Below are 144,179 nucleotides of genomic sequence, written 5' to 3'. Positions count from 1 at the left end.
CGAGGATTAGCCCACCCAACTCATGATTACGGTCTTTGGTACTACTATTGGTTATGGTATATGTGTTGTACATGTTACATTATAAATATGTTTCGTGTATATGATACTTTTCTTATGTTTGGTTTACATGCAAGTTTAACCCACTGTCTCGGATGCTTGATGGTAAACTGAGTTTCTAATCGTTGGAAAGCGGGTGTCTCATACTTATTCTTTTTTTTCACAGGAGAGGAAAATTCTAAGCAGGAATAATGTTCATGATGCAAGACTGCTGTGTTCGCAGGAAGAAAGAGGGGGATAGAGAGTCCTCTGGGCTGGTGTGATGATGGCGCTGCTTCCTGATTGGATGGACTTTGTGTATTTCTTTCCCAAGCGCTTATGGAAAATGTAGTTTAAGGTTTAAATCTTTGATGTTAAAGGCAGCTGGGAATAAAAAGTGAAGAGAAAGAGACCTAATCCTCGCCTCCGTGGTGTCCTTAATAGAATTGAAACTTTCTGTTACGATACCTAGGAAACGTTTCATTTCCAAACTTAGAAGGATGACCCAGAGACAAAAACAGGAAGTAATCCCCAACGTGTGACACCACAGACTTTTTTTATATTAATATTCCCTCATAACTAACTATTACTTTCACTAAGGAATCATTCCCACTGCATGACACTGAAAACCCTAAAAAAATAATATTAATTTTTGGCACATCCCATAACCTGTTATAACTTGAGAATAAGTGATGTTTGGATGATGGGTGGCACTTTTACACCCACACTCGATTCATTCACCCAAATATACACTATTCAGGCTAAAATAAATCGTACAAATGTACCATTAGTATACAGTTTACTACCTGACAAACAATCCTCAACATATACTGAATTTTTGAATGTGATAAAAACCAAAACCTTAAATGAAAGTCCTATGTAAGTGATAATTGACTTTGCATTAATAATTATTCTCACCATTTGCAAAATGTACCCCACCACCAAAATTCAGAGATATATTTTCCACCTTTCACAGGCATAATGGCGTAAAATTAGAATAACATCCTTAGTTGAGGATTACATGTCAGACAATAAATTGCAATTTGAATTAGGAAAATGTACTACCTTATGCTTGGTACCTCCTGATTGTGTAGATGAGTTCTGCACATCAATTACCAAATCTGATTATTTCACACAAAACGAGGAGAAATTGACACCCTTGCTAAATAATTTTGAGGACACATGGATTGGCCATCTGTCGGGTCACCGGTGGAAGCCAAGGTTCCATATTGACTGGTGGAACTGCTATGTGACATGCTTAGAGGGAGGTGCAAAGACTAACAATGCCTTTGATGGATGGCACAATTCCTTCAACAAATCTATTGGCAAACACCACCCACACCTATTTCATTTCCTGGAAATTTTGAAAAAGGATCAAATTTCCATGAAATGAGAATTGCACAATCTTTTACAGGTAGTCCGAACCCTGGGTATCTCAAAAAAGCAAACATTTTGTCAGAAAGACAATTGGTAAAGATTTTTCTTTGATGAGTGCATCAGACTACCTAGAAAATATTGAATAGGGCCTCATTTTGATGGCAGTTGGTGGCGGTCCCACTGCTGACAACTCTTCGGTCAGACTGCTCAATTTTAATGCTGGCGGTCATACCACAGCAGTCGTAATCCAGACCACTGCCTCTGCCAGGATCCCAGATCCCGATGGGACAGCGGTCGAAATTGCAGCCCTGAATAGAGGCGGTGCCAAGCCAGGCACCTCTGTCGGGCTGTGGATATCCCTTTCTGACAGCCTGTTCATGGCGGGCACAACGAACAGACGGACTCCATGATTCTTCAAAGAACTTAGTTTTCTTTCTTTCCACATTTTATTTTTTCAGTGAACGCCACAGATTTCTGTGGCATAACAGCAATTAATACAACAACCAATGCGTTTCAGCATATGCCTTCAACTGGTTCTCACGGTCATCACGATGAGCAGCATAGCTATAACAATCCTACTTTCATTTCAATGACCTTCAAACCCTAGAGCGCCAACATTGCAAACATCCAATCAGCACAAACGATCCTCCATTGATTTTGTTAACGTGACAAAAAAAATTGAAAAACCATATAAAACTATTTTGTATCTCTCTAATTTTAGTATTCTTGTATAAACTTTTTCTTCAAGTGCATTTTTATATCAAGTATTTCATGTATTACTATGTGCAAAAGAGTGCCCAAATATTCTCAACCAAATCATCTTAAGAACTGCGAGACTCCACTGATCCACATTTAGGTTCATGTATTATGGAAAAAATTCAGATTGTAATTATCACAGATAACTATCACATGTAAGACCACATGACGTTATCAAACATATTCCCTTTAAATTCTCAAGGGTCATAAGTACATTTAGATTCAATTTACCCTCTTCACTTTCTTAGATTGGTTGTTAATCCAATCAAAGTGCATACTGCTTATAAAGTTCACCCTGCTCACTCTACTAATTCTACTGATTTTATTCTTGGGTTCACCCATACAACATATGTGATGTCATCAATCCTCACTCGAGCTGAAATAGAGACAGTTTCTCACCTTTATTTTTTTTTTGTAACAATTTTATTAATTTTAAACTTGTCACATTCAGGATAGCATTAATATATATTCCATTTCAGAAAAAGAATAATAAATAGTCATTTTTCGTGCACAGCGTTGCAGTCCAACATTACAGTTCTTTGGACCCCTTTTTTGACATTTCCATTTTGTTGGTGAGATAAATAATTCTCCTCGTTATGCATTCCAGGCATCCCATTTTTTGTCCCACTTTTTAGGACAGCCCCCTAGATTTGTAGACCTCTTTTTCAGCAAACAGACATTTGTCCATTTCTGCCACCCATCCTATTGTCAGTGGTCGGTCAACTGCCCCCCATGTCATAGCAATTGCCCTTTTCACCAATGTGTATCCCAGGGTGGCTAATTGTTGCTCTATAAGACAGTTTCTAAGTCCTCTTGTGGGTTTTTATCTTCCTAAATTTTTATACAATAATCCTATATGTATATTAATCTAAAAAGTGCATAATGCTCATAAAGTGCATGTTGCTAATATGTAACCAAATTCTCATAGGGTCTTTCGTCAAAACATTTCAAAAGTGTATTCAGTTCCAAATATTATAAAAACCAAAGCATACAAAATGGCGTATATATTCACAGCAAAGCACATTGTGCTTATAAAGTGCATAAGTACTGAGTCAAAGACCCCATCAACACAATTCTTCTATATAATATAGGAGAATGCACAAAGGTGGCATAACTCTTCCTTCAGAAAGTGCATGGTGCTTATAAAGTGCACATTAACCTAATCATAAGGACCCCAGCAACCCGAATCTCATGTGCAGTACCAGGGAATATGCTATTCATAATGAAAGATATTCAATGCATAATTCTCTTGTACTCCATAAAAGATTCATAGTATCACATAAATATCAACCCATAGCATCCTACATCTCCAGATTAAAGTATGGAGGTCCAGCAAAATTCATGAGAATTCAACAATGTCACTTTCAATATCCAAATTATAGAGGTACATATAGTTTGGCAATAGTGTTGTGACCCCAAGCTATCTCTGTTCATATTCTTGCCTCCCTAGTTCTTATACTATTAATTCCACAATAACTAAAAATGTATGATAATCGATTGTGAAACCATTCAAAGTGACACCCCATAACTTTTATCACCATTCTTTATGGCCCGAATATGTTGCAATATTCTCAGATTCAGCTTTTTTATTCTGCTCCCCACATATAGCTTATTGCACCCACATTTAAGGGCATAGTTTACATGATTTGTATTGCAAGTGATACGATCACTGATTTTCGCTTCATGCCCTCAAATGTTCAATAACTCCTGCAATTCGAGCCATATTTCCATGCTCTACATGAGTTACATTTTACAACGCCTCTCACATGTGCTGAAAGCCAATTCTTTGATTCTTTTCTTGGGTAATAACAACTGGACGTTAGAATGTCTCCCAGAGATCCCACTTTTTTGGAAGTAATTCGAGGACCCTTGTCCACAATGTCTGTTAGATGTTCATCCTTTTTCAGAATGTGCCAATTTTTTGGAGAATCTTATTAATGTTCAATTGCGCAGCATTATGCTTCAAAAATAGTCTCTGTATTTTGTGACATTTCTCTTTTGGATTACTATCCCATGAATATAACAGTTGGGCTCTTGTGTTTTCACTGATTCTTTTTGGCATTGTCCAAAACACTTCTTGGATTACCCCTTTTTGAAGAAAAATTGGACCATATTCTCCATCTCTTTTTGTACACTCCTCTGTGGAGCATACAAGGTTGACCCTTAACATTTGACTGTAGGGGATGCTCCACTTTAACACACATGGGTGCCCACTGTTAGCGTGTAACAGGGAGTTGGTGGCAGTGGGCTTTCTATAAATCCTCATCGTAAGCACATTATTTACAAAGTCCAAGTGTACATCAAGAAAATCACAATGGACACAACTCAAAGTACTAGTGAATTGTAAATTTAATTCATTCCTATTCAATATTTCCAGGTAATACACTTTCACTGCCTTCCCATATGATGAATAGGTCATCTATAATAGAGTCTTCATTGTGATCTTCCCAGTGAAGATGTAATTCTCTTGGGCCCAGGTCACCTCCTTCTCCCACAACCCGATAAGCAAATTCGGGGGGCGAAGGAGGTGCCCATCGCCGTGCCTTGTTTTTGAAAGTAGTACTTACTGTTAAAGATTAAAATATTACGTGTAAGACAGTAATTCAACATCTCCAACAGCATTATGGTCTTACAATTCTATGGGATTGTCTCTCAGAAAATATTTATAAATATAACAACATTAACAATAAAGGGAAGGTAGGGTAAAGCACTTGTGAGCTCCACATGGTAAGACTGAAGATCAGTAAGTTCCTCACCCACAATTACTGTTACAGATACTGACTGCAAATTCCCACACATATAGGATAGTCATGCAAAGTCAGGATCTGTGGAGCTGATACCTATGGCTATGTTATAAATGTAACTCAAAGACAATAGTCTCAGTAGAGAAGAAACACCACCTAGGTTTTCAGCTATGCCTGCGGATCCTGGCAACCAAACAGGAATGTGCAAGGCAGTAACAGCAAGGGCGTAGAACTAAGTACGCAGCTACAATAGACAAGTCAAGAAGGGAAACACGGACACACTTGGCCAAAAGTAAGTAACAAACATGCATGGAAACTAGAAGCAAGACAGTAGAACAGGAAGACAGGAAGACAGCAAACTAGGGACTGAAACAGAGGTAATGGGAAGAAAAGCAGGAACTGGGATAAAGGAAATACACAAAAGCAGATTCAATGGTGCATTAAATAGTGGTAGTTCAGGAATCAAAGAAACAAGGAATAGATAAGTATCGGGAGTCAAGGTAGGACTGAAGACAGTGCTAATTCAAGAACAAGGAATGCTATAGCTCAGGAGCAGGAATCAAGGTAACACTACAGGTAGTTGCTAATTCAGAAACATAGGATAGCTGCAGCTCAGGAGCAGGAATCAAAGAAACATTGACAGCAGTGCTAGTTCAGGCACAAGGACAGCTATAGCTCAGGAATCAAGAGAGCACTGCAAGCAGGGATAAATAGGAAAAGGGAATAGCTCCAACTCAGGACCAGAAACATGGATTAACCATAACTCAGGAATCAAGGAATATCAAAAGCTCAGATAACAAGGATACCAAATGCTCAGGAAATTAGATTGGTCTCACCGGAACCAACACTGGACGGAAAGGAGCTGGTGCTTAAAAGAGCTCACAGTAATCACATGCATCAGGTGTGAGCAGGCTAGCAGCAGCCAGTCACAGGTGAGCTGAATTCCTCCACCCATCCTTGGTCTGCAGGGGTGAACATGAAGCAGTGAGCAGGGAATTCTAGGTAATGGAGTTTCAGGCATGAGCAGGTTGGCTTCAAGCATGAGCAGGCTGGCTTCCACAAAACTCGGCATGGACTGGGAATGAGTGGCAATTTCCAAGTAGCGTCCAAATGGCTGGAAGTCAGTATATGCATGCAAGGGAGGGTTCGGAAGCTTATCAGAACACTGGAAAGTCCCAAAATTCGGCCCCTGGTGGTGGGCACGAGAGCGCAGGGAGAGAATCATGACAACAGGCACTACAGGTTGCCAAACCTGGTGATCTGTCCAATACTCCAAATGGATTTCTTATATACAACATTGCCCTGATTTTCTAGAAACAAGAATGCACCAGATAGTTGAACCCAGAGCTGCTGTTATGGAAAACAGCCTTTACCCCGAAGTCTTAACCACAACATACATTTACTTCAAAGTTGTTAACACCATGCATGCTCATGACGAGCTTAACTCGTCATGAGGCACGGTGCTCCTGTGCTCATGATGAGCTGAGCTCGTCATGAGCTGTGGAACGCTCACACGCGGGGATAATTCCCCTGCTGTGCTGAAAATTCCACAAAAATGGGTGCAGCCATGATGAGCTCAGCTCGTCATGATCACAGGAGCACTGTGCCTCATGACGAGCTGAGCTTGTCATGAGCATAGGGGCGCTGTGCGTGCCCCCGCCCCCAGCACAGCGGGGGAATTACCCCCGCCGCAAAGGGGTTAACACGCATGAGGCATCATCACGCATGCCATTGCAACGAATATGCCTTTACAATGAATACCATTACCATGCATGCCATTACCACTCATTTATGTGTAAGGATATAGGTAAGTATTATTATATCTGAGTATTTTTTTTAAAATATTTTAAATCCTAATATTATTTAATAAACATGCAAATAAATTTACTACACTAGATTTTGGGCACAGGAAGCAAGGGATATATGTGTATGGGATGGGGTGTGTATTAATACTGACATATGCATTCAAATACCTGAGTATTAATTTTTAGAAAAATGTCTTTACTAATAATGTTTATTAGCATGTGCTAATTCATTTGTAATACTGCATTGTAGGCACACCAAGCACGATATAGGGTGGGGAAGTGTATTAATGCTCAGGTATTTAAATACCTGAGTATTCATTTTTACAATAATTTAAATACTAATAATATTTTTTAACATGTGCTCAGAAATTTGTAGCACTTTTTAGGCATGGTATGCAAAGGGTATAGGGTGGGAAAGTGTATTATTACTGAGATATTTATTTAAGTACCTGAGTTGTATTTATACAATAAGCTAAGTACTAATAAAATCTATTAACATGTGTAAGTAATTTGCAACACTAAAATGTAGGCAAGGGATATAGGGATATGGGGGGGGAGTGTATTAATACATACATAATTAAATCACTAATACTATGTATTAACATGTGCTAAGTAATTTGCAACACTAAAATATAGGCATGTGATGAAAGATATACAGGGGTAGGGTGGGGAAGTGTAATAATACTGAGGTATTTATTTAAATATCGGAGTATTCATTTTTTAATTAATTAAATATTACGAATTAAATTAGTTAAAAATATTTAATTATTAAATAATATTTCTAAAAAATTGTAAATTATCAAAAATATTTTTGGGACAAATACATGAAAAGCATTTGCATTTATAATTAATTTATTAATTTATTAATTAAAAAATAAAAATGTAAGAATATCAGCCTCATTTTGATAGTGGTCGGTCGGACCGCAGACCAGTATTGTGGCAATCAGGTGACTGCCGAACAAGCAGCGTGATCCGTGAAGGAGAACCGCTTTTGGTGTATATTTCTATACATATATATTTCACGTCCCTCCTAGGTGTAGTTATTCTGAATGCTAAATTGCCTCTAGAGTGCCTAATCTTTCTGAGTCTTAGACATCTTGTTCCCTTGTGCAGGCTTCCCATTCAGCTCCCTTTTCTCCTCTGAATTCCTGTGTGATACTGGGCAGTGCTGTCATCCTCTTTCTGCATATGTTTTCTACCCAGTCACCAGTCCTTTCCCAAGTCCCTGACTGTGTACCAAAAATAGTCCTGGACAGTCCCTGACACCTATTTCCAATGTGTTTACAGATATAACCCATTTTCTAATTGCCCACTTCCATTAATGCACCATCATAGGAGCTTTTTGCTCTGCTTCTTGTTCTTTTCTACCTCTTTGAACATATCCCTATTGAATGCAAACCTACACTGTTTTAGCTTCGCACCATTAGTTCCTTTTGGCATATTTGTATATGCACCAGTATGCTTAATGCCAGCAATCTTTTATTGTATTAGTTATTTAGCAAAGCATTTAAAGACTTGGCAGAATGGACTTAACTGAAAATTATATTTCAATAATGTAAGTAAATGTAAGATATAAAACTTTCTGGCAGATTTTTTGCATGATATGCCTCTTGTTTACAGATAAAGATATTCTTCAAGGTAAAAGTAAAGAAGTGGTTGCTTTATGGCCTGTTAGCATTAACGTATAGCTCACCAAAGTAGAAGTAACATCAAGCAACATGTAACCATCATGGAAATTGCACCATTTCCCACAAATACCTCTCAACATCCTCCTATTTGCATCCAAGAGGCTAGGGAAGAGCAAGATTTGGCATCTACAGAATCCCAAAAGGATATTTAGGAGCCATATTTTACTTAATGTTCCCGCAACTACCTTTAGATAGCTCCTTTGTCTTCATGCTGGTAGGGTCTGTCAATTAGACCAACGACTAAATGTCCTGTGTTATCATGTGGCCAGACAAACACACGCTCGCTAGTTAAGCAAGCATTAGAGGTCTGTGGTTTTGTCATTTTTGGAAGTTTAAAACTTTGATTTAAACTGAGAAAGAAGTTAGAAATTAACCTGTTAAAGTACAATATTCAAGGTAACCAAGAACATGTAGTAAACAATAGCACAAAACAATATAACAATAAAGAAGGTTTATTAAACTAAACAATATATATTAAATCAGAAAATCAGGAAAAGAACATAACATTTAATTTTAAATAGCAACATGACCTTAGAGAAAGCAGAAGAAAAAAGGTAAAGGTAAAAATAAAGAACAATTATTAGTAAAATAAGAGAAACTATATAATTAAATGCATAAGAAAACTGTGTTTAACTGCAACAATGTTACCCCAAAATAAAATAGCACTAAGGAATGAAATACAAGTGAAAACGCATATCATGTAAATAATGTTAGTACAAATACATACAAGGCAAAACATCAAAAACATTTCGTCAAAGGTAACCAAAGCTCAACATGTTTACTAGCTAAAGGCAAAGAAGTGAAATTAAATGATTTCAACTAATGATTATAAAGAACGACCTTCTACTATACTTTAAGGGATGTTTTCAGATGCCATCTAGTTAAAGCTATTACCCGCAATGCAACTGCTAACGTAATATCTACAAATTTACCCTCCAATCAACAATCAGACAAAATATCAAGACACCACATAGCAAAATATTTAGGAACAAAAAAGGTGATAAATCTCCGAAAATTTCAAATATTTTCCATCAAACTCCAGTACAAAATTCTTTTACTTTTTGATGTAAAACGAAAAGATAATTATGTATGTATGGTTGTATGTAGGTGGTAGATCTACAGCAACAAACTATCTAAAATGTAGCGGAGCACTGTGAATGGTCAAAGGCAAGCAAAAAGTCAATGAGTAACAGGAGAGGAAGCTTGGTAGTGGACAGTTAATGCGCTGTAACATAGTGTTCTTTAAAAAGATGAGTCTTCAACTCTTTCCTAAATTGGAACAGTAATGAATACAGATGTGTTGTTCCAAATCCAGGGTGCATACAAGAATGGAAAAGGATTGCTGTCTTAATTTTTCTTTTTTACATTTCGTAGCCTGCTGTCTGATGGTGTCTTGGCTGCGGGTGTGTCGAGAGCCATCAGAGATGGTGAGCTTGCGACATTACAAATGATGTAGCTGGTTTTTAAGATGGTGTAGGACAGCAATGGGAGCCAGTGGAGTTCCATCAGAATGGGGTTGATGTGATTGTATTTGTGTAGGCCCTGAAGGCGAAGTGCTGCTGCAGCCCCAATGTGGTGCCAGTGTAGAGTCTGGGAAGTAATTGGTTAGGGACATATGAATTTCAGTACATTGATTCAGGCCACAAGACAAGTCATTTTCTTAATTTATAATATTCATTTTGAATAAAGCAACTGGGTTAAAAAACCAATCCATTGTAAGAGTTTAGGTGATGCTAGCAGATTCTGAGTTGGAGTCCATGGACCACAGTTTATTCCGGTGGAAGTGGGCCAAACACTTTCCAAGTCCTATTCCCACAGACTCAAACAGCTTGATTTACCCCCATGTCAATCTACCCCAAGGAAAATAAGAGCATATATAAAATAACCTTCAACACCATTAAAAAGATTAGCCACATCAGTAGGTACACATTCGTCAGTTCAGATTTATTAAAATTGGTACCGTGGTTAGATTCCACCTCCTTGGGGGAAACCCATGCCTATACTTCATGTATTATCAGGCATGAGGATCCCCTGTACCATTTCACTGTCACCCTGGGACACTAGAGTAACCTTAACTGTATCCCCACAACTAACTGGGACCACCTTCTCCCCAAGTGCTACACTAGCCATCCCCATTGTCTGCCCACCCATAGGGGGCTGTGCTCACTTAGGACACTTGGGATCCCCCTTTAAGTGGTGCCCTTCCTGATTACATTCAAAACCCTTCAGGAGTCTTGTACTTGCAGGAACTCCTATAGGGAACCATTTCTTCTTTTCACTAGGGGGTTGGGAACCCTGACTGTAAAGGGGTGGGTGTCGCGGGCTGAAATAGCAGGCAAGGAGGCCGAATGTAATGGGCTATGCCGGTTTATTAAAGCACACAAATGTCCGATAACAACTTGAAGTATGACTCCGGGGAAGGGGAATCGGGTCTTGTCCTTCCGTCGGGTAGGTCTTGGTTCGGTCCTTCTTTCTTTGTCCGGATCCCCGTCTGGTTGGCCTTCGGGTCGGAGATGTCGTCGGGGAGATACCTCGGAGGGCAATAAGAGAAAGAAGGGACCGTTAGACCAGTACTCAGAGACAGCGAGTCTCCTGACACCAACACCGGGTCTGTGGGGGACCGATAAGCGAAGAGTAGTGCGGGAAAGGGAGGAGGGAGGGCGAAGAAGGGGGGAAGGGAATAGTAAGGGTGTCCGAAGGGTGCGTGTGGGGAAGGCTCAAGGCCGGGAGGGTGCTTCACAATATTTACAATGAGAGTGTTTACCGTGCTCCGTGCTTACAGAAGAGAGAGATTTACACTATGTACACTGAGCACCTAGTGTGCTCAGAAATGAGTCCTAGGTACTCACGCGGTCCGCCGTAGCCCTCCAGTGGACTACGGCCGCTCTTCAGCCACCTCCTCAGGGACTCCACCAATCCTCCGACCAAATGTCTTCTTCGGTTTTCTCTTCTCCGCCGTCGTCTCCGCCTTCTGCCTGAGAATCCTGCCACGATGCTCCGACCGCGTCCTGGTCGACGGGTGTGCTTTTTACCGGTGCTGTCGCTATTGTAGGGGCGGGACATCCGGGGTCGATACCGAGTGCTTTCTGCTGGCGGCGGCCGATGATTGGTTCCTGAAATGGAAAGAGGGGCGGGACACTTCGGGTCACAGGTTCCGCTCTGGCGTTGTTGTGAGACACGGAGATTTGCCTGCAAGGGCTGGTGTTTGGCCCCCTGGACACCGTTGAGTCACCAGGGGCTTGTAGTCCTGGCGGGGGTGGAAGGGGGACCGGATCACATCCCCTTCCCCTAGCTGTCTTTCTTGTACGGGTTGGGGAGGAAGGGTAGCGGGATAGGAAGTCAGCGTTGCCCTGTTCTGTTCCTTTCCGGTGTTGTGTACTGAAGTGGTAGGGCTGGAGGGACAGGAACCATCGGAGGACTCGGTCGTTATGTCCTTTGTTCCGGGCCATCCACTCCAAGGGGGCGTGGTCGGTATAGATGGTAAAGTCCCGTACCTCCAGATAGTATCTGAGGCTCTCGATGGCCCATTTGATTGCGAGGGCCTCCTTCTCAACAACGGCATAGTTCTTTTCCCTGGGGAACAATTTGCGACTAAGGAAGAGGATGGGCCTTTCATTCCCTGATTCATCCTTTTGGGATAGGACGGCCCCTAAACCCTGTTCAGAGGCGTCTGTCTGTAGTATAAACGGCAAAGAATAGTCAGGGCTTATCAGGACAGGGCTGGAGGTCAACGCTCTTTTCAGGTCGGTGAATGCCTGCCATAAGTCGGGTGTGGGTTCCTTAAGGGCGAGGTCGGTGTGTGTGGCTTTCTTCAGGAGATCCGTAAGGGGGCCTGCTCTCTAGGAAAAGTTCGGAACGAACCTCCTGTAGTAACCCAGGAGTCCGAGGAACGCTCTGAGATCTTTCTTTGTTATCGGGAAGGGTAGGGTCTGGATGGCCTCGGTTTTGGTTTTCTGGGGTCTGATCAATCCCTCGCCTAGAAGGAAACCGAGGTACTGGACGGTTTGTGCAGCCAGGGTGGTTTTAGCGGGGTTGATGGAAAACCCAAAAGAACCCAGGGAAGATACTACCTCATATACATGCTTTAGATGCTGTTCCCAGCTGTCGCTATAAATGACGATATCGTCCAAATAGGCCCCGGCATACTGGGAATGCGGGCGCAGGACCTGGTTCATGGCTCGTTGGAAGGTAGCAGGGGCACCGTGAAGCCCGAAAGGCATAACGATGAACTGAAACAGCCCCTCGGGGGTAGAGAAGGCAGTTTTCTTTTTGTCTTGGTTTCTGAGGGGTATCTGCCAGTAGCCTTTGCAGAGATCGAGGGTAGATATGTACTTGGCCTTCCCTATCTTCTCGACCATTTCATCTACTCTCGGTAGCGGGTACGTGTCGAATGTGGATACCTTGTTGACCTCCCGAAAGTCTATGCAAAACCTGACAGACCCGTCGGGTTTTGGCACAAGGACATTAGGGGAATTCCAGTCTCTGACCGACGGCTCGATGATCCCCATCGTGAGCATGTCCTCGATCTCTTTTCGGATAACAGTTCTGCGGGCCTCTGGGACTCGATAGGGTCTCAGACGTACCACATTTCCGGGTTCCGTATTGATGCTATGTGTGGTAACCGTGGTCCGTCCAGGACAGGATGAGAAGACTTCCCTGACGGGTGACAGAGCGACTCGGAGTTCTCGGGTTTGGACAGGGGACAAGGCGGGATCCAGGCAGGGGTCAAAGGGAAATGCAGAGGGAAGACTTGACCCGACGAGGACTGGACGGGGTCCCTCCCATTTCTTTAGGAGGTTTACGTGATATATTTGGGTTGTGCCCCTTGTGGGGTCCAGCTCCACCTCATATGTGACTGGTGTCACCTGGCGCCGGATAACATAGGGACCCTGCCACTGTCCCAAGAGCTTTTGGTCTGAGGAGGGCATCATAAGAAGGACTAAGTCCCCTATGGCAAACACACGGGCTTTTGTTCCTCTGTCGTACTGCCTTTTTTGTGCGTCCTGAGCTCTCTCTAGGTTCTGTTTCACTATTTCGCGAATCTCGGCTAGATGGGTCTTCAGGTTCTCCACGTACTCGGGTAAAGGACGGGTGCGATCAGGTTCTGCTTCCCAGGCTTCTTGTGCCATGTCCAGGAGGGTACGAGGGGGCCGCCCGTATAACAATTCATAGGGAGAGTAACCTGTACTGCTTTGCGTTTTACAGCGTATAGCAAAAAGGGCAAGCGGCAACATCTCTTCCCACCGTCTGGTTTCCAACCCTATTAGTTTTTTCAATGTCTGTTTTAAGGTAGCGTTGTAGCGCTCCACTAGTCCGTCCGTTTGCGGGTGGTATGCAGACGTCTTGATTTGTTTTATGCCCAATTGAGCACAAACCTCTTTAAGAAGAGACGATACAAAAGGCGTGCCCTGATCTGTTAAAATCTCTCGGGGAAACCCCACCCGGGAAAACATCGTTATTAGGGCTTTAGCTATGTGCTGTGCCGTGGGTTGACGTATTGGGAAGGCCTCAGGGAAGCGAGTGGCATAGTCCACTATGACCAGGGCATAGCGACACCCGCTTCGGGAGGGCAGAAGGGGTCCTATGATGTCCATCCCTATCCTGCTGAACGGGACGTCTATGAGAGGGAGGGTTTGGAGGGGCACCCTGGGTGGTCGGTACCGACTGGTTTTCTGACAGATGGCACATTCGCGGCAGTAGGCTTTTACACGCTGGTGGACACCGGGCCAATAGAACTTATCCAGGACCGCCTGACTGGTCTTTTCGTCCCCGAAATGTCCCCCTAATAGGTGGCTGTGTGCTAAGAAAAGGACCTTGTCTTGGAAGGGGCCTGGGATCAATAGCTGGGGCTTCTGGAGTGGCCCTCCCTTCCGATACAGTAACCCCTTTTTTTGAAGAAGTAGGGACCTACTTGGGTGGGGTCCTCTTGGTCTAGGGCCCTTCCCCATACCTCTTGAAGGAGTGGATCCTCCTGTTGTGTTGCCCTGAACTCCGGGTCGGTTTGCCATGGGTGTTCGTCAATGTTCGCAGGGTAGGCATAGGTAGGGTTGTTCTTCTCCTTCCTCTTCTGGTTCTTTGTTTTCCGTGGTTTGGTCTCGGTGGGGGCGGAAGTCAAGCCTCGGGAATAAGAGGCCTCTTTCCACCACTGGACAAGCGAGTCGGTGGTGTCCTGCAGGAGCTTAGGCAGTCCGGAATAATCGCTTCCCAGAATGGCTTGTTCGGGCAAGGCCGGCACAAGACCGACCGTGAGGTTAGTACCAGGATCACCGGGGTGTTGAACCCGTACCTGAGTGGTGGGGTACCGTTTAGTATCCCCATGGACACACTGAATGGCCACCACTCCTGTAGGGGTACCCTCAGGGAGAGACAGGTCTTGAGGACGGAGGACACTCTGACGGCAACCAGTGTCAGCGATGGCAAGGACCTCCTGTCCTTCAATGGACACTGGGCAATGGAAGGGAGGGGGGTATCCCCCGGCGTATGACAGACGTAGTTCCTGACAAATCCTATTTCCATCGGCACCTCCTTCTGGGGGCATACGCGGGCGATATGTCCAAAGTTACCGCAGTTATAACACTGAGGGCCAGGATTGGGAGGCCGGTACGGGATCGGAGAGGGTAGGAGAGGAGCTGGTTCCGGTCTCTGTGGTAGCAGAGGGCGGGGTGGACGACTGCTGTTCATGGTATGTGGCCGGTGGACGAGTTCTTCCTTGTGGCGGTGCGTCTCTTGGGCACGGCCATAAGCACAGGCTATTTCCACCGCCGTCTCGAGGTTGCGTTTTGGTGTGTTGGCGCACCCATCTCTGGGTTGGAGGATGCAGGGAGTTCAGGAACTGCTCCAGATAGATCTTTTCAAGGATGTCCTCTTTGGTGGAGGTCTCTGGTCTCAGCCACCTGTTGGTGAGATCCTTGATCCGGAAGGACAGAGCCCGAGGGTTTTCTTGGGGCCCTTCTTTTGCCTGACGTAGCCTTATCCGGTATGTGTCGTCATCCACACCAAGCCGTTCCAGGATACACCGTTTGATATCGGCGTAGGGATTGTTGCCCTGGATATTGGCCTGTTGGTAGGCGGCCTGTAAATCCCCCGTCAGAAGGGGTCCGAGGTATTGGCCCCATCGTTCAACAGGCCAGTTCGCGGCCTGTGCTAACCTCTCAAAGTTGGTAAAGAAGTAGTCCGGGTCTTCCCCCGGGACGTACTTCTGGAGAACTACTGAAGGCAGGGAGGCCAGAGGTCTCGGTTGTCCTATGGCGTCGGCTAGTTTGCCCATGGCCTGTTCGTGCACTGTTCCTTGGCCCTTGAGCACGTCATGCAGCTGCCCCCTGTCGTCCTCTGCGGTTTTCAAAAATTGTTCCATCAATTTCCCGAGTTGTTCCTGGGAGTCGGCCATACGTTTCATAATGGCCTCCATGCTTTCAGCTAATCCCACTTCTGACACCAAGTGTAAAGGGGTGGGTTTCGCGGGCTGAAATAGCAGGCAAGGAGGCCGAATGTAATGGGCTATGCCGGTTTATTAAAGCACACAAATGTCCGATAACAACTTGAAGTATGACTCCGGGGAAGGGGAATCGGGTCTTGTCCTTCCGTCGGGTAGGTCTTGGTTCGGTCCTTCTTTCTTTGTCCGGATCCCCGTCTGGTTGGCCTTCGGGTCGGAGATGTCATCGGGGAGATACCTCGGAGGGCAATAAGAGAAAGAAGGGCCCGTTAGACCAGTACTCAGAGACAGCGAGTCTCCTGACACCAACACCGGGTCTGTGGGGGACCGTTAAGCGAAGAGTAGTGCGGAAAAGGGAGGAGGGAGGGCGAAGAAGGGGGGAAGGGAATAGTAAGGGTGTCCGAATGGTGCATGTGGGGAAGGCTCAAGGCCGGAAGGGTGCTTCACAATATTTACAATGAGAGTGTTTACCGTGCTCCGTGCTTACAGAAGAGAGAGATTTACACTATGTACACTGAGCACCTAGTGTGCTCAGAAATGGGTCATAGGTACTCACGCGGTCCGCCGTAGCCCTCCAGTGGACTACGGCCGCTCTTCAGCCACCTCCTCAGGGACTCCACCAATCCTCCGACCAAACGTCTTCTTCGGTTTTCTCTTCTCCGCCGTCGTCTCCGCCTTCTGCCTGAGAATCCAGCCACGATGCTCCGACCGCGTCCTGGTCGACGGGTGTACTTTTTACCGGTGCTGTCGCTGTTGTAGGGGCGGGACATCCGGGGTCGATACCGAGTGCTTCCTGCTGGCGGCGGCCGGTGATTGGTTCCTGAAATGGAAAGAGGGGCGGGACACTTCGGGTCACAGGTTCCGCTCTGGCGTTGTTGTGAGACACGGAGATTTGCCTGCAAGGGCTGGTGTTTGGCCCCCTGGACACCGGTGAGTCGCTAGGGGCTTGTAGTCCTGGCGGGGGTGGAAGGGGGACCGGATCACACTGACCTTGGGAACTAGTTTGCCCTTTAGAGAACGCCTTACTTTTATTGTTGTTCCCCCCTCCTTCTTCTGTTGGAGACCACCTTGCTGATCCAATGGTCCACCTCCTTATCATGCTTCCGGGGGTCAGAAAGCCTACTGTAAACCATGTGCTCTTATGCAGTCAAATTGTACAGTCCCTCATAACTGTTACCTCATTGCCCTTCACTCAACCATTCAGTGCTTTGCAGGAAGAATCAACACACTCTACCATTGTCTGAGTGCCCAGTTTCACACTGACCCTAACCTTTTGCCTGTATCTCTCTGAGGGCAGGCCATATCTCCTGACCAAGATCTCCTTCATGGTGGAATACCTTGTCTTGTCCTCCCCCACTAGGGTCAGCAAGGTGTCCCTGCCTTCACATGAGAAATGCTTCCACAAACCTGCAACCCAATCTCCTTCAGGTATCTTGTGCGTATGCAAAGCTATGGTGTAGGCCTCAAACCACTGATCTATGCCATCTTCCACTCACTCTATAATCAGGCACCAGCCATTTGAGAATGTCTACCTTCCTCTCTGGGTACACTGAAGCCATGCTGCCACCATCTATGCTGGACTCAGTCTTCTTGGCTTTCACATCCAGCTCAGCTCTTGAGATAAAATAATTTTCTTCTCCTCAATGGCCGATTTTAATTTTTTACATCCAAATTTAGTTTTGCAAGCTCCAGCTGGAGCTTCCTTTCTTTCTGGCTGTCCTCCAGCTCTGCTGAGGACATACCTTTGGAGGAAACACTGCTGCCAGCTCTGGATGGACCTCTCCCACCATTCAAGCTGCCCCACCTCAGAGGCAATGCTGGCTCCTCCTGCCATCCCAGATGCAGACCTAGTTCCTCATTATTCACAACATCCTTCTCATATTTTGGGTGCACAGCCAGTTTCCTGGCAGCTGCAGCGAGGCAAAGGTGGTCCGACCACCTTAATCACATCCCCACGATCCTGGTGGTCCATGGACAACCAGAATCGGAATCCGACCCAAAATGTTTACCTGTGCTCACACTCTGGTAGCTTGGTACAGAAAAGTCAGTCTAAACTAAAGAGAAAATGTGTAAAGTAGTTGTGCACACACACATAGTAACACAGTGAGGGCCGGATGCAGCAGTCATGCAGACCTGCTGACAGTACCTTAGATGTGTCGATGCTCGAGGACGATGCGCTGAAATACAGAGGTGATGCGTCACTATTGCAGGCTATGCATCAGTTCCAAAGTCGGGCAAAGTCATTGATGCGCTGATGTCAAGAGTGCTGTGCATCAGTTCCGAGGCATCGATGTCCAACTGCTGGGCTGAAATCAATGCGTCAGTTAGAAGCCACGCCAGGCTGGGAATGCTTCATGGACGGTGCATCAGAGATGTCGGTTATGCAGTGTCCGAGACTCATGCAGCAGCAGTGATTCAGAGGCGCTGCATCGGCAAAGTCGGGCCTGCATTGTAAGTAAAGGTCATTGCGCCGCACACTTGGTGAACAGTGTCCACGGTTGCAGTTCGGGCAGTGGCAATGCGTTGATTTTGCAGTGATGCACTGGTTATGAAAGAAGTTTCAGGGTCGATGCGTTGGTTTCTTGGGTTGCAGTACCAAACACTCATTTCCAAGGGCCCAGGACTGGATTTGGCACTATTTGGCAGAGCAGGACTCAAAGCAGAGGAGTCCTGATGGTGGTAACAAGATGCAATTGAAGTCTTATATTTCCCTGAGACTTTAGTAACACAAAGCCAGTCCAAACAAGCCCTTGAAGAACCTTTAGATGCAGGATGTAGAAAGTAAAGCCCAGTCCTCCCAGGCAAAAAGCAGCAGGCAGCACGGCAACACAGCAAAGCAAGCAGCAACGTTTCAGTACCTTTTAGCAGCATGAAAGCTCTTCTTCTTGGCAGAATGCCCTCAATCCAGAAGTGTCCTGAGTATATGGGGTCAGAGGTGCAATACTTATACCCATTTTGGCCTTTGAAGGAGGTAGACTTCAAACAAAGGTCTTTATTTTACGCAAGACCTTGCCCTTTCTGTCCCTGGCTCCAGACACACTATAGGGGGGTATGCAGCTCTTTGTGTGGGGACAGGCACAGCCTACTCAGATGCAAGTGTCAACTCCTCCCTCTAGCTCAGGAAGACCCATCAGCCTGGTGATGGGCCATCAGGATATGCAGGGCAAACCTAAACTCCCTATGTGGGTGACAGTGCAGAGGGAATTCACATAGCCAGCTGCCATCTAACCCAGATGTGTATTCTAGGGACAGGTAGGGGCACAGAATGGTTAAAGAAGGAAAATGCCAACTTCCTAAAAGTGGCATTTTCAGACCTGCAATTTAAAAAACAACTTCACTAAAAGATCTGTTTTCAAAATGTGAGTCCAGAGACACCAAATGGTGGTCGAAGAACCAAGTCTTGAGCTATTTTCAGAAGTCCTTCAGGGATGCGGAGGGGCGAAGGTGGAGGTCGTTCCAGTGGCAAGGTAGGAGAAGGAGCGTTCTCCGCAGCAGCTGCAACAGATGCTAGGGATGTGGGCCAATGTGAGGGTGGAGGAGTGGAGATCTCTGGTTGGTTGGTGGAAAGTCAGGTGGCTGTTGATGTAGGTGGGTTTGGTTCTGGGGAGGGTTTTTAGGCGTGTGAGGATCTTTAAGAGACATCTTTTCTGGGCCATGAGCAAGTGGAAGGCTCTGAGTTGTGGGGTGATGCTGATGGAGGTTGAGCATAAGTCTGGCTGCCAAGTTCTGGATAGTTTGGAGGCTGTTTTTGTGGTTCCGGCATAAAGTGCGTAGCCTTAGTCATGTCGACTGAAAATGAGGGCTTGGATGACTATCTTCCTGGTTGAGATGGGGATCCATCGGAAGGTCTTGCAGAGCATGCGGAGGGTGTAGAAGCAGCCTGAGGAGACAGCATTGATCTATTGCTTTATGATGAAATGGGAGACTAGGATGATTCCAAGTTAAGTGCGTGGTAGTTGGGGGTGGGTGCAGTGCCGAATATGGAGGGCCACCAGGTGCCGTCCCAGAAGGAGAGTTTGTTTCTGAAGATCATGACCTCTGTCTTGTCTGAGTTGAGTTTCAGGCAGGTGGTCTTCATCCAGGTAGCGAAGTCAGTCCATGGTGATCTGGAAGTTGATTCTTGTGGTGTCTGTGTCTTCTGTGAGGGATAGAACAAGCTGAGTGTCTTCGGTGTAGGAGATAATGTTGAGTCCGTGGGTGCAGGCAATGTTTGCCAGTGGTGTCATATAGGTGTTGAAGAGGGTGGGGCTGAGGGAGGAGCCTTGAGGGACACCACATATGATGTCTGTGGATGTGGAGGAGAAGGGAGGAAGATGGATCCTCTGAGTTCGGCCCCAGAGGAAGGAGGAGACCCAGTCAAGGGCCTTGCTCTGGATGCGTATATGGTGTAGTCTGGTGATGAGGATGTGGTGAGAGATGATGTCGAAGGCTGCCGATAAGTCGTAGAGGTTGAGGGTGGCCAATACGCCTAGGTCGAGAAGACGTCTGATGTCATCGGTTGCTGCTATTAGGGCAGTCTCAGTGTTGTGATTAGGCCAGAAGCCTGATTGAGAGGGGTCTAGTAGGTGGTTTTCTTCGAGGTAGTCCAAGATCTGGCGGTTGATGTTCTCCAGAACATTGGCAGGGAAGGGGAAGAGTGAGATGGGTTGGCAGTCTTTGAGTTTTTTGGAGTTGGTTATGGGATTCAGCAGGAGGGTTTGACCTTGGCATGCTTCCAAGCATCTGGGACAGTGGCTGTGGTGATGGAGGTCTAGACTAGTACTGTGAGGCGGGTCTCTGATTGCTTCTCTTCCTAGGTTGTAGATGTGATGGGACAGGGTTGCAAGGAAGATCCAGAGTGAATGGAGTTCATGATGGAGGTGGTGCCCTTGGTCTAGAGCTGCTTCCATTCAGTGATTTGGTGGGGATGGGAGGTGGTATTTAGGGTGTAGAGGTGGTTGAGGGCGGTGGGTTGAGGGGTCGAAGTTGCTGAAGTTATCGGAGATCTTGCAGTGAAAATAGTCTGCTAGGACATCGCAGGGGGATTGGGAAGGGTGAATTGTGTTCTCGGTGGAGGACAGGCAGGAGAATTCTCGGATGATGCTGAGATCTGTCCAGGTCAGTTCTGTGGTGTAGAAGAACTTGGCATGGGCGTTGGTGGAGAAAAGGGGGTCCAGGGTGTGTCCTGTGATGTGTGTGGTGGAGGTGACCAGTTGAGAGAGGCTAATGATGCTCATGTTTTCGAGAAGTGTGGTGGAGCTGGTGTCCTTGTGGTCCTCGAAGTGGAAGTTCAGGTCTCCCAGGAAGATGTAGTGGATGGCGTCTATAGCCGGGAGTCGGTGATGTCTGTTATGGTGTTGCAGAAGCTGGGGCGGGGGCCTGGCAATCTGTAGGTGGGGGTACCTCTGATGGTTGTTTTGATGTTGTGATTGATCTGGAAGTTTAGGTGTTCCATGATTGGAGTTGTGTCATCATCCAGGACAATGTAGTTGAGGGAGGTCTTTTCGGGTGGTCGCAGTGGATCATCCTGTATCCATGAGGTGTAGCGGTGGCTATATTGAGTGCGGAAGCTGGGGTGAGCCAGGTCTCAGTGATGAACATCACGTCAGAAGCGAGTGTGGTTATGGTGTCCAAGATTTCTGTGGCATGCTTGCAGAGGGATCTGACGTTGAGTAGTGCACAGTCGGGCTGTGGTCTCTGGTGGGGTGCGTATAGCTGACTGGAGGTTATATAGATTCTTACATTGCAGGAAAAGCAACTGTGGCTGGCAGGTGAAGGGTCCTTCCGTGGAGTGTGGCGAGGCACTGCTTCAGTTGTTTTCTCGAGTCCTGGGCTTGAGGTTGCAGACTCATCTGAGGAGTAGTGGCGGTGGGCTGAAGGTCCAGGGTCCTGGCACAGGGCACAGTTCAAGCACAGACGGGCACAGCTGGGCTTGTCTTTGGTGTGACTTCAACCCGGCTGGCCAGCGGACTACTTTATGTAGCTGTGAGAGGGGGAGGGTCATGCTGGGAGGCAGGAGGGAAGGGCCAGATGGCACCGGGGAAAACCAGAGAGAGCTGAAGGGGGCTCACCACCTGAGAAGGAAGGAGCACAGCACCGGGACCGGAGTTCGAATCGGTGACTGACAAGTCGACGGCAGGAGAACCGGATGCCTCCTCTCTTTTGGGCGTCTGCACGGGGGAGTGGTGACCAAACCGAAAGGCCGGAGGCTGCTCTCTGGAGACATGCAGCAACCTCCATTAGGTAGCCCTGGGAGGAGAAGGGGCAGGCCGGGTGGCCAAAGGAGGGCATAGCAAGATCAGACATCCCAAGGGGAACCGGAATGATGTGGTTTAAGCCAGAAAGTAAAACAAAAAAGAGACTATGAGCCCAGGCAGAAAAGAAAAAGAAAACAAAGAACAACCAACACCAATTTACAGAAAGAAAGTAATACATTTACAAGTAACAATCACACTGAAGGGGCTTGCCACCTGGTCAGGCGGGAGTGCAGCACTGGAACCGGGGGTCGAATAGGAGACTCACAAGCCAGCGGCAGGAGGATCGGGCCATTACTCTCTGCTGGGTGGATGGGAGGCTGAACGTGGGAGTAGCTACCAGTTCAAAAGGTCACGGACTGCTCACTAGAGCCACGCAGTGGCCTTCAATAAGTAGCCCTACGGAGGCAGAGAGGCAGGCCGGGAGGCACGAGGGCAAGACTGTACGATGCAAGGGAAAACTAGAGAGAGCATGTTTAAACCACAAAAACTGGCTAGAAAGTAAAACGGAAAGGAGACTATGAGCACAGGCAGCAAAAAAAAAAAGAACAACCAAAGCGGTGCACAGGTATCAAAACCAATTTACAGAAAACAAGTAATTATTTATGAGTACCAATCACACAGAAGGGGCTCAGCACCTGGGAAGGCAGGAGAACAGCACCGGGTCTGGGGCTTGAGCCAGTGGCTCACACGCCGGTGGCAGTAGGACCCAACGGTTTCTCTCTACTCAGCGACTGGAAGGCTGCACAGGGAAGTGGCAACCAGACCAAAATCTCCCAGTGCACATGATCAAAAGCATTTTCAGCATTCAACATGATAGCTGCAATTGATTCGTTAACCCTTAATGCACCTTGATTAATATTCAAGAAAATTCTAGAACTGTCAGAAGTTATCCAACCTCTAACGAAACCAGTCAGTTCTAGCCCAATTAAATTAGGTGAAACAAACAATTTGCAACACCAAATCTTGGCAAATGTTTTACTATTAATTAATGAAATGTGTCTGTCAATTGTACATAAAGAGGGGTCTCAGTCCTTTCATATACATATCATGGCTTCTATGGAGGTTACCTCAGCCTTCTCAACAGACTGAAAGAATACAAAACATGAAAAATATTTAGGGACTAAAAACTTAGAAATCTGTGGGGGAAAAAAGCAACAGTAAATCAGTCCAACCCTGTAGCCTGACCTTTGAATTTCTTTTAGGTCAGATCAATGTCATTGTGGCTTACCTATAGCAAATTAGAAAAACTAATCATACAAGTTTCGGTTGGAGGGGAACATTAAGGAATGAACATTTCTCTATAATAATCAGCAAAACTATTAGAAACCTCTGCATCAGTAAATATCTTCTCCCTCTCAATTATAATAATCTTAACCTGTAACTTTTCTTTCTTAATCTTAAGGCTGGTAGCCAAAAGTGTTCTTGGCCTGCTTTGGCTACAAACAACACATTGCATTAACTTTCAACAATAACCCACAAGTCCGGCATTGATTTGATTTGATTTGAATTTATAAAGCGCTGCTATTGCCCAAAGGCGTCTTGGCATGGGAAACAGCCATCACATTGCATGCGTTACAACGCATGCGATTACAACGACCGCGTTGTTACATCGCAGTACAATTACAATACAAGTCGTTACAATGACTTGCTCTAGGGGGCGCTCTAAACTAAGGAATAGTATCATTTACTATTCCAACACTTTCCCTACTGTTGCACACACTGGAGTTGGAATAGTAAATTATACTATTCCTAAGTCCAGCACGCCCCCTAGAGCAAGTCGTTGTAACGACTTGCATTGTAAATATTACTGCGATGTAACAACGCGGTCATTTTACCAGCTATATTCACCACTGCTTGCAAATAAAGGTAAAACTAAATCTAGAAATTAAAACAGAAGATTAAAAAGCCAGGTTTTAGGAAGCTTTCTAAAAGCCAAAAGATTAAAGCAATTTCTCAAAAGGATAGGCATAGAATTCCAAAGACGGGATGTAGAAAGTGCAAAGCTTTTCCCTCCCCAATGAACTTTATTAAAGCGGTTATCTGACAAAGTCATGGAGTTTGGAGACCGCAAAGTTCTGTTGGGAGTATACCAGGTCAGTTTTTCTCTTAGAAGTTTGGGCCCTGAGAATGCTATATGTGCTATACTTAAGCTCTAAAAGCTATTTTCTTTATGGGAAATCAATGAAGCTCATTTCTAGCTTTGGTCATGGACTCAGATTTTTTGATGTTAGTCAAAACTCTAACAGCTGCATTTTGTATTCTCTGCAGTCTATTTAAAACGCCCTGCTGTGCAGCTATCAGAAGGGCGTGGCAATAGTCCAATTGTGATAGAACCAAGGAAGAGATTACTGTTTTCTCTAGCTCCATTGGTAAGAAAGGGAGAATTTTCAGTAGAATTTTAAGTGTGTCAAAACAGGATGATGTAAGATGATTAGCATGAGCTCTAGACCACAATTTAGTATGAAAAATCATTCAGAGATTTTTAGATTTAGCCACTGGGCTAGGAGCAGTGCCCTATTCCTGAGGCCACCAGGATTGATTAAAAAACAGAAGGATCTTATCCAAAGAATCTCTGTCTTAGCTGCATTCAGTTTCAAACAATGGCTCCTCATCCTTTGAACTAAAGCTCTAATGCATTTTTTTAAATGCATAGCTACTTCCTCGATATTGTTAGTTACAGGAATGACAATCTGAGTGTCGTCCGACTACGAAAGTGTAAAAAACAAAAGGATCTGATTAAACTCATCAGAGGCGCCACACAAATATTAAACAAGGTGGGACTTATAAAGGAACCTTTTGGAACTCCACAAGGCAGGCAGAAAGATTCTGAGCTGAAGTCTCCTAAGCTGAAAGACTGTACTTTCCTCCAAAAAAGAGGATAGCAGTTGAAAAGCTGTGCCTTTGACATCTATATCTATCTAATAGCCACTGCTTCAATATCACATGGCTAACTGTGGCAAAAGCCGCGGATAGGTCCAATAGGCAGTTTCAAAACTTTATTCGAGGAATAGACTCATAAAAGCACAAACATACTTATAAAATACATTCAATTAAAAAAGAGAAATTTTCCTTGATTAAACATACTTTTGAAACATTTATACATATATAAGCAATAAAACAAGAATAAAAGGAAATCTTTCATATAGATTTACACAGGGATCAGCTAAACCCTATTTAATTTACACTAGTAGAGATTACCCTCCGTCTAATGGACCATGCCCACCCCAAATACTTTGCTGTTCCTAGAACAATAGGCATATCAGTGGTTGTGCAAACAATTCGTAACGCCTCAACACCCCTACGTGTCCCTAGGTTTCAAAAGTCCTATTTAGGTCACCAGCTACTACAACTTTATTACCCAGGGACTGTGATTCCAAAAAAGTAGCCAAGGCCTCTAGGATGGGTGAGCTCCCAGAAATGCTTCCCCTAGCATAGATATTATATATATCTATCCCTCCCCTCTTTTCGGAGGTTATTCTTAGCATTTGGATATCTTTACAACCCAAATCCACCACTTTAGTTGTTATCTGGAGACATTGTCTTACCCAAATAGTGAGGCCTCCCATCGGTCGACCCCTGGAGCCTCTACTGGCCGGAATTGAGAAATTTAAGTATCCAGGGAGAAATATAGGGTCACAAGCCCATGTCTCCTGGAATAAACAGACATCAAATCCGTTAACAAAATCTATCCAGTTTGGGGAAGTCAGCTTGCTACTCAGCCCTGCGATGTTCCATGAAAGAAACTTCCCCAAGCTGGGGCCGTCCTTGGGTATTACTCCTAAACAGGGCGTCCCACATTTGTTTACTGGAAATTCATCATGCCCCTCCCTCCCTCGGATTATATCCTCTATGTTATGGTCAGCCTCCTGAATACCAATGGTGTTTAATTTAATTTGTTCCTCATGTTCAGAAACCCCAAAAATTGGGATACACTCCCCACAAGTTTCCTCCATAGTCACAGTCGCCCAAGCAGTTCTCAAATCGTTAGTTTCTACATTTTTAAACAAATCAGTTGACACAGACTTCTCACATATATCCCAACGGGTCATACCTTCCCTTTTGTTCAGACAATAATCAAAATTTTGTCAATGGACCCACCCTGGATCTTGTAATACATTGAAATGATTATACATTGGTCCATTATAAAAATTGCTCCATTGTAGTGATACAGGGAAAGGACCTGAACCTAGAGAAGGGAAATTATTACAGTGACCCAATTCACTGGCCATACTAAATTGAACACCTGATGGTCTTGGATAAAAAAATGTGAGGTCAACCACACCAATCCCACCGCTGCTTATGCCCCAATTTTGTTTCGTGATTATACGTGCCACCCTGGGATCTTGAAAGTTAACAACTATACACTTCCCCCCCAAACTCTTCGGAGTACAGCCTATCCAGTCTGTCCTTCTCACTCCAATAATCAGCCCATCTACTTCCCCGGGCAGTGTTCTATTTACCTTCAACCAGTGCATTACCTTGTTTTTTAGCATCTGGAAAGATTCTCTTTGCCCGGCCAACAAAGGAGGTACATTAGTGGGGACAACCACGAAAGGATAGGAATCTGGGGTAAGATCCATTGGAGGTATCCTACGGGGTGTCTTCATTGGTGGGGGATTGGGCAGGCCAATAGCCGAAGCGGCAGGACAGGATATTGAAATACTTGATAGTGGTTGGGAACTGTTCAATACTGTGTTGATAGTTTTGGAACTATCTTTGTTACCCTTTGCCGGAACGCCAAGAGAGGGTACTAAACTACTTAATAAGGGTTGGGTGCCACTAGATACAGTGTTGCCACTTTTAGAACTCTCTTTATTGCCAGTCGCCACAGTATCAGGCAACTTGGTTTGTTTGGTGGCATTAGAACTCGGGCGGTCCGACAAATCTAGGTTGGTCTTGGGGATTTGTCCCTTCGACTGAGGTTTACTTGGAATGCTGACTATGGGGGGAGGTGGCACGGCGATGGACGTGCCATTTGCCTGACCATTTGGTTTCGGAATATTAATGCTATCCCCCATCCTAGGGTGGGACTTGATTAAGGCTTTGGTGGAAAAAAAGTTATCTAAAGTAGCCTGTTCAAAATGATCTAACCGATCAGCTAGTTTTTTAACTCGCTCCTCGATGGGAATCAGGAGAGACCTCATCAGCTTCTCCAACTCGAGGACCAGGGCTGGAGCAGAAGATAATGTCTCAGCCGGTCCCATCGCTAGATGGTCGTTCGCGTTGAATACAGGACTAGCCGGAACAACTCCCTCCTTAGTAGTCTCAACCCCACCGGAGCCAGCCCCAATGGGCTTGCATGAAGGGCGCAGGGATATTCCAACCTTCCTTATTTTTATCGGATGTTTGGGAAGATTGCACTTCTTCGTAGCAGCACTTCTTTTCCTTTTGGTACTTGGTTTAATTTTATCTACGTAAGTTGTCGTGCTTGGTTCGACAGTGGTCACCTGCTCTGTATGCAAGCCGGTTGGTATTGGGGGCGAGGTGCAAGACAGAATGGGCACGTCAGGCCCTACAGACGGGCCAGCCAACGACTCTGGTAAGGGAGGGAAGGCATAAGGCGTTTCCAGTACAACTGGCAGGGTTAAAGATGACAGGGGAGGAACCAATGCTAATGCCGGGAAACCCTGAGGTGGCCGTTTCTCCAGGGGAATTTTTAGGAGTTCAATAGATAACCTACGCTCGGCACGCCTCTCTGCCAAAGCGATTTCTTTATCAATGTCTTGGGTTACCCGACTAAAGTATTTGTCCAGAGGACCCAAAAGAGCTGGCCCCACTTCCGCCTGGGTGGGGAACTGGGCAATGGTATTTATAGGAGAAGACATACTTTACAACCAACAACCAGTAGCCAAATATATAAGCAAGCACCAGGGATCACTCACAACAAGGATCAAACTCTCTCAGGTCGTCGAAAGCACAATGTCAGAGGGTGGGCCCAGCTCAGCCTCCTTCGGCCCCTGACGGCCACAGACGGCCCCGCCCTTGTCCCGGGCTTCTCCCGGGACGCTCCCGCGCAGCGGGGATGACGTGTGCTGTTTATAGTGGGAGTGATAAAGGTGGGCGTGTCAAAACAGGGAGAGCTGCCCAGGTGACTCGGGCAGGTCAGCAACAGCAGGGACTCCTGGGAACCGGAGTCCAGTTGCCAGCACGCTCGCAGCCCTGCTATAACTTACGTCCACAGCAGTCTGTGATCACTCCTACTCCCCAACGCCCACAAAAGTCCAGCCCCGCGAAGCGGGTCCGGCGAGAAGTAGCGCTTTTAGGAGAAAGGGCACTCAGGATTTCTCAGCGCCTGTGCGCTACACCAGCAACAAGGGTCCAGTCCCTACAGGCAGGCACAGAAGAAAGACGAATCCAATAGGACCACCGCAGCTCTATCTCCCCGATCCAGACTCACCCTAACATCTTCTGCCACAATAAGTAGAGCAGTTTCAGTTGAGTGGACCTTCCAGAAACCAAATTGAGCCTCATCTAAGATATCTTGTTGGTCCAGGAACTGAGTAAGACAACAATTAAGATGTTTTTTTACAGTACTTTTGCTGGATAAGTCAGTTTTGAAATAAGGAGATAGTTCTGTTCTTCGGCTGGATCTAAGGATTGTTTCTTAATGAGTTGTAAGATGGTTATGTTTTTGCATTCCAGTGGTAAATTCCTGTTGTTATGATATTATTAAGCATTAAGAAAAAAGGATGCACCATCCAGTCCACTATTTTGTGCATCGATGTAGGAGGGCAAGGTTCAGATGGAGCACCGGATTTAGTTAATTTAAGGAGCTCCAACATACGTTCTGGTGAGATAGGTGGAAAACAGTCTAAGAACTGTTGGCATAGAAGCTGTTGTGTGGTAACTTGCAGTTAGTTATTTGAACTCTTACTTAAAATAAGTTCTTTATAAACCGCCTCAACTTTATTTAAAAAAAAATCTATCTAAATTCTCACAAAAAAAGCTGTGTGAGAGGCTGGCGAAGGCAGACTAACCAGATCTGATAGATTAGACACTGTCTTAAACAGCTCATGTGGCGCGTTGACCACTGAGCTAATTTTATAGGTAAAGAAAATAGTTTTCTCAGAAATAAATGTTTAAATTCCTGACTTTGTTTTTTGTATCTCTCTTTTTCCACTGAGGCATAGAGTGTGCTCCATTTCCTTTCCTGCAAACAGAACATTTTCTTTTTAAGACGTAATTGCTCGGAGAAACAAGGAGCTGATGGACTTTTTCTCTGACTAATAACTTTCTTCTCTGGGGCAAGTGTCATTGAGCCCTCATGAATCCATTTGGAATAACGTGCAGCAGCCTGATCTGGGTTACCTACTAACACCGGTTGCGTAGTCTCAAAATTTTTTAATTAAGTCTTTTTCGTTTATTTTATTCCAGGGCCTAATCAACTTACATTTATATTCTGATTTCATAGCTTGACTTCCTATTAAACTCTTTTTTACGACCATAAGTTGCACTTACTGCTCCAAACACTCTGTATTATCATGAGAAGTGAAGAAGGTATGCTCAACCTCTCAACTTTCTTCTTCTACTTTGATGACACATAACTAATATAATCTCTGGAAGATGCTCTGAAGAAATTCCAGGTAAGACTCATAGATTAATCTTTTATGTTATCAAACATAACAAATCATACATACATTTCCCAAAAGCACATAAAAAAGGTCTTATTTGAAAAGGGAGTTTTATTGAATTGCCATCTATTTGGCCTAGGCTTCCCTAGTAAGATATCAAGATAAATCAGAACAGGGGTGTGATCCAAAAAACAAAATAGCACTACTGTCTTCATTACCTAAAGACTGTGGAATGTCTTTACTTAGAAAAATTGAATAGAACTTAAAGTTTGCGGGGAATCAATTGATGCTCTTTGCAAAATAACCATTGTAAATGTTGTCTTCATAGAATTGAAAACACATTTCACCTTAGAATCCCTATCCATGAAAGGGACAAATACTTGGTTACATGTACCCTCTGCAGCCTAGTAATTGGAGATATTAGAATCTTAGCAGAAATAAATGTCCAAAAGGAGATGGCCAAACAACTAGGCCCATAAACTTTTACAGTTTAAGATCAATTAATAACTATCTACCTTTAGAATCATTTTCATGTAAGAGTATATTCAGTTTTAAAATAGCCACGCAATTGTTTTTTTCCATTTCAAGTGAGCACAATATTTCCCCAACACAATGTTTCTTTAAATTAGTAATTTGATCCTTGATAATTGTGTTTCTTGTGAAAGAACCATTGGTCCTTTCAATCTGGGAATATAAGTAACATTTATTTGCTTTTACCCTTAATATTCCAGACAGTTATGTGTAAATGATGCATAAACACATAGAGTAACATAGTAGCACTCCTTCATCTATATATATTGTGACAGAACAGCCTGAAAAAGAGAGAATAGAAAGAAAAAGAACACACATCTATGAAAAAGACATACAGACAAAAGTGAAACATGAGCATAGCAAATATTATATAGAAATTAAAAATAGAATGCAAGTGATCCAGAGATCACAACAGTAAAAATGGAAAGCAACACTAGATGAAATGTTAGAAAATAGCATAGTGAAAAGCCAAAAAGAAAAAGAAGTCACTCAGCTTCCCCAACAGTGGAAAGAGAAAAAAGATGTTTATGAAGAAAAGGCATGTGGAGCTAACTAGAGAACCTATTTGGGATAGTACATAAAAACATATGATAACTAAATAATAAAAAATGAGAAATAGGCTACTAAACAAATTACCCTTGAGAAATACAAAAGGTGACATACACTAGAGCAAATATAGCCAACTGTTTCATAATGGAAGACACCAGAGCATCTATCTTGATCGCCACACACACACTGAAATAATATACAACATGTAGATGAGGAAAGAAAGAAAAATTACTTCAAGAATCATAAAACACTAGAAATATTTTAAAACTAAAAGCATGAATAGCCTAAATGAAACATTAAGAAATAGAAAACATTGGTGAGAGTTCTCAAGACAACCCACTCTTTTCAGTCTAAATCTCCTCCTTATTGTGAAGATGAAGGTATTCTCTCAATTGAGCAGGGTCAGCAAAAGGAATTGCTTTAGCTTTACAAGTTTCTTTGAAATAACAAGGATGTGTAAGACCAAAGCTAGCATTTATGGAATGTAACATTGGACTAAGGCACTCATTTGTTCTGTTAGCTATAGATCTCAAGAAGCCTTGAGAAATGAGAAACTGTTTTCTTCTCTTTGCAGTTGGAGCCAAACACCATTAGATTAGTGGACTGAAGAAAGAAAATTCAAAAGTCTCTCTGGTTAAAACTAGTTCACAAAAAAAGGACTTTGGCCCAATATAAAGAGCTCTTTGTGTATTAGGATGTAGCGAGTTGAAAAATGTAGGGAATATTTCACTTCAAAAAGACCATCATGTAATGCCCTCTAGAACCCTATGTAATAACATACAGTCTCAAGTTGTTGCTTCGATTTCAGTTTTCCAAATTGTCTTTGAACCTTTTAAGTGAGTAAATCTAATTTTACAACTTCTTAAATTTCCATATGACATCGTCAGTAGCACTAATTCTCTGTTCAATGTCTTTCACTCTCTTGTTAACACATACCCATATTTCTTCAATTCCTGTAAAGTCTTATTGGTATCAACAATAACTATTTTAAAAGTTTCATTTTTAGTTTAAATTAGCCAAAGTCAGAGGCGTAGGAGATTTTGTGGGAAAAGTGACGTCTTTTTAGCTGTCTAAAGTAGGGCAGCAACTGCATCTCTTTTGGAATCACCCCATAAGCTCTAAAAGAAACAGATCTCGCCAAGGCTTCCCTTTATATATCAGTTTTGAAGAGGTATAATTCCCACTTTTCATATCTCTCGTAGCCTGCAATTCTTTGCTCAGAGGCACAGAACCCGGTATTTAAAAGCAGAATGATTAACTTTTTACCGAACAAACGCAAATGAGCTATGAAGAGCACCTCTGTTTAGGGTCAAAAGAAAATATTAAGACATATAGGTGAGAGTTGATGGAAAGCCATGCGCAGCAAATAAACCTATCTATCTATCTATAAATATATATATATATATTTATATAGATGAAACAAACAATCCACCTCCCACAGTGACACCATGGAAGGAAGCATGGACACGAAGTGGCTTAAGATACGGCATCTCTTTATTAGTTGATATCGCCCTCGATCCGGAGCACAAGGAGAGACGCGTTTCGGCCTCAGGAGGCCTTTGTCAATCTGGTTTGGCGCCGTTTACAACAGTATTAAATAGCTCCTCCCACTGGACTTATGAGTGAACATAGAAAACATACTGTAGTGTATGTGATCGTCCTAAAGCAACATAACATCTAGTGCATTCAGTCTGTAGCTGGGAGTCAGCAAAATGAAAGTAAGGCATACCATCAACAATTATTGTACATAATGCGTATATTAAAGTTGCCCAAAGTACCTCAAATTCGGACCGCATCGTTTGTTTTTGTATATAAGTCTCATCAGAAGCTATACACAGTGAGAGTTAATATATATATATATAAACGTTCATTAAATAAAGGTGCATTCAAGTGAACAAAAAGCATTGGAGACAATGCAAAATCAACAAAAAAATACAAAGTCGAATATGAAAACATAGCATCCCCAAAAACACAGTGATAATACAGGTGCAGCCATGACAACACCACATATTGATAAAAAATGGAAGTTGTAACAGAGAAGAATTAATACAAGGCTTCAGAAGTTCTTGAGAACTGCATAGAAACTGAGGATAGAATGCACCTTCAGTCTCCTCTGCCACTCTGCCATTACACCCAGTTACAGCCGCAAATAAATGTTCACTTGGTCTATTACCATCTGTAAAACATGCTGGCGCCACTGCTGAGAGACAAAATCAAGCAGCCATCCTTGCCGGTCCCAAGCCTTGCCACCCAAATGATTTTATCTAAGATCAGAGGTTAAGGCATATTTCTATTACTAACCTTTGGCTTAGGAAAAGATCTAGGGACCTGACATTACTTTGACGATATTATGAAATGATCACCTGAAGCATCTGTAGGGAAAGGTGGGGTAGTTCTGTAATGGGGAAGGACTTTTTGAAACTCTACTTAGTCAAGGAGTTCAACTTCTGGCTTTCAACGCAGAGCTATCTTCTGATTGAAGTATTAAAAATATTTTTAGTCTATTACTTTATGAGCTCATTAAATATATTTCAAAAATTATTTCTGAATGTATATCCCCTGTGTGTCTCCACTAAGACAAGCTGCTACTGCTGGGGACTACTGCTTGGGTGAATAATCATGTAGTCCATGAGGCGTCCAACTGCTCAGACACTTGCAAGGCTCTAAACTTACGTCTATTTTTTCTCAGGCCCTACCCACTGAAGGGGACCTACCCTGGACCTTCTGTTGTCTAGCCCCAATATGGCTATTTTCACCTTTTACTCACTAGAATCTTTCTTTAAACGTTAATCTTTCACTCACTCTGCTTCAGCCTGCTGCAAACAGGCTCCACACCTGAGCAGTGCATTGTCTAGTTTGCGACAGTTGATTGGCTTCCCGATTACAATCATCTCTACATACCATACTCAGAGTTTAAATTTGTGAATTTCAAAAGCTGCAGCTGATACTATTCCACTAAAGAAGGTGCCCCTTGCCAGAGGATCCCATAGACTCTTTAGTATTTTGCTCAATTAGCTAAGGCTGAAAACCAGTGTAAGACGTTGATGCAGTACTCTTCATACTTTACAGAGGATAGGTGATCTAATGCATCAGAGCTCTTTAACCAGCTCTCAGTTTTCAAATGCATGAATGCCTTGTTTTACTTAAACATCAACCACCATGGAGGCCAACTGCCTAGGGGACTGACACGCTGAGTGTTCGACTTGGCCCTTTCTGTAAGGTCATCATCAAACCTTTTACCTGTTGCTTTCCTCCTATATTTTATTGAATTGGTTGTTGATGGCCTTAGGATTCTGTGTACCTTACTACTGCTAACCAGCAGTAACCAGTGTGTGCTCTCTCCTCTAAACATGTTAACATTGGCTTACACCCAATTGGCACATTTAGTTTACTTGTAATTCCCTAGTAAAGTGGAACTACCTGTGCCCATGGCCTCTAAATGAAATGCTACTAGTGGGCCTGCAGCGCTGATTGTGCCACCCACTTAAGTAGCTCTTTAAAACTATTCTCAGGTCTGCCATTGCAGCCTGTGTGTGGAGTTTTTAAATTACCCTTTCGACCTGGCAACACAAATCTTTCGCCATGCCCAACCCCTCCTTTTTATTAATACATGTAAGTCACTCCTGGGGTAGGCCCTGGACAACGCAGAGGGCAGGATGCAATGTATTTAAAAAGATGAGCATGAACTTTTAAAGTTTATCTATCTTGGTAGAGAAAAACTTCTACATTTGTTTTTAACTACTGCAAGGCCTACTTCTCCCTTAGAATGACATTGGAATTACCTTATAACATTTTATAAGTGTAATTTCCAAATGGGAACAGATAACCCCTTTATGTTTGGTATCTTGGGAATCACAATTTAACATCCTAACTTACGGTGAAGTCGAAATTTATATTGCAATTCTTATAATGCCACTTTTAGGAAGTTGGCATGTTCTTGCCTTTGCCATCTGGTGCCTGCGGCCTGTCTTAGGGTCAAGTAGCTGAGTGTAGCTGATAGTTGGGTTTTGTGTATTCCTTCTAGACAGCCACACACAATGGGGAGCTTGGGTGTGACTGGAGGGACAATCACTGATAGGATGGGTGGGAGGAGCTGGGCCCAGCCCCTCTCACAATTAAATATGCCTGTCCCCACACAAATAATCTTCATACCCCTTTAGGAGGTCTGGATTCATGACAGGGAAGGCAGGATACATGAGACTTCAAAGGAAAACCTCTAGTGCTTCTCCTCCACTTCAACGGAATAACTGGCTATAAATACTGGAACTCAGACACCAACTGTTCAGTACACTTCTGGACTAGTGAATGCTCTGCCCAGAAGAAAGGACTGTTGTGCTTCTCCTTGGACGGTCACTCTGCTGGACTGCTGCCCAAAAGGAACTGCTGCCCTGCTGTGCTGATCTACTGCCCTCTTGCCTGGGGAAGGAGAACTGGACCTGCAGCTTCATCTTTAACCCAGAACCCTAGAAAGACTACAAGAGCTAGTCTGCTGGCCTTCTGATCATGGACATAAAAGGCTCCCCAGACAGCTCCTGGGCACAGCTGCAGCTAGTTCCTGACCCCCCACCCACCCCCCAAGTGGTGCCTCTCAGGTCCTGGACCCTTGGGGTGGCTCACAGGTGCTGAAATCAAGCTTGTGGGCTCCTCTTGACTGCAATTGGGTCAGTTCCGCTGAGCTTTTGGGGAAATGCAGAGAGGCAAGATACCAAGGGCATAAGGACTGCTCCTGATATTTAAAAACTGTGCTCAGTCTACGCATGGGTAAACTCCTAGAGGTCTGTGACAAGGCCCATTAGATTGGCTGGTTACCTGACACAACGAGACAGGCTTTAGTTGTAATGGTATGCAAGGTTCCAAAGATGTGAGATCCTAAAGACCCTTATTAATGTTTAACATAAAAATAAAAATCCTTAGTAAAGTTATAGCCTGAAGAATACTAACAGTACCCCTTACACTAGTACATGGTAATACATATAGGATCATATCACACAGGAGCACGATTGCTAACTTACCCCCATGTAAAGTATTTCCTGGAAATGGATAAACAGTAATATGCAATGGCTTATTTTGATAATGAAAAAGCATTCAATACTATGGGAAGGACATTTTTTGTTCAAGATCTTGAAGATACTTAATTTTAACTTGTATATAATGCATTGGATTAGGTTACTTTATTCCCACCATATTACAGGAATTAAGACTGGAGGTATTATTTCAGGGAGAGAAGAGCTAGGACACCTCCAAGCCGGGGGTACCCCTTGCAAACCTCTACTGTTCACCCTAGCTATGAATCCACTGGCCAATATAATGAAACCAGACATTGTGAACTTGGGACATGATGTATGGTGTCACTTTATGCATATGACATACATATTTATATGAAAGACCAAAAGAGAGCTGTGCCATACCTGCTTATGATACTAGATGCATTTGGGAAATTATGAGGATTATGGAACAACTGGACCAAATCACTTTTGCTCCTCAGAGGGTCCATGGCCTGCCAGGTAATGGAACTATGATTTAACTGGCACATACATGTTGGCTGAGGCGTGACCCTAGTCAAGCAGAACCTACCACTCCCTTCAGTGGTGGGTGATAATGCTCACTATATCACCTGCGCTCCACCTTGAGTATCTTGGTAGCACTGAGCAGTCAGGCTTATCACATGGCATTGGCACAGCACCCTCACACCATAAACACAACAAGCGACACAAAAGAGACTTCACACGTGATGTATGTAAATAAAGTTTTTATTCAACATGCACATTAATCAAGACAACATGAACATCATATATTTCTGGGCATCAATCACATTTGGAAATATCACTTGCAGTACTAGGCCCAACCCTGTTAAATTGAGATTTATAACAGGCACACTTCAGAAAGATTTTACTTTATCCCCAGCACCCTTATGTGGTGCAAAATGTTGTCAGAACTAGGCCCACTCTGGCAATTATTATAATTCAATACCACACAGTTATAGGGAGTAACCCAGATCACAATGATATCAGAAATGTGTACACACAGATATTTACAACACTTATAAAACAGCACAGTTGACCAAGGCCGCACAGGTAAAAAACAATGTCGAAAGTCGAATTCTTTTGGCAAGGAATCAAAGAGTGAGTCAACACCTGTATGCGGTGTGAATAATAACAGGCAGTCACTCCCACACACTCACTCAGCACTTATACACAATGCTACAGATATCAGGCAGGTCCGTTTGGAGCATGGAGCGCACTTGAACACACACAACCACACAGCACCGTAATGCGGTGCAACTGTTATCCAGCAGGTCAATTGATAATGCACATGCAGACCCCATGGCTCAAGCCCTCCTTAACAATTCAGCTCACCATGACTACCCTACACCCACAGGCTGGAGATAAAGAAAAATGTCAACCTTATTCAAGGCTGAATGTGGCAAGATTCACACTTAGGGCTTTATTACGAGTACAGTGGTCCACAGGACTGCCGTACTCGTGGTGGAGGTCCAACCATTGTCACACTGGTGGTCTACCCACCTTATTATGAGTGTGGCAGTCAGACCGACAAAAGACCATTGGCTCTGCCGGAATCAATGACCCAGCTGCGCATGGGGCCTGGAAATGCCCAGGAATATGCTGGCAGTGCCGTGTCGGCCAACCTGATTTGAATGGCACTGTCCATTTCATGGTGCTGAACCCACCGTGAAAGGGTGGCGGACATGCAAGGAAGGGGGCCCAAACAGGGCTCCCAGCCACTTTTGGTCTCGGGAGTGTACACACGGGGGCACATATTAAAGTAAAGTAAAGTCCACATTTGTAAAGCGCACAATCACCCGTAAGGGTCTCTAGGCGCTGGGGGGCCGTCGGGAAGATTAAGCGAGCTATTGCCCAGAGTCACATGGTGCTGGGCTAACCTGCCGCCGGAGCCGGGGATCGAACCGTGCTCCCCAGATTCCAGCGTCAGTCGCCCTGGCCGCGGCGCCACACCTCTCCCCTATGCAGGAACAGTGGTGCAATTCCAGGAGAGGCCCACATATTGTGCCTCTCCTGGAATTGCACCACTGTTCCTGCATGGTGTGGCATGCACGACATCGTGCATGCATTGCACCCCTGTTCCTGCACGATGTGGCATGCACAATATGGTGCATGCCACATCTTGCACAAATGTGCTACAAGTGCTATCATGGCAATGGTTTGCTTTTAAGGCTCTCCTATGAGTCTAACAGACCAACGCTGTGAGACCGCCATAGCCACGTCTGCCCATCATGGATCACACTCATAATCCTGCAAGCATGCTATAAGCTTAATGCTCCTCCTGTCGACATGGTAGTGGCGGCCCTACAGGAGGTCCACCTAACACCTAATAAGGCCCCTATCCAGGGTCCCAGGGATGAAGGTGGGGGTAGGTAACAGTGCTAATTCGGCGGCAGTTAACAAATTAAGGGTTGATCACTACTCAGGAAGCTCACCCACATTATGAGCAGAAGCTGGCTGAGGGCGATAGTAGATAATTCAAAGGATTGCACACTGTGCCTTCTGGCACCAGCTCAGTTCTGGGAAGCACAGGGGGGTCATGCAGTCTCTTAACCCACTTTGGATCGCTGTCAGAAGCATTCCTTAGCCCAGTCAATTACTCTTGCCGCCCTGGCACGGTCCAGGCAATACTACCTGGTCACACAAAGTTGTTGGGCCGAGTGATGAGAGGGCAGTTGGTCCGCCGCACTGAGGGCACAAAAGGAATAATCTATGAATGGGGGATGAAGCATGGAGGCTCTCAGAAGAAGGAGGCATCCCATCAGACCATCGTCAATCAAAGTAACACCCAGGCAATCCGGGCACTCTAGAACATGAATCCGTCCATCCCCTGGAAATGAGGCACAACATCTGGTGCGCGTTGATATGAGTCGCACCAGACAGTTCCGGTCACACACAATGAAGTGTCGCAAACTCAGTACCTCCTGGAAATGAGGCACAACATATGGTGAGTGTTGATCTGAGTGGTACCAGTCAAGTCCGATCACAGACAATGAAGTGATAAAAGTTCCGTACCTTCTGGAAATGAAGCACAATTTCTGTTGTGTGTTGATTCGGGTCGCACCTGACAACTCCAGTCCCATACACAGGCGCATGTTCAGCAGTGCCACCCATGGTAGAATGAGGGACTAATACAGGTATGTCCTCACCTGCGAGGGTCACAACCTATGAATCGGACACCGTACTCAATGAGCATGCAGTCGGTGTGTCACACGAGAGAGAGGCTGCACGATCGATAAAGAGGGCCACGCAGGGTTCCACAACCAGTGAATCCACTCACAACCAACAAGTCGCTTTATGCGTGTTGAGGCCCCTCAAGGCAGGGGGGCACACTCTTTGATGTCCCTGAGACCTTCACAAGAGAACAGGGGGAAAATCAACAATCCCTTGGAGAGCACACTTCAGGGTGTCACACAGCAGCAGGTAGTCAGCCAAGGCCAGCCACTATTCAGGAAGCGAGCACAGTTCCTTACATTGCCAGTAATCCTCCTTGTGCACAACAGATTCCTCTGGCAGCATACTCAATGCAGTTTGGTGATCTCTGCTGCTATGTCCACACAAGTGTGTCCCTACCCTGTTGCAGGATCGCACCATGAGTTCTACTGTAGTGTGCCTTTGAAGTTGGGGGTGGTTTGGAGGGTTTCCCTATGAACCACAGATGTTGCCCCTACATTTCAGCCCTGCCTGCCATGGGGCAGTGGAAAGCAGATCTTAATCTTAAGTGGAGCCATGATCTGGCTTCCAGCGGCCAAGTGTCTAAACCTCGCCCTCCAATATATCCAGACAGGTCCTCAAATTGCAGAGGTCTGTTGTTCCAATTGCATGCCCAATGTTTATAGCTGTCTCTGGGGAATGCACAGATGTGCTCCCCCCAGCCTCCAGTGTGGACTGGAGACAAACTAAAAGACACACAAAGAGTTTTAGAGCAGAGAAATGCCCACTTTCTGGAAGTGGCATTTCTAGGCTATTAATGATAAATCCCTCTTTATGACAGGAGAGGGTTTGTCATTGAGATTCCATTGATAGGAAACATTATGAGGCTGCTCCACTGTAAGCCACTATTGCAGCTTGAAGTAATTTCAACCATTGCCCTATGTTAACCATTGGGAAGAGAAAACCTCCTAGGTAGTGAAAACACACCTGGGTATTCTTCACTATATGGAAAGGGAACACAGATGTGTACAAGCCCTACCTTTCTCCTACCACTGGCTTTACCCCTTAAGACTTACCCTAGGGGTGCCCTTGCGGTAGTGAAAGGTCTCATCAGCTTTGGCCAGTGGTCTAGAAAGACCAACCTGAGTATAAGTGCAATTGTGTACACAGAGGCCTGCAATAGCAGGCTTGGCACATGTTTAAAAACACCATAGATACAAATGTGCACAGACAGGCCTGCAATGGCAGCCTCAAGACATGCTTAAAAACATCAGGTAAGCACCACTTCCTAACATGCGTAGAAGGGTGAGCACATTTTCACACTACATTTACAGTGGGAAAGTTCCCAGTGCCCTAAGCCCACTAAAACAGAAATAACAAACCCCATGTTGTCCCATGGGAAGAGCTGCCCTCCTAGGTAGGGAAAACTAACACAAGGTGAGTTCTTCACTACCTAGGCAGGGAACACCCATGGGTACCTGCCCTGCTTTTTGCCTACCACTTGCTTTGCCCCTCAAGGCTTCACCTTTAAGGGTGTTCTAGTTGTAGTGGAAGGCCTACTCATGGTTGGATAATGAGCTGGACATGCCAACCTGAGCATAGGTGCATGCACACCCACGGGCCTGCAATAGTAAGTTTGATACATGTTTGAAAGGATAGTCTGGTGGGTGGCACAATCAGTGCTGTGTCCCACCACTAGCCAGTGCAGTACCTGCCCTGTGTATGTGGTGTACCTTTTCTTCAATGCACTCACAGGTACAAGACCTAAACTAATCAATTAAGCACCACTTCCTAGCATGGGTAAGAAGGGAAAGCGCGATTTCACATTTCATTACAGTGGGAAAGTAACCAGAGTCCGAAGGCCTACGAAAAGAGAATCAGCAAAAACAAGGAGGAGAAAAAGCCAAATGTTTTAGCAAAATCCCGTAAGAATTGCCATGTCCAACACACTCCTAGCCAATTTGGGATTGATATGGTAGGTCAAATGCCTGATATACAAGGACATGCATGTAACTCACTCACAGAAAGACAACCTTAAAGAACATATTGAAAGGGTCCTCCGAGGAATAAGTGATTTCATTCCTTCTGGAGATTCCTCCCATTGTCATTCATAACCCATTTTGCATTTTTAAGAATGGTAATGCTCCCCACATGTTTGTACACATGACAGGGAATGATGTGATTGCTAACTAGACCAAAATGCCAATGATTTGATGGCATGCTGATGTGGGAGCAAAATCATACCTCAGACCTTTGCATGTTAAGGAAACCCCCTAAATGTCAATTAGCAGAGTAAAGCTGTTCAAATAACAATGGGGCACCTCAATAACTGAGTTTCCAGATCATTAAAAGTTATAGGGTTTTATCACTAAATGAAAGAATAGGCCATACAGAGTTAATGCCACAAAGGCTCTTAGGTTTAAAGTTATACAGAGTATGCAAAATCAGAAATTATTTTAAGTTTTAAATGAGAAGCAAAATCAAAAAGAAGTTGGACTGCATCCCTGGTGGAACAGGCCTCACCCCCTACCTCCAGTGGTTCTTATACACAATTCATACATAACATATAAGACAATCTGCAAAATCTTCATGGCGTGGGCAAAAGTATCTTTTCTTTAGCAAATCAGAGCACAAGAAGAAATACACGTCATTACCTTAACACATACACACTATCCCATTTGTAAAAAACATATTCTTCACCTTCTATGCTAATACCATCTGGAGATGTTCTAACTAATATGAAGGATTTAAACAATGGAACTTTCAGTGAATGAAATGGGCTAGTATTCATAACTGAAAAGGGGATCTCTCTGCTCCCACCAGGCCTTCCCCTGAATCTGTGATTACAAGATGAGAAGCAATGGTTGGCTGAGGAGATTCTCATGTCTATGGCGAGAAAGTATGAGAGGCTCCTTGAGGACATGCAAGAATGGCAAGAAATGATAGTCATGCTAGTTTTTTTTTGGGGGGGACAGGGAGAAGAGAAGGGTCTGAAATGTCACAAGGCAGTTCTGTCTCATGCAGAGATGTACTTTGGAGGCGTTTGAGAGACCTTACTGAATGCCTGAGCTATTAACCACCCATAATCCGAAGTGAATATAATATGTGGCCACTGAAAAATGTACTACTAGGTTGCTGTGTATGCTCACTGTGTTTCAATTCTCTCTCGCCGCAGTGGGCTGAAAACAGCCTCTCTAAAATTCCACAGAATTTTGGCAAATTTTAACATAAAGAAGACAAACAATTAATCAATTGTGTTCATGAATTCATTCATTTGAATAACCAAAGGTAGAGCACAAAATAATAGAATCAACAGTTATCATTCAACTGAATTAGCTTTTCGCAAGAATGAAAATAAATGCATACATTCAATATGCTCAATACATCTCATAAATTAAAATTCACATCATTCAAATTTTGAAAATTCCCAATGCATTTCGGGTTCATCAAGAACCCTTCTTCAGGAGATGTACTTTGAAAGAGTTAACAAAATGACGACAATTTCTTTGAGTCCTCCGTCCAGATCTACAACACAATGCATAAAAATACCAGTAAAAAACACCAGTTAAAAACACATGGATTTGCTAGGTAGAGCGTGTAATTATATTTCTGGGATTTACACTCAGAAGAGGAAAGTTACCAAATGAAGCCAACACACCTGGTGAACTCGTGTGACCGTGATTAAAGAAACATGCGTGAAAGAAAACCGTGTTGCGTGCATCCAGATGCACAGGTGACCAGTGCACAACATTATTGTCAAAATGCTGTAATGTAAGTGTAAAGGTGTCTAAACAAGTGAGTAAACAGCACAGACTCCTTACCCCTGTTCTGTGTCAAGGGAGCTAAATGATGACAGCACCAGCTCGCTGGAGAAACAAGAAAATACTACAATAAACAACCTTGTCCAACTACGTTCGTGAACAAAGGAGTCACATATTCATTGTGTTCTGAAAGTCTTACCATAGTTAAACTATCGCATGTCGCAAAAAGCGCACCAAATCTACATTATCAGCCGAACTGGAAGGTAAAAAGGGGGGTAGCTTAGAACTCGACATCCAACTAAAGAACATCGAGAGGAAATTACCGCTAAAGCTTCCAAAACTCACCAGCTCGACAAGCGCCATGAGGGCTTCCAGAATCTCTCGTAAACAGGGTAACCAACGTAATGTGTGTGCCGGAAGTCACAGTAAGAAGCATTTAAAGGAGCCAAGCTCTCCCGATAGAGATGACAGACTCTATGCGTGTCAGTTTAAACAAGAAAACTTTACTCAACCTCACAAACACCGAGCAGTAAACAAAGAGATACCTGGTGGTGACACTCCCTAGTATGAATCGGAGTGAACATAAAACCAAAATGAAGCCAAATAGCTCTCTCTGTTAGTGAGAACGCTGCAGGACAATACTACAAGCATGCCCCACAATACTGTAAAAAACCAAAACCAAAATAAACGCGATGTGTAACAATGTCCTACAAGTTTATCTAAACAATCACCATGAAAACACACTAGTAAGTGAGAATGCCTCCGCTCTATGAAGAGACAAAAATCATGAGCAGTAGTAAAAATATGTGACAGTGAGTGCAAATCCCTTACAATCTAAAAATCAAAAGCCACAGGGAAAAACAGCAAATAAAAAAGATTACAAGAAGCATAACAATTTGCAATGGTCATTAAGCCCTCCTGGGGCTATGGCGCCAAGATATTTTATCCAATGTGTTTCTCTGCGTGCAAGGGCTGTGTGTGTATCAATACCTGATGTAATGTTAATGCGTTCAAGGATGGTGAACTGCAGCTGGGGCATGGTATGTGATGCAGTCAACCAGTGTGCTGCCAAAGAGGAATTGGTGTTTTTATTGCGGATTCTGCTTTTATGTTCCACTATGCGTGTTTTGATCTTTCAACTGGTCCTCCCCACATATGCAAGACCGCAGGGGCATTTTATTGCATAGATTACCCCTTCAGTGGTGCAATCTGATGTGTGATGTAGTTTAACTTTTTGACCTGTATGTGGGTGAGTGACTATGTTCCCTGTGATTACATTTCCGCATTGTCCACAAATGTGGCACTTCTTCATACCTCTATTAGCCAATTTAGCATCCACCTTGGATGGCTTTAACAAATCCCTCAAATTGTTCGGTCTGGCATGTTCAAATAGTGGTGAGCCATAAAAAACTCCTATGAAGTCAGGTTCATTCTCAATGATCCCCCACCGTTTCCTAATGATGGCCTTAATGATTGGTGCTTGTGCTGAATGTTTTAGAACAAACACTTCTCGTTTCATTGTTTTTTTTTTGTAGTTTGCATCAACAACTCATCTCGTTTTTTTGAAGAAACAACTTGTTCAGCTTGTTTCAACGTAGCTTCAGGATAACCTCTCGCTTTATATCTTTCTATGTGGTCATGAATCAAATCATTGCATCTTGAGTCTTCAGAAGTGATTCTCATTATTCTTGTGATCCGAGAGATGGGTAAATGTTTCTTGAGGGAATATGGATGTGCACTTGAGAAGTGCAGTGCATTGTTGACATCAGTAGGTTTCTTGTAAACGTCCGTTTCCAATCCTGACCTGGTCTTAGAGATTTCAGTGTCCAAAAAATGAATCTTCTCAGTTTGTATTTCATGAGTAAACTGTATCCTAGGGTTGCACCTGTTTAATGCTGAGATGCATTCCTCCAGGAGTGTTTTTGGTCCCTTCCAGATGACTAGTATGTCATCTATGTATCGCAGGAAGACAGCCGCATTTGTGCATCAGTTGTGATTGTTAAGAATGAATTGGTGTTCAAAATGAGCCATAAATGTGTTGGCATATGATGGGGCTCAGGGAAAACCCATAGAAGTACCAGTTCTCTGTACATAAAACTTCTCCTGCCAAATGAAGTAACTTTGATACAGCGCGAAATATAGAAGTTCCAGAAGAAAGGTACCTGTATCTCGTGATATATTTGAGTGTAAAAGTCTCCATTCTACTGCCTCGAGACCCTCATTATGGGCTATTGACGCGTATAGGGCCACCACATCGATGGTACATAATAAGATTTCCTCCTGGAAAAGGTGCTGCACAGCTTCTAATTTATGTAAACATTCTGTGGAATCTTTGATGTATGTCTCCCAAGATTGTACCAGCGGTTGCAAGTGAAAATCAAGGAAATGCCCTATGGATTTGTGGATTGACCCACAGCCAGCCACTATTGGACGGAATGGAGGATGAAGTTTGTCTTTATGCATCTTAGGTAGCATATATATGTGTGGAATTTTGGGTGTGGGATTCATCAAGAATTTTCTCGTGTTCTCATCAATGATAACGTCTTCCACTGCTTTTTGTAATATGATGCTCAATAATGCCATTAACTCTTTGGTGCAAAAACAACAGGTGATGGACAGAATGCAGAACAATGTCATACATTCGCCCCAGAACAGAGATCTGGGACTAAATCCATCGTTTTTTTGCTCACCATGCCATTCCAGTTTGAACCCAGCCATATGCAAATCAGTATTGACCTTGTGCCCCATGGGAACAGTCCAGCCCGAACTGCCAATCCAGGTCCTCCCTGGACTGGAAACAAGCATCCAAGGACCGGTTTCGGACTTTCAGCCCTCATCAGCCTGGATAGCTTGATTTTAGTGGCATGGAGAGCACGAGACTCACGTCTGAGCATACTCGTCCCACTCGGGGTGACAAATGCAAAATCAACAGGTGATAGACAGAACGCAGAACAATGTCATACATTCACCCCAGTACAGAGATCTGGGCCTAAATCCATCGTTTTTTTGCACACCATGCCATTCTAGTTTGAACCCAGCCATATGCAAATCAGTCTTGACCCTGTGCCCCATGGGACCAGTCCAGCCCGAACTGCCAAGCCAGGTCCTCCCTGGACTGGAAACAAGCATCCAAGGACCGGTTGCGGGCTTTCCACCCTCATCAGCCTGGATAGCTTGATTCCAGTCGCATGGAGAGCACGGGACTCACGTCTGAGCATACCCGTCCCACTCGGGGTGACAAATGCAAAAACAACAGGAAATGGACAGAATGCAGAACAATTTCATACATTCACCCCAGTACAGATATCTGGGCCTAAATCCATTGTTTTTCTGCTCACCATGCCATTCCAGTATGAACCCAGCCATATGCAAATCAGTCTTGACCCTGTGCCCCATGGGAACAGTCCAGCCCGAACTGCCAAGCCAGGTCCTCCCTGGACTGGAAACAAGCATCCAAGGACCGGTTTCGAGCTTTCAGCCCTCATCAGCCTGGATAGCTTGATTCCAGTGGCTTGGAGAGCACGGGACTCACGTCTGAGCATACCCGTCCCACTCGGGGTGACAAATGCAAAAACAACAGGTGATGGACAGAATAGAGAACAATGTCATACATTCACTCCAGTACAAAGATCTGGGCCTAAATCCATTGTTTTTTTGCTCACCATGCCATTCCAGTTTGAACCCAGCCATATGCAAATCAATCTTGACCCTGTGCCACATGGGAACAGTCCAGCCCGAACTGCCAAGCCAGGTCCTCCCTGGACTGGAAACAAGCATCCAAGGACCGGTTTCGGTCTTTCAGCCCTCATCAGCCTGGATAGCTTGATTCCAGTGGCATGGAAAGCACGGGACTCACGTCTGAGCATACCCGTCCCACTCTGGGTGACAAATGGAAAAACAAGAGGTGATGGACAGAATGCATAACAATGTCATACCGTCACCCCAGTACAGAGATCTGGGCCTAAATCCATCATTTATTTGCTCACCATGCCATTCCAGTTTGAACCCAGCCATATGCAAATCAGTCTTGACCCTGTGCTCCATGGGAACAGTCCAGCCCGAACTGCCAAGCCAGGTCCTCCCTGGACTGGAAACAAGCATCCTAGGACCGGTTTCGGGCTTTCAGCCCTCATCAGCCTGGATAGCTTGATTCCAGTGGCATGGAGAGCACAGGACTCATGTCTGAGCATACCCGTCCCACTCGGGGTGACAAATGCAAAAATAACAGGTGATGGACAGAATGCAGAACAATGTCATACATTCACCCCAGTACAGAGATCTGTGGTGGGATCATACTCCATAAATATGTAGGTGTCAGTATTAAGAACATGCTCATTAACACTGTTAATGTAGTATTCAGTGTTAAGGATCACCAGGGCTCCCCCTTTGTCAGCTGGTTGAAATGTAATTGATTTGTCCTGCTCGTAATGCATTGAGGATACGGGATTCTTTCCTAGACAAATTAGGACATTGTGGTGGGATGTACCGGATGTGCTCCAAGTCCTTTTTAACCAAAGTTTCAAAGGTATCAAGTGTTTTGTGTGAGATGGAAGACATGAATTTACTCTTTGTTAAAATGTTAATGTTAAAAATTATTTATAAAGCACACGTACACTGGGTGGTTTCATGGCGCTATAAAGGCTCAGATATTATCAACGGACAGCTTTAGTTATAGGCTTGTGCAAATAGCCACGTTTTAAGGGATTTCCTAAATTGCATTAGCTCAGTACAGGAGCGGATCTCCAACGGGAAAATATTCCACAGTCTAGGGGCATAAGTGGCAAATCTACAGCCTCCCTGACGGACTTGTTTGAATACGGGGATGGTAAGAAGTGAGAGGTGAGCAGAGCGGAGGTTCCGGGGCGGAGTGTGCCTAGATATTAAGGTGTTAGTAAATTTGGGGTTATTACCATACAAATATTTAAAGCTGGGCTGCCTCATCTTTAAATCTTAGCATGGTAATAACCCCTACGTCAGCACAGCGTTAAGGGATTGGGAGCCAGTGAAGTTTCCTTAGCAAAGGGGTGGCAGACTGCCACCTAGGTAGATGCAGGATCAATCAGGCGATCTGATTTTGGGCCATCTGTAACCGTTTGAACAGATAGATAGGCATGCCCAAGTATACAACCACCACTTGGATCAGGGCTTCCTGTGTGAGGAACCGATGTATCTTTTTGATCTTCCTCATTTGAAAGAAACATTTGGAGATGACCGTGCCAACCTGGGTTTTTAGTGACAGATCATTGTTGAGGGTAACTCCTAATGTTTTGGCCAAGTGGGAGGGGGAGGGAGAAGGACCTAACTCTGATCGCCAGTAATGAGGACCCCAAAATTTAAGACTGTCCCCAATAAGAACAAGCTCCGTCTTCCCAGGGTTTAACTTGAAATGGTTATGGTCCATCCACTGTTGGATATGTAACATAATGGCCTGAAATTCGGTGATGGAACTATAGGGGTTATCGATCAGGAAAACTTGTTACAGATCATCTGCATAGATAAAAACTGTCACATTCCTGTCTTTAAGGGACTTGATTAAGGGGAACATGTAGAGATTGAACAGATGGGGAGAAAGAGCGGAACCTTGTGGAACACCACAGTTGGTTTTGCGTGGTGGGGGCATAAAGTGGTCTAAGCGGACTGCCTGGAAATGATCCTCCAGGAAGGAGGCGAGCCAGCAAGCCGCCGTACCCAGAATGCCGGCTTGTTTGACACGGTCGTCCAAAATAGCGTGGTTGACCATGTCAAAGGCGGCTGAGAGGTCCAGTAGGACCAGTGCTTGAGCAGAGCGTTTATCCGCGCTATGGCGGAGAGTGTCCAGGACAGCTAAGATGACAGTTTCAGTAGAGTGGGCTGGCCAGAAACCTGCCTGATAGGAATTAAGATATTTAGATTCTTCCAGGACAGCTGACAGGCATTTGGCTACATAAGCCTCTAGCACTTTTGCCAAGAACGGGAGTAGGGAAATGGGACGATAATAGTGTAGGATCAGCACCAGGTTTATTCAGAAGAGGGACCACAGTGGCTTTTTTAAAGGCTTTAGGAACTTGACCGGTAGTAAGTGACGCATTTAGTAATGACAGTGCTGGGCCAGGATAGACTGATAGACAGTCCTTGAGTGTGTGAGGTGGGCAGCAGTCAGAAGGAGCTCCAGATTTAACTTTAATGAGGAGCTCCTGAGGGAATCTCAGTGCTAATGGGGGGAACAACTGAGGACGCATTCATTTCTGTGTATGGTAGTAGCGGATGACATGGGGGGGCGCAGAGAAATACTGGCTTTGATGGTAATGATTTTTTCTTTATTAAAGTAGTCATTTAGACAATTACACAGAGCTTGAGAGGGCATGACCTTTGTGAGAACCCTGTTTGGGTTGGATAGTTCATTCATGATAACAAAGATTTCTTTGGAGCTTTTGTTAGAGTTAAGAATGCGTGAAGAGAAATGAGCGGCTTTCGCTGTGACGATGGTCTTCATATATTCTTTTCGGGCTGATATGTACAGCAATTTCTTATCAGGGGAGTATTCCCGTCGCCACTGCCTCTCTAGTTGGCGTAAGGCCAATTTCTGGGTTTTAAGTTCAGAAGAAAACCATCTCTGGGTGTCGGCACGTCGGGCTAATTTAATTTTCCTGAGACGTGCGTGCTTGTTACTGGCCTCAAGAAGCCATTGGGAGAGGTTTGCCTCAGTGTCATTGATGTCAGTGCGTGGGGACGGGGTGGTGTTAGTCAAGGTGTCAAGAAAGTCTTTTTTATTGATAGCATTCCATTTCCTGGCTTAGCCGCCTTCAACTGTTCTTGATTTTATGAAGAGTCAGGAGTATGATCGTGAATTTTAGGAGATGATGATCACTCCAGACGCAAGGGTCAATTGAAGGGGTTGAAGTGGTCGTGCCATTAGTCCATGCTTGATCTAGGATGTGCCCCTTCACATGAGTGAGAGAGGAGACCTGCTGTGTAAAATTTAAGTTAGTAAGAAGATTAGACAGCTCAGCAGATTGAGGTCCTTCAAGGGGATCATTGTACCAGTAGTTAAGGTCACCTATAAGGAGGACCTTAGCGTGATAGGTGGCGAGTTTCGCCATCTGCTGGCTAAGTAAAAGGGGAAAGTGAGCCATCTGATAAGGAGGCCTATAGACTAATACACAAACAAAGGTGTCCATGGTGGAATCCAGTTGGATTACTATGTTATCCACCTCATCGAGAAGGAGACAGGGCAGGGTACTGAACCTGAAGTTGGTGTTGATAATGGCTGCAACTCCCCCTCCCATTCTCTTTGGACGAAACCGATGGGGAGATTGGGTCTGTTCATCAGAAGGAATATTCGTAGAGAAAAACCATCTGAGTCTTAGCTTTCGCATAAACTTGAAGAGTGGTACTTCTGCTTCCAGGGCATGTGACGTGTAAGTCGGAACAAAGGAAGTCCCTCTATTCAACATTTTTAATTCCTCAGAATTCAATATCCTATTTGAAATGTTCATCACCAGGGAATTTACTTCTTTAGGTTCCTCCGTGGTATGCCCGTTTCTGTTGCCTTTTTTGCATTTCCCCTCCGGTGGCGCCGTCTTGGGGCGGAGTGATTTTGTCTGGTGGTGTCTTGGAACAGAGGCCCTCCACTAAAAAAGGCGGTTTAACAGTTGATGTGGTAGCCGTCTCCTCAGTTGGTCCACTGATCTGTTGAGTAGCTGCAGCTACACTAGGTCGTTGTAGTGACAGGTCTTGGTCATTGACTACACTTTCCTCAGATGAGGTGGCTCCTGTTTTTTTTTTAAAACGCTTCTGGGCATAAGCCTCGGCCCACAAGTATACCTCGTCCAACTTATAGTCAATGGTATCTCTGCGAAATGTACGGATCTTTTGCTCATGTACTTCCCTCGCGTGTCTGTCCAAATTCCTATTGATATCCTCTAAAACCTTATCCCAATCATCCTGCTCCATCTTTTGAGCAATATCATCCTTAAGTTTATTTATGTTGTATGTTAATTCCCTTAGGATTGATGATATTTCTTCAATAATGAGGAGGATCAAATCCAAGGAGCACTTGTTTAAAATTGCGTACCAGCAAGCCATAAATGTTTTGTCACATTTGAAGAGCATAGGACGTAGGGCAATCCTCAAACCTCGAGGAATCCTTTTCACTTTATGATACTCGATCAATGTTGTGGCATGGAGATGTTGGTTCACCTCCTTTCGCATCATGTATTCTAATTGTCATAGTTGCTGTGTTGTGGTTCTTGACTTGGAACTGAATTCTCTTACTTCTTTCACTAGAGAGTAAATTGAAGCGGCATCTTCAACAGAGTATGCCTTTGTTTCTGCCTGATTTGTTGTGAGGTTAGATATATCTTTCCACGACATGTAGTCAATGGGTGCTGATACACTAGTGGGCTCAGAATGATACTATGAATATTTAGAGGGGGGATCTGCACACCCTAATTGAATCAGAATTCCTACAAACTGTGTATGTTTATTTAAAGGGTTGTGATGAAGTTTTTGCGTGCATTCACGTTAAGAGGGATTGGGCCCTGCGTCCCTCGAAAGTAAAATAATGTAAAGAGTGAGGCCGTGGAAAACCACAGACTACGTGTAGCACTGCAGCGGGCTGAAAACAGCCTCTCTAAAATTCCACAGAATTTTGACACATTTTAACATAAAGAAGACAAACAATTATTCAATTGTGTTCATGAATTCATTCATTTGAATAACCTAAGGAAGAGCACAAAATAATAGAATCAACAGTTATTATTCAACTGAAATAGCTTTTTGCAAGAATGAAAATAAATGCATACATTCAATATGCTCAATACATCTCATAAATTAAAATATACATCATTCAAATTTTGAATAATTCCCAATGCATTTCGGGGTCAACAAGAACCCTTCTTCAGGGGATGTACTTTGAAAGAGTTAACAAAATGATGACAATTTCTTTGAAGTCCTACGTCAAGATCTACAACACAATGCATAAAAATACCAGTAAAAAACACCAGTCAAAAACACATGGATTTGCTAGTTACAGCATGTAATTATATTACTGGGACTTGCACTCAGAAGAGGAAAGTTACAGAATGAAGCCAACACACCTGGTGAACTTGTGTGACCGTGATTAAAGAAACGTGTGTGAAAGAAAACCGTGCTGCGTGCATCCAGATGCACAGGTGACCAGTGCAAAACATTATTGTCAAAATGCTGTTATCTTCAATGTAAGTGCAAAGGTGTGTAAACAAGTGAGTAAACAGTGCCGACCCCCTGTTCTGTGTCAAGGGAGCTAAATGATGACAGCACCAGCGCGCTGGAGAAACAAGAAAATACTACAATTAACAACCTTGTCCAACTACGTTCGTGAACAAAGGAGTCATATATCCATTGTGCTATGAAAGTCTTACCATAGTTAAACTATCGCATGTCGCAAGAAGCGCACCAAATCTTCGTTATCAGCCGAACTGTAAGGTAAAAGGGGGAGTAGCTTAGAACTCAACATCCAACTAAAGAACCTGGGTAGAAGCAAGAAATGCCCCATATCTTGTGGTGGAGCCAGTTGCAAATGGGCCCATTGAGAGGCCAGTGTTTTCAGCTAGGGGAGGGGGACTCTCTCCACCTGGCAGCAGTATCTCTTCCAAAGGCCTGTCCCCCAGAGAGTTGGAAGACAGGGAGAGAAATAGGGCACTGAAGCGGAAGTTGGCTAAGCTTAAAATGGAGAGTCAGAGGGAGACAGAGAATAATAGGTTGTCCTTGGAAAGGGAGAGAATGAGAACGGAGCATGAGAGGATGTTGAGGAAGTTAGAGATCAAGGCCAAGGACTTAGAAATTGATCCCTCTGGTGGCAGCGTACCATCTGTGCCTTAGGAAGGCAGGGTACATATTCCCAAGGATGTCATCAAAGATTTCCACAAAAATGAAGATATTGGACAGTGGTTTGCAGCCTATGAGATGGCAATGTTGGCCCACCAGGTCCCTGAGAAGGATTGGGGAGCGGGGTTGTGAGGCCGCTTTTTAACTGAAGGTAGGGATACTTTATTAGACTTGCCCAGTGATAATAGAATGTCTTATGCCCACATGAAAGAAGCACTGATGACAAGGTATGGGTTAACTCCAGAGCTCTATAGACAGAGGTTCAGGAATTGTAAGACACTGGAGGGAACCACTTGGGTAGAATATGTGTCTTTCTTTTGCAGAGCTATGGATGGTTGGGCGAGGGGTAGCAATTTTGATAATTTTCAAGCGCTCTACGATTTGATTGCTAGGGAGCACTTGTCTGCTAATTGTTTTCAAGAGCTACGCCAGCACCTTATTGATAGCAGGTTGACTAATTCTAGGAAGCTTGCTGAAGAGGCTGACCGCTGGGTCAGTACCAGGGTCCACAAGGGTCTTGTGGGATACTCCGCCAAAGGTGGGCAGGGTCGGGCAGTGTGGGCAGAAGAGTGGGAGGGACAAGGGTAAACAGAGGAAGTTCCAAAAAGGTCCCCAAATAAATTCTCAAGGGAACCAAGGTAAGGGTTCCCAGCCTCCCCCTGAGAAGAAGACAGGACCCGACAGGTAAACCTGTTCAGAGGGGGCCTGTTATCTGCTTTCAGTGTAAGCAGGTGTGACACCATTGGTATGATCCCCAGGGTCCCCAAAAGTGTCAGTATGTACCACCCCATGCACCACCACGTCAGAAGGCCAGTATAGCCCTGGGTAAGGAGGAGATGGGTGCCCAAGGTAGGTGGGGTCCCGCAGAAATGTCTCTTGTCTCATTAGGAGACTTTGAGGTGGTCCCTAGAACTCAGCTGCCTGGTCACACTAAGAAATACAGGCAGTGGGTGACCATTTAGAGATATTGGGTCTGCCTGAGTGAGCGTGTCTGACCACTTGGTCTATGGCAGCTAAGGGTGTTCAAGAGACCCTGGAGCTTGAAAGCATGGCCCAGGGACCTGCCTTAAAGAGAATAGGTAGGGGGCATTGGAAACCAGCCCCCATTGTTCCCACGGTCCAGGAGGAGGCAGACCTTGAGGGAGCTGCGTTGGAACCTACAGGGGAACACGTTTCTGAACTGGGGAACCTACCTGATCTGACCCATTGGCAGCAAGAAGGGGGTCTCTCCAGGGAGGAATTTTGTGAAGAGCAGCAGAAGTGCCCTTCTCTTGTGGGTTTGAGGCAACAGGCCACAAACCAGGCAGCAGGTGATCAGTCTGTATCACACTGGATCTACTGGGAGAACGGTCTCCTGTATAGCGAGCCTAAGGTTGCTGAGCCTGGGTCAGCCCTTGTGCTGGTGGTAACCCAGCGCTTCAGAGCCTTCCTACTGGGTTTGGCTCATGATGTTCCTTTTGCTGGTCATCTGGGGCAGAACAAGACCTTTGAAAGGCTTGTCTCCCACTTTTATTGGCCCAGATGCGGAAGACTTCAGATACTCATTGTAGGACCTGTCAAACTTGCCAGGCAAGTGGGAAAAGTGGAAGGAGGCACAAGGCCCCTCTCCAACCTTTCCCTGTAGTCAGTACCCCCTTTGAACGGGTGGGCATTGACATTGTGGGCAACAGGTTTATCCTGGTCCTGGTGGACCATGCTACCCGGTAACTGGAAGCCATTCCGCTCAGGACAGTGACGGCCCCCGTGGTGGGACGTGCACTGATGGGGATCTTCTCCCGTGTTGGGTTCCCCGGAGAGGTCGTGTCTGACCGAGGTACAAACTTCATTTCCAATTATATGAAGTCTCTGTGGAAGGAGTGTAGTGTTATCTACAAGTTCACCATTCCTTACCATCCACAAGGAAATGTGCTGGTTGAAAGATTCAACCGGACCCTTAAAGGCATGATCATGGGTCTCGAGGAACCAATGAGGCGTAAGAGGGATGTCCTCTTGCCATGCCTTCTGTTTGCCTTCCGTGAGGTGCCACAAAAGTCTCTAGGGTTCAGCACCTTTGAGCTTTTGTATGGTCACCCGGTAATAGAACCTTTGAGTTTGGTCAAGGAAGGCTGGGAGCAATCTTCAAGGAAACCTCCCATGATGTATATAGTTACATGCTGGCCTTCAGGAACCAGACTCGGCGTTTCAGATATCTCGCTCAGGCGAATCTGGAAGCCAGCCAGGAGGAAATGAAGCGGTGGTACGATAAGAATGCCACTCTGATTGAGCTTCAACCTGGACATAACGTTTGGGTCATGGCCCCTGTGGAGCCTTGTGCGCTCCAGGAGAGATGGACCGGTCATTATGAGGTGGTGGAGCACAAGAGTGATATCACCTATCTGGTAAACTTACAGTCTCCCAGGAACCCCTTGCAGGTCCTGCATGTTAACCACCTAAAGCCCCACTTAGAAAGGTCCGAAGTGGGCATGCTCCTAGTGACAGATGATGGAATGGAGGAGGAGACCGAGCCTCTTCCTGACCGCCTGTCTGCAACAGAGCAAATGGGTCAGTGGATGGTGTCAGCCTCTCTGCCACACTGACCCCTAATCAGCAGCAAGATTGTCGCCAGCTGTTGGGGCAATTCTCTGATCTATTTTCCTTGGTTCCTGGTGTCACAGAGTGGTGCGTCCATGATGTGGACACTGGAGACAGTCCTCCTGTGAAGCACAAGGCTTACAGAGTGACTGACAAGGTTAGGGCTTACATTAAGGAGGAAATCTCCAAAATGTTTGCTTTAGGGGTCATTGAGTCCTCAAACAGTCCTTGGGCCATCCCAGTGGTCTTGGTCCCAAAGGCTGCCACGCCGGGTGCCACACCTGAACTCCAGTTCTGTGTGGACTACAAAGGGCTTAATTCAGTCACCAGGACTGACGCACACCCCATCCCCAGAGTTGATGAGCTCATTGATCGATTAGGGGCTGCACGGTACCTCAGCACGCTCGATTTGACATCCAGGTACTGGCAGATCGCCTTGACTGATGGGGCTAGGGAGAGGTCAGCATTCTCTATACCAGATGGGCACTACCAGTTCCGGGTTATGCCCTATGGGATGAAGAATGACCCTGCCACCTTTCAGAGGTTGGTCAACCAGGTGTTGGCTGGACTGGTGGATTTCAGTGCCAACTACCTGGATGACATTGCAGTGTTCAGCGCCAGTTGGGAAGAACATCTGCAGCACCTTTGGGAAGTGTTGATGGCACTGCACAAGGCAGGCCTCGCGATCAAGGCGAGTAAGTGCCAGATCGGGCAGGGTTCCGTGGTGTACTTGGGTCACCAGGTAGGAAGCGGCCAGGTGGTGCCCCTACAACCCAAGATTGATACCATCCTGGCATGGGAACCCCCAAAGACTCAGACAAAGGTGAGAGCCTTTTTAGGACTCACGGGGTACTACAGGAGGTTTGTCAAGGGATATGGCAAAATTGTTGCACCCTTGACTGAGTTGACTTCCAGGAAGCAGCCCAAGAAAGTGAACTGGACTGACACCTGTCAGAAGGCTTTTGACGCCCTGAAGACTGCCATGTGCACAGCACCCGTGTTTTAGGTACCCAACTTCTCAAAAGAATTAATTGTACCGACAGACACTTCAGAGCATGGTGTGGGGGCTGTTCTATCACAGATTAATGAAGAGGGCCTAGACCAACCTGTAGCCTTCATCAGTAGGAGGTTACTTCCACGGGAACAGAGGTGGAGTGCAATTGAGCGTGAGGCATTTGCTGTGGTCTGGGCACTGAAGAAGTTGAGAACATACTTATTTGGGACTCACTTCCTGGTTCAGACCTACCACAGGCCCCTCAGATGGCTGATGCAGATGAGGGGTGAGAACCCAAAGTTGTTGAGGTGGTCCATCTCCCTACAGGGTACGGACTTTACGGTGGAACACCGCCCTGGTACAGAAAACACGCCAACGCTGATGGTCTGTCCAGATTTTTCCGCCTTAGTGAAGAGAACTCCCAAGGGGAAGGGTAGTTCTACCCACATTCCAGCTGGAGGAGACATGTGTTAGACCCGGCATCATTGGCGTGAGTCTCCCTTCCATTTTGACGGATTACCTCCTCTGTTTTGATATGTTTTTCCTGGTTTTATGCTTTGGGCACTGTGCCACTGCTAATCAGTGCCACAGTGCAAGTGCTCCCTATGTTAAATGAATGTACTGATTGGTTATTCCATGATTGGGTTATTTTATTTATCTGTCAGCCCCCAGTACAGTGCACCATGTATGCCCAGGGCTTGTAAATCAAATGCTGCTGGTGGGCTTGCAGCACTGGTTGTGCCACCCACAGAAGCCGCTTGTAAAGTGTGTCTCAGGCCTGCCATTGCAAGGCCTGTGTGCAGGCTAGCAGTGCAATGTCGACTTGGCCAAGTGCACCCACTTGCCAGTCCCTTCCATTTGCTTCATATTAGACACCCCTATGGTAGGCCCAAGGGCAGGGTGCATTGTAAGTATAAGGTAGGACATGCTCTGATGTGTGTAGCATGTTCTAATAGTGAATTACAGCCATTTTCGATTTTCACTATTGAAGGCTACCTATTCTCATATATAGGCAGTTAGATTATTACATTCTTATAATCCTAACTGACTCAGGGAACATGGTAGAAATTCGAATTTAGTATGCCTGAACTCAGAATAATAAAATACATCTTTTAGTAAAGTTGGTTTTAATATTCTGTGTTTGAAAATACCACTTTTAGAAAGTAGGTATTTTCTTGCCTAACTGTCCAGGCCTGCCTCTGCTAGGTTGTGGATCCCTTGTCTGGGTTTGCGAGTGACAGGGCTGAGGGATAACAGGAGACAGGCTGGGGCAGCCCGGTGGTGAATAGAGAGATCTGCCTCTAGATGGGAGGGAGGAATTGCACCTGGGACCTGAATAGGGCTGGGCCTTCACTCTACAATGCTGGCTCCACCTCCTGTGACTTGTCTGATGTCTCTGCCCTGCACTGTGAAAGGAGAGGGGAAATCATGTCAACAGAGTGCTCCAGAGTTGTATCTTCCCTCCCCGGTGCTGGCTCCACCTCCTGTGGGGCGGCTGATGTCTCTGCCCTGCACAGTGAAAGGAAGAAGAGACTCATGTAAACAAAGTGCTCAGGAACTGGTTTGGACTAGGCAGAGGCCTCTCTGCCTTCAGAGAACAAAGGATTTTGGGATATAAATATTGGGACCCTGATCCCAAGAAATTAGATCACTTCTGGAACAAGAAACCTTTCTGCCAAGGAGAAGAACCAAGGAAGCTGGTGGAGTTTGGACTGCCCCTCTGCCAGTGTGCTGTTTGCTGGGTTGGCCTGCAGTGGTTGCTTCATTGCCAAGGAAAAGGAGAAGTAACTTTTTAAGGACTTTCATCATCTTCAGAATATTCTCCAAGGGCTTGAACTGTGCTGGCCTCCTGCTGAATTCTCAGGAACAAAACACTTCACCTCCAGCTCCCCACTAAATTTCCTTGCTGGGAATTCTGACTCCAGACACTTGCCTGCCGCTGGGAGCTGGAAGCGCGATGTTTCGGGAAGAAGCGTGTCGCCGCAGCAGCTGAAATCATCGCATCGCCGGAGAAACGAGCCTTCGCCGCATCTCCCTGGAAGCGTGTGTTCATCCAAGCTGCCTGCTGTCGCATCACCAGAGAAGCGTGACGCCATCGTGAGAGTCGCCATCGCATCACCGGAGGAGTGTGTCGCAGGGCCTGTCGCGGCTCCAAAGTACAGAGTCGTTGCAATGCTGCCAGGGCATCATCGCATTGTCATCACATCGCCGCATCAAGGGCGCCATCTTCTCGCATCGCAACAGGATCATCGCATCAAGGCTCCATCTTGCGCCCCCCAACGGGCCCGCAGGACGAGAATCTACGCATCACCTCCGCACCGATAGGGATCACGACGCATCCCCTACTCTGCGCAAGCATTGAGGCACGACGCATCATCTCCCTCGGATCACGGAACCAACGCATTTCCCCTTTTGCGAGCCTTTTGTTTACTTTGCGTATCGCATCCAGGTACTTTGTTGAGAACTTTGTCGCATTTATCATCAACTTAAACTAAGCAACTTTAATCATCTTTTAAGCAATCTTTATTGTAGTATTGTGGATTTTTGTCGTTTGTGGTCTTGTGTTAAGTCCATATACAGAATACTTATTTTTATAAAACCTGTGTTGTGTCCATCTGTAGTGTTCTCACTGTATTACTGTGTATATTCACAAATGCTTAACACACTGCCTCTGAGATAAGCCTGTCGTGCCAAGCTACCAAGTGGGTGAGCAGGGGTTATTAAGGAGTGTAATCCCCATATTCTGACTTAGAAGTAAGGGTCCCTATTAGGACAAAGGTGAACGCCACTGCCAACTAGAGACCCCCAGATCTAACAGGAGGTGAAGCATATGGTTTCATGGCTAACAAAATATGTTCAATCAATTAAAGGTTGACTAATACCAGCACCATGGCAGCTTCATAACCTGCATTTCCAGTGCAGCTGAAGCAGTGTGTAAAGGTATGAGTTTAGGAGTGTAGGGTTATGAGCAGGGCCGGACTGGGATCCCAAACCAGCCCTGACAAACTGCTTGGCCAGGCCCCACCTGGGGGGAGAGGGGGGTGCAGCCAAGCTGTTTGCTAAGGCTGTTTTTTGCCGATTTTGTTACAGGCGGCCGATATTGCTGGCCCACTGCAACAAAAACGGCCCCAAGGGACCCAAAACCAGCCCCCACCCTGCCTGCCCAGTGGGGAAATGCCTGGCGCCCACTACAGCCAGTCCAGCCCTAGTTATGAGAGAAGGAACAAATCATTGAGGGAGGCCGGTATGACGTAGTTGCAAATACTAAGGAGCCCACTGCCCTCTTCATGCAGTGGTCTCTCCCACCTCAGTGTGTGGTGTAGAGTGTGTTATGTAACCAACAGATGTAGCTACCTTTTAGGTACATTCTCTAAGGGGTGCTACAGCATCTAAAGCATCTGCAGTGGGTGTACATATGGAGCCCACCATGAAAGCTACAGACTCATTGGCAGCTCTGATTTTAAGTTTACTGAGGGGATTGCTTTTAATTACTGGAGTAAGTTCATGAAATGCGGCTTATATTCTAGTAAAGACAGATGCAAGTATTTTTTCCACGTCCAGTTAAAAAAAAGGGAAGCTGGACGATATTCATATTGAGCTGGAAGATATGTGGCTGCTTTAATATCCTTAGAACGGTGGTTGCGATTACAGCAATTGTGCTGTTTTACAGTTAATGCTTTACAGTGTTTCACCTGATAAATTGTCAATTTTTCTGGTCCCTTAGCCGAATTTTAACATGTTGGCATTTTGTTGCAAGGTAATGCTACTAAGACTGAGAAATAGGATGGCAAATGGATTGGAGTTCGACAATTGGAAGATAATGGATTAATTGGAGTGATTATATGGATGAATAGCACTCGTTACTACACATGCATTTTCTACGCATGCCATTACAACGCAAGTTGTTACAACGACTCGCTGGAGTTTGGAATAGTATAATTTACTATTCCAACTCCAGTGTGTGCAACAGTAGGGAAAGTGTTGGATTCAAAATCCAACAAATCTAACATCTTCTGACCCCCACAGCAAGTCATTTTAATGACTTGCGTTGAAATGGCATGATATGTAACAACACGTTGTTGTAATGACTTGCATTGTAATGGTATGTGATGTAACACATGCGTTGTAAAGATTGTTTCCCAAACGGATTGCATCAAAGACTATGCATTGGCAAAACCAATAGGTCTAGCCTTTGAGATCTGTTGGCTTTATCATTGGTTGTTAGCCATGATCCTCCATGTTATGCAGAATGACCTGCTGCATCATTTTGTAGGTGCACACATAACCCATGTATGCACCTACAAAATGATGAAGCTACTTTTGTTTCCTTCCTATTTGACAATCTGAGTTGAATAGCGGTGGACACCATAAATAAAGGTTGGTAGGGTAGGAGTGGTCGTGCTGGGGGGTGTTAGAAATACATTTAAAAAAAAACTTTTCCCGCTGTCCGCCTCAAGTGTCGTGTTCGCCGCCTCTCCTCTTTCTGGGTCCCAGCAGCCCCTGGGACCCAGACTCCCATCCAATCCTGTGCTGCAGAACGGCGCGGGAGTTAGTCTGAGCAGGCACGAAAGACACCCTGCTCAGACCAGGGAGTGTGTGGGGTTTCTCCAGCCCGGCTCCTCAATGCAGCTGGGCTGGAGAAAACCTAAGTATGCATGTGTGTTTTTGTCAGCCTGAGAAGGCCAGCCAAAATACATATGTGCACTTAGGGAGTGGAGTGCACATAGCACTCCTCCTCCCCCACCCATGCCTAGGCCCCACTCCTGCTGGCTAAGAGCCAGCAAATGTAAAGTAAAACGATGCAAAAATATCTTTTTATTTTACATTTGCTGGCTCTGAACCAGGCTGTGAGGCGACGCTCCCCGCCATTGCGGAGGAGCCACCACTGAAGTTGAATAGGCAAAGTGGGAAAACAACATGGGCAAAACATGTTTTTTTCAAGTGTTGTTGGGGGATGTGGGGAATAACACAGAGGGTGTGAGTGGGGAGAGCAACATGGAGGATGCAATTGGATGCAGCTGCACGGGTGTATTGCGGAGAAGCAATAGCAACAGAGAAGGAAAGCAAAAGGATGGATGGTGGGAGACGGGATAAAGGAATAACAGGTGGGAAAGCACCATGGAGAAGGAAGGGAATAAGCCAACTGGCGAGAAAGCAATGGGCGGAAACTGCAAGCAAAATGCAACATAGAGAAGTACACAAGGGAGAGAGCTATAAAAATGCAGTCTTGTCGAGTGCTTAACCAAAAAGAAAAATATAATGCTTAAAAAGCAAGCAGTGGAAGCATAAAAGCCAGCCAATCAGAAGAGATGGTAAAGAGACTATGCTCCATGGAAGGGACAAACATAAGATTGACAAACTGGTACATAAATAAGAAGCAGCATACGGAAAGTGACTGGCAAGCAAAGCAAAGCAATAGTAAGCAATGGGCAGGCTCAATTCCCCAATATGTTCCTGGTAAACCCAGAATCTGTGCTTCGCAACCAGTACTGTCTAATAGGCTCAACCTAAAAAAGGAGTTGAGAATAAGATGTGATGATATAGGATGAAGAAGACTAATTAAAGTATTTAGTCAATTCTACAATTGTGTTTATAGGAGTTACAGTGTTTTTAATTGAAGGTTTAAATATGTTGTCCAGCTGGAAGAATAGTAAAGAACATGCCCTGTGTCTTTAACAAAACCTAGAATTTCTTTTTTCTAATGCACAAAATTTATATTTAAAACAATTTAGTTTGCAGATTAGGGTAATGTATGGTGTATCCCACTTCTAAAGCTCAAAGGTATCTGAAGCTTGATTTCATTAATTTCAAATAGATATCTATATTGATGTTTATTCCAAATTCTTTTTAACAACAGTGGTCATTTCCATAGGTTTTCTACACTCCAGGTGACAACAGTCCTTACTAAATTTGTATGGTAATCTTAATAAACCCAAGTATCAGGTTTAGTCAGCAATTATGCAACACAATACTCCCTAGCCCTGAAAGCACTTTTGGGTAAAATGAACTGTGATAAACCATGGTTAGTGTATTTCTTGATGTTTATCAGTTTATATGTAAATTTACGTAAATTTAGATAGCATGAAATAATAAATGGAAGTGCTCCGATCAATCATTCCAACTGCAATTCCCCCTAAGAATAAGGGGATCAAATCATTACTTACTCTAAAAGTGGTGGTCCAATCTTCTATGGATGGCCTCATTTTTAAGGTGCACCTAAAGGCACTGTGGCACAATCAGCTGAGACCCACATCCCAGCATACTCCACCAGATTAGGCAGATAAAAGAAATGGCTGGTATTTCATTCAAATTGTTAAAGCTGATCTCTGCTAACAAATTAAGACTGTAACCAAGTGTGAAATCTGAACTGTGCTCGCCCCAGGAAATGGAAGTACATTCAAAACAACAAGACCACATCCTTACTGAATAGCAACACACGCATGTCCACCGTGAGTGGTTTTGGAATCCCTTTGGCACATCTAGATTGAGACCCACATACTCAGTCAGTCAAATTCACTTTATACGGTTAATTAAAACCATAAAAGCATGCTACATAAAAGCGCAATAAATATTAAAATATTAAGATAACACAAACATCACAAAATACAGGAGGATTGACATCTAGATCATCAATATACATAGGAACAATTCATTGTATGATAACATAGGATTCTCCCCTAATAATTAATAAGTATTCTAATTGATAGTAATCCTTCTCTTTTTCCTTATTCTGACTGCTGCTGTAAAAAAACTAGCTATATTAAAAATTTCCCAAACATTGGTCAATATTTGTAAATATATCAAAGCAGGTCTAGCCCGTATAAAACCTTAGCCCTTAAAAATGGGTAAAATTAACTGATTTCGGATGTACACAAAATAAGACAAAATGCATGAGTCATGAGTAGAAAAATTATCACATGTACAAACACCCAGGTCCTCAGGCTTTTTCCATCCCATTGGTTCAGGCAGAAGTAGATGCAATTGATTAAATCTAAACCTCACTAAAAGGAAACGGTGATGCTGGTTGGTGACTATATTTAAATACAGTTCAATCATTTGTGAGGTCGATAACAACTGGTGTGCCGGCACAAGAGGCTTGCTTAATTCCCCAGCCTCTCTATCCATCTGGGATAACTGCAGGTAAGTACTTTTGACCCAGAGCATGTCCGCCTTTAAGAGTTTCTCTGGGGAGTTAAATAACTCTGGTCTTACCAAATAAAATGCAGTCCTTTTCACATAGCTTAGTCAGGGGATACTACTTGCTAGATCAAGAGCTAAGCAATCACGAATAATCTGGCGGTTCATCTCAAGCTCCGGGTTTATCTAAACACCTATCCATTTAAGCAAAGTTGCCGATCCAATTAGATCTGATATGAAACCTGAACCTGTTTCTTGATGGATAATATAAGTGGATTTTGATTGTGGCAGGCATAGAAGGTTTCTTAGGAATTTATTTTCCACAATTTGGATATCTCTAGCTTCTCTGTATCCCCAAAGGTCAGAACCATATTTTGCTATAGAGATGCATTTGATCCTGTAGATGTTTAGCATAGCATGCATTGGCTTAGACCCTAATCTACATCCAAAACCAAGGACAGCAAGGGTGGATCTGGCCATTGCATTTCTTTTGACTTTAATTTGTGGAACCATGTGCCCGTTTTTTCAAATAACACCCCAAGTTATTGAAACGATGTCACCTGTGATATTACATTCCCTTCACAATAATGAGTTTTACATTTCCTGGACTTTACACCCAAGATCATAGTGTGGGATTTAGAAAAATCTACATCAAGATCCAATGACATCCTGAACTCGGCAAAAGCCAATCGTCGTTCTAGCTAGTAAGGCAGCATCATCCGCATATAGGAGAGCAGGGATTAACCTCTCCCCTATATGGGGACTATTCATACTCGCACCAACTAAAACTGAATCAACCAGTTTCCAGTTTGGGAAGGCTCAATAAGGGCACCAAATTCACAAATTGGTATAACTCGAGTGTGCAAAAAAGAAAAAGTCACCCAAGATTATAATTCCACATCTTGATAAACTGATTAGTGGACTTTTCCAGGTGCAGAGAGGACTCATCACAGAAGAAAAGAGGCCAGTCTGGCTCATTGCCCATTACTACTAATTCAAGGTAGGCAAGTCAAAAGTTAAGAAGTCAGTTGACTTGCATGTCAGTGTATGTTTATTCAACTAGACAATTACTCAAACAGCTTTACAATAGCAGTGAGTGGCTTTTTGTGGCAGACAAAACCTGTCCCAGCAGCCCACTTCATGCAAAGAGTGTAGCCTTGTATCCCACCCTCTGCTCTGAGGTGGCCACCTTCTGGTTTAAAGTCTGAACAAGCAACAATTTGCAAGTAGAAGGAATACTAGGAATCCGAAATTGTCCCACTTCCCAGTCAACCTCCATCTTGGTGGGTCCCATTTCCTGTTTTCCTGCTCAGACTGGGGCAGGTTCTAACAGTGAGGCCCATATCATTCTGTTTCTGTCCATCTGGTGTCTACGAGTCATTGGCAACTGAGCACTGGATATCATACACAGGGCCATTTTGTTGTTATTTAACTGGACCCAAGGTTCATCTTGACACGTTGACTAAAGCACTCCTTGACCATGTGGGTTCACAAAGTAATATAAAGGGCCTCATTTCCAAGAGCGATATTTTCTGTGTCCATCCAGACAAGTCTGAGACCAGTATGGTCCCATTTCCGTCTGGTCCTCAAGTCATTAGGGGATTTCCAAGCTCCTGAATAAGTTTCTCAAAACTGCTTTGCTCTGTAGGAGGACTTTTCCTCCACTCCCTCCTAGGCATTATATTTTCTCCATTAGCTACTGGATGTTAACTTTCACATTCCTGTTCACTTACATCAGAGCTTCATTTGGTGTGAATGTCAAATTGAATTTGAAGTTTCGATTGTTGTTCATCCACATCAAGTCCGCTACAAAGATTTTAACAAAGCTGTACCTCGAAGTCATTTTTCAACATTCTTATGATCATTGGTTGGTGGTTCATTCCAGTTATGATCTTGCAAGAAATACGTTGCACTGTGCTGCAATTATCTGATTTGTCATAGTTTTCTTTTCGATTACGAAAAGTATGAACCAAGGCCCAAGCAAGATCTGATGTTTCATTGGTACTTGAATCAACACTGTAGTTAGGAAAGCTTTGCTCCCAAGCCTTCCAGGCTAGGGTGTGTGTCCTCCTCTATGTCACTGCCGCTTCTATAAGGTAGTAAAAGACACGCAGATGGTGGACCGAATGCATTGCAGAGCAAATCAAACATTCACCCCCAGTCAAGAGATCTGGGTTAAACCCATTGTTCTTTTGCTAACAATGCCACTCTGGTTTGGACCCAGCCATATGCAAATCAGTCTTGACCCTGTGCCTCGTGGGAACAGTTCAACCCGTACTGCCACGCCAGGCCCTGCTTGGATGGGAAAAGCGTTTCCTGGGCCCAGATCTCTGTTCTGGGATGAATGTATGACATTTATGACATTGTTCTGCATTCAGTCCATCAATTGTTCTTTTTACCTCTGTAAGGTAGTGGTACCGGCATCAGGGACAAAATAACTAGTCTGTTTATGGTGTATTGGCTCCGGCTTCATTTTCACCCATTGGTTCAACATTCTGCCTTACAGGCCATAGGAAGACCCTATTTCAAGATCTGTCATGGGAATTTTAGTGTGACAACTCAACTCCAGCTATCTCTTCATAGGGTGGATTTTGCCTCCTCCCACTAAACTGACCTTTTTAAAAAAAATACTTTTTAATTTCTTTTTTTAGTTAGCAGTCTTTGCAATTCGTAAGTTATTTCTGACTTCACTTTCATTTTGGATAAAATTAAAGTTGTGTATTGGGTGTCACATGTATTTCTGCTCTCAGTGACTCACAGTCATTTTGTGTTTCAAGCACTGTTTTTATTGCTTATATATAATATGTGAAGTTCTAGTGAGTATTTAGGCTAGATTACTTCTAATATCTTGCTGTTTTAAAGTCACTTCCCTACCAGTACTTTGTTATATCCTGTGTCTGTATTTTAGTTCATATCTCTTCATTGCCTCTCTCATGGCTGTGGGGAGATGCATTCTGTCATAGAACCATGGGGTTTACATGGTTCATGTTTCTTTAGTATTCTAAGAATGTTATGTTTTATAACTAGTTGTCAGTTGGGAATTGGATCTGTTGACTGTGAAGGGTTTATTTCCTGCTCCACAACCGTGTAGTACAAGAATAAAACTACAACCATTTCAACCTGCCAGAGTATCCAGCCTCTTCACTACATACTTTTGCTAGGTTTATCAAACCCTATACTTCTGGGGATAATAGGGTTACCCTTTTATTTGATGGCTGTATATAACATCTGGTAGGCCATCAACCGGTAATCCCCTGATTGTCTTTCTCTAGCACTACAGTCTAGTATGTTGTGCTTCTGTTTCTTTTGATTCTGTGGTGTCGAATGCCGATGTAGGCTGATTACTCTTTGGTTCCTGGCATATTATAGTCTGCCTATGTGGTTCTTTGCTCTATTTTGGGCCTCATTTTTTTCATCTTCAAAAAGCCAGTTAATAGTCCCTGGCAATTCTCTTGGCCTAAGAAATGGGACAGACCCGAGTGAGACTCAATGGAAATGCTCAGATTGTTTACTGGCATTCTTCATTATACTGGACTCTACTGTTCTTCAGCCAGGATTTGGTTCCTCTCCCTCTTGGGACGTTCCTTTGGGATCATTGCTGTTAACTGCATAGTTCTGGGTATGGATGGGGACGGAGACACTCTAGTGTCCTCTACTTTACTGTGAAGTAAAGTGGATGAGGAAAATGTAGAAGTTTTTGGAGGAGGCAACAAACTATTATCATAAATGACTTTCTCATCCTATATCACACATCAACAGTATCAAAGAGGCCAAGCAAGGAGGCAGGATGCTAAAGGCTACATAGTGGGCCTTCTCAGATTTACCTATTCTATCGTACCAATCATTTAAATGTATCACATATGGTACACTTTTGAACAGCTTCTTCATCATTGTTGTCTATCAACCCCCTAGACGTAACTTAACATTCCTGGATGAATTCCTTGAAATGTCTCTCTGCTTGCACATATTAGCTACAAAAGTAATGTTTTGTAGATTTAATCCTCTAGGTCAGCAAACTAAAATTTAAACAGGAGAGGAACTTTCTCAAAAAGATATTGGGTCAGATAGTGAGCTTTGCTATGCACACAATTGGGCACATGCTTGACCTCGCTTTCACTCATCATTAATTTCCCAGTCCATCTCAACCCAACTCTGGCATAAAATCATTATTTATATCATTTAGCAAGAAACTAGCACAACTGAAATGGTAGGATCAAAACCTGGAGTGCAAATGGAGCAAGTCATCATTTCCCAACGAGAAGCTTCTTTGCAACAGACTCAGGAAATCCATCACACAGCCATTAGGGAGAGCAACAAAGCTTATTGTGCAAAACACCTCTAAGAGGCCTCTAACCAAATAAGGGAAATTATCATCTTCCAAGACCTGTCAAACCAAGAAACCCTACAAAATACCCCAGCACCTCTCTACCACACTGTAAGGACCTCCTGGTCTTTTCTGACCCCCACATTAAGCACAAATCTTCTCTTGATGCCTTACAAACCTGTAGCATTTAACTACATCCCTCAAACAAGTCGCTGCTGACCTTAACCCTCCTTTAAGCACTTCAGGCCACTGGAGAGGAAAGAGGTGCAGAAAACGGCATCCAAGTAAATGTAAATGTAAATGTACAGGAATTTATATAGCGCAAATCACCAAGCGGTTTCTAAGCGCTTGCTTAGAGAACCCGTCCTGGTATTCCCCTGTGAGATAACCCCGGCAGGGTATCCGCAAGGTGAAAGCCAGGCATCCCGCCACGAGGGGCCGTTGTGGAGATTAAGCAAGCTATTGCCCAGAGTCGCAGAGTGTGAACCCATGAATCGAGTAGGCACCGGAGCGAGAATTGTCGAGTCCATGGACATTTTAGGACTCAAGACCCCGCCGAGCCGGGAATTGAACCCTGGTCCCGGGCTGACCTCTGCTTTCAGGTCTGCCTCCTCTAACCAGTGAGCCACACTTCTCCAGTAAACAGTAGTTCCTGGCTCCCCAGACATGTCATCATTAATGTACTCATTTGTAAAACATCAGTAGAGCCAAATATCCTGGCAAATTGCTGTCCTACCATTTCCCATCCGCATAATGAAGAGAAAAGTTATAAGACTGCTTGCTTAATGATCATTACTCAACACTCAGAGCTTAAAGAAACAGCAGATATCCAAGAAGCTACTTTTCTTGACATTGATAAAGGCAAAGAAGCAACATCCTTAATACTCTTTGACCTCACAGCTGCTTACAACATGGTGGATCACAAAGCACTTATGGAAAATGCTGGAAAACAGGATAGACATGTGCGGAATCGACTTGGCTTTTATCAAATACTTTTTCCCTAATGAGATAAGAATGGTCACAGTGAAATTATTTTCATGGCTGTCTTGCATCGCACCCCAGTTATCAATGATCTGTTTGTTGCTCAGCATCTACCTACATACATCACCTGTCACAGGTCTTGAAGCAATATCAGGTAAATTCTCAAATATGTACCAACGACACACACAAATCCATTTTTTAAGCCAGTGAAAAACAAAAAAAGCCTGCCACATTACCATTGCCTCAATTAGGTAATACACTGGATGAATCAAAGACTTCTTTATGAAAAATATGCTAAAACCAAAGTCTTAGTAAAAGGAAGGACTTAACCCAACATATAGACCTTCGGTTTGACACAAAACTATAGAACAGCCTGACCTCTTCAAAAAGGTCACAAACTTGGGAATTATCTTTAATGTTTAGCTCTCCTTCATGCCACAAATCAATGCAGTTATCAAGTGTAGGGGCTGGAGGGACAATAAGCAACGTTCCTTGCTACAGAACATAGACTTTCTGAAACTCTGTAAACTCAATCATATTAAACTAGTTCAAAAGGCTCTTCACCGACTTCCAATGAAGGGAAGGATCAAGTTCAAGGTTCTCTGAACTGTTCACAAACCATACTGGAGGAAAATGCCAGAATAACTTCAATCAATGGCCACTGACATCTAACTAGTCAGAACCTTAATTTATTGAACTGCTCACTCCATCAACCAATGAGCCTTCTACCTGCCATAACTGAGGCATATCTCTGGGAGTTCATGGTGCTGCCAATATCCATCTGGAAACCCTTCTCTTCAGAAAGGTAACTTTTAAATTCCAAGTTTTTTTTAACAGAGTCTGGAATTCCCTCTGTCTGAAAATATGTTGTTTCAATACATTCTTTCTGAAAGTGGTCTTTAGAATATTAAGTCAAAAATATGTTCAGCGAAACAATCACATGATTGTAAATATGCTATCATATGCAAGTTGCGCAATTCTCACCTCTCTTCTACCCAAATATGAAGAAATCAAAGTTGTTTCTCAAAGGTTCAAAATAATCTTTATTCAGTCCAAAAAGACCATAAAAGCACAAGTTAAGAACAATTACTAGCAGATCAAACACACTGAAATCACAAAAGTAAATTACTGAAATGTACTTCATCATTGCCTTTCCATGGCATCATAGCTGAACCATGGTGCATATTTTCTCCTTAACCTTCTCACCTGAATAATACAATGCAACACTGCATAAGAGATTGTTGGGGACTCACAGCATTGAAGAAACAATAAAACTTCTTGATGTATTTTAAAACCTTTTCTGGCTAAAACTGGGCACAAAAAAACAGGTTCTGAAAGCAGAATATAAAATGCAAACTAACATAACATGCTTAGTGGACTGTATGGTCATTCTATCACATGAGCAGCAGGGTCATGATGCAAACCACATTCCCGTAAGGGGGAAGCCACCAGGAAGTGGATCATATTTACTCGAAGGCAAGTTAAGTAAAAGCTGTATTCTGGTGCCTTTATCCATGATAGATAGGGCTCCATGTCTTCGCAGGTTAACAATGGGATACATGATTGGACGTTCTCAAGTCTTATCTTATCTCTATTGGCATAATCTTTTTTAATATTTCCTCTTCCCCGTTGCTGTGCTTGTGCCCGCCCACACACCCACGTGCTCACGTGTCACACGTCAGGAAGGCTGCCAACAGGATGGCAGCCATTGGAGTTGCTGCCACATTGGTGTTCTAGACTCCTAGAGGGGGCTGAGACTGTGACCCGAGGCTGGAGACCCCACTGCCTGGGATGTAGGTCATTTGCCTTTGCTTACCGCTGTCTGCCACAATTATGATTTAACTCTTTGCCCCTGGTGCCCTGGTGAGAGCGGTACAGAGGGAGAAAAATTGGGGGGATCCAGGTTGTAGCCTTATCTTCTGGCGTGATGCTGCCTTTCGGCCGGCAGCTTTTGGTCTGCTCTGGTTCTTATTCTGCTAATCTCACCCATACTCATGCTGCGCTTAGTGACGACCTTCACTGTGCTGACCCATTTGTGGAGACAGGTGAGTTTCTGGTGTACGGCAGGATGGTGGGTGTCATGCAGGGCATTTTGCTTGTCACTTTTGAGGGATGAGTGACCCTCACTGACTCTGACTGCCCCAATCACCTCGGAGTGGCTGTGAGAAAGGCGGAGAAGAATTAAGCTCACTGGCGAGGCCTGGAGACCCAGGCTTAGTCTCAACTTGGCTTGCTTTTGACTCGGATTTTAGAAACTGTTGGAGACCATTGAAGTATATTTTGAGACTAATAAGGAGGCTGTAAGCTAATACCTGGATACCTAATATTGGTTATGTGTGTGTGGTTGGAGGAGGCGGTAGGTCCCTACAACCTGGGTACGAGGTAAGTGACTGGTGTTCAACATCAGCCAGCCTATTTGTTATCTGTTATTGTTTCTCTTCTTCAGGTAGATACTGTCTCACAAGTGAGTGAGTGAGTGAGATTGGCTTTAAGCTACGTAGCTCATGGGTAAATGCAAGCTGCCACACTGGAGGGATAATGCCATAACCAGCTCTTATACAGGAACTACTCTGGATTTGCTTCTGGTGCGGGCTGTTAATGTAGTGTTGAAGGAGATTGTACTGGCAGAGAGATGGTTGTGACTGGAATGTGGAGAAGATTTAAGCCCTGTCACCTCATGGCTAAGTTCTTCGCAACTGCAGTCTTCAAATCTGCTCACGCTGAGGCATTCCCCGGAAACCATTTGCTGCCTGGGGCTATTGTGTTTGGGCCAAGGAGGGCAACAGAAAGAGGATCTGTAACTAGTGTATCTATTCTGCCGACAGCAATATCTGGTCCCTGTCCCGGTCCTGGCTTCAATAACAGTCCATGTGAACCTGTGGCAACAAAGAGGGCAATGAAACCAGGTGCAGCCTCAGGTACTGCTGGAAAACTAGGTCCAAAAACTAGATCTACTCGGCAAAACCCAGGACCTTTGTATCAACTAGCTTCGCTTCCAGTTGTGATACAAGACATTGGCCAGGGGATGCTATATGGGCTAGGGGAACATTAGTAGATAAATAAAGGGGTGTTTAACTTCTGCCATTTCACTGATCCTGGAAATGCTAACTATCCCGGAAGGGGAAATTAAGGAATTGGCCTCTAAAAGTGAGCCTATACCAGTCCCCCTAGTTTCTATATCCACACATAACTCATTAAAGCCTTTAAATAACTCTAGTATACTTGATACTTATGAGGGGGCTGATAATCAGCCCCAGATTTTACCCAGAAAAATGGGTCCTATCTCCTCTCCAACAAAGTCTGATGCTACAGCAAAGAGGTTTGACATAGCCGAGGTGCCCTCAGTCGCAGGCTGGACCTAGTCATGCAGGGACTAACAATCAACCAGTCACCACCAACCATTCCCATCCCCATCAGGAGAACTCAGTGATGTGTGTTGGGTGCTGTTCAGGTTACGCAAGCTGTCACGAGCGTGGTGGTTGTCATGTCACAGCTTGTGACAGTCTCGTGTTGTGGGTTCCTGGGAAGAATGTTATGTTTCAAAATGGGGGTATTCGGTTTGTAATGCAGTTATGTGTACTGGGTCACTTCTGACTGGACTTCATTGTGAGCGGATGTTATAAATAAACTTTGTTGCTCACTACTTCGTTTCCTGCTTATATTTGGATCTTCCTACACTGGCGACGGGCGGGATTACATTTACCGCGCATTTAATTTTTTTTTTAAAAGAAAGGAAGACTTTATCGGATGAGGCAGAGAATCGCTTATTTTATTTTTCGAGTGGATCTGTGCTTATGAGGACTATTTTGTTCTACGTTCATAAGGATGGCGTTTCCAGAGGATTATTCTGTTTACTTTAAAGAACTTAATCCTACCGTTTCTGAAAAGCATTTTTTCTACCGAAACGGGAGTTCCATTGTGGAGCAGCTGAGCTTTGTTTCTTCTGGAATCTTGGATGACCAGCGTTCGCGCAAGTGCACGCATTTGTTCAACTAGTCGACGCACTGACGAGTTGTTTGGATCCGTTTCATCATTACGCTGGGGACGTTACTGGCGTTGCATCATTATGTTTTTTACGCAACGTGAGCGCCATTTTCTTTGTATCTTGGCAACAGATATCACTTTACCGAAGACGTTGCATAAGGAATATTGCTTCGTTTAACAATTGCAACTAGAAATATTATTGGAAGTGTTCATCAGTGATACGCACACTGCGTGTCTCAGTTATGAAATATGTGGTAACTATTACATCGGTGACACGCACACCGGGTGCTTCATAATTTACTATATCAGTTATAAATCTTGTTTCTTTCATTATTTTTTTTTTATATATATATTCTACTTGTTTATTGTACTGCTATTGAAATGTCTGGCATTGTTCCTCCTCCTTCCTTTCTTTCGTCCCCAGGTGAACGTCCTATGGCTTGGGAAATATGGGAGCCCGTTTTCCTGGCGTATGTAGATGTTTTAGAGGAGGGAGAATGTGAGGCTGAGAGAAAATTATCTTTATTAAAACATTGTTTGGGTGGTATTGCTTTGAAAGAATATAAAACTTTACCACCTCTAGTTAACCCAGGAAATTTAAATGTTTATGATTATGCTTCGTCGCAATTGAATTTGCGTTATGGCAAAAAGAAAAATGTTGTTATGGAGAGGTTTATTTTTTATTCACGGAAACAACGTGCAGATGAACCTGTTCAAGATTTCGTTTCAGCTTTACGATCATTAGCTGTTACGTGTGACTTTGAACACATTTCTTTTGAGCAAGTGTTAAGGGACCAAATCTTGATGAGAACAAATAACAAAAAAGTACAAGAACGACTTCGGACCACATCTGATTTGTCTCTGAACAATGCCATAGACATTGCCAAATCTATAGAACATTCCGAAAAGTTTGTGAAGGAAATTAGAGGCAATGATAAGAACGATGTTTTCAACGTGTCTAAAAATTCTGATAGATTTTTAAAAAATTATTCACAAAGGAATGATTTTTTGTCTAAAGTGGACAGTAAGTTCAGGAATCAGAAGCATGAAAAAAAAAATTCAAAACTTCTCTGTTTCAGATGTGGAAGTGATGGACATTCAGCAGACTGTAAAAATTGTCCAGCCTTGGGTAAAACTTGTTCAAAATGCGGGAAAAAGGGCCATTTTACTAGATTATGTAAATCATTATCAAGAAAAGTGAATTGTGTACATGATTGTTGTGACAGTGATACTTTTGATGATGAAGGAGAATTTCAGGTCAACAGTGGTATTAATGTCTGTGGGGAGGGTGAGTGCACTAAGTTTCCCTCCTGTGTAGTAACGGTCGACAATGTTGATTTGCAATTTTTTGTTGATTCATGTGCTTGGTTTTCTATTATCTCGTTGGATGTTTTTCATAAAAAGTGGCCGAACAAAACCTTGATTTCACCTGATGTATCCCCTTTTCGCTATACGGGTCACAACATTGATCTAATTGGTTATTTTGAAGCTAATTTACAATTTTCTGGCCGTCATACTTATGGAAAAATTTATGTGGCAAGATCAGGGTTGTCACTTTTGGGGTGGCCAAACCAACATCAATTAGAAATGAAAATTGATCCCAGAGCCAATCCTCCAGTCTTTGCTGTAGAGCCACACAGTATATCTGGTACTCATGTGTCCAATTCTCAATTAGTAGATGGTTTAAGGAAGTCATTTCCGAATGTTTTTAGTGGTACCCTTGGACGGTATCAAGGTTTTGAGCATGTTATTAAGTTTTACATGATAATGTGATCCCAGTTCGCCATAGAGTGAGGAATGTGCCCCTATCTTATAGGAGCAAATTGAAAGATATGCTTAAAGATTTATGCCAAAAGAATATTATTGAACCGATCGAATCATCTCCTTGGGTTTCTCCCATTGTAATTTCCATCAAATCTTCTGGTGAACTTAGATGGTGTGTGGACCTTCGCAGTGTCAATGAGGCAATTTGGGTTGATTCTCATCCCCTACCCGATCTTCATGAGATGGTTTCCACTCTAGCTGGTGCACAAGTTTTTTCGTGTGTTGATTTAGCCAGCGCTTATCATCAAGTAGTTCTATCTGAGGAATTCAAAAACATTACCGCTTTTATTACACCAGAGGGTCTTTACAGATTTTGTCGTATGCCATTTGGTTTGGCGAGTGCCGCTTCAGTGTTTCAGAGGCTTATGAGAAACACCTTGGAAGGGTTAAATGGCGCTGTGGCGTTTCAGGATGATATACTTGTTTTTGGCAAGGACAATGAGGAGCATGACAAAAATGTTGAGGGTGTGATTGCTGCTTTGTCAAGGAAAGGACTTACTCTACGTCTTGATAAGTGCAAGTTTGGGCAAAAAGAGGTTGAGTATTTAGGGCATACCATTAGTGGCATGGGGATTAAACCTAAACAAAATCATGTTGAAAGCATTGTTAATGCTCCTTTGCCCTCTTCCAAAGAACAGCTTGTGGCGTTTTTGGGACTCATTGAATTTTATGCAAAGTTCATACCAAATTTTGCTTCAAAAGTTGATCCGTTCAGATGTTTGTTGATGAAGAATGCTAAATTTGTTTGGACTGATGAAATGACTGGAGTTTTTGGGAATTTGAAAAAGTTTATTGTGAATGCGCCATGTCTTAGACCTTTTGTATGAGGAGCCAAATGCATTGTCATGGTTGATGCTAGTAGTTCCGGTTTGGGTGGTGTTCTTTTGCAGAGGGATAATGAGAAGGAATGGATTGTTGCTTATGCATCAAGAGCTTTGAGGGATGCAGAAAGAAATTATTCCGTCATTGAGAGGGAATTGTTGGCGTGTGTGTGGGGAGCAGAACACTTTAGACCGTTTTTGTGGGGTACAAGGTTTATCATAAAAACTGACCAAAAGCCTTTGATTTTTCTCATGTCCCCAGGTGGTGGCAGGACAATGTCAGTGCGTCTTGCAAGACTAGCTTCTAGACTACAATCTTTTCAGTATCAGATTGAGTATGTTCAGGGTAAAGCAAATGTACATGCAGATTGCATGTCCAGACTAGTTTCTCCTGGTGAAGTTCCTTGTGGAGTTTTAGAAGATGATTGTGAAGTAGCTTTCCCTTTTAATGATGTGGATAGTGATCGGTCATTTTTGCAAGAAAGAAGTTGGTTAGCGGAGATTAATAAGGATGTGGAATTGTGTAGTTTTAAGAGATATCTAGTGCAAGGTTGGCCCAAACCAAGGAAGTTATCGGGTGATATGATGGGTTTTCATAAAGTTCAGGAGGAACTTGCGGAGGAGAATGGTTTGGTTTTAAGGGGGGACAAAATTGTTCCGCCCTTTTCTCTCAGAAATGTTGTCCTTAGAATTGCTCATGAAGGGCATTTGGGGATATCTTTTACCAGAAGACGAGTGAAGGAGACTTTTTGGTGGCCGGGTATTGATGCTTGTGTAGACCATTTTGTGCGTTCTTGTGTTTATTGTTCAAATAGTGACAAAACGGCTGTGGCTTTGCGTCCTGAACCACAACCTGTTGACTTACCTATTGGTCCTTGGCGTAAACTTGGTTTAGACATCATTGGTCCTTTTAGTTGTCTATCTAAGCAGGAAGCTTTTGGAATTGTCCTTATCGATTACTACTCTAAATGGCCGGAGGTTAAAATGGTTAGGGATGTTACTTCTCAGAAAGTGATTGAGTTTTTGGATGAAGTTTTTTGCAGAGAAGGGATTCCCAAGAGGTTGTGACTGACAATGGTCCCCAGTTTGTCAGTAAGGAGATGGAAAGTTTTATGGTTAAGTGTGGTATTGTTCATAGGAGAATTGCAGTTTTCCATCCTGAAGCCAATGGCCAGGTTGAACGCTTCAACCGCGTGATCAAAGAAGCTATCCAACTTTCCATTAAGGGTGGTTTGAATTGGAAAAATGCATTGCAATCCATGCTTTTGGCGTATAGAACTTCTCCTAATTCTGTAACCTTGGTTAGCCCTTTTGAGCTTTTAAGAGGTTGTAGGCCTAGTACCAGGTTAACACCTTGGTGGTTGAAGAAAAATGTAAGTGGGTCTGATGTTTTTTTGAAAGTGGATTTTGAGGCTGTTCACCGCAGAGTTGAACTGTATAAAAATAAGATGAAACTTTCCATGGAAAAAAAGATTGGGTCTGCATCTGGTCGTTTGGTAAAGGTGGGTGATTTAGTTCGTATTTAAAAAAGGAGGGTGTTGGTAAAGGTTTTCCTGTGTGGTCAAGTCCTAAAAAAGTAATTGAAGTTTTCAAGAATGCCATTAGGGTTGATGGTGGTTCGGTTTGGAATTTCAACAGGGTTTCTGTTTTTTCTGGGCCTACCTCGATTCAAGATGATTATGACAGTAATGTGTTTTTGGATGTTGGGGAACATGCTGAACAAACTAATAATACGGGAACTGACGGCAATTCTGGTAACACTAGGAGTGTTCGTTCTCACCGTCTTCCTTCTAGGTATAGAGACTTTGTTATGACTTAATTCTAGGATGATATCTTTTTTTTTTTTTTTTTTTGGTTTGTTTGTTTTTGTTTTAAGGGGGGAAGGTGTGTTCCTGGGAAGAATGTTATGTTTCAAAATGGGGGGTAATCGGTTTGTAATGCAGTTATGTGTACTGGGTCACTTCTGACTGGACTTCATTGTGAGCGGATGTTATAAATAAACTTTGTTGCTCACTACTTCGTTTCCTGACTATATTTGGATCTTCCTACAATGTGCCTGCACAAACCACTACTTTCCTCTATCAGAGTTGGTCCTCTGCAGACAGGTGTTGACAGGAGAAAGACATACCACACTAGCCAATGGATCTTACAGATGTCAGCCCCGATCTTTCAGCTTTGGGCAGCAAGGGGGAGGGAAGACATAGCCAGGAAACTAGGTATTGGTTTATATGTATTTGGTTGGGGGCAGAGGTACTATTGTAGAGTAAGCAATGTGGGCAGATGGCAGGACACTAAATACCACGTTGGGAGAGATAGGGGTACACCACTGCACACCCTCCATGAGCAACTAAGTTACCACGTCTAAGTGCGATGGCCATCAGTATAAAGCCTACTTTGGTCAGTTCTAAATTCATTATAAAAATAAATATCCACTAGGACGCTTTCAGCATTTATTTTCATAATAAATTTGGTATAGATCAAAGTTGGCCTTATACTGCTGCCCATCGCACACGATGTGGTTACTTGGTAGATGGCAGGACACCAGGTTTTGTTTCAGTTTCAGCAGCTCGATGGCAAATTTCGAGGGTATTGATGGTGGGCAGTAAGGGGGACAGTTTTTTTTTACCTGGAGAGAGAAGTCCAAATTATGTATGGCTCAACCATTACTTCTTTGGCTTACATAAATTCTGAAAGTTTAGAGAAGCATACACATAAAATGGCAGATGGGTGAAAAAATGAATATGATATTTTCCCCCACAAAGTTCTGAGGGTAAACACACATTACAACGCATTTTTTACAACGCACTACCATTACAACGGAACTTTTACAACGCAAATACCATTACAACGCATTTATTTACAACGCATGTTTTTACAACGCAGGTACTTTTACAACGCATACCATTACAACGTAAGTATTGGTAAGTATATAATTATATTTAAAATGTTATATGTTAGGTTTTTTTTAAAGGGGTATTTTTAGGGTTTAGGGTCAGTTTTGGGTTTTTGGGTAAAGGGGTATTTTTAGGGTTCAGGGTCAGTTTTAGGTTTTTGGGTAAAGGGATATTTTTAGGGTTCAGGGTCAGTTTTGGGTTTTTGGGTAATGGGGTATTTTTAGGGTTCAGGGTCAGTTTTGGGTTTTTGGGTAATGGGGTATTTTTAGGGTTCAGGGTCAGTTTTGGGTTTTTGGGTAAAGGGGTATTTTTAGGGTTCAGGGTCAGTTTTCAGTTTTTGGGTAAAGGGGTATTTTTAGGGTTCAGGGTCAGTTTTCAGTTTTTGGGTAAAGGGGTATTTTTAGGGTTCAGGGTCAGTTTTGGGTTTTTGGGTAAAGGGGTATTTTTAGGGTTCAGGGTCAGTTTTGGGTTTTTGGGTAAAGGGGTATTTTTAGGGTTCAGGGTCAGTTTTCAGTTTTTGGGTAAAGGGGTATTTTTAGGGTTCAGGGTCAGTTTTGGGTTTTTGGGTAAAGGGGTATTTTTAGGGTTCAGGGTCAGTTTTCAGTTTTTGGGTAAAGGGGTATTTTTAGGGTTCAGGGTCAGTTTTCAGTTTTTGGGTAAAGGGGTATTTTTAGGGTTCAGGGTCAGTTTTCAGTTTTTGGGTAAAGGGGTATTTTTAGGGTTTAGGGTCAGTTTTCAGTTTTTGGGTAAAGGGGTATTTTTAGGGTTTAGGGTCAGTTTTCAGTTTTTGGGTAAAGGGGTACAGGGTAAAAATAAAATAAAATTAAATTTAAATTAAATTAATTAAATGAAATTAAATTAAATTAAATTAAATTAAATTAAATACAATTACATTACATTATATTAATTTTAAATAATATACAATTAAAAAAAATATATATATTTACCAATACTTACGTTGTAATGGTATGCGTTGTAAAGGTACCTGCGTTGTAAAAAAATGCGTTGTAAATACATGCGTGGTAATAGTATTGGCGTTGTAAAAGTCCCGTTGTAACGGTATGCGTTGTAAAAACATGCGTTTTAACGTCATATATCCAGTTCTGAGTGACATTATAGACAAATCCAGCTTAACTCTAGTTGTCTAGTTGATATCCCTGTTCTTCACTCTTACTCATCTGTATATGCTTTAATTTTACAGCGTATAGACACTATGTATTGTCATATTGTCAGGTAAGTAAACACTAGAGGATGCCTTAATTACTGATACCTGATATCATATACGTGGGAGCAGATCACTTGATTTTCCTCCACAGCTTTAGAATTTACACAGACTGAATGTCCCCATGACACCTTGCTCTCAATTCTTAGACTTTATAAACCTAGCACATTCTGGAAGCTGTGGTCTTGTTAAACTGAACCAATTGGAGGAACAGCTGACGACAAGGATTCATAAACAAAAGCACAGGGAAGGAAACTAGGTGATATGTTTGGAAGCAAATTCGACAACTGATTAACCTATACTTTTAATAATTTTAGAGAGACCCAAATATATTTTTGTTTAGTAATATGAAGTTTATGTTTAACCTAAGTAGGTCTAGTTGTGTTTTCAAACTTGCAATTTTATAATATGTGTCAGGTACATCCTGACACTGACTGATCCTAATCCTAACAGAAGACACACAGGCCGGAATATAGGTTAAGATGTTTATTAAGATGGCAGGAACAACCCTTTCAAACATCCTTCCTCCCCAGCAACTGACGCTCTTTCCACCTCCTGGAATTATCTTCCAGAACACCCATGATGGAACTAGCAACATTTACTAGGATACAACACATCTCCCTTTCTCACACAATCTAGCACAACACAAAAGATAATAAATACATAACACAATGAATGATAATACAATTACAAAAACATAACTGAATCTCATGTCGCATAACTGAAAAGCATCACTGTGAGCTAATGGATAGCGGTCAACCCAAATGTTGCGGTTGAGGTCCCTCAGACCACACAAATGCACAAATTTCCATCAGATTTGTGCACTAAAGCAATTGGACTAAGCCATTCAGATGATTCTATGGGTCTATAACTAGTATCAACATGCAAAGTTCCTCCTTCAGTTTACCTCGAAGTGCAAAGGGCCATTTCTCACCTTGTGTACACATGATCTGCTGTTGTGTTTTAGTACAATACGGTGCTCAAATTTGGTTAAACGACCTATCTCATCCTAAGTAATTTAGGATACTTGGTACTCCACCTAGATCTCTCAGCATCTTTAGTTAGCAATACCTGTTGGGGGTGGTTAGGATCTAATACAATTCCTAAAAAATCTGTTCACACCAACCCAGTAATGCTCTTTTTGTTTTCTACAACGTAAACCTTAGTTTCAACATATGTGTTCTTATACAACAATTTGCAGTTGAAAAACCCCATCAGAGGATGTTTTATGCCACAATTACCAATCGGTTTTATATTTGGAGTATTCAATTTAGACCCACCCACATTTTTGCACGTGTCCTTGTCAATGATAGTCTAAGGTGAACATGAATGCGTCCAAACCACTATCTTGGTTCCATTGATTTTCATTGTACATTTAGGTGGGTTCTAGTCTTAACAAATCTCATTGATGTTGTCCTCTCACACCACCATGACCTCCACAACATCACTTTCGCTGCCTGACTCTTCTCCACTGGGTTCCCTGATTGCATGCACAGACCGTTTCCACCCATCCGGTGAACCCACTTTGCACATGACCTAATTTGTAACATTTTACTTTTGTAGCAGAACACATTTCAGAGTCAGCTGTGTGTCTTGTACTACCACATCTATAACAAAGACGCATTTGTTTGGTGGATATCTGTTTAACACTACCCTCATCTTTCTTTTCAAGCATTTTGTTTTCAACAACAGATACTTTATTGGAATCACACCCCTTAGTTTGCTTATTATTGAACTCCTTGGCATATTTAGATGTATTTTCTACCCTTCTAGCTATATCTATGGATTTTTGTAGTGATGGGTCTTTTAAGTCTAGTAGTTTTTCTGGAATTTTGAGATTACTTGTTCCGTTGATAAATTGGTCCCTTATAATTTCTTCATGAAGGTCTCTGAACCTGCAAGTTGCTGTTAATGTCCTTAAAACAGCAATATTTTGTTATAAAGACTCTCCTGGCTGTTGTGCTCTGGAACAAAATGTGTGTCTCTCTACTAGAATACGGTTTTTTCCCCAACATTTTCTCCCAAAGCTTTTATCACTACGATATATTCATCAATACTGTCATCTCTTACATCCTCGCCTTCTTCATCTTCTTCACCTTCCTTATTGGTGGAATGTAAACTAGTGGGAATAGGCAATGGCTTCAAAACCTCCCTGCCTTCTACTCCTAAGTTGTGTTTCAATAAGGCTAAGTTGCGGGAAGCTATAAAATCCTCCCCACCTATAGCTTCCAAGTAAGTTTCGAAGGACTCTAACCACAACATTCCAGGCACCCCTGGATTTTGTAAAAATGTTGGGGGTGCTACTACGTACAACATCTCCATCCCTACTACAGCTTTGCCTCTTACAAGATAGGTGTGCAATGTAAAAAAAAATTGCTAAATCATCAACAATTAAGGCCTTCATCTGTTTTAGTGGGCAAAAACAGATGAAGGCGCTATTCCCGCACTCGCAAGTAGAAGAAAAATAAATTAGCACAGTACACCGCCCAGGTGTCCACAACAAGGGCAAGGCCATATGCGATCATGTTTTGGAGAACAGCATCACCCTGAGGATTACCATAACAATAGTTCTGTAGCTGACTCTAGAGGGACCCAAGCCTCTATTCCCCCACACTTTACTTAACCTCTTAACTTGTTTCACCATGTGTCCATGCCCCTGCTTCGTTATAACCAAGGTTTTTAGCAATAGTGCAGCGTTTCTAATGGGTACACTTTGATTAACTTTCTTTACCATGTGCACATGCAACCATAGCATTATAACCAATGAATATAGCAATATTATAGCGTTTCATATTGACATTACGTCCATCAGAGTGCACCACATTAGTCGCATGCTGAGAATAAACTCCCCTAGTGTTCTCAATCACTCCAGGCTAAGATGGCCGCCTTGTTTACTCCCCTTGACCACACTGCCATTGCCGCCTCAAACACCCAACCCCCACGTAGTGCGTCACCGCTCCACCGCGCACAGACCCGCCTAGACTATCCGGACGGCTTCACAGCGAAGGGGAATATATATACGAGTACAGCTCACCACCCCACTTCGGTCCCGGCACACCACGACGGCGGGGTAGGTTAACTGACCCGTGATAGGCGAGCACATGTGAGTACCTGCTGCAATGAGTAGCTAGCCCATTTGACAGGGCACACTTGAACATTGTCCAACGGCAGGTCAGTGTGTCCAATCCCGGTCAATTTATCATATGGACCCTTGACTAAACATTGATTCTGGGTACCATTCGGTAATTTTAAAACACCCACTCACCTTCTTTAATAGGCCCACACACCTGCATGCACAACTGCGGCGTCTCCTTAAAAGATCTCTGCCAAGGAGCCCTCTCATGGGGCCCGTGAGGGACTGCAGCGCCACCCCCACGAGGAGCAACGCCCGATGATGAAGCATGTCACTCGCAAGGGTGTGTGAGGGCACTATATTCAAAAGGAGAAATTCCCCCCAACACCTATGTAGATCCAACCTGTTGTGAGTCTCATGCACCACAATTTGGTCACTTTTTTAGTTCTGAGGAACTGTTACCCGCCTAGTACATAGACCTTATCTTGTGGGAGCACGAGTACTGGACCTCCTTCCTTTCTAACTTTGCTCCTGGTCCCCAATTATTTTTTTGTGACTCTCTATTTTTCTTTCCACTTGTTCCAGAACAAAAACCAAGCTAGCCAGGGCGTTTCGTTCCTAAAATTTGCCCTTCTTCCGGGCTACAATTATTATATCAGTGAAATGTGCTATTTCTTAATCTTTATTTAATATTTCACTTATTGAAAGCCAAAAATATGTTTTCTCCTTTCATGTAACCACGTGGTACTTTTAAAAGGATCGATCATTTTATAATCCTCCGCCTCTAATATATTTCCTTGGCTGAAAACCCAGAACACTTTTTCTCGTCCCACTTGATCATGGGGTATTTTTAAAGGGTCATTATTTTGCCTAATGTGTAGTGCACGGGATGGATGTCACCATTCCTTATATTTATGTTTTAAAAACAAAAATGAAAGGCATTGTTATTTTCAATGTCAATACCTCAAACTCGCGTAAATGCGAGACCTATTGAATTGCAAATGCTTGTTTTAAATGTACACTGTGTCTTCACCGTAGGCCAAAGTCCGATCGGAACCTCTGCTTGCACTGGCGGTCAGCAGTGGATTGACACACATGCACACTCGCTGAACCTGCACTCTAACCAATCCTGCAACAATACCATGCGGTCAACAGCGCTTCTGGTCCGTGGCACCTCTTTCGAATACATAGCAGTGCAGTCCAACACACCCGCAGGTCAGCCTACACCACAACGACACTTGCTAGTATTCGTACAGCATGGATCATATGTCACCTTAACTTGTTGTCAGTCACTTCGTAGCACTCATTTGACTTCGCAAGGCCAGGAGTTGCTTGGTTCCATAAAATAGTGTCTACTTTGTTTTAACCATGGGCTCACCGTCGTGGATCAGAATCCCATCATCATTGCCACTTTTTAAAGACACACAGGCCGGAATATAGGTTAAGATGTTTATTAAGATGACAGGAACAACCCCTTCAAATGTCCTCCCTCTCCAGCAACCGATGATCTGTCTACCTCCTGGAATTATTCAACAGTTGTAAAGTGAAAATCATTACTATGTGATGTACTTTCTGTCTGTGTACTGGACAGCTCAATGTAACATTAATATTGAACTACGGTGACTGCACGGTTTGTCTTAAAGTGCATGTTAGACCTGTCTGGCCTTTTGCGTAGTCCCTCCAAATTATTATTTATTTTGTCCCCTTTTTGCCCCTCATACCTTTAATACATTTTTGTCCACTAACTTTTTCTAGATATTGGTCAAGGGGATAGGTGTTCTTTTTCCCCCCCTCCTAGTTTTTCACCTCAGGCCTAGAGGCCTGTTCTGACAGGAATAGTTGGAACCACAAAATGGTGGCTACCAACTGCCCTAACTGCCAAACCCAGAACCTGTCCCATAGAGTAGAATAGGGCGTTCTAGAACCTTCTGGTCCCTTCTGGACTCCTGAGGGTCAGCCTATAAAAGGCGGAATGCTGGACAGCCATTTTGTCTGTCAGTGAGGAGCAGCTAGAGTGAAGGCTGAGGTCTGGTAGGGGTAGGATCCTGAAGGGTGGATTGCTCTACAAGGGTAGCCCTCTGTCTAGGTTTTTCCACCCCCCATACCTGTTGTCCTAGCCAAGTTAGTTCATCCTGCTGACCCTGGACAGTTAGGTGAAGGGGTTAACTCCCGTAGCCTGTGGAGCTGAGAAGGACCCTGCACTGGGAACTGAATTAAGTGGTCCCCTGTGCCCCTATGTCTGTTCAGAAAGGAGGGCTGGTGGTCTAGTACTAGAATAGTGCTCGGTGGCTTTATAGTGAAGGAGCCCCTTTGGACCCCCCTCCCTTTTGAGGCCAAGAAGTAAGCTCCTGGCCTGGGTAGCGCTGGACTTCCCTTACCGGTGTCTGGACTTATAGTGGGCCGGCAACCTCCCGACTGATGAGGTGGTGGAGTGTGGAGACAGGATCCATTGAGCCTGAGAAACCTTGTGAGGTCACCTCCGGGAGCGGGACCCCGGGGGCGCCTACTGCGCTCCAGTCGCGTTGCGGTGCAGCGCCCCTGTTATGAGGAGAAGGCGAGGGCGAGATACTGTTAAAAGGCGCCTTTGCGCATGCCCGAGTTGATGCAGCTATCCCCGGAAGGAGGGGCAAGGAAGTGAGCAGGCCCGCGAAAGAGACGCTGCTCAGTGTCAGGAGATCGGAACAGCCTCCCGCCTTGTGCCGCTAGTCTCCTGCACCTGCGCGGTTGCACCGCTGCGTGAGAGACGTCCCGGACCGGCGGGAGGGAGAACGTCGAGGGAGCAAGTACCGGCGCTTCACCGTGCCTACATCCCCTTTCCCGGCGTGAGCTCCAACACGGATGAGCGGCGGTGAGCAGAGGGGAGGGGCGGAAGCCTGTCACGAGTGCCTGGGTAGTTGGTGTTGTTTTTCCCCGCGCCAGCACCGAGTGGAGCAGCCGGCTGGGGAAAGGTAGCGGACTCGTCAGCTACTGACTGGGTCATCGAAGGAGTCCCCTGTCAGCCCCGATCCTGGAAGACTTTGGCAGTGCAGCCCACCAGACAGTGAGGAGTGAGTGGGTGAAGGGGAAGACTGAGCACTCCCAGAGTTCAATCACCTTAAGGGTTAGAAGAGTGGGATTCAGGAAAAGGTCTTTCCCCTCTGAGGAAAACTAGTTCTAGTGCACATGAAAAGTGCCCTAGTTCACTGTTAGTGTCGCCCTTCACTGTGATCAAGTGGGAGGGGAAGAGTTCTTCATAGAAGCTGCTGGCGCTCATGTAAGAGTCCAGGACAACTGAAATCTCTCATTGAATGTGTACCTTGCGAGTAAATAGAGGTGTTGAGGGGGAAGTGGTGGATAGCTGAGTACTCCTAAAGTTCAGGGAGGAGTAAGACAGAGTACAGTGTATATTCATCTGAGTTGTTAGAGTATAAGTGTTACCTGCCAGATATGGTTAAAATGCCTGACTAAATGCAATGTACTGTTAATGCTGGATAATATGCCTTAGCAGCTTAAAAGTTTAGTTATTATTTCCAAGACAAACTGAAATGACCTAAGTTGTAAAATTTTGAAACAAAAGAGCAGAGATATTATTTTTATAAACCAGCACATATTTTTCCAACATTGGTGTATCGTCCTTTTTATGTGTTATTGCGTGGATTTGCTGCTGGGTGGTTTGCAACCTTCACACTTGTGCCTCTAGAATTGCATGTCTTACCCTAGGCCAGGCTACCCTAGGTGACCTGACATCCCAGGTTCCAACAGTTGGTGTCTAGCGGTGGGATCCTGACTGTGGTTGCAGCTACTCAGTAGTAATTGAGGGTAATTCACTAGCCTACACCAGGAGTTTTCTCCTAGCGGCCCTCCTAATTTGTGCTTTTGTTTTTCCAAATTTGTTCCTGGTGGTGGGGTGGAGGTAGCTTTAGGTTGCCCTTGCAACTCTAATTTCCTGGTGTGTATAACTTGGTATTTACTGTTGTAAAATGGAGTTTGCACTAGAAAACTTAGATACCTATTCTGTGGCTCAGCTGAAAGAATTTTGCCAGAAAATGGGGGTATTTTTTAAGCATGGTGCCAAAAAGGGGGAACTCCAGACCAGTCTCAGAGCTTGGGTGGAGGCACACAAAGAAGGGAAGGAGGAGGATGAAGGGGCAGACCGGGACACGGTTGTGGAGATAGAGGGATTATTCCACTCTGAGGGGGAAAACCTACTCCCAGGACCAGTGTCCTACTCCAGCAAGGGCAGTAGCGCCTCTGGGGGAAGCTTAACTGAAGCCGAGCTTACTGACAGGAGGGAAAAAAGGCAATTGAGATGGGAGTTGGCTAAGCTGGAGCAGGAGAAAGAGGAGCGGAGGATGGCTCACGAGTTCAGGTTGAAAGAGTTGGAACTCCAGGCCCTGCAACGGGGGCCCTCTCCTGTAATAAATGGTGGCAGCGAATCCAAAGAGACAGCCAGGGAGTCCAGACCCTATTTACCAAAAGACCTTATTGCTAGCTTTAGTCAGGGAGATGACATAGCCAAATGGTTGGCTGCCTATGAGGTCTCCTTAAGAGCCCATGGGGTGCAGGAGAAGCACTGGGGGGGTGGTTTGTATAAGTACATGCCTCCTACTGGTCGGGACACCTTGCTGGCCCTGGAACCAGGGGAGCAAACCAACTACCCCACCATGAAGCTAGCATTAGTAAGGAAGTTTGGGCTTACCCCAGAAAGGTATCGCCAGAAGTTCAGGGTGAGCCACAAGTTAAGCACCCAGAACTGGGTGGACTTCCTTGATTACGCACGTAAGGCATTGGAGGGCTGGGTTAAGGGCAGTGAGGTGAAGGATTATGAGGGGTTGTATGATCTATTTTTGAAAGAGCACCTCCTCGAGAAATGCTTTCCCGAGCTGCGCCAACACCTGGTGGACAGCAAGCTGACCAATCCCCGGAAGCTTGCAGAGGAGGCAGACATCTGGGCAAGTACCCGGGTGTCCTCAAAGGGGACTGGAGGGGATTCCCAAAAGGCCGGACAGGGCGCCCCCCAGAAGAAGGAGGGGGGAGATAAAAAGAGGGAGTTCACTAAAGGTCCCCAAAACATTTTCCAAGGGAAGGGAACAGGTTTCACCCCTAGGGCAAACCCGCCCAGAAACCCTAATCCTGGCCAAAGCCAGCAGCCAAGGGTTCTCCACTGCTTTGAGTGTGGTGGTGTTGGACATTATAAGGGAGATGTCAGATGCCCAAAGAGACCACCCCCTCCCACCGGAGGAAAACCACCGGGAGTAGCTAGTGTAGCGCTCGGGGAGGAGTTGCCCTTAAATAAGGGGGGTGAGTGGGCGGGTGTCACCTTAGTGTCCCTGGGAGAACGGGAGATGGTCCCAAAGATCCAGGTGCCCCCAAATACTGTTAAGTATGGGCAATGGGTCACCATCAATGGCCAGAGAGGGGAGGCTCTGAGAGATACAGGAGCCAGTATGACTATGGTGAGAAGTCAACTGGTGTCTCCAGAGCAGGTGATTCCCCATGTATTCCACCCCGCCGCGATGGCTGACGGCAGAATGGGCCACTATCCAGTGGCTGAGGTTCCCTTTGAGTGGGAAGGGGTTGCAGGTTCACTTCGAGTTGCCGTAAGCCCTGCCGTGCCAGTTGATTGTCTGCTGGGGAATGACATGGAGCACAACACTTGGAGAGAGGTGGAATACCGGACGCACTCTGCGATGCTGGGTACACCTGACTGGGCCTGTGTGAGCACACGGTCTGCGGCTTCCCGGAGAGGGAGTTCGCCTGGGTTGGAGCCTCAACAATGGCCCAACCCGCTGCCAAAAAGGGACAGATCCGAAGACAGGAAGAACCTGCTTCGGCTTCCGCACCCCATGTGACGGATCGGCCACCTGCAGTGGTGGACCAGGAGTCTGTGGAGGGGGAAGTAGACTCTCTGGAGGATTTACCCATCCCTGCTGAGTGGCATGTGGAGGGAGGACCTACCAGAGAGGAATTCTGTAAGGGGCAGAGGGAGTGCCCTACCCTTGAGGGACTGAGGCGTCAGGCTGAAGCCCAGGCAGCAGGTGATGTTACGGGATACTACCATATTTACTGGGAGGATGGACTCCTCTACAGTGAACCCAAGGTACCCTTACCTGGCTCATCACGGGCCTTGGTAGTCCCGCAACAATACCGAGCCTTTCTGCTGGAATTGGCTCATGCTATACCCTTGGCAGGACACTTAGGTCAGGACAAGACCTTTGCTCGGCTTGTCCTCCACTTTTACTGGCCTCAAATGAAAGTGGCGTCCAACACTTACTGTCGGACATGTGTATCCTGCCAGGCCAGTGGGAAAACAGGGGTGAAGCTGAAGGCTCCCCTGGAACCACTTCCAGTCGTTAGCACCCCCTTTGAAAGGGTGGGCATCGACATTGTAGGGCCATTGGATCCACCAACAACAGCTGGTCACAGGTTTATCCTGGTTCTGGTGGATCATGCCACACGGTATCCAGAGGCCATTCCTCTGAGGACTGTCACTGCACCTGTGGTGGCTAGGGCCCTGATGGGGATCTTTACCCGTGTGGGATTCCCCAAGGAAGTTGTGTCCGACAGGGGGACCAACTTTATGTCAGCTTACATGCGGGCGATGTGGAAGGAGTGTGGAGTGACTTACCGGTTCACCACTCCTTATCACCCCCAGTCCAATGGACTGGTAGAGAGGTTCCATAAGACCCTGAAGGGCATGATAAGAAGTCTGCCTGAGAGCCTACGGAGGAAATGGGACGTCCTCCTGCCCTGTTTGCTGTTCTCCTACCGAGAAGTGCCACAGAAGGGAGTGGGCTTCAGCCCTTTTGAACTGTTGTACGGGCACCCTGTGCGTGGACCTCTTAGCCTGGTGAAAGATGGATGGGAAAAGTCTCCCAGAAAGCCTCCTCAGGATGTGGTGAGCTACATGCTGGCCTTCCGGAGCCAAATGGCAAAGTTGTGGAAGCAAGCTTCTGACAACTTGGAGGCCAGCCAGGCAGTAATGAAGGAATGGTACGACCACAATGCTCACCCGGTGGAGTTGGAGCCTGGCCAGAAAGTGTGGGTGATGGAACCTGGAGAGCTAAGTGCCCTTCAAGATCGTTGGACAGGCCCATTTGAGGTGTTGGAAAAGAAGGGTAAGGCCACTTACTTGGTGGATCTTAAGACCCCTCGACAGCCCCTACGGGTGCTGCATGCCAATCGCCTCAAACCCCACCATGAGAGGCCAGAGGTCATCCTGATGATGGTGACTGATGGTGCCGAGGAAGCAGAAAGCGAGCCTCTCCCTGATCTCTTCTCGTCTCAAGAGAAGGATGGGTCGGTGGAGGGAGTGATTCTCTCCCCATCCCTAACTCCTGAGCAGCGAGAGGATTGCCGCCAGGTATTGGAGCAGTACTCTTCGTTGTTCTCCCTTGTCCCGGGAAGAACCCACCTGTGTACCCATGATGTGGACACAGGAGACAGCCCCCCAGTGAAATTGTGGTAAATAAATAATTAATTACCGGTTCTATTTTTCAGGATACTCTAATAACAGATAGCTCAATAAATAAGAGTCAAGATTCGAGGTAGCTGGAGTTGACAGGCTTTAATCAGGCATAAAAAGGACAGGAACAGGACAGCCTGCATGGGAATAGGATGGCAGGGCCCGGCAGCTGCCGGGCAGGATCTGGGAATGATGCGCAAAGGGTAACTTTTAATAACAGTGCATTAATATATATACTAAAAACAATTACATTGCATTCAACACAGTAGGCGTAGCAGTAGGCGGAGTTTGTAACAGTCGCGAAAGATAAGGCATAAAGTGGGTATAACAAGAGGTGTGTACAGGGCGTATACATGGACATGTGATGCAAACGTAACAGAATATGTCATAAACGGGGCGGAAACATGGAGGGGGCTACCTGAGCAGCTGGGACCTCTAACCTAGTGGTGCGCGCAAACTGGCAATGACGTGTTACCAGGGAGAACTGGGGGCTATGACTTCTGCACTGGAAGAGGAGACGAAAGTCTGGAGGGTCAGAGCGACATGTACCCAGGCATATCTAGTATCTGTTGTTTAGAGTACATGTTGATAGAATCCAAAAGTTATCAGGGCAAAGGCTAACAGACACTAAGACTGGTGCATGCATTATTCTACATGTAGTACGTGTGCTAGGAATATTCTATGAATATGAATACAGTATTTCTCTTACATGGAGACATAAAGGCTAGACCATGACGGAAACTATTGATGCGATTCAGTAGCTTAGGAATGCAGAGAAGGAGGGCTGGACTGATAACTAGAAACATAACATACTCTTGGCAGACTGGGAGGCAGAGCCAGGCCAAGCCGGGCACTGCGTGGCAAGAAGTAAGCTAAGGGTCAGGGATACAGGTGGGGGCTGTATCGCTCCTCGGAGAGGGTTCAGGAGACAGGAGCTGAATCTGAGTCCGGGCCCTTTTGAGGCCTAGAAACGGGGACATTATTCTGAATTAACGTGCACACTGTAAAACGTGGCAACGTAGCTTTACATAGGCCTGATATTCGTTGTATTCACGAGGACTGGAAACTGACATACTAGAGATGGACACAACTGTAATTGCGTCTTTAATCGATCAGAGGGGAATACATGCATATTGATCATGCACATATGACATAACATGGGGGAACACGTAGGCACATATAACATGGCAAAATTTACTTTTCCACATTCCCTCCTTGTGTCCTACGTTTCCATCAGGAAACATCTATATTCATGATACCATCTATCATTTCATATAGCATCATTTGCTCGTCTCGAATTGTCTTGGAACGGGATTTAGGACTAGGAATACAAGAGGTAGCACAAATGCCGCAAATCGCAGGGCCACATTGTATACAGAGGCAGCAACTGAATATGATCATTACTGCAATACCTAGAAATGACAATACTTTCCATCCCCAGGCAGATATGATACTCCAGAGCCAACCGGACCATGTCCAGGTGCCTGGATTCTGGTGTAACTGATGGGCAATTTTGTGAAGTCTGGTTATAGCTGAATAAACAGACGGCGCGTTATTAGGAATGAAAATGCAGCAACTAGATCCGATGACTCTACATGCTCCTCCTCTATCGGCCAGTATGACGTCAAGAACGAGACGATTTTGGAGCACGACAAATCTCATAGCAGATTGCTCTTCGGTTAAGTTACCTAGAGCAGAAGTAGTCTCATTCACTACTGCTTCGAGGGTTCTGGTTAACCTACGTATTAACTTACTATTCTGGACAGGGCCTATAAAGAAGAAGAAACCTTTATTGAAATCTTGATATTGTTCTAGAGTAGTTTCAGTTTGATCGACAATCGGGGACTCAATCTCCCGTCTATGTCTGACGTGTACTAGATGTGTGTTTCTGTGATAATCAGATGGGGCTAGAAAAACTGGTGGCAGTAGGAAGGCAATATAACATGTTCCATCCCAACCGAGGGGCAGACGAACATATGCGGTCTGACCACAAACAAAATAAGAATGACGTGAGGCTTTGAAAATAGATTTCCCACTGTCACTATACTCGACAATAGTAGTACAATCACTATGTCCTACATGTGCGGAACCATTCTTTCGGACACATAATTCGCCTTTGACTGGTAGTACTGAAATAGCAGGTAAATCTGGAGTAGTATCGGACTGAACATTCAGGACCATAAAATTCGAAGAATAATTACCTAAATCATATACTTCATTTTCTAGATCTAACCCTGTTCTATGGGGAAGACCTTGCTTGTCTGGAAAACATGTTCTATTCAGAAGGGACATATCATTTGAAGATGACGTTAACATGGACCATGCTCCACACGAACCATTATGTGAAAACGGATAAGGAAAGAGTGGCAGAACTCCCTTCGGTGTCTGGAAAGGGGGGAGTCGACCACACACCCAACAATTAGTAGCATTGCTGGTCTGGTGTGAATAGTGTAACATTCGGATGAATGTATTATTACGCATAGCAAGACGATAGGATAGCTCGTGAGGAGGCAGATCACTAAATGTGTGCTCTACTGTAGTATTAGAAAACTTATTTACATGAGGAATTGGGAAACATAAATGCAATGCATAACTTGTGCAGGTAACCATCAAACTTAGAAACAATAAGAAACTTAGAAAAACGATACATCTTATGGAGTTTTGACTAACTCTCTCACTATGGGGGTCTATCTCATACATGTCAGGGACCTGTCTAACCGTTTCACCCGAGAGGGACTTAGACAATTAAACTGGCTGACTTATTTTACTAGACCGGAGTTTCTTTTTATACTCCTGCTGCGGAGTTTCCTCTAACAGGGGAGGCTTGAGTTCAGAGTCAATTTTTAGGCAGTCCTTAGAAATGGAACAGTCTTTAGAAATGTCCTTTAAAAATGTCTTTTTCCGGACTCCATGGAATTTCTTGATATGTGACAGATGGACCCACCCCTTGCGGCCTTCCAACTTCACGGCCGTACGGGTGGTCAGAAGGACAAGTCTCGGCTCCTTCCAACGAGGCTCCAGCGGACTTGAACGATCAAAATTTCGGACCAATACGAGGTTTCCTGGAACGATTTCATGCGGTTTCACCTCGGTATTGTCTGGAAATGCAGCGGCAACCTGTGAACGACAAGAGTGTAGGGCAGACATCAAGGAAGCTAGGTAATCTGTCAACATATTACTGGAAACATCTGTAATACTGTGGGGTCTAGGTGTACCCCACATGTTTGGGGGGCGGCCGAATACGACCTCATAAGGGGACAGACCTGATCTGGAATGTGCGACCATTCTCATAAAGAATAAAGCAACTGGCAGGGCAACTAGCCAGTCTACACCTTTCTCTTTACATGTCTTAGGAATACGGATTTTCAGGGTTTGATTATGTCTCTCTACGAGACCGGCTGCTTCAGGATGGCGCACACAATGGAACTTCCACTGGTACCCTAACAGAAGGGAAACATGTTTCATTAACTCGGATGAGAATGGCTGGCCGTTATCAGAATACACGACCCTAGGGAGTCCATAACGGGGGAAGAATTCACGAACCAACTGCTTGGCAGTGGTCGCTGCTGTATAATCTGGAACTGGATATGCTTCTGTCCACCTGGACAAAGCGCATACAACTACGAGGACATACTTGAAACCTCGACATCGCTCCATCTGAATATAATCCATCTGGAGGACTTCAAAAGGGTGGTCAGGAGGTTGGAATCCACCTTGTTCCACCGGGACACTTTTACCTGGATTGAATTGACAACATATCATACAGGTACGGACTTTCTGCTTGGCTGCAGCTCGTAAGTGCTTGTTAAACCAAAGGTTCTGTATACTGTCTAACATAGCTTTTTCTCCTAGGTGTGCTGGACTATGTGCGGTATTGATAATGACTTGAACCATAGAGTCGGGGAGAAACCATGTGGCTTTTCCCTTCGTCACCCATCCTTGATCTGTCTGGACCCCTCCTTGTTCGGACCATTTCTTGATTTCTTCAGGAGTGGCATGTAACTGTATGTCTATGACATCTTGTGTAGGGTCCTTAACTGTCATACATGTAGTCTGTTCTGGAGTGGATGTCTGTGTCTTGTTAACTGGAATGTCTGGTGTCTGAGCTGTAAGCTTGGCTGTTCGATCTGCTAGATCGTTACCTTGGGAAATGATGTCAGTAACTTTCGTATGTGCCTTGCACTTCATGATAGCGATAGCTGTCGGTAAATGTATTGCATCTAATAGAGCTTGAATGAGGAGACCATGCTGAATCTTGGTTCCATGAGAAGTCATGAAACCTCTCTCCTGCCAGAGCACTCCGAAGTCGTGTACAACTCCGAATGCGTAACGTGAATCTGTATATATGTTTACTTTCAGGTTCTTGGCACGTATGCAGGCTTGGGTCAGAGCAACTAGCTCTGCTGCTTGAGCAGACAGGGTGTCAATACGGTGTGTTTCGATAACTTCAGTGTCAGTAGTCACTGCATACGCGGCTACTAGATCTCCTGTACTTGTTCTCATACATGAACCGTCCACATAAAGTGTCAGGTCGGGATTAGGTAATGCAATGTCTGTCAGGTCTTGTCTTGGCTTAGTCATAGTGTTAATGACTTCCACACAGTCATGTGTGGCAGGATTTGAAGTAACTGACGGTAACAGTGTAGCAGGATTTAGAATGTTGCAGCGTCTGATTTCTATGTGTGGCTGGAATAGTGTCAGTTCGTAACCTGTTAAACGTGCAATAGTCAAGTGCTGAGTCTGTGTTCGGTTTAAAAGAACTTCCACGGAGTGTGGAAGTTGTACTGTCAAGGAGTGTCCTAATACTATGGAATCACTTTGTCTGAGTGCTAGAGCTGTGGCTGCAACTGACTTGAGGCACGCAGGCAAAGCCTGGGCTACCGGATCTAATGTGCTCGAAAAATAAGCACAAGGCTTGTACTGTCCTGCTTGATCTTGTGTGAGAACAGATAATGCAGTACCATCACGTTCTGTGACAAAAAGTGTAAAAGGCTTACTGTAGTTCGGTGTAGCTAGAACAGGTGCTTGGCATAAAGCTTTCTTTAATTCATTAAAACTAAGTGTATGTTCCTGGGTCCAAGGGAGGACAGTCGATACGGCTGCCTCCTGTGTCGTTAACTGTATCAGCGGTTTTGCCAGAAATGCATACTGAGGAATCCATTGTCTGCAGTAAGAAGTGAGGCCAATAAAAGCACGTACCTCCTTCTGTGTCTTGGGCTGTGGAAGACTCGCTATTAACTGGATACGGTCTGGTGTCAACTGCCTACCCCACTTGGACAGTAAGTGGCCTAAGTAGATCACTTGCTGGACACAGAACTGGAGCTTCGAAGGGGACACCTTGTGCCCCATCTCGGCCAGGAAATACAGAACTGTAAGTGACGCACGCTCGCAGTCACGTTCAGAACGGGCTGTGATCAGTAGATCATCGACATACTGGAGCAGGGCAGTGTCAGTTGGCATGTGGATATTGTCTAGTTGTCTTTTAAGTGCTTGACTGTAAATACTAGGACTTTCTGTGAAACCTTGAGGAGCTCGTGTGAATTTATAGCTCCTTCCATTTAAACAAAAACCGAAAAGGTACTGGCTGTCTGGATGAATGGGAACACTGAAAAATGCATTCTTGAGGTCTATGACAGTGAAAAATGTAGCTTCAGAATCAATAGCTGTCAATAGGGAAGAAATATCTGGGACTACTGGATACTGGGGTATGATACATTTATTAAGTTCTCGAAGGTCAATCACTAATCGATATACTGGAGGTGCATTTGGATCAGTACGTTTCATGACTGGAATGATAGGAGAATTACATACATTGGAGTCAGTTTCTACAACCACTCCTTGAGCAATAAGCTCGTCAATAATTTTGGATAAGGCTGCTACAGCCTCAGGTGGCAATCTGTACTGTCTGATTTGTGGCAAGACTATACCTTGCTTGAGAGTCACACGATGGGGTGTGATTTGCATAAAACCTACATCAGTTGGACCTTGCGCCCATAAATGCTGTGGAACATTCAGTAATCTTGGATCAAAATCACGTAATACATAGTGACCTTTAAAGTCTCTCAAAAACAATCGGACTCCTTCTGGGGAGCAGCAAATTACTGCACCTAATTCCTTCAATGTTTTAATGCCTAACAGATTTTCTGGACATGATTTCGTAAGTAACAAATCAGTAGTTCGGGACAATGGACCAACTTCTAGGGAAACTGGCTTTGAAATTTCGTTAATAATAGGCTTTCCTGAAAATCCAAGGGAAACATTTTTAGAGCCTGAGAGCGGAGCCCCTGGAACCTCGTCATGACTGATAGTAGTCCTACTTGCCCCTGTATCAATCAGAAACTTTCTGTCTTTCCCTAATACTTGACTGTGTACATAGGGACCCTCTTGATCTACAGGTATCTCGATGAGAGGCAAGCCTACCTCCCTCTCTAGGCTGTTTCATGAATACTGTTGATACTCTGGATACTCTGTCTGAGCATACTGGTACATCTGCTGTGTAACATGCTGTGTTGCAGCGATAGGCTGCGGTGCTGGAACTGTCTGTTGTGCATTCTGCGATGACTGAGAAGTCTGTGAAACTTGTTCTTGTCTAGGCGGACGTGGTCTTTCTTTAGTTTTACCAGTAGCTATGTTGTGTTTCAGAACTGCACACTCGTTTATAAAATGACCTGGCTGTTTACAGTAATTGCATGTCCCTTTAACGGGAGCTGCAGGATGACTGGCTTGATTCGGACCCCTCTTTTGACTGTCTTGTGGAACAGATTGTGCAACTAATACTTTCATTTTCGTGTCTTTCATACGTCTCTTTTCGTGTTCTTGCTCTTCCCTGATTCTATTCTGGTGATACTGGAGCATCTGGAGCATTTGTGACGGAGTATTAGCTTGCCAACTACTTTCGACTTTTAAAACTCGATTTTTAACTTGTGGGCTTGAATTCTCGACTAGTTTAGTAACAAAAGGATGAGGGTATGACTCACTACCTGTCTTCAGACCACTGTTAATTATAAAACATTTTTCAAATCTAGAATAAAAATCACTAGTGTCTTCATCCTGTTTCTGTTTACATGCTGAAATTGCATCCCAATCTTCCTTTTTCGTGGCTAGTAACCTTGGCAAGACTTGTATCAATAACTCGGGCAATTCTTTACATTTGTCCCCAAGACCAGTACCTGGTACTCGTATTTTATCTTCAGCTTCTAGAGCTGTCCAATCAATCTTTTTCTCTCCCACCTCCCATTCTTTTTCCTTGAGTTTTTCATATACCCCTGCGGGCAACAGGACCTTTAGCATTTTAATGATATCTGGATACGTGTATTCTCCCATACGGAGCATGTCTTTTAATTCGCGATGGAACCCTGCTGGATCTTTGTCGTGACAGGGAATTAACTTTTTCATCTCTAAGAGTTCCATCTTGGTGATAGGGGTGTAAACAAATACTCGTTGCATTTCACCACCCGCTGTCCTAATTGGGTGTACTTCTCGTAACGGATGCTGTCTATCTATGTAAAATGGTTTACTTTCTGGAGGTGAGACGTGAACAAAATGCGGATTCAGAAATGTTCGATATTTGTGGCGCTGTTCTAGAATGACACTAATTAAATCGGTACCTAAACCTTTCCATCTATACTGGAGCAACTCGTTCAGAACATCATGTAACGGACCTGGATCAGAATGTTGTCCCTCATACAGTGTAATGAGGTGCTGGATCATATACATACCCACCAGTCGCTGCTCGGCTGGGGGCAGTTTCAGAAACATTTGTGCCACTATTTCGTCTGGAAAAGTGGTAGAATCAGTAATCCATCGGACTGCTGATCGGGCTAGTTCTTGTTCATGCATGGTACTAAGTTCACTATAACCGATTCGTGATTTCAGAATGTGATCGGTAGCTTGAAATACTTGCTCAAGATAACCTTGTTCTGGTGCTGGAAGAGGAAAAACTTTCTTGTGATCTAGACGTGAATGTCGGTCGGGAAGTCTAATTCTACCTACATACGCTATTCTGGTGGGATTCTCGTCGTCTACCTCTTCAGTAGAAGAGTTGTCTTCTTTCTCACTTACTTGTGCTGCTTTTCGTTTCTCGTGTAACTTTATTATTTCCCTACGGATCTTCTTGTACATACTGTCTATACAGTTCTGTGTCTTGTGTCTTCCCTCGGCTATGTGGTCACTCCACCTGGTCAGGACTTTCATTTCTTCCGGATCTTTATCCGGATAATCTTGTTCTCTTATCAAACAATTAATTAGAATCTTTAAAAGCATGAGCTGGATCTCGACTTTTCTTTGAGACATGGCCTCGCCAATACTTTCTGGATCTACTCCTGTACGGATGAAACGATATATTCTGTCTAGATATTCTTTCATATTCGGTAGGGTGTCCAAATATTCGGTCACCCGTCTTACACGCAATGAATACAGGACCATACCATCATCGCCTGGGACTGGATCATAACGGCATTCTGTAAGAGCTCGTTTGATATCTGCAACTGACTGATTTTTGGGCGACCGCTGTAACGCTCGGGCATGTAGCTCGAGTAATGTCACACGTCTGTGTTGACGCGGGGTTCCAGGAGGACTTCCTCCCGAGGCCCCTAAACTAGAATCGTCGACGGGTATCGTACGGGCTGGCAGAGTGACTGATGTAGCGGGTACTTGTACTGTAGGCTGGACCGGGGGTACCGTAACAGGTGCTGTAAAAGGTGCCCCGGTGGCTGGAGGAACAGGAATTACATTATTTACGGGAGCTGGCGGAACAGGATATGCATATTCTGGGACTGTGTCGTCCAAATAGGACGAGAGAAAAATATCAGCTGCGGTCGGTTTGTGACGTAGCTTAATCGGAACCAATGTCGGCGGAAAATTACATGGTGCTTCCGGGGTTGCTTTTGGCAAGCCCTCAGCAAGAAGAGGATACATACCCTTAATAAGGGCATTTCTCTGTCTGTCTGACTGTTCGGCTTTAACTCGTTCACCTATTTCGATCAATTCCCTTTCTTGGGCTCTTTCTGAGGATTCTCTACTTAATTCTGACTTTCTGATTTCTTTTTCGGTTCTTTTATGAGATTCTTTGCGCCATAACTCGATGGCATCTTTCTGGGACTGTCTGGATTTCTTTTTCCATAATACTTCTTCTACTCGCATGATGCACTCGGCATCCCATGTACCTGATACAGGCCATCTATATTTCTCTTCTAGATCTTTAGTATACTCGACCCATAAGTCTAGATATAATATGGCACTTATGCCATGCTTATGATACATAAAATGACCTGGACTGTCCCTAGGCGGGACAGGAACTGCTTCTTCGAGCAGACCTTTTCTAGTTCTTAACTGGCGTAACTTCGTGAACAGAGGCATAACTAAGACTGGAATCTGGACACAATACAATACACGATAAACACAATAATAACTTTAAGAAAACAAATCACTCATACCACGACATTGAAAACACATGAAATAACATTTAAAATAACAGTTTGGACAGAATATTACCTGAAATACTGAAAACAGAACACATGAATTTCTCGAGAACAGAACTTACTAGAACAGAAACTTTACTAGAATGACTGGATGCACTGCTAAAACAGCACGAAACTTACCGGTCCCATAAAGAGACACGTCAGGACCCGCATCCACCTAGGTGGACACTTCGTGTTGGATCTGTGTACCCAAACCCACGGACCAGAGACAAATTACTTTGACCCTGTCTAGATACTACCCCAGCAACGGTACTCACCGGGCAGCAAGAACGGAAGGCCTCGGACTGGACTGGACTGCTACGACGACGGCCGGACGCACTTCGGACTTCAGTTACAGGTGGGCCTCCGGATACCTCGGACCTTGGACTCTCGGCTTGGGCTCTGGTCGAGACTCGCCGCGTTCCTCCACCGCCTCGTCTGGATGCTGGACCGCAACCTCCGTCTCCTCCGTGGGCCTGAGGGATACTTGAAGCAGAAATATCTGCACGTGCACGGTATGGTTCCGTCACGGCTGCAGAGGATCAGGAGGCCTGCGTGGCTTCTCCGGCGCATGGGGAAAGGGCAAGTCCCTGTTCGGGCGCCATTATGTGGTAAATAAATAATTAATTACCGGTTCTATTTTTCAGGATACTCTAATAACAGATAGCTCAATAAATAAGAGTCAAGATTCGAGGTAGCTGGAGTTGACAGGCTTTAATCAGGCATAAAAAGGACAGGAACAGGACAGCCTGCATGGGAATAGGATGGCAGGGTCCGGCAGCTGCCGGGCAGGATCTGGGAATGATGCGCAAAGGGTAACTTTTAATAACAGTGCATTAATATATATACTAAAAACAATTACATTGCATTCAATACAGTAGGCGGAGCAGTAGGCGGAGTTTGTAACAGTCGCGAAAGATAAGGCATAAAGTGGGTGTAACAAGAGGTGTGTACAGGGCGTATACATGGACATGTGATGCAAACGTAACAGAATATGTCATAAACGGGGCGGAAACATGGAGGGGGCTACCTGAGCAGCTGGGACCTCTAACCTAGTGGTGCGCGCAAACTGGCAATGACGTGTTACCAGGGAGAACTGGGGGCTATGACTTCTGCACTGGAAGACGCCGGGACGCTCCTTGGCTGGAGTCGCTGCGCGCACAATAAATAGACGTAACATAACATAACATAACATAACAAGAGGAGACGAAAGTCTGGAGGGTCAGAGCGACATGTACCCAGGCATATCTAGTATCTGTTGTTTAGAGTACATGTTGATAGAATCCAAAAGTTATCAGGGCAAAGGCTAACAGACACTAAGACTGGTGCATGCATTATTCTACATGTAGTACGAGTGCTAGGAATATTCTATGAATATGAATACAGTATTTCTCTTACATGGAGACATAAAGGCTAGACCATGACGGAAACTATTGATGCGATTCAGTAGCTTAGGAATGCAGAGAAGGAGGGCTGGACTGATAACTAGAAACATAACATACTCTTGGCAGACTGGGAGGCAGAACCAGGCCAAGCCGGGCACTGCGTGGCAAGAAGTAAGCTAAGGGTCAGGGATACAGGTGGGGGCTGTATCGCTCCTCGGAGAGGGTTCAGGAGACAGGAGCTGAATCTGAGTCTGGGCCCTTTTGAGGCCTAGAAACGGGGACATTATTCTGAATTAACGTGCACACTGTAAAACGTGGCAACGTAGCTTTACATAGGCCTGATATTCGTTGTATTCACGAGGACTGGAAACTGACATACTAGAGATGGACACAACTGTAATTGCGTCTTTAATCGATCAGAGGGGAATACATGCATATTGATCATGCACATATGACATAACATGGGGGAACACGTAGGCACATATAACATGGCAAAATTTACTTTTCCACAAAATCAAAGACCTACCGGCTGTCAGACAAGGTGAAGGCTAGCATCCATGGAGAGGTTGCCAAGATGCTAGAGCTAGGAGTGATAGAACCTTCCAACAGCCCTTGGTCCAGTCCGGTGGTGCTAGTGCCAAAAGCCGCTCCACCGGGCACCACGCCAGAACTGAGGTTCTGTGTGGATTACCGGGGACTGAACTCAGTTACAAAGACTGATGCTCATCCGATCCCTAGGGCGGATGAATTAATTGACCGGCTAGGAGCTGCCCAATATCTAAGTACCTTTGACCTCACTTCAGGGTACTGGCAGATCTCCTTGACAGATGGAGCAAAGGAAAGGTCAGCCTTCTCCACGCCTGAGGGACACCTCCAATTTTGCGTGATGCCCTTTGGGCTCAAAAATGCCCCTGCCACATTTCAGCGGCTGGTGAACCAGGTCCTCTCTGGGATGGAGAGTTTCTCTGCTGCTTACCTGGATGACATCGCTGTCTTCAGTAGCAGTTGGGAGGACCATTTGCAACATTTGCAAGCAGTTCTCCAGGCCCTGAAACAAGCTGGATTGACCATCAAAGCCAGCAAATGCCAGATTGGGCATGGGTCGGTTGTGTACCTTGGACACTTGGTGGGTAGGGGGTCAGTGCAGCCCCTGCAGGCGAAGATTGAGGCAATCATGGCCTGGGAACCCCCCAAGACACAGACTGAGGTCCGAGCTTTCCTGGGCCTCACAGGCTACTACCGTCGCTTTGTGAAGGGATATGGCACTATTGTAGCGCCCCTCACAGAGCTCACCTCAAAGAAACAACCTCGACGGGTAGTTTGGACGAAAGCTTGTCAGCAAGCTTTTGAGAAACTGAAGCAGGCAATGTGTGCAGCACCGGTCCTGAGGGCCCCAGACTTCTCCAAGGAGTTCATTGTCCAGACAGATGCATCAGAACATGGCATTGGGGCAGTGTTATCGCAACTAAATGAAGAGGGCCTGGATCAGCCTGTGGTCTTCTTATCCAGGAGACTGCTTCCCCGGGAACAGAGGTGGAGTGCAATTGAGAGGGAAGCTTTTGCGGTGGTGTGGGCTCTGAAGAAGCTGCGGCCATACCTGTTTGGCTCGCACTTCCTGGTTCAAACTGACCATCGCCCCCTTCGTTGGCTAATGCAGATGAAGGGGGAGAATCCCAAGCTGTTGAGGTGGTCCATCTCCCTACAGGGAATGGACTTCCGGGTGGAACATCGGCCTGGAGTGGACCACGCCAATGCAGACGGTCTCTCCAGGTATTTCCGCCTTAGTGATGAGGACTCCCAAGGGGTTGGGTAGTTCTCCCCACTTTCAGCTGGGGGGGACGTGTGTTAGACCTGTCTGGCCTTTTGCGTAGTCCCTCCAAATTATTAATTATTTTGTCCCCTTTTTGCCCCTCATACCTTTAATACATTTTTGTCCACTAACTTTTTCTAGGTATTGGTCAAGGGGATAGGTGTTCTTTTTCCCCCCCTCCTAGTTTTTCACCTCAGGCCTAGAGGCCTGTTCTGACAGGAATAGTTGGAACCACAAAATGGTGGCTACCAACTGCCCTAACTGCCAAACCCAGAACCTGTCCCATAGAGTAGAATAGGGGGTTCTAGAACCTTCTGGTCCCTTCTGGACTCCTGAGGGTCAGCCTATAAAAGGTGGAATGCTGGACAGCCATTTTGTCTGTCAGTGAGGAGCAGCTAGAGTGAAGGCTGAGGTCTGGTAGGGGTAGGATCCTGAAGGGTGGATTGCTCTACAAGGGTAGCCCTCTGTCTAGGTTTTTCCACCCCCCATACCTGTTGTCCTAGCCAAGTTAGTTCATCCTGCTAACCCTGGACAGTTAGGTGAAGGGGTTAACTCCCGTAGCCTGTGGAGCTGAGAAGGACCCTGCACTGGGAACTGAATTAAGTGGTCCCTTGTGCCCCTATGTCTGTTCAGAAAGGAGGGCTGGTGGTCTAGTACTAGAATAGTGCTTGGTGGCTTTATAGTGAAGGAGCCCCTTTGGACCCCCTCCCTTTTGAGGCCAAGAAGTAAGCTCCTGGCCTGGGTAGCGCTGGACTTCCCTTACCGGTGTCTGGACTTATAGTGGGCCGGCAACCTCCCGACTGATGAGGTGGTGGAGTGTGGAGACAGGATCCATTGAGCCTGAGAAACCTTGTGAGGTCACCTCCGGGAGCGGGACCCCGGGGGCGCCTACTGCGCTACAGTCGCGTTGCGGTGCAGCGCCCCTGTTATGAGGAGAAGGCGAGGGCGAGATACTGTTAAAAGGCGCCTTTGCGCATGCCCGAGTTGATGCAGCTATCCCCGGAAGGAGGGGCAAGGAAGTGAGCAGGCCCGCGAAAGAGACGCTGCTCAGTGTCAGGAGATCGGAACCGCCTCCCGCCTTGTGCCGCTAGTCTCCTGCACCTGCGCGGTTGCACCGCTGCGTGAGAGACGTCCCGGACCGGCGGGAGGGAGAACGTCGAGGGAGCAAGTACCGGCGCTTCACCGTGCCTACATCCCCTTTCCCGGCGTGAGCTCCAACACGGAGGAGCGGCGGTGAGCAGAGGGGAGGGGCGGAAGCCTGTCACGAGTGCCTGGGTAGTTGGTGTTGTTTTTCCCCGCGCCAGCACCGAGTGGAGCAGCCGGCTGGGGAAAGGTAGCGGACTCGTCAGCTACTGACTGGGTCATCGAAGGAGTCCCCTGTCAGCCCCGATCCTGGAAGACTTTGGCAGTGCAGCCCACCAGACAGTGAGGAGTGAGTGGGTGAAGGGGAAGACTGAGCACTCCCAGAGTTCAATCACCTTAAGGGTTAGAAGAGTGGGATTCAGGAAAAGGTCTTTCCCCTCTGAGGAAAACTAGTTCTAGTGCACATGAAAAGTGCCCTAGTTCACTGTTAGTGTCGCCCTTCACTGTGATCAAGTGGGAGGGGAAGAGTTCTTCATAGAAGCTGCTGGCGCTCATGTAAGAGTCCAGGACAACTGAAATCTCTCATTGAATGTGTACCTTGCGAGTAAATAGAGGTGTTGAGGGGGAAGTGGTGGATAGCTGAGTACTCCTAAAGTTCAGGGAGGAGTAAGACAGAGTACAGTGTATATTCATCTGAGTTGTTAGAGTATAAGTGTTACCTGCCAGATATGGTTAAAATGCCTGACTAAATGCAATGTACTGTTAATGCTGGATAATATGCCTTAGCAGCTTAAAAGTTTAGTTATTATTTCCAAGACAAACTGAAATGACCTAAGTTGTAAAATTTTGAAACAAAAGAGCAGAGATATTATTTTTATAAACCAGCACATATTTTTCCAACATTGGTGTAGCGTCCTTTTTATGTGTTATTGCGTGGATTTGCTGCTGGGTGGTTTGCAACCTTCACACTTGTGCCTCTAGAATTGCATGTCTTACCCTAGGCCAGGCTACCGTAGGTGACCTGACATCCCAGGTTCCAACAGTGCATAACAACTGACAATTTGCTGAATGAACCGGGTTCCTTCCTAGTCCCCTTAAAGATCAGTTTCCAGGTCAGTCTGTTAATTGATCAGAACTTAGAATATTTTCTGTGTTTTTCTCTCCTGCCTTACTGTGCAGCCCTTATGACATCACAACTTCATATTTGCATTGTGCTTAACTGTATTAGGTTCTGGCTTTGGAGTAGATTTAGTTCAGTTTCTACTGCGTATGCTACTTTAGATTCATGTGTGTTTTGCATTGATTGATTGGCTAACCCTTGCCTTTTTAACTTTGGTGTTGATTCTTAATATTAAATAAACCATCATGGTTTGTACTTTGAACTTTGTCTCATCTGGAGTTTCCTGTGTGATTGCTGTGGGTTTTCATGAATGTATTTAGGGCTCTCCTCTTTGAAGACTCACATATAGTCCGAGCCATCAATTGCCACTAATGGTGAAGAGCCCTAACGAATTGAATCATCTGGTAATCCGAACTCCGCCTAATTTTATCCTATCAGCTGCGTGACTGTAATACTTTTAAGTAGGTAAAGCAAGTCCAGGCTTAACCCTTCCCTGTCTGGTAAGGACACCCTAGCCCATATGTAGTCCTCGGCAGGGTTGGATTGGGATAGAAAATCGGCCCGGGCACCCTATAAAAAAGTGGCCCACATTGCATATTACCTTTCCACAAAACACTGCTTCGGCGAAGTTTTATAAAAAGAAGGGGGGAGGGGGTCTCTGGCAGAGGCATGTTTTCCTAACTTTACTTAGATTTAAAAAAATGCTCGGATTAGTTCACACTGGTGAAACACACCTGAAAACAGGTGAAGCCACTTCTGCTCAAGCCCTCTGCACCCACTCAATATGCATACATTAATGTGCCGGCCCAGCGAGAGAAAGGGAGTAACACCAGCGCCCGTTATTAAAAGAGAGGTAATGGACACCCATCTGCCTCTAGAAAGGCCATTCAGGCACCCACTGGGCTGCTGGCGGCATTGTAACAACACAGACACCGCCCAAATCCGCCCCCTAGGCTGCACAAAAATGTAGCCACAGCTGGAACTGGGATACCAGCCCCTCAGCCATTGCCCAACTGCCTGCTTACCAATCTGACCCTGGCCCTCGGTTTTAATATTCTGTTAAAGCTGCATATACTGTGCACATTAGTAAATTCAGTAATATGTTCCTCCAGTGCTTCTTCGAGGAAGCAGTGCTTGCATTCCTTATGCTTTTAATGACAGACCATATTCCAGTACCAACTGAGCACACAAACAAAGCCCCTGAAATTACATTTAACAGGTTATGATGTCATCCCCTACTGCCCAAGGTCTCTGCACCTAAAATAGATGGGATCCTCATGAGAGAGCGAGAGAGAGAGAGAGAGAGAGAGAGAGAGAGACAGAGAGAGAGAGAATGTGATGCAAGGCTGGCCAGAATGTGCGGTGGGATTTCAGCCCTCTTGCCCTTCTGAAGCACGGGTGCCAGCATTATGAAACTGTTTCCGGTCTGGTTTGAGCAAGATGATGAATATTATATTACACGACAAAGCGGAAACTGTAGGCGAGCTGGTGAGCAAATCTATTTTTCATGATCCTCCCCCCCAAAAAAAAGAAAAATAGCTTGAAGCACCAGGCCAGGTGATATATGATAAGAAATTGATAAAACATTGATGGCCGTTTATGAATATTTCAGGAGGGGTCGTATGCGCCCAGTTTTGAGCCAGTGTTAAATAACCTTGAAAAGAAATACAGAATGCTTCTGTTTTCACATATGCAGCGCGGGGGATATGGTTTAAGGTGAATTACTTCAGCACTTTGCTTAATTTGTAAAGAAATAAGTTGCAGAGCTGTCGTCAGGAGGCCTCTGCAGCTTGCACCACACATTGCCCCGACCAACGCTGCAGGTGGCAGTACAAACACACCTAATAACATCACACTCCTTTAAGTGAGGCACATCGGCTATACCACGCCCCCAAAGTTATAAGAATGGCATGGGTGGCCGGTATTCGTCATTTTAATGTATATTGAATCTCTAAAAAACAAACACAGCGCCACCATGTGGCAGACTGTCATATGACCCTGCGTTGGCAATTAAGTGCCGGTACCGGGCACCCGAAACCACTGGATCAAATTAAGCACTGTGTCATCATGAGGATGTTATCGCACCAGGGGGCAGGGAAAATCATTTATTCTCTAGATTATCACAGGGGTGTATCACCAGAGACTATCAACACTTAGCAGTACTGCAGTGACACTCATGCGCAACCGCCAGATCACACTCCAATAATGAACAAGAAAGGAGCCTATCGAACAGTCAATTGTTTTTTGGCACTCTTTGTTTCGAGAGAGAGCGAGTGAAAGAAGTACTAATTTTATTCCCACAGCAACTTTTACACAGTCGATTGTAAAATAGTTTCTTATATATGTTTTAGGGTCATAATAAACAATTTATGTGACTACCAAATACACTTCAGTACAATGCAGAATGTTAGTAGAGTGTGAAATGGGCAATTGAGTACCAGTTCTCACATGTATCTTAAGAAATGAACAAAAAAAGAATATTATAAAGTCACATTGAAAAAATGTTCATAGGAAAACAACGACTGGTAAATTAACTTTCTAACAAATCTCTACATAAGGTATACTGAATGATAAATGTTACAGAAGATCCCGTGACACACAAATAAAATAGAAATCACTACTCCCCTTTTAAAAAAGAAATACATATAAATTCCCCTCCACAAGATTTCGGAAAAAAGTAGGACATTTACAAACAATTTCATGATTATCAGTTTTCATTTAACAAAATGTAACATTTTTAATGACTCACGACTTGCACGTTTTTCAGCAGTCAAGATTGATTACCTTTTAGGAAAAATCCTCAGATAAAGTATCATCCAGCCTTAAACGGAGCAGAAATCAAAATGAATGAATATTCAATATGGAAAACAGACTCAATATGGTGAGTCTGTGGTGATATGCAACAATTGAATACTCTGCGTTCATCCAAGGACACAAGTGTAAGAGTTTCAAAACTATGGCACTATAAGCGAGAATACATGTCCCCCCACACCACCGTACAGCGGTACAGTCGGTCCACTCTCTGATAAGATTTGGCTACCCTTTTTTCAATAACAAAAGAAGAACCAAAGAAGGGAAGCAACGACTAGCACAACAGGCATTGACAAAGCCAATAAGTCTTTCCTTTAAGATCTATTGGTTTTGTCATTTTTCTTACGACATACCGTACAGCATTGCTAAAGATGGAAAAAAACTTATGAAAATCTCTTGCTCATTTTGCAGGCGTTTGCACAACATATGTTTATCTTTCTATTTATCTGAGTTGGATCAGCAATTAAACAGAAAAAATGCTCCAAAGCTTTTTTTTTTAAGGTCCGGGTCAGGCGAGCAACACAGAGTGTGCTAGTGGGGGAAAGCAATGCAGGGGGTTGGGAAGAAGAAGCAAAGGCAGATAGAATGTGGGTGAGTGGAAGCAATATGGAGGGTGGGGGGGTGGAAGCAGCACATACAGTGGGGAGGTGGAAGGACAAGCAACATGCGACAGAGTAGGGTGCAGTTGTGGGAAGCATCACAGAGGGCAAGTGAGAAGAAGCAATAGGCAAGAAAGAAAATTGGGGAGAAAACAAGGGCAAGAGCGACATGGAAGGGTGCAGGAAAACGTAATAAAACAAGGCTCTCATCTGTTCATCTCCAAGATAAGGTTTATTTACACCCTCCAGATTAGACCGCACCAGCAGCAGACCCCGGAACTGACACTCTCCATCTGAGGGCCCCACATTCTGCTGCTGATGTACTTAACATTCCCAGAAAGAATCTCTCATTAAGGGCAAGTTACAACACATCTTCCCTTTACAATAATAATGAGAGATAAAAAAGGAAAAAGAAAGAAAGGACAAGAAAAGGAATAAATGAATGGCAGAACACAAACTGTGTGCTGAAAAAAATATCATCAGTAACAATGAAAAGCAAACGTAAAAGAGCACAAGCAAAAAATGACAACATTACTTAAGAATGTAAGACTGGAGATTTAATGGTGACCTCTTTGTGACCAAATGAATCAGCTTGAATCTTTCCATTACTACACTGGGAATGATTAGCCTGGGGCTGAGGCCCCATATTACCGTCCTCTCTTCCACATTTTGACAAACGGGACATTCTCCAAACATCACCACCACTGAGCATGACAACATTTATCATAACCTTAATGGTGCGTTTGGGACCAAAATATTTAGTTTCACCTTTGGGAGACCACACATCTTTTTTAACAAAAACCAGATCACCCACCTTCTAAACACACTTGCGTACACCCACCTTGGCAACAAATCTTTGTTTATAATTCTCTTAATACCTTTTCACTTTCCAATTATTCACTACACTGCTCCTATCTTTTGCACTCAACAACACTGGATTGAGATTTAAACCGGCTGCTCTACCCTTGAGTGTTTTAAACGGTGAGCAACCAGTCACACTGTTTGGAGTATTTCTATCCACCCATAATTTTTCTCTATGAATGCACTTTAGGGGGATCTTGTCTCCACAGCAGTTTGGCTAGAAGCTCTTACAAGCCTATTTGTGTTCTCTACTAAGCCATTAGCTTGTGGTGTATAAAAAGCAGTCCGGTGATGAGTGATGGAGAGAACCTTTAACCACTTGAACGCTATGGGGATTTTTCCCCTGTGCTGTAAATACAGGAACACCATTATTCATGACGAGCTGGGCTCGTCATCAGTGTAGCAGGAGGCTACTGCATGACGAGCCCAGCTCGTCATGAGCGTGGAAGGGGTTAAGAAATCCATCTTCTCCTGAGAAGTGAACTGCACCTCGTTATCAGAAACCAAAATATCAGGAATGCCCTCACACGTGAATGCATTCTTAGGAAATTCAGTGATTTTCTTTATAACAACGGAACTCATGCAGCAAACAGAGACCCATTTAGATGTGTAATCAACAAGGACAACCACAAACCTTTTGATGGGAGACAAGATATCAAAAGGTCCAACAACATCAATGGCAAGTTTGGACCAGGGACTTTCATGTATTGCCACAGGTGAAAGAGGTGCAGCACTCACTTTTCTTGATTTGTCATTTCCAGCACATATTGTACAATCCCTAACAGCTTCTTTTACCTGTCGGTCAACCTCCGGCCACCAGTAGGATTCCCTGACTCTCGTTTTGGTTAAGCTACATCCCAGATGAGCTTCCTGTGCCAAATTGATTCTTTTTTCTCTCATCATAAAAGGAGGAACCAATCTCTCACCCTGAAAAAGTTCCCCCCTTCACAATGTTCAATTCATCACACACAGTCCAGAAACCTTTAGCACAACTGGGAACATCTTTAATTGCAGGCGACCCATTGACCACAAACTCCATAACAGGTTTCCTATACTTGTCACACTCAGAGTGCACTTTCCATTCCTCTTTATTAAGTGCTGATTCCTTCACCCAAGATACAGAACAGTCCGAATTGTGCGAAATGATTTTGTATAAAGGCATCCTCGATAGGAAATCAGCTGGAATAGTTTTAAGTCCAGGCAGGTACTCAACAGTGAAATTGTATTCTCAGAGTCCTTCAACCCATCTTTTAATTCTGGGAGGAGTACTCTCAACATTCCTACAAGCAAACAGGTGGACAAGGGGCTTGTGGTCAGTCCTAACCAAAAATGGTAAACCCCATAAATAAAATATGAAATGGTTGATAGCCCAAGAACAGGCTAACGCCTCACGCTCAATTACTGAGTAACGCTCTTCTGCTCCTTTCAAAGAGCGTGAGGCAAAACCAATTACCTATTCATTGCCATCAACCATTTGTGATGGAACAGCACCCAAACCCCGTACACTGGCATCAGTAGTCAAGATAGTCTTTTTCCTTTTATCTGCAGTGGATTTGGCGTAATGTTGTGAGAAAAATAGCTGTGAATCTCGCCAGGAAATACGACGTTTGATTTTGACTGCCTGCAAAACTCTTAACAAGTCAGTATATTCTAAGAAATAGAGTATTACACCTCTTGGTTTGAGTTGAGGTGAAGAAATAGAGGGAGAACAACCTAATGTGTGAGCTCTTTGTATGTTCAATGGATGATATTCTGGAATATCAAGCAGTTGAGGGAGAAAAGACTGAAAGAAGGCTAAAGGGTTGGACCCTTCCAATCCTTTGGCTAAACCATAAATACGCAGATTGTTACGCCTACTACGATTTTCAAGGTATTCAATTTGTTTCTGGGGTTGTAAAATTTCTGTCTTCATAGGAGGAATTTGCCGTGTGGATACTTGTAGTGATTCAATTTGATTTTCCACAGAAGTGATTTTACTTTGATATGAAAACCAATTGTCCTCCAAACCTTGCAAACGAGTGTTCGTTTCCTCCATTTACAGCTTAAGAGCCCGTATTTCATCTAGGAGTAGTTCTATGGAGGGAGGCAGAGGAGAGATAGTAGGTGTAGTAGGTTATTTTTTGACAGTGGGTAGTAATGATGAACTATTTGTTTTAGGAGTATTTTTAAAGTTGACTTGAGAGGAAGGAGATACAGAAGCAGGTACAAGGGAGGACATGGTGGATGATGTTTCGTTGAGATGAGGTGTACTGGTTTGCACAGAGTCTTCCATGTTGTCTTGCAGGGCAGAAAAAGGGTTAGAAGTAGGCAATAAGGTAGATTCCGAGCAAGAAGTAGACATGTTAGATAAAACGTTACCTCGTCCACCTCTGGTTCTCCCCATAGACATGAGAGAGAAATACAAACAAGGAACTGCAGGACAAGAAATGTCAGGAACTCACAATAAAAAGTGCAGATATGCCAAAAAGTCCAGAGTGGAAATAGTAGCACTAAATAAAAGTTAATAGCTAAAGTGTGAGATAATATCCAGCACTTAAAATATAGTTGATGTTGAAGAAGTGTTGTCACTATTGAATAAATAAATAGAAAGAAAAACCCCTTCCAGGATGTCAAACAAAAAAAAAATATTCTCACACAGAGCTGCATTTTGCTGATGAAAAACTGCTGCATGAGGCAAACACTCAGAAGATCACACAAAATGGCGGTAGCAGCCTAGACATTGATTATGTTGCATATGAAAGCAGATTTTTTGAAATAGTTTGAATTTTATCAGCACAAAAAAAAATAAGGAGTGTCTTCCAAAGTAGCATATATTCCATTCAGAGCGGTAATTTATAGGAGGGAAGGACGCTGCATGGGGCAAACATGGTGAAAAAAAGCAGAAGATAATGGTTTCAGGCCATTCATAAAGCGTGCCACATGTCAACTGCAAATTCCATAATGAAAGTTGGCTTACCGCTGCAAGATAATGGTCATCTTCCAAAGTAGAGAAAGATTCCTGTAGTGCGGCATTCGTGTGAGGCAGACAACGTTGGTGAGAACACACAAAATGGCGGCTGCGGTCCGTTCATGGAGCGCGCCGCATACCAGAAGCGGATTTTGAAGAGAAAGCGTGGTTACCGCGGCAAAACAAGGACGTCTTCCGAAGCAGTAAATAATCCACTAGCAAGTTCTATATTCAAAACTTGCTGCAGGTCGCTCCATCGGTTGAAAGTTGCCCGCTCCTCCGACCTCAGCCCGGAGCTCTATCGGCTGGCCGCCATCTCCGTTGGCACTCATGCCACGCCCCCCAAGATAGTCTATTATATATATATATATATATATATATATATTAAAGCTAACTAGTCCGTCTGCTCTCCTTCACTCTCGGCCGGGTGCTCGAACAGCGGGTGACGGCACCACGCAGGTCACAATCAGACAAAAAGTTCTGATGCAAAAAGCACACAGCACTCTCTGGGACAATTCCAATATATATTTATTGGACAAACACTCTCGCAAGATGCGTTTCGGCCACCGCCTTTCTCAATTAGAGGCCGGCGCCACCTTCAGGCAGAGTTTAAATACATCCAATCAACAAAATAAAGAAAGGACATTTTTTTGTGCACTATCAGCCACCATATCTAAGTGGTGATATTCAGTTTCAATCACTGTCATAATTGAGCCCTGGATGGGCAAACACAATACATAACACACAAATTGTATAATAATTTTCAAATTCAGCCCTGAATGGGCATACCCACAGAAATATATAAGCGCATTATTATGAACATCTTACATTTTTAAGAAAAAAATCTTACAGTTTTAAGAAAAAATCAATGCAGAGAAAAATCATAAATGGACTGCTAGCTCCTCCCCAGCGTTCAGGCCTCCTGGTTTCTTAGTTTGATTCTCAATGATATGGCGAGATTCAAGCCTGCGTAGCTGGAGCAACCTGTTCCCTCCCCTTATATCTGCAGGCACCTGATCCATGCAGTAAAAGCTAAGGAGTTCTCGGTTGCTTTGGTGAAACACTTCAAAGTGTCTCGCCACTGGGTACGTGGGATCCTTATTTTGTATGGCCCTCAGGTGTTCTAAGATCCTGTTCTTAGTTGGGTGAGTAGTGCTCCCAATGTAACGCAAGCCACATGGACATACAAGACAGTACACCGTGTGGCTTGTGTTACAATTCATTAAACTAGTGATATTTTTGGGCTCCTTCATCCCAGGTACTTGGTAACTAGTCACCTTTTTACTGTTCTTGCACGCCTTACATTAAAGGCATGGATAGAATCCTGTCAGTTTCCCAAATGGTGGAGGTTTCTCCTCTTTCCTGCAGTGGCTTTGTACAACACTCGAGCCCAATGATCTTGCTCTCCTAAAAGTTATTAATGGAGATTTAGGTAAATCTTTACCAATGACCGGATCAGATTTAAGTATGTGCCAGTTCTTCACACACTTTTTTCTGATATCGTAGGCATCACTGGAATAATTCATAATCATTCTCATACTATTCTGGTTAGTCTCCTGTCTCTTAAGTGCCACTGCGCTATTCTTTGAAATTAAGTCGGATCTCAGTTTCTTGTCCGCTTTCAATTTCGCCTCCTGTAATACCTCCTTACTGTATCCTCTCACTCTGAACCTCATCATACTTTCACTTGCCGTCTTCTCATAATCACTTTGTCGTGTACAATTTCTTTTGATTCTCAGTAGTTCACCATAGGGTATACTGGATATGGTTTTCCCCGGATGGCAACTATTCGCATGGAGCACAGAGTTCCCTGCTGTCGGTTTTCTGTGCAATGCCTGTGCAATGCCGTACAGATTTTCCCTTCAGCTATGAACACTTTAAGGTCCAAAAAATTAACGGTTTCTGTGCTTATTTGGCCAGTGAATCTGAGATTTAGATTATTCCTGTTTAGTACCTCGACATACTCCCTAGCACACTCTATCGTACCCCTGAAGACGATGAACAGGTCATCTATGTACCTGTTCCAGGATATCACTCTCTCTGTCCATGTGGCATTTTGAACCGCCCAGGCCACCCGCTCCTCCCACCAGCCAACAAAAAGATTTGCGTAGCTGGGGGCGAAGCAGGTACCCATCGCCGTGCCACAGATCTGTTTATAAAATTGGTCCTGGAACAAGAAAATATTGTTACTCAAGCAGAAAGATATAAATTCCAGTAACATTTCATTGTGTGCCGTCAGGTTTATGGGCCGTGTCTCCATGTACCATTTTACAGCTTCTGCCCCTTGGAGATGATCTATACTAGAATAGAGGCTCGAGATGTCTAGTGTCATCATTACCAAATCATTATTCCAGTTCAAATTGTCAATTTTGAGGAGAAAGTCAGTTGTGTCCTTCAAATATGATCTTAACATTTTCACAAAATCAAAGAGAAAATAGTCCACGAACCTCGACATATGCTCCATCAGGCTCCCCACAGACGAAGCAATCGGACGTCCAGATGGACATGTTGCATGCTTATGCAGCTTAGGCAGATGGTAGAAAGTCGGTACCTTCGGTTGCTTGCATTCCAGGAAAGCAAATTCCTCTTTACGGAGCATCCCCCTATGATACCACTTATTGAGTAGGGAATGATAGGCAAGGACGCTCTCATCAAATGTCTTTCTTGTCACCTTTATGTAGTTTTTTTGGTCCTCCAATTGGGATAGGGCTTCCTTGACATAGTAATCCCTCGTCATCAGAACAACATTTCCGCCTTTTTCAGACGGTTTGCACCCAATTTTGTCATCCTTTTTCAAATCCATTATTGCTGTTCTTTGTTGTTGTGTTAGGTTTCCATTGCCAAATTTCTTCTTTTTTGTTTAATTACAATGGCTCCAAAGGCCTTTGACCATCACTTCCGAAAAGGTATCGATCGCGTCAGCCGGCATCATAGGGCAGGATCGTGATTTCGGTTTGAAAGGACTATCTGGTTTGATTTGTGTCACGCCAGCCCACATCCTGCTCCTTGATCATATTATTGCCATAGGATCTCCTTCTTCCGCCAGGTCATTCATAACTGCAAGTGCTTCGATGTCACCCGCGGTTAGAACTGGTATTTCTTCAGAAGAAGATCTAGGTTTCACAAGGCGTGTCTTGCCTTTAAAATGTTTAAGCAGTTTGATTTTTCTGCAAAATTTGAAATATATATATGTATATACATCAAAATGGCCCAAAGTTGGCATGCGTGCAATTTAATTTTTAACTTTGTTAAAAGCATTAACACAATCTTCTGTCCATTTGAAATCCATACCCTTTTTTAACAGTAATCTTAAAGGTTGAACAACAGTAGCAAAGTTGTACACAAACTTTGAATAATATTCAGATAAACCAAGCAATGATGTCACTTGGTCTTTGTTCAATGGAGCTGGTGCCTGTAATATTGCCACTGCAAGATCATTTCTGGAATAATGCCATCGCTGGAAATAGAGTGTCCTAGGTAGGGTATAGACCAAACTCTGAATTTACATTTTTCACTTTTTAAAGTGAGACCATGTTCTTGTAGTCTAGACAGTACTTTGAACAACACCTGATCATGGTTGACTCTATTCTGCCCATAAACAAGTATATCACCCTGAAAAAACAAGACAGAATCAATTCCTGTTAATACATTTTTCATCTCTCTTTGAAAGCATGCAGCAGCACTCGCCAACCCAAATGGCATTCTGATGAATCTATAAGCACCTATGGGTTTTACAAAAGAGGTTAATGCCCTTGAGTCTTTTTATAGCATGAGCTGATGATAAGCTGACAATAAATCCATCACGCTGAAAATGCATGCACCAACCAATTTTGCCAGAGCTTCATTATTGTTTGGCAATGGCTGCCTGTCAACCCAGATACAGTTATTTAAGCTTCTTAAGTCCACACACATCCTAATGTTGCAGTCTTTGTCCTTGGGGGCTTAAACAATTGGAGCCAACCATTCTGATTACTCTATTCCTGCTATGAATCCCAACTCGAGTAATCTGTTGATTTCTTCCGGAAGTAGTTTCATCATGAGATTGGGTACTTTCCTTACCTTGTGTACTACTGGTTTCGCCATGTCCTTTAAAGCTATTTTGTGTTTGAAACCACTAAGAAGCCCAAGTTTACCACTGAAAACTCCAGTATTCTTACCAACAATATCTTGATCCACACTCTGACGTGTGAGTAACATTACTTGATCAGGCGCATTTGGATTCAAGATGATTCCAAGGTCTTTTTGGTGTCGCCATCTTAAAAGATTATCACCACATTTGGCAACATAAACTTTACCAACAGTGTCTCTTCCTTTAAACACAATGGATTGAATGGAATATCCTGTTAAATCAATACTTTGCCCCCATTCCCTAAATGATTGATGTCAGGTGGCAAAAGTTTTACATTGTTGAACTCAAAGGTTGAATTCCAAAATTTGTCACTCAACAAGGTGTACTGTGAGCCTGAATCAGCCAGTACTGGAACTAATTTGTCACTTATGTATACATGACACTTTGGCATTATTACATTACCTGTATCAACATCTTTTACATCATGTACAGGCTTACTGTTATTTTCTGTAATACAGTGAATGGCTTGCTGAGAAAACCGTTTCATCATTATCCAACATGTTTACTTTGGTGTTGCTCCACACGCATGCATAATGCCCTTTTTCCCCACAATTCATACAATGCATACTCCTGGCAATATCATTTGGGATAATTTGGTCCATGGTTTAGACTGCCACACCTGGGGCACCTTAATTTAGCATCCTTATTCGAGTTATAATTAAACCTTTTTTTATCAAACTTTGCAGACCGTTTGACCTGTTTAGCATTTGATTTACACACAGTGGGAACTGAGGCATCATGTGATGCACTATCAAGTTCATCTTTTCTTATAGTGGCAGTGGCATCAACCGGAACAGTGCTGTTCCGCATTTCTTTTACCCAATGAGAAGTGTGCTTGATGCTCTCCACAATAGTGATAGCTTAAGATTTAGATTTTTTGATAAAAACTTTTTCTGAATCTTTGATTCATTTGTGCAACACACCAGTTGGTCACGTATGAGAGAATCAGTCAACTGTTCGAGGTCACATGTCTGAGCTAAAGATTTTATTGCCGCTACATAGTTACCAACTCTTTCTCCTTTGGCCTGTACACGCATAAAGCATTTGTGTCTTTCCATGAAAACATTCAAACGTGGTCCAAAATGAGTTTGTAGAAGTAATACACTCATTTCATAGTAATCGTTAATTTAGCCAGCCCCTCTGCCAATTGCTATGGAAACCAAGCTATCGTAGATATTTCTGCCTTCAATGCCAAGATTGTGAAGCAAAACTGCCTGTTTCCTAGCAGCAGAGAACTTTTCGCACCAATGGCTATGAGATACGAATCAAAAAATGGGTTCCATTTCTTCCATGGAAGCATAGGTTCAACACGCTCACATAAAAACTGAGGTGGTTGGCTCATGCCACTAAACGTGGACATGCTGAAGGTAAAGTAACTAAACAAACTAACAAAACAAGCTAATATAATAATCTAAAACAATAGTCTAATATAATAAGATAAAACAATAAGCTAACTGAAATACTAGTTTTTAGTAGTAGTAGTTTGTCAATAAATTCCTTGTCTGCTCCACTGCCTTTAGGTAGTTATAAAAAAAACTCTATATTGCTGCTGGTGTTGCTAGAAAGTGAGAAACTAATATTAAACTAACAAAATAAATTTAAATAATGAACTTATCTGTTGATGGAGTTTTCTTTTTTACTCTTTTCGTTTCCAGGATTCAGGATTCTTCTCTTTCCCTTTTAAAAATGTATTACTAACACGCATATGCAGCAAAACTATGACAGCACTGTGTGATAGAGCTGAGTCACACCTTCACTGCAGTCAAATGACAGCTCTGTGCATTAGCGCTGTGTAGGAATACACTGTCCAGTCTTTCACTCACGTCGTTACGTAAGGCGTTCATGCGTCACCACCTTTCCTTCACGAAACGTGCACACACCCACGCAACATCTCATTTTGAGCCTTGATAACACTCTCAAGCTCTGCACTGCCTCAGCCCACTTGTCAGACAATGCCTGCTCACAGTGTAATCTGCCTTGCGGTAAGTTTATTTTCAATTTACATGACTCGTGTGCTCAACAGCAGCATCACGGTCCAACAGTGAATCAAAGTACAATTTCGGCTCAACTTCCTCCGGCACTCAATAGATACAATATTATGCGATCCAAGCCAATACAATTCAAGAGTTTCGCAACTTCTTATGTAAAAAAACAAATGGAAAACCAACCTCCGTTATCAAAGTCTTCGCAAATCTTGCCAGTCCAAGCACGCAGAGTTAATCGGTGGGTGTAGCCAGCCAGTCGTCGCCATGATAAGGTTTATTTACACCCACCAGATCAAACCGCACCAGCACCAGACCCCGCAAATGACACTCTCCATCTCAGGTCCCCATATTCTGCTGCTGATGTACTTAACATTCCCAGTAAGAATCTCTCATTAAACGCCAAGTTACAACAAAAAGCAAAGACAATACAGAGTACAAAGAAAGAGAAGTACATGAGGAAGAAAGGTGCAGAAAACATACACTCTTGTGGAGTGCTTAACCATAAATAAACAAGCACTGGTAATGCATCAGTTTCGCCTATGTAATGATTAAAGAGCTGTTTTTATTAATCATCATCCCGGAGAAGGAAGGAGCTCCCTGACAGATAACATGAGAGTGGAGAGGATGTAACACTGTGGCCAGAGCTGTCGACTGAGAGCTGCGGATCCCAGTTTGAGTCTTTTCAGAACCACGCAACATCCTGTGATTCTATGCAAATTACTTAATCTCCCGGGGTGATAAATTGTTATACAAATATCCTGCAATAGTAAAAGGCAAAACTTTATGAAAATATAGTTCCACCAAAGCGAATGTTAACAGTATTTTGGAGGCAGCAAACTGATAAGAGAAGAAGATGAGGAACAAGAATTGGTGACTGCAGGAAAATATACTACAGCCAATAGAAATTTAGCAAAGATACGTAGCACACACAGGAACCAATGAGAAGCCAGGAAAGAGAAGAGACAGAAGGTAAGTCCCTTTTAAGTTTATATTAAAAATAATAGATTTCTCAAGCACCACGCAAGTGCTTAAAAAGCTCAAAAAGCTTGTGGAAGCATAGAAGCCAGCCACTCAAAAGAGATAGTAAAGAGGTAACCCCCATTCGAGGAACAAACACAAGATTGACAAGCTAGGAAATGAATAATTATCTTTCAAATAAGAGTGACAAGAATGCAATCCAGCAGTAAATAACTGGCAGGACTCCAAGCCCCTGTATTTTCTTGGCAAGCTGACTATATATCTTTTGCAAGCAGATTGTTGTGCTGTCTGGTAGGCTCGACCGAAAAATGAGAAGACACCAACAAAAGTAAAGCGATCATGCCTTGTCAACAAGGTAAAATTAGTGTTCGTGATGAGAGGGCAAATCAAGTCCAGCCTTGAGTCTAGGTTACATAAACTGTAACAGTAATAAGCAATTTAGGACCAATGCGTGTGCATTTTATCTCTAAATGATGTACAAATGGCATTTGCATTAACCAAATGCTATAATATTGTGGGGGTACACTATTGTCCATTTTTTCAGTATTTGGATGGGGCAAAATTGACCTTACACATTGCAATCAATGGAATCCAGCCCAGGATTTAAGAGAGGATAAAACAAATAGGTCAGATTATGTGATATCTAAAACATATCTATAGTGTAGCTATGTTGATAAACGACACCACCAGACCGGTTGACTCCCTAAAGCACCAACACATTTCCAGGATTAGTCTAATGAATTCAGGAATTCACAGCTGCAAAATCATCTACTCAGATGCCGCAATAACTACAATGCAAGTAGAAAGATCTACTCCTTCACCTGGCAAAGATTCAACTATGTGTTAAACGTCTACAGCACGTGGGGACCCTCTTGCCAGTCATAGGAGAATTATTTTAATGCACTTCACAAGGCTAGCCAGGTGTGCTAATCCTACTGGCACAGCCCAAAATCTAAGGCTTTAATTATATTAAGATGTTACTTACCATCAACGCCAAAGGGTAGGGATGAAAGAAAATGCCCTACTGAGGAAACTACCATTTCTGTCCACCTACGACCATCAAGTCAGACGCCACATCATCATGCCTCAGGAAATGTAAATCATTGCCAGCTCACCCACTATGCTTATCAATGTCTCCACTTCTCCAACATATGCCTATTGCACCAGGCAATCATCTAATGCCAGATGATTCATTTCTAAATGTATTTCCAATAAACAGGTCTACCTGAAAAATGCACCTGGGAAGTAGCGGAACAACAAGGACCTAAATTGAATCTACTTCCAAATGAAAGTGAACAATATTTCTTAATTGGGCTTAAATAGAGATCCTGGTACTTAGAGGCACCAACGTGGCTAAAGTACTCTTCAATTGACCATTTCCCTCAGGCGCTCTTGACATCTCTGAATAGAAAATACAACACTGCTTCATCCAGTTCCACACAATTTCTACAGTCTGCCCACAGATTAGTGCCATCACTAAGAGCATAACTACCAACACAGGTACTATTGAAAGTACCCCCCACACACACACTCAGAGCACAAACACTGAGTGTGACTCGTACAAAATATGGTGTTTAGCCTCTTGGAGAAGTATGTCATCACCTTGCTGAACAGCCACAATCATTTCAGCCACACAGACACATTTTTAAGCAAGCTACTATAGGTTTAAACTTTAGCAGACAAACTGCACCATACATCCTGAAATGTGGGAAATGGCTACCAATGGCACTGATTTCGAAGGTCAAATTTGTGGTCAACATTTACAGATCTTGAAAGAAAAATGGCCTTGACTACCTAAAACAGACACTGTTGAAACTAATAGGTCTCACCTTTGGGACCTTTTGGTATTACCAATGGGCTTTAGCAATGCTGTAGAGCATAGATACTCATAGAAATGTCCCCAGAGGCCAAAATGTATGGTCTGTTGCAAGCCGAGGGTTGCATTGTGAAGGTTGTGTGGTTTAAGGTGGGCGTTGGGGTAGGCAAAGCATGTAGAGGGTGTGGACATCAAACTAAGCCTTCAAGTGCTTTGTCTTCCACCCACGCTCTAACCACATGTACCAAGAATAAAAGACAAAGCATTAACCTTTGATGTAAATCGTGAGATACTCATCTAGTGTCCGAATTTCACAATGTGAAACCAGATATCCTGGAATCATTAACAGCTTCCTCGCTTGAGCAAACTGTGTGATCCTAGGCAGTTTTTTTTCCACTCTGCTTTCCATTTCTAAATCGCCTGGCAGGAGAACACCATGAAATGTATGAGTTCAGGATGGGTGCTGTACAAAACCTTCTCCTGCCTGTGATTTAATAAACTATAGCATTGATTCAGTTATAATAACAACTCAGGCCACACAGAAGTGCTCCTGACAAATGACATGCCTCTTGATCCACAAATGTGCTGCTGCAACAAATGATGGACAGAATGCTAAATGAATCAAACATCCACCCCCAGTCAAGAGATCTGGGTTAGTTCCATTGTTCTTTTTCTCACTATGCCACCCCAGTTTGGACCCAGCCATATGCAACTCTGTCTTGACCCTGCTCCTAACGCCTAACGCCTAAACTGTTCACAGCCGATCAGGGAGCTCCGTGGATTACCCCTGCAACGTTCCTGCTGCTGGATTGACCCTTTGTCTTCGCCTCGTTACCTCGCGGAACCCGCTCCGCGGGTCCCGCATCGCCCATTTTGCTGGGCTGACTTTTGAAAGAGAAGAGCTCAACAGGGGTGAAGGAAACAGTCTGCCCGGGCTGCGAGCACCAGGTGAGGGACAGGGACTCCATTTCCCAGGAGTCCCTGTGTAGCCATCCCCTGCACCTGGACGCTCTCCCGGGTTGCCCCGCCCACGACCGCCGGACTAAAAGCTGCCGTTCACCGCAGCAACTTGGGAAACGCCTAAACTGTTCACAGCCGATCAGGGAGCTCCGTGGATTACCCCTGCAACGTTCCTGCTGCTGGATTGACCCTTTGTCTTCGCCTCGTTACCTCGCGGAACCCGCTCCGCGGGTCCCGCATCGCCCGTTTTGCTGGGCTGACTTTTGAAAGAGAAGAGCTCAACAGGGGTGAAGGAAACAGTCTGCCCGGGCTGCGAGCACCAGGTGAGGGACAGGGACTCCATTTCCCAGGAGTCCCTGTGTAGCCATCCCCTGCACCTGGACGCTCTCCCGGGTTGCCCCGCCCACGACCGCCGGACTAAAAGCTGCCGTTCACCGCAGCAACTTGGGAAACGCCTAAACTGTTCACAGCCGATCAGGGAGCTCCGTGGATTACCCCTGCAACGTTCCTGCTGCTGGATTGACCCTTTGTCTTCGCCTCGTTACCTCGCGGAACCCGCTCCGCGGGTCCCGCATCGCCCGTTTTGCTGGGCTGACTTTTGAAAGAGAAGAGCTCAACAGGGGTGAAGGAAACAGTCTGCCCGGGCTGCGAGCACCAGGTGAGGGACAGGGACTCCATTTCCCAGGAGTCCCTGTGTAGCCATCCCCTGCACCTGGACGCTCTCCCGGGTTGCCCCGCCCACGACCGCCGGACTAAAAGCTGCCGTTCACCGCAGCAACTTGGGAAACGCCTAAACTGTTCACAGCCGATCAGGGAGCTCCGTGGATTACCCCTGCAACGTTCCTGCTGCTGGATTGACCCTTTGTCTTCGCCTCGTTACCTCGCGGAACCCGCTCCGCGGGTCCCGCATCGCCCGTTTTGCTGGGCTGACTTTTGAAAGAGAAGAGCTCAACAGGGGTGAAGGAAACAGTCTGCCCGGGCTGCGAGCACCAGGTGAGGGACAGGGACTCCATTTCCCAGGAGTCCCTGTGTAGCCATCCCCTGCACCTGGACGCTCTCCCGGGTTGCCCCGCCCACAACCACCTCATCTCCTCATTAGCAATAGCTGACACCCGCTACGCGGGACGCGTGCGGGACGCCCGGGGCTAAGCCCGGGCAAAGGGCGGGCCCTCTGTGGCCCTCAGAGGCCTGAGGAGCCTGGTCTGGGCCACACCCTTTGTCATCTGGCTGCCCTATATTTTGGACTAACGGACCCACTACTACTTAACTGTAAGTCTGCTTACTGTCATATTTGTGTTTTTTCATCGGGACCAACATTAGAGACTCATATTCTATTGCATACACGTAACCTCGGCTGCCTTGCATTGTAATTGTATTATTTCCGGTCTGTAATGAACTGTCGAGAGACTAGAAGCATGGCAGCTGCTGGAGCTAAAAAATTGACGGGCACCCTTGATGATTTTATTGTTCGGACTCATGCTTTAATAGATCAGGGGATCATTTTAATGGATAGAAGGGTATCTCAAGACCTGGCATGGGCCAGGAGATCCTCTCTAGGTCCCATAGCGCAAGCCTGTACTCCACATGCAGTAACAAACCCTAACACCATAGCTATTGTACATAATGAGGGGGCTCATGACGACACTAGCTCACAAGAAGGTTTGGAGGCAACACCTAATCTCGCTCTGTTAGCTGAGAGTGGTTCAATAAATGAGCCTGGAGAAGTCTTGGTGGAAAATGCTCTTGAAAGGGGCCTGAAAGAGGGAGCAATACCCAAAAAAAAGTCCAAACCTGTCACACGCAAGCGAAAGAAAGCCTTGAACACAGAGAACCTAGACCAGACCACCTCAGACCCGGTACCTCTAAACCCCAACAGTGTTCTGGCGCCTAATACCGTTGACACTGATAGTGCCAAACTAATTAATGTGGCCATGTCGTTAAGTTTACCAGATGACACAGTCATAGACAGTAGCTTAGAGGAAATTTTAGACCTAAGTGGTGATGTAGACAACCAGGTTAGAAGCGATGAGGATAGGAATAGCTTTAACATGGCAAATAACAATATCTTCCAAATGCTAAAAATCCTGCTTGAACCTATTGAAGCAAGGTTGCGTTGCTTAGAAACCATCTTAAAAAATATCCATAAAGATGTAAGCGCTCCTAGCTTCAGCCTGGATAATAAGATACCCCCCGTAAAAAAGGCCATGAACAAGCCTCCGCTGGTTGATAAAAATACCCCATCCCTTAAAAAAAGTGCGTCCACCAACCCCGCCAATTCCATTACCACTGGGGGCACTTCCTCAAAAACTCCTGACACAAAACCAGTTTCTAACCCTGTTAAACCCAAGGTTACCCCACAGGTTAAGTTTAAAGACCCTATACCCCTGACCCCTAAACTGGATCAGACACCAAAGGAGAGGAGAGAATCTCGGAGAAACATCCATCTTCCCCCGGATGCATGCTCCTATGTAATCATCCTGACAGGGGTCACTGAACTTGGGCAAACCGAAACGGAGTCCTACCAAACCCTAAAAAATAAGGTGTGTCACTGGCTGTCTAAAAATTTCCCATTACCGCCCGGCATGCCTAGTAACATCTTAATGGTGGAGAGAGCCCCTTGGGTGGGAGGCAATAGGAAAAATCTACAAGGTGATTGCGTGGTGGTCAGCTTTGAGCACCCACAAACAGTAAACTATATTTGTGCCGGTACACCGCGCCATCAGGCGAGTACGGTCACGGCTAGGCCTCTCTCCTACTTTTACGTTCAAGGGAACCAACCGGACAAAAGATGGAGCTGGTTAAAGGGCCCTCAGGAGTCTAATCATAGACAGAGGTTTAATCCTCCCTGGGAGGGCCAATCACGCGGCTGGGAGGAGGGGGGGGAAGATGGGTGGACCATGGTCAGGAGAAGAAGAGCTGGTCCTTTTCAGGGTGGTTTTTTCGCCGGCCCCCAAAACAAATATCAACATCATGACTACCACCACGTAAATGGGCAGGAAAATTACTTTAATGTCCCTACGTTCAATCATTACGATCACCCGTCCTTTATGGACTGGGTAGATTGACAAACACTGGGTTACCATGCCACACAATCTTTAACTTCCCTACACACCACCTCACAGAGTAGTCATACCTCACAAGAGTTAAACCTCGACCTAAGTACTGAGCGAACGCCCACTGTAGAACAGTTCGTGGAGGGGGGGACAGATTTGTCCGTAATTGATGGAAGCAAAGGTGGCAGGCAGGGGATCGCTATGGCTTCATGGAATATAGCGGGCCTTAGGAACAAAATCAATGACCCTCATTGGAGAGATCTCATTGGCTCCATGGACATTATCGCTATGCAAGAAACGTGGGCGACTGAAAATTTGCTCACATTGGATGGATATACCACCTTTTTCCTCCCTGCTGTAAATTCACCAAGAGGGCGGGCTAGAGGTGGCCTGGTTACCTTGATATCTGCAAAAATCTCAGGCTCTTATAAAGAAATCCCCACTGGCAGCCCTTACTGCCTCGCAGTTTTAATTACATATAGGAGTTCTAACGTTGTATTATTAGTGAACTTCTATAACTCTTTTGATAGAGAAAACTCAACTGACAACCTGCAGAGGCTAAACTCTTTTTTAATTAAGTTCCAAGAGTCCATGGAGGCCAATTGTATTGTTATTTTATTAGGAGATTTTAATGTACACGGCTGCCAGGAAGATTGTCCCCCTAACCTTCTATTTGGTTCACCAGATGATGAAAATATCCACTTTGAACACACAGAACAGGGCGCTTTCTTAGAATCTCTGCTAGCCGAAAATGGTTTAATGTTGCCATCTGGGGGGGAAGAGGGCATTCCAACCTTTACGGGCCATGGAAGCGGGTCTACTATCGATTATATTTTTTTGAGCAGTATTTGCAGTAGTTATATCATTTGTTATACCGTTGTAAGATCCCATTTTAGCGACCACAATCTTGTTGTACTTAAAGTTAGAGATGTATTAGAATTTAATGACACTAGTTTGGGTCTGGTAGATAAATGTGACTTACGTTCAACTGATCAGGCACGGCGAATTAAATGGTGCAAAATAATTCCTGAGGATTTTTTTGGCAATCTGTGTTTAAATAGTCAGGAGGATCTTGAACTTTGTTTAAATGACCAGGCGGGAGACACCGAGGTCTTAGATGCATATAAGAGGGTATGCATTAACATCGTGTCTAATCTGACACAACATTGCAAAAGGAAAAATCAGGAAAGGGTAGGCTGGTTTGATAGTAAATGTTCTGCTGCTAACCACAAATTAAAACTAGCTTTAAAATCCAGCCCTGTAGACAGAAAACTTGTGGCTACCCTTAGGAAATCATACAAGACTATCATCGAGAAAAGGCGGCGTGAGATCAGAGAGGATGCTTGGGCCGACCTGACCTCAACTGATGTCTTAAAAAGTAGCACTAAATTCTGGGCCGTGGTAAATCACCCGTATTTTGTAGACACATGCAATAGTGATTTAGATTGTGGCATTCAAGAAGATAAATGGCACTCGCACTTTAAATCTGTGTATGAGCAGGAAGCTAACGGGGCTGAGGGCACGACTAGTCTTTATCAACTCCCATATAGCTTAACGGTAGATGAGGAAGAGGTGGGTCTAGCCATTGAAAAAATGACCAGTAACAAGGCCCCGGGGCCGGACGGGGTCCCAGCCGACCTTTTTAAAGTGGATATTTTATTCTGGTCCAAAATTTTAGCTAGAGTTTTTAACAGTATTTTTAAAACAGGTATTCCTGACTCCTGGTCACAATCTGTCATAGTGCCTATTTTTAAAAAAGGTGACAGGGGGGAACCGGGAAATTACCGCCCCATATCCCTGATAGATTCTGCGGTTAAGGTCATAGGGAGAGTGGTCCTTAGTAGACTCAATGAATGGCTAGAGGAGACTAATACCTTATCCCCAACTCAGTACGGCTTTAGAAAAGGAAGGAGTACTACCGATCAGAGCTTAAACCTACAACTGCTGATCGGAAAATATACTCAAGCTAAACCAGGATCCCTATTCATTGCCTTTATGGATCTGTCCTCGGCTTTCGACCGAGTAAACAGGTCCAAGTTGTGGGGCCAGCTCCTCAGCATAGGTATCGACCCAAACATTGTGTATTTTTTGGCAGACCTTCACAAGGACCTTACCGCCACTGTTCGTTATGACAGAAAAGGGAACTGCACAGGGAAAATTCATATCACTAATGGTGTTAGGCAGGGCTGCATTCTTGCTCCCCTGCTTTTCACCTTATACATTAATAACCTGGGCGGAACACTGGATTTAGCCTGTAAAGATATACCTAGAGCAGGGAAATATACACTGCCCGCATTACTGTACGCAGATGATGCGGCTCTTATAGCTAGAACTGCGGTGGGTTTGCAAAGTCTGCTGAATTCTTTTTATAAGTTTATGACAAATTTGGACCTCAGTATTAACTTTGGCAAATCCCATGTAATGGTGGTTGGAACCCATGTCAAGGCCAAAAAACGTGCCTTGTCTATGCACTGCAATGGCCACAAACTATCTAGAGTCTCCAGATTCCCCTATCTGGGCGTAGTGTTCGACGATCGCTCCACCTGGCTTCCCCAATTGCTCGAGAAAAAAAAGGTTCTGGCCCGTTCTATATCCGCAGTCCTTGGTTTCTCACGCAAAATCGGGGTGAAGCCAATAGAGGCTGTCCTAAAAGTGTACGCCACTAAATGCATAGCTATTGCTATGTATGGCGCGGACCTGTGGGGCTTTATGCCTGCTAAACCCCTTCAAGTGATCGAAGACAACTTCTTGAAGTCCATTCTTTCTTTGCCAACATCCACAGCAAATTTCATTGTACATCAGGAATGTGGGGTGGACTTTTTGGAGGACCGAATTGTCATGGCCCCCCTCCTGAAATGGATATCTGTGTGGCTCAACTCAGAGATTGATGTTAACCATGAAATCTTGAAGGATTGTTTAAAACTAGATCATTGGAATAAGATTCCCTGGCTAAAACATGTTGAACAATTTTGTGTTAAACTGGGCAGGCCTGAATTGTTTTACAATCCCTCTGCCCTCGTCAAGGCCGACTTGAAGTGGGCAAAAAACACCTTCTTGCTACATAGTGGAATGGACAGAGAAGGCAAGGAGTTGATAAAATCTTCTGTTAGGTCGCACCAACTGATTGTTTCCTCAGATTGTGAACCGGAGCTTTACCTGAAAGTTGTAAATAACCCAAGTCACAGGTACCTCCTTACTAAGTTCCGATTGAACAAGGTTCACCTGCTAATTTGTGGTCGCCCTGGCTGGACCAGGGACTCGGCACTGAGTGTATGCAATTGTGACGGTTACTCAATTATGGACACTGCCCATTTCCTGTTTTTTTGTACCCACTTCAAAACCATTAGGGAAAAATTCATCATTCCCCTGCTGAAGGGGAAAGGCTTCAGGCAGGTCAAACCAGCGATGTTATATCTCCAGATGCTAACTAATATCTGGGAAATTTATAATGTGGCCAAGTTTTTAACTATTGCAATGAGAATGGGCAAAAAGATCAATTGGGTGTAGTTCATGTTCCAACCATTTGGTTTTTATCCTGTAATGTTTTTAATATTTCTGCATTTCTAATTGTAACTATTTTCTTAAATGATGTATCTCGATTTTTGGGCCATTTTTATGTATGTCTGTACTTTTATGGTTTTGAAAATTCGAACCGAATAAAGTATTACTTGACTTGACCCTGCTCCTCATGGAAACAGTCCAGCCCAAACTGCCAAGCCGGGTCCTCCTGGACTGGAAACAAGCATCCTTGGACCGGTTTCAGGGTAACACGCCTTATCAGCCAGGCTAGCTTGAATCCAGTGGCACAGCGAGCAAAGGACCCATGTCCCACTTAGGGTGAAAAGTGCTGCAGCAGTAAATGATGGACAGAATGTGGAATGAATCAAACATTCACCCAGAGTCAAGAGATATGGGTGAAATCCATTGTTCTTTTGCTCACTAAGCCAGCCCAGTTTGGAACCAGCCATATGCAAATCAGTCTTGACCCAGCTCCTCGTGGGAACAGTCCAGCCCAAACTGCAAAGCTGGGTTCTCCTTGGACGGTAAGCAAGCATCCTGGGACCGGTTTAGGAGTAACATCGCTCTCATCAGCCAGACTAGTTGGAATCCAATGGCACAGCAAGCAAGGAACCCACGTCTGGGCATACCCATCCCACTTAAGGCGGAAAGTGCTGCAGCAACAAATGATGGACAGAATGCTGAATGAATCAAACATTCACCCCAAGTCAAGTGATCTGGGTTAAATCCATTGTTCTTCTGCTCACTACGCCACCCCAGTAAAAGAAATAAGGGAGGAAACAATATTTTAGGGGGAACAAATCAGTACTGGCTCACACGGTCTAGTTGAAGCCAACCAATACTTCCAGAAAAATTAGCTCCAGCCCTTGTGGCTTGTGCACTGAATCTTAGGGCTCTATATCTCTGCTTTCCCTAAGTGCATGTAAATATTTGTAAAAAAGAGCGGTCTCTCAGTTGTAACACAAGGTGAGATCATATCAAAGTAAGGGGCCATCCCCCATAGGAGTTGTAGTTCGTAGCAAATTGCAACTATAGTTACATACAAGTCATTAACACCACGCAAGCCTCCCCGAGTGTGAAGAAAAAATATGAATATGTGTTCCACTGGTAAGAAGAGCTATACTGTTATTGTGGTAACCCAAATTTGCACAATGTCTATTCAAACCAATCATGTATTTATCATGAAAGACTGCGTCTGTTAACTTTTATGTGTGCAGTCACGAGGTGTATCCTCAATATCTATCAACAGCGTTAGTTGATTTCACATGTTACCATAAATCCCAAGTATTGGGGAACAATAAAGAAACATTCTCAGAAGGACTGCTGCTGCCGTGTAAGCCAGTACTGATTTGTTCCCCCTAACATATTGTTTTCCTCCCTTATTTCTTTTACATGAAAAAACTAATGTAACTACAAAGAACACCAACCCTTCCAATACCAGTCTACTGGTATCCCATAAAGTCTAGGGTAAGGTGTAGGTTTTTTAAGTATTTGGTATTTACTATGTAGATTATTGTTAAATGAACAAAGATTAATATACACAAACTGATCTTGTGGGTATAAGTAATATATGGGTCAATAATCATGACGCTGATATTTTGAATGTGAAGATACATTCTCCTATCAGTTCACACATCTAACTACAAGAAGCAATGTACTATGACACGTTTGTGCTGTTCTTTGCACATGTGTATTGGGTGTTACTCACCACAGGTTAGTCTTAGGAAGCCACTTAAGATATCTATTCCAGCGAGGAAAGCTAGTTTGTAAGAGAAATTATACTATGTCCCTCTTACATATTTTTCTTCATTATTATTTTTTTTTCTCTTTTAAGATCGTGTCCAAATAGGTTTTTTACAAGAATCCTTTGAGAAAAAAACTCAGGTAGAATTCTCTTGTGTGATTATATTGTTCTATAATGCATTTGTGTTACCAGGAAGAATAAGAATTATACTAATGGCGATCTTTATGTGTATCCTTGAGCCCTGATGAAAACTCCAGACCAGATAGGCTAATTACTGTGGGCAGAATAATTTTGTTATCTAGCGGATGTGTCTGAGCCATTGTGCTCTACCTACCTGTAGTGTACATCATTTTTAGCCAAAACCCAAAGTCCTCACGAATAAGGGTAACATCCGAGGAACCTTGAAGTATTTTTCGATTTTCTGGATTCTGCCTTGTCCTGCATGTTTTATGTAAGAACTCTCTCCTACCCCCAAGTCTTCGCCGGGGTTGAGCCCGCCCTGATAGTACCATCTTATCGAGGTGGGAAGAGGATGCCGATGATGAAGCATGACACTATTATGTATGTGAGACATCCTCTTCCATTAAGGATGGCCTTCCCTCTGTAATCTGTACCCCACTGAATTGAGTGATAGCGGTTGACCTCTTTGGCTACCTAGGCTGTGGTGGTCTCCATCTATCCTTGATTTTCCCTACAAGCACCCTACTTATCTGTGATTTATCATTGGTGTATAGGAGGGTTGTATGGGTGCTGTATATTCCTCCTCTCTATTTCATGATACCACCCCTACATAAAAAGATGCCTACCACCCTCACCCCCCATGGCGTGTCTAGAGTGTCTGCAGTGAGGGGGGGCACGGTCTTGAGCACTTCAAAGACCTTTCTTTGAAGTCTTCTCTACTTCAAAGGCTCAAATGGGTATAAGTACTGGACCTCTGAGACCATTGGCTCAGAACACTACTGGACTGAGGATATTCTGCCAGGGAGAAGAGGTGTTGTGATGCCAGGAGCGACTGCCCTGTTGCTGTTTCTCTCCTGTGATGAAATAAATACAAATACAAGGGTCCAAGGGAAGTTTAAAGTACTAACTGGATTCAATCCCCCTTACTATACTTTTCAAAGAACAAATGGAATCCAAAGGACTAAAATAAAAGGTATTACAACAAATACCACTTATGAACTATGACAACTTGCTATGTAGTTGAGTGTGAAATAGAAAGGAAAGCAAAAGTAACACAAGAGACAGAACTCAGGATTGCCTCAGGATAGCTGGTATACCATCAATACACAATCAAGTGCCCAGTGTCATCATCTGGGGTGCCAAACAGTGTTCTTCTTGCCTCTCTTATCAATCAGAGAAAGCAGAAAAAAAGAACTGTATCCTTCTGTACGATGCTAATTTCAAGAAGGAAAAACAATGTGATTGTGTTAAGACAAGGTAATTCGAGGTAATCTCTGGCGTGCAGTGCAGGTATTTGTTTTGTGCAGAAATAGTGTTGTTAAAAAGGATGAGCTAATGAGATAGTGTACTATTCTTTCTGCAGATAATCATGTCAATCTCTTATAGTTCTCCTATTAAAAACAATGTGAACGTGAGGTAAAAATTATCTTTTTTATATGGAGCAGTTTGAAACTAATTACTGCTTAGACGCTCTCCTGTGATGGCCTGCTGCCTGCTGCTTTTTGCCTGGGAGTCGGGGGACTGGAATTTACTCTCTGCATCCTGCTTTCCAAGGTTCTCCAAGGGCTTGACTGAGCATGCCTGTTACTGAAGTCTCTGGGGCATCAAAGACTGCAACTGCATCTTGCTACCAGCATCTGGACTGCTTGTCTGTGTTAAACTTGGCATCTTTGGTGTGGTTTCCCCTGACTTTTTGCCTCTACGGCCTGTGTTTTTGATGCTGTGCTGGATTTCGTGTTTACCTGCTTAGATACTTTGGGGCACTTTGCCACTGCTGATCAGCGTCAAAGTGCAAGTGCTCCCAGTGTAAATTGTTGTTACAATTGGTTCTCCCTGATTGGAATATTGGATTTACTAGTAAGTCCCTAGTAAAGTGCACTGAGTGTGCGAGGGCCTGTAAATCAAATGCTGTTAGTGGCCTTGCAGCACTGATTGTGCCACCCACATGAGTAGCCCTGAAAAGGTATAATTTCATTTGTTCATCCTTGGTGTCTCTGTGCTGGATTCTTGACCTACCTGTCACTTTGCTCAGGGGTCCGGGACGCTGCCACCAAAGTTCCCGCCTCAACGCCCTTCTCGCTGGTCCCACTGGTCTGGACGCGGGTGGACAGAGAGAGGGACTGCATTTCCCAGAAGCCTCCAGCGGCGAGCACATTCTACGTCATTCTAAAGCGCCAGGAGGCGCCTAAATTCGCCCAGAGCCTCCCGCAGTGCGGGTTTCATTTGTTCATCCTTGGTGTCCCTGTGCTGGATTTTTGAACTACCTGCCATTTTGCTCAGGGGTCCGGGACCCTGCCACCAAAGTTCCCGCCTCGATGCCTGTCCCGCTGGACTGGACGCGGGCGGACAGAGAGAGGGACTGCATTTACCAGCAGCCTCCAGCTGCGAGCCCAATCTACATCATTCTAAAGCGCCAGGAGGTGCTTAAATTCGCCCAGAGCCTCCCGCAGCACGGGACGCATGCGGGCGCTGCCATGGCGAAGCCCGGGCCAAGGGCGGGCCCGTCCCGCGCCCTTCTAAGCCAGGAGGAGGCAGGGCAGGGCCACCCCTTTTTCGTCGGACTTTGTATGCATTTAGTGACTCTGATCAGTGCCTTCGATTTGTAATTATAATTGCTGTTTACTTGCTAGCCCAGCAGTGGTTTTGCATCCTTTTACTAAGTTATGAATCATGAGCAAGGGTAGCCGCAAGTGGGCAGGGGGACAAGGCGTTGTAGGCACACTTGATGCATTTCTTGTGAGGGCTGAATCTGTCCTCATTCATGAAATTGAGCTTATGCAAAGGAGACTTTCCTCAGAGCCCCGACGAGCCTCCTCCAAAGCCCTTCCAGCTGGTCCCTTGCTAATTATGGCTCCATCTCCTGAAAGCGGCCATAGTATCTTTAGCTGGTCCCCCTTCTCCAGTTAGTGTGCCCATCCCCACGTTATCACCCCCAGCCAAAATCCTTACTCACAATCAACGATTATCTTAGGAAAAGGGAAGGGAGGGCTCTCCAACATCTGTAGCAAAGAAGAGGAAAGTGGGTGGACTGCCTCTCACCAGTCATCAGGCTAACAAAGTGACAAAGACTAGAGGGGCGGTGCATGGCAACAAAGGCAATTCTCATGGATTTGTAGATACTAGTACATCAAGTATATTAGAGACCAGTGCACAGGCCTGTCCCAGTGAGGTGTTATCCGACTCTGAACTTTGTATTTTAGCTAAAATAGAAGAAAAACTAAGAGCACTGCTCAAACCCTTAGCTACCAAGTTGTCTGATATTGACTCAAATTGAGCAACAGCTTTCTCTCCCAAAATCTGCATCCTCTAAAAGAGCTACTAGCGGTCCTTCTGATCTCAGCGCAATCTTAGTCCCGGCAGTAAATCCACCTATTCTTGCTGCTGGCCGTGGCACTAATCCAGTTGTAACATATACAAAAAAGACCTAGACCTTGTAGGCACTTATGAACTTTATCCTACTCTCTCAGGAATACCAATCATTGCACTACTTTTGCAGAAAAAATCTCCCCTATCATAGTTATTGGGGTAGTCGGTATAACCTTGGATAGTGCCTCCTTAAACAATTGCCTGTTCCCAAAAAGAAATTCAACATAATTCAGTTGTGAGACAACACGCACAAATACACTTTAGTGTCACCACTACTATACTTGTGGTGGTTGGATAGTTAGTAACCACCTCTACTATTTTTAGATTCCCACACCCAACACAAGAGATAGAATAAAGTATATATCTGTGTTGCTGTGTGATGTGTTTTTACATGTTGTTTGACTCTCTGTAGGTTATCTTTGACCTTCTTTTCACTGCATATTTTCACACAACTTTCTTGTGGTTTTGGACACATTTTTTCCTTTCTGAGCTTGAAGGCGCCAATGATGAGAACAGGGCAATCCTGGTGAGTACCTGCCAGGTTCCCGTTGGTGGTGCGCCTGTGAGGTGCCTTCTTGCTCTCACTCACTTTTTCTGTCGTATATGTATTACGTTCTAGACACTAAAGTGTATTTGTGCGTGTTGTCTCAGAACTGAATTATATTGAATTTCTTTTTGGGAACAGGCAATTGTTTAAGGAGGCACTATCCAAGGTTATACCGACTACCCCAATAACTATGATAGGGGAGATTTTTTCTGCAAAAGTAGTGCAATGATTGGTATTCCCGAGAGAGTAGGATAAAGTTCATAAGTGCCTACAAGGTCTAGGTCTTTTTTGTATATGTTGCATTATGAGTGGAGGGCGACCTATGACTAGTTTTACCCTCTAGCTCCTTGTGTTTTGACTAATCCAGTTGTGCCAACTCCGCTTGTGATCCCTAGTCGCACACATACTTGCAATCCAAAGGCTGCCTCTACGAGGGAACAAATTGGGGGCAAAAACCAGGGAATGACATGGGGTGGTTCAGCTAATCACAATGACTACCTTGACTTACCTCCTGATGCCACGCCCTATACTATCATACTATCTAATGTGCCCCCATTACAATCTGGCAATGGGAAACATTGGGCATCGCTCAGGAATAAGGCCCTTCACTTTTCAAATAACTAAACCGGGCTGGATAGTCATTTATTCCAGGAATTCAAAATGGTTCTCAGAATTCCCTGGATTGGGAGATTGCCAAAAACCAGTAGAGGTGATTCTGTGGTGCCTAACTTTGGGTCCCCCCTACTAGTGAAAGCCATTCCAGACAGGGCAGGGTCAAGGCATCTGAGTGGGTAAGATATTAGCATCCTACCATTGGGGTTCTGCTATCGAAACACTCCAACACTGTCTACTGGGATGCATACTGGGATGGGTGACCATCGAGCTACTTTTCACGCTCAGGGATTTTATGAATATAATATACCGACCCACAATAGTTACAACTTACTCTCCAATTTGGAAGACATAGATTGACTGGGGAGCAATAAACCTGGCTCGTCTGGCCCACGAAGGGAAGTAGAGTGTGGCACGCTTCCCGTTGAGAATCTGACCCTAAATGTTGATGATTCCCTTGCGATTAGGCGTAGTTCATGTCCCGAGCCAAGAATTGGAGTCCATATGGATAATTGTGCTGGCTTAAAACTCGCTTCTTGGAATATTGCGGGCCTTGTAAGTAAAATAGCCTCAACTGATTTGTCTTCATTTATTGAAGAACAAGATATTTTGTTCTTCCAAGAGACGTGGGCGGTGGACCAAGTATTCCGCCCTGGTTATATAAATGTTCACAAAAGCGCGGAACAGGGAGAACGGGGTAGGCCCAAAGGGGGCCTGACTATTTGGGTTAGGCAGTGCTTAAAATCCAAGCTAGAGGAGATTTACATTGATTCTAGGGACATCCTCATCATTAGGGTATACCAGGTAAATCTTCCTGATTTCCTACTTATCAATGTTTACTCTAGGGGTTTGCAAGGTGGGAAGGCCTCAAACACCATAGCACTTCTAGATGTTTTTTAACAAATCACAGAGGTCAAACCAACGTAATAATAGCCGGAGATTTTAATTGTACTTTCGAACTCCTGGATCTTCATGATATGTATTTTAATGTAGAGGAGGATACAAAATGGTCGATTCCCTCCCTTGATCTTACGCCAATAAAGAGGTGGTCTAGCTCAGCTCTGCAATTAAAAGTATTCATTCTCGCATGGAAAGTGACCATAATCCATTGCTTCTTTCATTGCGGGATCGGCACCCAAATTTTGAAGTAGGTCCTCCACCACGTGTAGACTTTGTAGAAACCTTTTCAACAAACGACACAGGCCACCTTAAATGGTCTAATGTGGCAAATAAGGCAGATTATTTGATTCAAATGAGTACACTGGTAGCCAATGCTACAGTTACACTCCAGATTGAGGCTGCGTATGATGTATCCACCTCTAGAGCTGCCCATGATGTATCTACCTCTAGAGCTGCCCAGGTTCATGAGCAGCTTTTTAATGATCTTAAAAGTTTTTTTATTGCCAAATCTACAAAATTAGCTAAACCCTCATGCCTGAAGGCTGCTGTCTGGTATAACTCTTCATGCCGCATTGCTTATAGATCTTTAGCGGCTGCCATCAGGAGTAAAGATGGTGGCTTAATTAGAGAGAAAAGGGCGGCTTACAAGGCAGCTCAATCTCAGGCCAAAAGGGACTGGGATGACGCTCTTTGGGCTAATTTGCTCGTAGCTTGTTCCGGGAGAGACATGACTGCTTTCTGGCATTTGGTGAAGTGGGGGAGTGGTGACTCAAGTAAAATCCCATTGAATTATGTGGCACCTGAACAGTGGGTTCTCCATTATAAAGGCCAGTTTGCATGTGGTCCAGCAGTCCAAGATATCTTTGTAATGACGTCTCCTATTCCCGCTATATTCATAACTAAAAAAGAAGTGGAAAATGCCCTCCTCCAGGTTTCGAAAGGCAGGGCTCCTGGGCTAGACTGTATCCCCGCAGATCTGTTCCTCCATGATCTCGATTCCTGGGCACTGTATATTCAACTTTTACTAAATGCCAGTGCTAAAGGAGCATCATTGCCCAGTTCATGGGCAGGAGCAGTAATTCTTCCTATTCACAAAAAAGGGGATTGTTCGATACCAGGTAATTATAGGCCCATAAGCCTGATGGACTGTATCCAAAAAGTCTCCGCTATGGTGTTGTTATGTAGAATTCAGGCATGGATGGAGGATCGTCATATCCTTTCTAATTTGCAAGCAGGGTTTTGGCAATGCATTAGTACAGTGGACCAGGTTTTAAAGTTTATTCTTATATACTGGCGTAACGTAACCCTGGGGAGAGGCACCATTTATGCTGTCTTCGTAGATTTGAAGTCAGCATTTGAAATGGTCCCGCGACCCAAGTTGTGGCTTACCCTGCTAAAGCTGGGCATGCCGCTTGAGCTCTTGGCTCTTGTGGTCAAGTTACACACAGACAATTTTGCTCAGGTCAGATGGGACTCGGCGGGTGGTAGTACTGAAAAATTCCCGGTTGAGAAGGGGGTAAGACAGTTATGCGTCTTAGCACCGACCCTCTTCTCAATGTACAGCAATGGGGCCGTGAATTATTTTGTAGATTTCCCTACAGATACTCAGTTTTTAGCTGGGGTCAAAACTCCATTACTAATGTTCGCTGACGACATTCTCATCCTCTCAAAAACGAGACAGGGACTTCAATGTGCCCTTTTAAGATTTGAAGAGTTTTGTGCAGACCACGACCTTATTGTAAGTGTCGACAAAATGAAGTATATAGTTTTGCACAATTTTAAAAAGGTCATCGGCGACGTCAGAATGAAGGAAGGGTTTTTGGAGCAAACTGAGACTTTTTCTTATTTGGGGGTATTAATAGACAGGAAACAGAGCTGGAAGCCACAAGTAGACTGCCTTTCTGTTAATCATGCTCAACTTTCTGGTGCACTGTTGAAGGAGCATAGACGTTCGCATAGCAAACCCATAGCACCCGTGCTACAGATTTACAATACTAAAATTGGCGCCTCAATCCTATATGGGGTCGAGTTGTGGGGACACGCCAACTTGGATACCTTAGTGGTGGGTCAGAATACATTTTGTAAGGTCCCTTAGTGGCCTCCCCGAATCAACTCCATTAGCTCCTCTCCTCCTGGATTTGGGATGCCATTCAATAAGAGACATGGCACATTACAGTCTTTTAGCAGATTGGAGGCCACTATGGGTGACTCCTGAGCTTGCCCATTATGCCCAGGCCCTCTTAGACGTGAGGGACTTAGTCGTTAACCGGAAAATTGTGTGGTTCAGTTGTATCAAAAATGTATTGTGTGAACTGGGGATGAGCGGTTTGTGGACCGCCCCGGCCGGAAGTGTATTTCTAAGTAAACTTGAGATAAAAGTAGCCTATTGGAATCTGATTAACTTGAAATGTTTTGCATCTTTTTCCAGCTGGTCCTTGTCTAAAGCGTTCCTCGAAATGAAACACGAGCCCAAGTATGAGGGGTACTGGGATTTAATCACCTTACCACTCAAGAGGATCTTTGCCCACACATGCTTTCACCTCTAAGTGGGGCAATTCAATTACCAATGCTTGACCTTTTTGTTTAGATACGAATGAAACGCTGGTTCATGTTTTTTTTGTATGTCAAGCCTACACCAAACCTAGATGCACCTGGCTTAAACCAGTGTGCTCCAGTCTGGGCACTAGGTCTTGTAGTGAGGGCTTCCAAATTTTAAAAACCTCAGTGGAAGGCCTGATTGTGGTTGCTACAGCAAAGTTTCTCGGTACCAAAGGGGGTGGTGATGGACAGAGCATCTGAACCAATCAAACACTCACCCCCAGTCAACAGATCTGGGATTAATCCATCACCAATCTTTAGCCCACTTTGCCACCCCAGTTCAGACATGGCCATATGCAAATCAGTCTGACCCTGTGCCTCATGGGAACAGTCCAGCCCGAACTGCCAAGCCATGCCTTCCCTGGACCAGAAACAAGCTTCCTAGGACCGGTTTCTGGCATTCCAGCCGTCTTCAGCCAGGCGTCTTTGAATCCAGTGGCAAAGTGAACAAGGGACTCATGTCTGAGCATACCCTGCCAACTTATGGCAAACAAAGCGGTACAAAAGGGGGTGGTAATGGATGGAGCATCTGAACCAATCAAACACTCACACTGAGTCAACAGATCTGGGATTAATCCATCACCAATCTTTAGCCCACTTTGCCACCCCAGTTCAGACATGGCCATATGCAAATCAGTCTGACCCTGTGCCTCATGGGAACAGTCCAGCCCGAACTGCCAAGCCATGCCTTCCCTGGACCAGAAACAAGCTTCCTAGGACCGGTTTCTGGCATTCCAGCCGTCTTCAGCCAGGCGTCTTTGAATCCAGTGGCAAAGTGAACAAGGGACTCATGTCTGAGCATACCCTGCCAACTTATGGCAAACAAAGCGGTACATAAGGGGGTGGTGATGGACGGAGCATCTGAACCAATCAAACACTCACACCCAGTCAACAGATCTGGGTTTATCCATCACCGTTCTTTAGCCCACTCTGCCACCCCAGTTCAGACATGGCCTTATGCAAATCAATCTGACCCTGTGCCTCATGGGAACAGTCCAGCCCGAACTGCCATGCCATGCCTTCCCTGGACCGGAAACAAGCTTCCTAGGACCAGTTTCTGGCATTCCAGCCGTCTTCAGCCAGGCGTGCTTGAATCCAGTGGCAAAGTGAACAAGGGACTCATGTCTGAGCATACCCTGCCAACTTATGGCAAACAAAGCGGTACAAAAGGGGGTGGTAATGGATGGAGCATCTGAACCAATCAAACACTCACACCGAGTCAACAGATCTGGGTTTAATCCATCACCGTTCTTTAGCCCACTCTTCCACCCCAGTTCAGACATGGCCATATGCAAATCAGTCTGACCCTGTGCCTCATGGGAACAGTCCAGCCCGAACTGCCAAGCCATGCCTTCCCTGGACCGGAAACAAGCTTCCTAGGACCGGTTTCTGGCATTCCAGCCGTCTTCAGCCAGGCGGGCTTGAATCCAGTGGCAAAGTGAACAAAGGACTCACGTCTGAGCATACCCTGCCAACTTATGGCAAACAAAGCGGTACAAAAGGGGGTGGTGATGGACGGAGCATCTGAGCCAATCAAACACTCACACCCAGTCAACATATCTGGGTTTAATCCATCACCGTTCATTAGCCCACTCTGCCACCCCAGTTCAGACATGGCCATATGCAAATCAGTCTGACCCTGTGCCTCATGGGAACAGTCCAGCCCGAACTGCCAAGCCATGCCTTCCCTGGACCGGAAACAAGCTTCCAAGGACCAGTTTCTGGCATTCCAGCGGTCTTCAGCCAGGCGTGCTTGAATCCAGTGGCAAAGTGAACAAGGGACTCATGTCTGAGCATACCCTGCCAACTTATGGCAAACAAAGCGGTACAAAAGGGGGTGGTGATGGACGGAGCATCTGAACCAATCAAACACTCACACCCAGTCAACAGATCTGGGTTTAATCCATCACAGTTCCTTAGCCCACTCAGCCACCCCAGTTCAGACATGTCCATATGCAAATTAGTCTGACCCTGTGCCTCTTGGGAACAGTCCAGCCCGAACTGCCAAGCCATGCCTTCCCTGGACCGGAAACAAGCTTCCTTGGACCGGTTTCTGACATTCCAGCCGTCTTCAGCCAGGCGTGCTTGAATCCAGTGGCAACGTAAACAAGGGACTCACGTCTGAGCATACCCTGCCAACTTATGGCAAACAAAGCGGTACAAAAGGGAGTGCAAAGTTCCTGGGCTGGGTGTGGGTGATCAGATGGAACAAAATGAGACGTTTGTAACTATTTTGTTGCTTTACATTCATGTATCTCTAATTTAGCACTATGCACTTTCTGTCCCGTGCTTCCACTCCCCTATATATACTATTTAATATGTTAATGCCAAATGTTTTATTTTAACTAGGCCTCCAAACTATGGGGTTGTTTTAAACTCTTTTTACCATATTTATTGTTTTATCTAGGACATCCAGGGTGTCAGATTTACATCTATCCAAATAATAAGTCTCCTGTTTTAGAATTATGTTGTTTTATTTACCTGGCCTCCATGTTGACGTTGTCCTAACTTTTGTGATTTTTTTTAACAAATCGAAATAAAGTTTATAAACTGAAACAGGTATCTCAGACCTGCCACTGCAGTGTCTGTGCGCAGTTTGTTAACTGCCATGTTGACTTGGCAAGTGCACCCACTTGCCAGGCACTGACCTTCCTTTTTCTTGAATGTAAGATACCCTATGATAGACCCAAGGTACCCTTCTGGGCAAGGTGCAGTGTATGTGAAAAGTAGGACATTTACTGGTGTGTGTGACATGTACTGATAGTGAAATACTGCCAATTTTGTTTTTTCACTATTGAAAGTTCATCTGCCCCATAGGATCCAATGGGAAATGCTTTGTAACATCTTACAAGTATAACTTCTCATTGGGACAAGTTTCAGAAATAAAGTTTAGGCTCTCAGAAATCAGATTTTAATAACGCGTATTTTAGTAAAGATTGTTTTTAAATTGTGTGTTTTTAGAAAGTAGGCATTCTCTTGTTTAACCCTTCTGTGTGCTTCTGCCTGTTTGTGTATTGACTGTCTGATTTTGGAGTGGCAGGGGCTGGGGATATACAGTCAGTGTAGACAGCCACTGTGGGGAGGGGGTTCAGGTGTGCCTGGCCCTTCCTGGATGACTCAGAGCTGAGCTGAAGAGGGCTTGGCTGCATTTGGAGTAGTGGGAGGAGATTTCCTTGAACCTGATTAGGGCCTATGTCCCTTGCACAATGCTGTCTTCACCTCCTGTTGTCATCAGCACCAGTGAAGCCAGAACTGGTTTGGACTGGGGTCAGAGACCCTACACAAAGAGAACAAGACAAAATGGGGTATAAGTAGGTGACTTTAAACTCCAGAACTTTAGATCACTCCTGGACTCAAGAGGAACCTCTGCCAAGGAGAAGACCTGAAGAGCTGTAAGGAGGAGTACTGCCCCTTTGCTGTGTGCTGTGTGGGGTTGGTCTGCAGTTGCTGTTTCTGCCAAGGAGAGGACAAAGACTCGAACTTAGCTTTGAACTTGCGTGAAGAACATCTCCATGGGCCTGTGTGTGCTGGCCTCCTGTTTTGAAGTCTCAGGGACAGAAAGACTTCACCCCCAGCTCCCATGAACTCTGCTGCTGAGAGTTCTGACCTGCCAGGAGGTGCCTGTTCCAGTTCTGGGCCTCTGGAGGGTGTTCCTGCTGTTGGGATTTGGAAGAAACCTAAAGAACTGAAGAAATTGACACCTTCCTCTTCTTGCGACTGCTTTTACTAGGCAACACCGCTGTGCGAGAAGAATCTTCACACATTGCTGCCCCGCTGCCGAAACAACGCAGCGCTGGTCGTCACTGCAAGAACCGACACATCGGGGGATCGCGGCTGAAGAAACCGATGCAGCGCCGCTCAACGAGGCCACATTGATCACCCATGCATGCCGGATTTCCAGGCATTGTACCTGTGCAGCAAATTTTCCCGACACATCACCTGTGGACCAGAATCGTCTTGGAGTCGACGCATCACTTCCCCCACCAGATCGGATTCGATGCATCACTTCTCCTGCTTTTAGCAGAACTATTGCATCGCCTCCCCATGGTCTTGGGAACTGAATCATCTCTTTGTTTCTCGACGCTTCCCATCTCTTCAGCTGTTTGGCCTTGTAAACTTTGACGCATCTACAGATATTTTGTGCAAAATCATGCATTCATAGTTTTTTATGGACCCAGTTGCTTGAAACCTTTCCTATTCTTATTACATGTATGTTGGATTTTTGTCGTTTTGGTCTTGTTGAGTTTGGATAAAAAATACTTTATTTTTCCTAAACTGGTGTGGTGTTCCTTTGTGGTGTTATCACTGTATTACTGTGTTTTGAGTACAAATACTTCCCACATTGCCTTTGGGATAAGTCTGTCTGCTCATGCCAATCTACCCAGGGGGTGAGAAGGGGTTATCTAAAGTGTGTATCCCCCTTACCCTAACTAGAAGCAAAGGTCCCTATTTGGACAAAGGTGTCTAACTCTGCCAACTAGAGACCCACATTTCTAAGAGTCTGTGAGTTCTGACTGCCAAGTGGTGCCAAATCCAGTCCTGGGCCCTATGACGTGAATTTGGTGCTGTAACCAAGAAATCAACGCATCGACTCCAAAGCATCAGTTCGAAACAGAAGCATCCCAGTGAAACCGTGGCACTGCTGCTGACTACAAGGCTACAAGGCTTGCTGAATGTGCGACGCAACAAACACGACTTTCAACGCAGACCGACTTTGATACAACACCTTCGAAGAGCCACTGCTGCGTGAGTCTTGGACATTGCACCACCAATTTCCGTGGTACACCATCCTGACTCTGATGCATCCTGCCCTGCATGGCTATCAACCGCCACATTACCTTAAGCCCAGCGGTTCAACTTCAATGCCATGGAATCAACGCATTGCACTGTTGACATAGACGCATATTCAACGCTGCCTTTCCTTGAAAAACCGAGGCCTCGCACCTGTAACTGGTGCATCTCTCTCTCTGTTCAACGCATTGTCCCAAAGCGGCAAAGCTTCAACGACCTTGCATCACCTTAACCGAAGAATCACCTGAGTCACAACGCCTTCCCTCCTCTGCACCACGCATTGTCTTCGCATTTAATAAATCCAAGGTACATTAAGGGGGTGTACGTGATTCCTGTATCCAGCTCGCGCTCCATCGTAGTCAGACTGAACTTTTGGATCAGTTCCGGTCAAGCGCTGCTAGATAGCACTAGTGGGAGCTATAGACTGCTTCGCCCTGCATTTTGCTTTAGTCTTTAAACATGCATATCTTGACTTGTGTATATTGGATTTTTGTCATTTTTGGTCTTCTTCTACTCATATAAATATTGGCTAGATTTCTAAACCGTTTTGGAGTACTTTTGTGGTGTTTTCCTCGTGTTACTGTAAGTGTGTGTGTGTGTGCGCACAAATACTTTATACATTGGCTATTTCATTTTGCCTGACTACTCTGTGCCAAGATACGCGTGGGTGAGCCTAGGTAAACGTTTAGTGTGCACTACACTTATCCTGACTGGTTACCTACTTGGACAGGGTGTATACCTCTGCCAACTAAAGACCCCATTTCTAACAGTGACCTTGAAGCCAACAAATGCTAAGCAATGGGAAGGCTGAAAAGCCTCTATGTTCTTGGTAAACCACATTTTGCCTTTCGCAACCAGGCAGCTGAGCTTTCTGGTAGGCTTGAGCCACAAACTGGGCATTAATGCCAAAAAAACTACCCCTTTATAAGTCTCAAATGGAGTAACTGGAGCACATATAGATAGTCAAGAGCAGAAACAAAGCAAACCAACTACATAATAAAAAAAACTTTTTGCAGTTTTGTATAGTGGGAACTTCGCGCAAGGGCATTAATGAGCTTTACATGAGAATCAGGCATTGCACTTTTTATTTTAGTCATTGGGAGTTTAAACGATTTACCCAGAATCACTAGTTGATAGTCCGAGGCCAAGACA

This window comes from Lissotriton helveticus, chromosome 5_1 (genome assembly GCF_964261635.1).
Source record: "Lissotriton helveticus chromosome 5_1, aLisHel1.1, whole genome shotgun sequence".
Classification (NCBI taxonomy): domain Eukaryota; kingdom Metazoa; phylum Chordata; class Amphibia; order Caudata; family Salamandridae; genus Lissotriton; species Lissotriton helveticus.
This window is presented reverse-complemented; position numbering follows the sequence as displayed.